The 144,179-nt window shown below is 42.5% G+C and overlaps 6 protein-coding genes across 23 annotated transcripts; 4 read left to right on the top strand and 2 right to left on the bottom strand.

Moving 5' to 3' along the window:
* The first annotated feature begins 35,436 nt into the window (after positions 1 to 35,436).
* id1 (inhibitor of DNA binding 1, HLH protein) lies at positions 35,437 to 36,734 on the top strand. Its single transcript, XM_034121796.1, has 2 exons — positions 35,437 to 35,917; positions 36,154 to 36,734. The coding sequence occupies exons 1-2, from the start codon at positions 35,558 to 35,560 to the stop codon at positions 36,187 to 36,189; spliced, it is 396 nt and encodes a 131-aa protein (XP_033977687.1). The 5' UTR covers positions 35,437 to 35,557; the 3' UTR covers positions 36,190 to 36,734.
* Positions 36,735 to 42,239: 5,505 nt separating this feature from the next.
* Positions 42,240 to 79,596, bottom strand: LOC117475532 (nuclear receptor coactivator 3-like). 10 transcript variants are annotated; one of them, XM_034121787.1, is made up of 23 exons: positions 79,496 to 79,596; positions 58,302 to 58,369; positions 54,820 to 54,938; positions 54,384 to 54,544; positions 52,725 to 52,825; positions 52,354 to 52,528; positions 52,050 to 52,241; positions 51,614 to 51,700; positions 51,188 to 51,331; positions 50,358 to 50,505; positions 49,698 to 50,269; positions 48,384 to 49,357; positions 48,163 to 48,286; positions 47,701 to 47,940; positions 47,320 to 47,532; positions 47,060 to 47,177; positions 46,762 to 46,933; positions 45,946 to 46,308; positions 45,307 to 45,657; positions 44,945 to 45,188; positions 44,680 to 44,869; positions 44,247 to 44,520; positions 42,240 to 43,971 (listed from the first exon to the last, which is right to left on the bottom strand). In XM_034121787.1, the coding sequence occupies exons 3-23, from the start codon at positions 54,903 to 54,905 to the stop codon at positions 43,960 to 43,962; spliced, it is 4,941 nt and encodes a 1,646-aa protein (XP_033977678.1). In that variant the 5' UTR covers positions 54,906 to 54,938; positions 58,302 to 58,369; positions 79,496 to 79,596; the 3' UTR covers positions 42,240 to 43,959. The 10 variants fall into 10 exon arrangements, with proteins under 10 accessions (XP_033977678.1, XP_033977677.1, XP_033977682.1 ...); XM_034121786.1 differs by having other exon boundaries at positions 54,820 to 54,924; XM_034121791.1 differs by having other exon boundaries at positions 44,680 to 44,863; positions 54,820 to 54,924.
* A 5,308-nt stretch (positions 79,597 to 84,904) lies between these two features.
* zmynd8 (zinc finger, MYND-type containing 8) lies at positions 84,905 to 104,055 on the top strand. 9 transcript variants are annotated; one of them, XM_034121777.1, is made up of 22 exons: positions 84,916 to 85,024; positions 85,289 to 85,415; positions 89,306 to 89,373; positions 89,639 to 89,790; positions 93,375 to 93,596; positions 94,269 to 94,382; positions 95,370 to 95,435; positions 95,611 to 95,703; positions 95,805 to 95,892; positions 96,482 to 96,537; positions 96,621 to 96,698; positions 96,818 to 96,933; positions 97,009 to 97,511; positions 97,595 to 97,726; positions 99,332 to 99,487; positions 99,606 to 100,133; positions 100,220 to 100,723; positions 101,234 to 101,424; positions 102,362 to 102,442; positions 102,555 to 102,633; positions 102,734 to 102,973; positions 103,494 to 104,055. In XM_034121777.1, the coding sequence occupies exons 2-22, from the start codon at positions 85,336 to 85,338 to the stop codon at positions 103,664 to 103,666; spliced, it is 3,720 nt and encodes a 1,239-aa protein (XP_033977668.1). In that variant the 5' UTR covers positions 84,916 to 85,024; positions 85,289 to 85,335; the 3' UTR covers positions 103,667 to 104,055. The 9 variants fall into 9 exon arrangements, with proteins under 9 accessions (XP_033977672.1, XP_033977669.1, XP_033977668.1 ...); XM_034121776.1 differs by having other exon boundaries at positions 96,797 to 96,933; XM_034121781.1 differs by lacking the exon at positions 85,289 to 85,415 and having other exon boundaries at positions 84,905 to 85,024.
* A 1,366-nt stretch (positions 104,056 to 105,421) lies between these two features.
* dido1 (death inducer-obliterator 1) lies at positions 105,422 to 128,123 on the top strand. The gene is made up of 18 exons (XM_034121935.1): positions 105,422 to 105,688; positions 107,139 to 107,233; positions 108,318 to 108,434; positions 108,692 to 109,763; positions 111,368 to 111,752; positions 112,786 to 112,833; positions 112,958 to 113,182; positions 115,708 to 115,963; positions 118,425 to 118,941; positions 119,033 to 119,192; positions 119,313 to 119,429; positions 119,512 to 119,619; positions 119,934 to 120,096; positions 120,703 to 121,156; positions 121,752 to 121,899; positions 122,009 to 122,098; positions 122,184 to 122,379; positions 123,374 to 128,123. Exons 3-18 carry the CDS (start codon positions 108,353 to 108,355, stop codon positions 127,525 to 127,527), a joined length of 8,175 nt encoding a protein of 2,724 aa, XP_033977826.1. The 5' UTR covers positions 105,422 to 105,688; positions 107,139 to 107,233; positions 108,318 to 108,352; the 3' UTR covers positions 127,528 to 128,123.
* A 346-nt stretch (positions 128,124 to 128,469) lies between these two features.
* Positions 128,470 to 132,040, bottom strand: LOC117475626 (opioid growth factor receptor-like). Its single transcript, XM_034121934.1, has 8 exons — positions 131,273 to 132,040; positions 130,477 to 130,539; positions 130,339 to 130,371; positions 130,189 to 130,243; positions 130,001 to 130,079; positions 129,843 to 129,909; positions 129,621 to 129,769; positions 128,470 to 129,537 (listed from the first exon to the last, which is right to left on the bottom strand). The coding sequence occupies exons 1-8, from the start codon at positions 131,795 to 131,797 to the stop codon at positions 129,228 to 129,230; spliced, it is 1,281 nt and encodes a 426-aa protein (XP_033977825.1). The 5' UTR covers positions 131,798 to 132,040; the 3' UTR covers positions 128,470 to 129,227.
* Positions 132,041 to 135,593: 3,553 nt separating this feature from the next.
* Positions 135,594 to 138,719, top strand: LOC117475625 (potassium channel subfamily K member 15-like). Its single transcript, XM_034121933.1, has 2 exons — positions 135,594 to 136,348; positions 137,409 to 138,719. The coding sequence occupies exons 1-2, from the start codon at positions 136,066 to 136,068 to the stop codon at positions 138,344 to 138,346; spliced, it is 1,221 nt and encodes a 406-aa protein (XP_033977824.1). The 5' UTR covers positions 135,594 to 136,065; the 3' UTR covers positions 138,347 to 138,719.
* Positions 138,720 to 144,179: the final 5,460 nt, after the last annotated feature.

The raw sequence follows: 144,179 nt of genomic DNA, 5'->3' as shown, positions 1-144,179 counted from the left end.
GCTTTTCTTCTCTAATATGTCAGCTTGCCTTTTTACTTGATATGCCACTTTTGCTGTAACACTGTTCATTTCCCCGCTGCGGGACTAATAAAGGATTTAAGATTCTGATCAATTGTGTCGGACAGACCTTGATTGGTAACAGACCATTTATTGTGTACGAGTTAACATTTAAGATTTGATTTGGGTCGGGTAATTGAGAAAAAGTAGAAGGCATACTTTATTAATCTCTGGAGGGCGTAATTCAGCTTCACTGTTGTTGTTTTTCACATTACACCCTTAGGCCCGATATACACCCATGCACAAACAGGACCTGTACAGATGCACTAATGAAGAGTTGTCAGAGCGAGGGGGCTGCCATGGTTAGGAGCCCCGAGCAGCCAGAGTGTTGTGGGCAGAATAATCAGTGTAAAGCCCTCACTGTGTGACAGGCAAATGGTAAAAACCAGCACTCTGGCAGCATATGGAGCATTTGCCAAAAGTAACGCCAGCCCGCAACAGCAGAATGACACCTGTACAGCAGACTATCACAACACAGCAGACCATGAAGTCTCTCCATCGTTTCTTAAAAAATAAAAACAGAGACCTCCTCTCCTCATCTCAGCCCTCTGGCCGTCTCTGTAGGCTGCTCAGAAACAGCCCTGTAAGCAGACTGAAGACAAGCGGGAGGATGAAATAGCATCCCCCTCTCCCCTGTGAAGAGCAGAATGATGAATTGTGTAAAATCTTGTTTGGCACCTCATATTAAAAAAAGTGAGAGATTAAGCCAGCATCGCAAGAGGCAGGAAAGAGCTGATGCAGACAGAGAAGAGGAGAGCCCATTAGAGAAATGTCTGTCTGTCTCTCTGTCTGTCTGCATGACACCTCGCCCTTTAATGAGCTGTCTTAAGTCAAACAGGAGAAATACCAACACAATAAATTACCGGGCTCATGGCTTCCTGTTTGCCTCCACTCAGACACGGCTGAGTAATCTTCCTATCTGGCCTAGCACCACCCAGAATGAGATTCTGTCAAATCACATTCTACAATACTTAGGTCCATTTGCATAACCACATTCGATGTTTCCAGTCAAACGGGTGACACGTTTTTTTCTGCAGTTAATTAGATTTTGGAATTACTTTTCCAGAAAGAAAGAGAAGAAAAATAACAAGAATATTTCACTTCCCCTATATCCCCATTTGGAAGTGACAAGATGAAACTGTGTATAAGGGTAATTGCGTGGCAGCGTCGGAATTAGAGCGAGAGAGAGAAGGTATTTTGCTGTTAAGGAGCTAATACTCCAATTTCAGTCTGTTTAGTATGCATGCTCTGAACTGTTCCCTGTGACATGGCAAACCTCATTAAGATAGAGCAAACTAATTCACTTGAGGATGAAAGCTAATTCTTCATATCTTTTTGTTCTTCTTCTCAGAGATATAGAGACAAACTCAGATTGGGTCTACGGGGTACTGGCGGTTGAAGGTGGGGCTCTTATCAAAACACATTTGACTGTGGACTAAAAAGAAGGACGTAACCTTAAGATACCTTTGAACTAGTGCTGTTAGAAATAGAGGAGGCTGAGCTTTTGTGCGGCTAGCCCACTCTGGACATCACTGTCAAGAGCTTGGACATCTGAGCAGTATGGGATCCTTCCACTCAAGTGTCCATTCCTGCTGGTAAAGCATGGATAACCTTTTATGAAGGAGCAGAGAGGAGGGAAGGAATGAAGGATAGAGGGAGAGGAAAGAAAGGAAATGCCGATGCTGGGCCAGCAATGGGCAGAAATCCATTAACCAAGCACTCAGCATGGGATATGGCATTTACAGAGAACAGCCAAATGCCATGGCAATTAATCAGGGTGTTGAATGCCAGCTGTATCAATACCCCATGCACAGGGTCATGAGCACACAGAAAAAAGGGCACACAAGCCTCTCAAAATAGAACTATACTTTTCTCTGTTTTCAAGAAAAACATTATTTGGATAGAGCACTTTGGATTGTATCTTAACTTAATATAACTTCAATGTCTCAAACTAGCACACACACAGAGGAATGGAATGAATACATCGCTTACACGCTGTCACAGACTAAGGCCTGGGAAATGGCACACATTTTACTCTGCAGGGAGTTGCAAATTGCTTTTGAATAACCAAGGTCTAATTGACAGGAAAAGGATGCTCTGTCACTTCGCTGGTGCGGCTGTCATTAACACATTTTTTCATTTTGTACGTGCTCCGAGTCATTATTGTTTTGTTGGCCCCGATCCCTCCCCGGTGCAGTGAATATGTTTTAAAATGGTTGTGAGCAGAATGTTGTTATCTACACAACACTCCCCGAGGGGAACAAAACACAAGAACAATTGGCTCATTAGAGGCAGTAACACTTCAAACCACAATATGGCTCGAACACACTCGGAGGAGAGGCAAAGTCAGCGTGTGAAGAGCACAGATGGATGGATAGGAGAGACTCGGGGGGGTGGGGGAGACAAAAGAGACACCAACATAGGAGAATCAACCTTGTGTGTGTGCAAAATCTACTGCGGAGGTGTGGTGACACGAGGCTAAAGAGTGATGGGTGACACATAATTAGATTACAGTAATCTCATCATAGCCTGTACTACCTGCAACAACATACTGTATGCTTATACCATACAGTATTGGATTACCTTGGTATATTTACTCAAGCATAACACTTAATTACAAGGACTAGTACAAACTCAAGCTACTTTGCTCAAGTGATTCTATGCGGATTCAGACAAATATTGTACTTTTTACTCTGCTACATTTGTCTGATAGCTTTAGTCCTTTTTATTACAATGTTCATCCCCTTCATACCCACTGGAACTGTATCGATTAATATGCAGTATGGACTTGGGACATGTAGACATGGGGAATGTTAAATTGTGTAAATAAGAATATACATAAATAAACTTGAGTGAGACTGGTATTTTTACTCAGGGTTCTTGTTCTTTGGGCAGCACTACACTTCTACTCTTTTCTTTTCAAACAAATGTTTCTGACATTTGTAGTTATTTCTAAGAGTTGTAATATAACTCATTCAAAGCTAAACTAAATAATTTATGTAGGGTTATATATGACTAATTTAACACTTTACTGCAAATAGGCCTACACCTAAGGTAGAAATGTTGATACAGAACTTATGGAAGTGTCGTTTTACATTGTTGGATTAGTATAGTTGGTCGAGTATCACTCTGAATTCCTCCTCTTGCTATCAATAATACTTTCCTACCTTGCACAGGGATGACCTCTGCAGTTGTTTGCTGGAGACTTTGATCTGCATCAGAGGGAGCTGTTTCATTACAGGACATCTATAAAAATAATAATTCAGAGAGTGAATGACCTTACTGTGAGATCCATACTGAGACACAGATTCCCAAAAACACCTAACTAACAACACTGATCTGTTTGTGAGACAGACAGACAGAGACACAGACACAGACACAGACACACACACACACACACACACACACACACACACACACACACACACACACACACACACACACAGACAGACAGACAGACAAAGAAACACTGTCTGGAGTATTTTATGACAGACCCTAGTCTCTCTCTTTTCTCCTTGGCTTTATGTCTTGGTGCACACTGGAAGAGGCTCAGGCTAAAACAGTACTTGAGGTCTCTAATGTTCTGTTCAGAGATTAGATTTTCCCGCACATATCATCTATAATTCATTCAGTCTATTGAATCGCCAAACATCACTCACAGTCTATTAATATCAAGTCCACAGACTAACAGTGTTATCAAAGTGTCTCTGCATTGTGACACGCAGCTGCAAGCACTTAATTTCAAGTGTTTTGTTTGTAGTATTTTACATTTTATAATTGCATACATCCAGAGGTGGGCGAAGTACTCAGATCTTGCACTTATGTAGCGCTACCAGAGTGTAATACTCTGTTATAAGTAAAAGTCCTGCAATAAAAATGTAGCCCAAGTTAAAGTACAAAAGCATTAGCATTAACATGACTGGTTATGCAATTTAGCCCATTTCATTATAATGTATTATATGTGTGATTATACTTGATGCATTAGAGTGCTATCAACGCAGGTAAAGGTTCAGCTAGTTTAATTACTTTGTATGCTGTAGGATAGCTAGTGTATTTAATCCAGGATCCAAAATCTTATTTAAGTTTAAAGTATATCAAAACAAACAAAATCTGCAAAGTAACTAAAGGTATTAATACATGTAGTGGAGTAAAAGACACTTTTCACCTCTGAATTGTAGTGGGTTAAGCAAACATTGAAATACTCAAGTAAAGTACAAGTCTGTCAGAATTGTAGTGAAGTACAGTACTTGAGTAAATGTAATTAGTTACTTTAAAACCACTGCATACATATATAGTAACCAGTAAAGTGAACGTTACACGAACTACTTTTTTGTTTACAGGTGTGTTGTAGGCTAACTGGTCACTAACTGGCCTATAAATATTCGCCCCTACATTTATTTGGTACTTTGTTAACATCTTCAGAACATTTTTACAAATATTTTTTTTTTACTTGTCGCTTGGCAAGTCATTAATAAAGACGAAATTACATTTGTTATCCCATATTGTAGCATTGACTTACTGTTTGTGTGGCTTTGAACCTCTCTCCTGTCTAGCCTAGCATTGTTGCGCAGCGACCTCTACTGATTATTAACGATGTCTACACACTTGAGTTAATACAACTGCAAAAACAAGTAAGTGAACACAAAGAGGACATTAATAATTAAAAAGTAATGTCTGTGTTTTTTTCCAAAGCAACGTCGTCGAGCTAAAAACATGCTAATGCTAACATCAAGTTTCTGTGTTAACGGTTAAAGCAGCGCATTGATTTTGTAATTGTTATCCGGTCACAGGTGTACTTTGAGTGGTGATTTTACCATAGGTCTAACACAGGCCAGCGTTGGGTTTTTACAAGTTTTACATCAGATAGATTAAGTTGCAATTGTAGGAATGGTAACATATTTGTTTCAAGATGAAAGACATACTTCATTTGGAAATAAAGAAACCAAAAAACCGACATTCTTTTTATTGTTGTACTTACCCATTTGACACACAAGAGGGGGCCACTAGCTTGGATGATTTTAACAAGTAGTGCAAGTCATAGCAGGCAGACAATGGTTACAGTTTTTAGTTTCAGCCGGCAGGACATGGAAACAAGTGTCAGTGTATCTACCCTGTGAAAAAGCATTTCCAGATAACATAAAAATTAGTTTTTGCTTAGTTGACTAATCAGTTGAATTAATACATTTGGTGTGTGGCCTAATCAAAAAAAATTACATGTTTATATCAATCAAGAACTCGACTTTCCTTCCTCCAGCTGATAATAAAAGCCTTTGAATGCCATCATTACAAATGTCAGATTTGTATATTTATGTAAGGTGTCAATATAAATAGATTTTTTTTGTTTTTTTTAAACAAATATCTAAAACACTAATGTTCTTTGAATGCTTGAATTGAAAAATTGGATCAAATAACTTTTGGTGGCCAAACTTGACATGTTTTTATATAACTTTAAGAGATCCATATATAGTTGCACTGTATCTTTTACAAATCAAAATACACAAAGGACTACACCATTTTGACAAATCAGAAAACTCCTTCCGGTTTTCAATCAAACTCAAGGCGATTGAATTTGTGTGTGAACATGTATGGCTATTGGATCAAATAACCAGTCTATAACCACAATGAATAGCTGCTGCATTACTGTAGAGTCAATTGCTGCTTCCGTTTATGACATGTATTGACAAGATTAAGTGTACTGACCCTAACATGGGGTGAGAAATCTCCACTCAAGAATATTTGTATCACCAGCATACTTCATCTACCCATTACAGCTGCAAAGCAATAGGTGTAAATGAGACATGACAGCAGCATCTGACATCCATTGCCCAGGAGGCCAGAGGGGTGTGTGTGCTTGTGTGTGTGTATGTGCGTGTATGTGTATGTGTGTGTCGGTGTGTGTGTGCGATGGAGGTTTAGGGGGGTCTGTTTAGATTACATAAACTCATCCAAGAGCCATGGGAGAGCAGGAGAGAGAGGAGTGCAGTAATAACCTGTGGATCACTTCTCTCTGAGTCAACATCAAGGCTCAGTGTTTATTTTTCATTATTTCCCAGAGGCTCTGAGCTCCTGGAAGAGAGGCCTCCTGCACATGAACAGGGTCTCATCCAAACTACAAGCACAACCTTCAACAGCCCTATTTTTTGTCTTGAAAATGACTGTAAACACAAAGGAAAAAATGATGGCTTCACTCTTTGTGTTTGCGTGTTTTCTCGAGGTGACAGTATAAAGCCAGATGGGAAAACAGCCTACACCCATGGAGAGGAGTCGTAATCTGTCTAAATATGTCTCTGAGAATTGTTGTTGTGATAGAGATGTTATTACAGGCATTACTGTGAGCTTGACAAGTATCCCCTGACAATGGTTTGGTTCACTGTCACAGGCCCAGTGAGATCACTGTTGACAAAAAGAGCCGGATGATTAATGGATGCGTCTTTGCAGTTTTAGCGTTGAATAGACAGAATCAAAAGTAAAAACAGATCAACCGTGAGTGAGAGGAAGAGAGGGAGATGCAGCTGCAGAAAGAAGAAGTTGAGTGAGAGGTTAAGGGCCACCTGCAAACGTAACAACAGTCATAAAAAATCTAAAGGTAGTTTGTTACAGACCAGTTTAGCACACTAAAGCAGTTTACAACTGGAGGTGATGCACAGTAAAGCGTTTTAAACAGTATCTGTGACGGCCTGGTTTGGCAGACACCACTTATCTATCTCCCAAATGAAATCCCAATGTAGCCTTTGACAAATGGTATTCCATTTTTTAAACCCCATGGTTCTTTGGTACGTCCATCTGTAATTATGTAAAGAAAGGTAGAAATTCACTGACATTTAAGATCGTTACAATTTCCCACTTTTAGTCTCAAACTGTGAAATTTTCCATTGGATGTAAGACTGCAGCGATTTTATATACTGTAGCTGTATCGAAGAGACAAAGTTAGACGTGATGTATCAACTCCATGTAACTTTGGCTGAACAGCATTCGTTTCTCTTCATCTTAAAAGTTTTCTTTAGTTAGCTGATTTAAAGATGTTATTATAGGGTGCATTGGACTTATGCAAGCTTAATATGTTTAGAGCAGCTAAGAATGAGACATCATAGTAATCTAAATTCTATCCAATTGGCTCAGAGAGGGAGAAATAATGTGCATATGCACTGTGCAGGACAATACAGAGGCAAACTGTGAAGAGAGTAACCTGACCCTTGTGCTGGGTGAGCAACTTTAACAGGAATGGTTTGAAGCCATTTTTGATATACAATTCCCTTAATGCATCTATGGAAACAACACACACCTCTCCTGGTGAGGTATAGGGGGTTTGTGATAAAACTATTTATTTTATATATTATATAATGTTATTGTAAAAGATATCTCATGAAGTATGTCAGTCCCTAATGTCAGCTACACAGCCAGTGGCGTAACTATCGACGGTGCAGCCGGTGCACCAGGGGCCCATGCAAAAAAAAATGGCATTGACCGGTTCAAAACAATATTTGCATCGGGGCCAATCACAACCTTGTTACGCCACTGTACACAGCAATATGTATGCGAACTTTAGCCGACATTAGCCATTGGTCATACAAGACAAACTGTAGTATTAAAACTAATTGAGTGATGAAGGGTGTGTTTTATTACTTAAGAATCTCAATTTACAACTTTATAGTAAACGGATCATTTACATGAGTCATTATTTGATGGTTTTTATCAAAGTTGCAGATAATACAAACAGCCATTCTCTCCCACAATGTCTGTGTAATTGCTTTTCCTCACACCCTTCTTCATAACTTTATCACCACTTTATCAGCAGTCAGATCATATACACACTACTTCTCACCTACTGCAGCAGTGATTGCTTTTCTTCATACCTGACTTTATCAGCAGTCAGAGTTTATTCTAATCCTCCTGATAACACGTTGAGCCGTGTTTACCTAACACTCTGAGCTCACACACAGCTAATACCAGTGCGGGCGCAGCATCACTTATGTTGAGCCTCTCCCAGTGGGGCGCTTGGCAGGCGTGTGTTGACAGTGGTGTTGCCGTATGATTCAAACACAATATTGTGCCAATCTGCACGTCTCAACACCACATGTGTATCATAGTGCCCACACCTAGCCAGCCAGCTTATTGTGTAAAGGTCGGGCACAAAACACTTTCTTGACTCATAAGTAGAATAACGCTGTTCTTTCTTGGATGTGAAGACAATATTGAGCAACATATGTACTACTGGGACAACGTCAATCACCACTTTCCTTGAAAAGGCAAAATCCACCCAGCTGCCTCTCAGTCTGGTTTACAGTAAACACTTGGCATTAAAGTGGCAAAAGACAACATTTTTGCTTAAACTTATAATTATGTAGTAAATGTTGATTGCAAAAGGTAATTGTTGTAGACTAAAGACACCCTGTTCCCTATAAACCTTGCTTTCACAAAGCACTCTACCTTCAGGGCATCATTTCCCTTTCACAGTTAAAGCCCCTGACATATAGTACACTGCATCACTGCCTACCAGAGAGGCAGCTCAACAATACAGCTTTTAATTCAACAAACTAGATATCCCCATGTAGAAAAACAACTGGAGTAACCTTTGAAAACCCACCCTGTTGACGCAGAAGGCAAAGAAACCAAAGATAAAAAATGTTCTTTTTCGATAAGCTACATCAGTAAGTAACCACACCTGCCAACTATCAAACTACCAGGTGTTGGATTTGCTTTTATATAGCACTGAGATCAGGAGTTGTTGTTCTTAGGGTTTTTTACAGTTGTTTTTCTAACTTAGGACAGTAGCTGCTGGCTACTAGCAATAGCCAGTGGTGTAATGTAATGAAGTATTTACTCAACTACTGTACTTAAGGACGATTTTGGGGTACTTGTACTTTACAGATTCAGATATTCAGCTAATATAGATAAACGAATACATAAACTATGATATATAATTGTGGGTTCATATATCCAGTAGGGGTACATAAAGTAATTAAATTAGCTCCACCTTTACCAGAAGTAATGAACACATAAATGCATGAATGATAATAATCCAGTAAATTAATATAGATGATACTGAAATGGGACATTACGCACATTAACTACTTGGTCCTTCAAGTATGATCTGAGGCCAAAACTTTTGTACTTCTACACACCGCTACTTTTACTCAAGGTCAAGATCTGAGTACTTCTCCCACCTCTGTTCTTACAGTTGTTGCTAGCTTAGGACAGTGGCTGCTGGATAGCGATAGCGATGTTCCTAACAATATATGAACAAAGAGATAGAAGATACAAAAACCAATGGAAAGAAAATATGTTATGTTTTGTTCTCACGTGAGCCCGGGTCAGGTTAGCACTTGAAGAGAATTTTTTAGCAACACAGTGGAGAAAACTCAACCTTTGTCATGTATGATACAGAAGCCCTGCAGCCTCAGCGCAGGTGAGAGCGTGCAGCTGGTTCTCACCTGTAAATGATAGGTCACCTTTATCACTTGGGACTACTTGTACTCTTTGACTTTTACAAAAAAAATACCTCCCCTCTGTTGTATCTGGTGTCTTTCTCCCATCTCTCACCCTCGGTATCTGTCCTGTGGCTAAAAAACAAGGGTGGGAACCAGAGCTGATACAGGTGGTGAGAGGATGCAAGGTTCAACCGGAGTGAAACGTGAGAGTGATAGACCAGCAGCACTGTTTGTCCTAATGGCTTCCAGAGGAGTCAAACAGCAACCAGTGCTATCCAGATGTTTTTCTTTCTTTCTATACTTCTCTCTTTCTTAAATGAATATTACCTTGTTTCACCAAAGTAGCTGGATAATTTGTTCCATTTGAGGGTAGTGGAGGGGGGGGGGGGGCAGGCAGGCGACAGTCAGGCGAGCAGCCTCACAGGTTCAGGCCTTGTTGGAAGGGTATCATGTAGCCCTTTTTTACGATCTGTTTAACACCAGAGAGCTGAACGCAGCCATTTATCCCGCAGTGTATGACACAGTGTGAACGTGATAGGGTGAACACGGCAGTAAAAAAAAGCTCATGTTCATTACTCGGAAAGGAAATCAAGCTACATGGAAAGAAAGAGAGGTCCCTGTTTTTCTGCAGTAAATAACATCTCTGTTTCCACTGACAGAAGTTGTTTCTACAACAATTTTCCACAGCTTAGGGAGGGAGAGACTATTGTAATTGTGATCATGTGCGGAAGGGAAAGCCTGATGCTGTTCCTAGGAGCAGTTATACTATTCAAAACAGCCACTGTCAGGGACAATGGATGATGTCCATAACAATTCTCCGGGAGATGCTCCTTACTGAATACCAAGACCATCTGACCTACCAGAACATATTTATCTTGTGGGGCTTCATCCATCATGTTGGTGTTATGAGAGATAACACATATGTCTCTGTTCACACATTAAGGGCTGACATACGAAGGTGATGAGTGCTCCCTTATGTGATGTATATGTGAGAAAGATTAGAAAAGCAGCATCAGCATAAAAGCTTTACAGTATGTGTGTGTGTGTGTGTGTGTGTGTGTGTGTGTGTGTGTGAGTGTGTGTGTGTGTGTGTGTGTGTGTGTGTGTGTGTGTGTGTGTGTGTGTGTGTGTGAGAATAAATGGGAGGAGTCTGATGACGACTCTGATAGGAGTCGTCATCTTCACAATGTCTTCTGCAGAATGAGGAACATTTGTCCTGACAGCAACAACAGGAGCCACCATTAAAACAAGGCTGTGTTTTAAAGAGTGACTGTGTGTGAGGTATCATGTTTATCGCACGGCTGTTTATTATGTATGTCAGAGCCAATATATTTATATGACCGCTCCTTGGCTCAGCAGCCTGATCCATAATTCCTTGAAAGATCACTGGAGGGTCCCCCTGTGAACACTTAGGCTCTGGCTTTCAGAGGGAGAGGAATAACAATCCCCTCTGTGATGTCTTCCACATGCGCTCCTCCATGACGCCACTCATTTTTCTCTGACTATTTTGTCCTTCATCAGATGTGTAGAGAGTTAGGACAAAAAGGAGCGAGGAGAAAGAGAGAGACAAGACTGAAGGAAAGTGAGTGGGAGAGAGGAAAAAGTGAGAGCTGATCTTAAATTTCAATTGAGCCCCGGCAGCTACACAAACAGTGCATGATGGTGGGAGGGGGGAGACACAGCAGCTGAAGCAGAGGGATGGATGGATGTGGATGTGGAGAGGGAAGAAGGGAGGGATCGAGGCTCTCGGCAGAGCCACTCAGTCTAGACTCCAGATGTGCAGGCAGCAGCAGTGTGGCTGTTTTGGCCCCCACCAGGCTGCTCTGGGAGTATCCCCAGCACATGTCCCCACGCCGCCTGTAAATCAGCCCAGCCAGGCCTCAGGCAGCACCGCAGCCACAAAAACCCTCCGCCCGGACCCCCAAAACAGGCTGGCCAGCGACAGGCGGACGCCGACGAGCCCGCTGTGCCGCGTTAGGCCTGTAATAGTCTCCCTCACTGATGAGGTACAACGGGCTCCAAGAGTTACCACGCTTTTCCTTGCACTGCTTCCTCTAAATGCAGGTGAGGAACAGCGTCAGGCTGCAGCTGCCTTCAGATCAGAGAGGATGCAGATTTGTTTCATAAACGATTGCCTTAATTCAACAAACTAGATGTACCAATGTATAAAAACAACTGGAATAATGGTAACTGTTGAAGCTCCAGCCGGCAAAAAAAAACCCTGAATGCAAAAGAACTAAGCGGTACAGTGATAAAAACATGTCTTTCTTTAAGCTACATCAAGTAACCAAACTATTAATACCTCCAGGTGTTGAATTTGCTTTTATCATAGCACTGAGATCAGGATGTTTTGTTCTTAGGGGTTCTTACAGTTGTTTCTACCTTAGGGCTGCATGGCTACTAGCTTTAGCAATGTTGCTAACTAAATATAGCAAAGAGAAAGAATATACAAAAACCAATGCACAGGAAATATCTTGTTGTGTTCTGACGAGAGCCAGGGTCAGGTTAGCACTTTTCCTTGCACTGCTTTTTTATGTGTGTGTTTGCATGTAGGTGTTCCTCTAAATGCAGGTGAGGTGCAGCATCAGGCTGCAGCTGCATTCAGATCAGAGAGGAATGCAGATTAGTGTCATAAATGCTTCTCTCGCCGTCTCTCCTCATTTAGATCCACCACAGCTCGTCTGCTCCCCAGTCTCACTGGCACCAGGGCATTCCTTCAATAGCACACTGCTTCCCATACTTCACATCCACTCCAACATCTACAGAGAACATTCACACAATTACAGATTCCTGCTGGATGTGAGTGTGTAATCCTTTCCCATCAGCTCTCAACACATAATTAGATGTTAGACTGGGAGGTTTGGCCCATATATAGTAAGCAATGCAAACCACAAACATGCACTTAAAACCAGATTTCTTATTGTACTCCATGAGACCAGAGTGAGCTATTTTAAATGGGGGAAAATACGTTTTTCAGTGGGTCGCCGTGCAGCATTTAACACATCCAAGTCCACGCCAAACTGAAGGAGCCCAGAAGGAGGAGGAGGAGGAGGAAGAGGCCTGTGTGTGTTTCCAAACCAATCCTGTTCTATTGTGCAAAGTGCTAAAGTCAACGCTTCACTCAGCTGTTCAAACAGGTAGCGTGGAAACATTGGAGCTGTGTTTAAGTTGATCAGGCTGCAGACATCCTCTGAACAAACAGGTGAGCGCAGGGAAAAAAATGTGGAGGTCAGTGTGTGTATGTGAGTGTGTATGTGTGTGTGTGATTGTGTGTGTGCCTGCAGCCGTGACTGTGGCCCTGTGAAAAGAGGACGCCTCTCCTTCTGTCCACTGTGTGTGAACAGGTGAGCAAGCCACCATTTTTAGTCCAACCAGTAGACACAAACACAGTAACTGAATAATACAAATACACCTATTCACACACTCACACATCCTAGCTGATCCCCTTAAACCTACACTTGCTCATGGTGAGATTCCTGGAGCAGCAGCAGTCACACAGCCTCCTCCTGCGTCCATATGTGACCGTGTGTGTATTTCGTGGCTGTTCAAACACCTTGATTGTGTTGTTCCTTGTTGTAAGGATACAGAGGGAGTTTTCCCAGCATCAAGGCCTGTACCCTGCATGGGTCACTGCAGGATAAAACAGCTGACAGCCTTAGGAATGCTCCTGGACATATGAGGTTAACTGGGCTTTAACCTCTGCATGGTGGGGGGGAGCGCTGCTGAAACACAACACAGACCCCTGACTGGACTGTCATCAGAAGCTTACATTAGACAATGAAGTGTACAAGAATCAACCATATGAGTCCTGTGACTTGACGTCAATGTTGTTTAGTTTGAATGTTAAGTCTGCAAATACATGATACACACACGGAGAAGATGGAGGTGTTTATTGGTTATTAATCCTGAAGTGAATATGTGATTGACAGGAAATTAGTCACTTGTTTTAAGTCATTTACATAATATTGGGAACTCTGGGAAATACATTTCCCATGTTTATTTACATTGAATTGAAGGTTGATTGCATTTTACCCAATTGATTAAGAATAAGTGGATATTGTTAGGCTACAGTATTTTTCCACATAACTGAACTGTCAGTATTTAGGTCAGTTTGGTGGGGTTTTAATTTCTATAGGCTACTACTGCCATTAGTTAGCCAACTTTAAGAATATATTATTTCAACTCTTGATTTAACTTTAGCATTACATTTAGCCTATCCAGTAACCTACCTTCAGCTAACTTTAATTCAATTGCTTTTAAGCTCAACCAATTAACCATCAGTCTTTTCATCTTATAGCCTACTTTCAGATATCAAACTGATCATCGAATGATTTAGGCAAACTATTTAACCATTTAAAGCTTCCATCAGTTTAAAGGTCCCATTTCATGCTTTTCCGGTTATTACCCGTCCCCTTGTGTGTTATGTAGTTTTTTCTGCATGTAAACGATCTGCAGAGTCACAAACCCTCAAAGTACACCCTGTAGCGAGTAAAACTCTAACACAGAAAAGACCTGTCTTTGCTGCCCCAGAACGCCTCGTTGGAGATTTCTCTTTTTCCATTGTTTACTTCTTGGGTATAGTGACGTATTTGGGTATAGTGACGTAATGTAACGTCCGCGGAGCCGTTACGTTTGGACCAATCCGCGGACTTCCTCACACACGAACACTCGGCGGGACGTTGCGAGGCTCGCTGCTGCGAGGAGCGGGACAGTGTGAGCTGGCTCACTGGTGTGGGGTCGGCGAGACAGCGAGACACCGCAGAACTCAGCCTGAGCACACACACAAACTCCCAGCCAGGCTGCTGTTGTGTGTGTGTTTCGGGCTGGGTTTCGCTGTGTCTCGCTGTCTCGCAGACGGCCACTGGGCTCACAGGGAGGGGGGGGCAGGAGCTCCAACAAGCCGTTTAGGACAGAGAGTGAATACACATACTATACAGAGATGCTGTATGAGAAACCAATGTGAGTTTGGAACATTGAACAATATAAATCTATTTTAGTATACCTCAACAATGGAATTATGATCAGTAGAAATGGCCATGACATGGGACCTTTAAGCTAACGTTATGCTATTGCTAGCATTTAAATAGCTTTAGAATAGATTAAAAACGTTAAGCTTTACTTTATAGTGCTTGTATGTACTTGTAAAACACTTTCAGCCATCAGTGTCAACTGTAAACTATATATTTGAACTGTTTATTCATTATTGCTTCTCTGTTCGCTTGCTAACAGCAAATCTCAATTACAACACAAAGTGTTTAGAAGTTACCTACTCGTGTCCCTGATTGTGAATAACTTGACTCAACAATGAATTACTTTTAGTAAAATAATACCATAGTAAAAGTAATTGTTAGTTACAGCCCTTATGTACCAGTCTAGCATGTAGAACTATGTGTTTTCAGGCAGACAGCCATAGGATTAGACAAAACACACTTAGGAGCCTCAACAGGCTTCATTTTGTACCACAAGAGGGCCACCTACACCCTTTTAGATCCTGCTGGAGTCCACAACAGATAGGAGTCTGTGTGGGTATGTGTGTGAGTCTGCCTGAGTGTCTGTTAGTATGCATGCATGAGCAATCCTGAGTGGGGGGATTGCAAGAGACAAGGCAGTCAGTCAGAGGGCCCTGGGCTCTCCCAGTTAATTAGTAGCAGTGCTGGGCCACAAACAGGCCAGCAGCGGCCTGGCCCACAGTCATCATGTGAAACGGCTGGAGGGGAGAGCGTCTCCCTGACGCTGCAGATAGAGCCGTTCAAAGAGCTTATCTCAGGCTGTCTGGCCTCGCCTTATCTGATGTGACCCCTGCTCATACGCCTCCTGTTACACTGTGTTTCATTTGGTGCAGAGTGTGGGAGTGGTTTTGTGTGTGTTTTGTGTGTGTGTGTGTGTGTGTGTGATCACAGGCCCACGTGTGTGTGTTGGAATCTGGTTATAATGTTAAATGCTTGGATTGGATGTCAACCAGGCCAGTGTGAGGTCACCATCAGTTGTAGCACAGTAAAAAAAAAAGGGGGACCAGGGGAAGGGGCTGCATATCAAATCAACCACAGGTAATGTCACTGTTACGAGGCAATCTGAAATCATTTAGGCGTACATTTGTGCAGTGATTTATGAAGTGATTTATGGGAAAGTTACTCAGGCGAGCTTTGTGGCCCGAGCTGGATATGTTCAGGAGTGTGTTTTTGTTTAAGTGTGTTAAGACACAGCTCAACAGAGCTTGCAGAAACCTAGCTTTAACAGAAAGTAGTCACATGTTGCAGGGTAATCAGTAATCTGCACAGAATTACATTCTTCAAACAGCCCCCGGAGCTTTGCACGAGTGCGTACTCATGCTGCAGGTGATCATTTATTTTCCATTATATGCTAATAAGCAGTGTTGTATCTTTTTCAAAACAAGCCACTGCACAGTAATAACGCTTTTCTCTCCTGGCAACGGCTGGCGGTGGGCAGGGACAAACAATTCAAACACAATTTAGCTACAATGCTGCAGTAATTGTTGTTGCCCACTGTCTCCCCCAGGGGTGACCCCTCACTTCCCGAAACACAAACACATGCAGATACAGATGCACATACTCACACACATTAACACACAATGTTGACACAGCTTCAGCAGGGACACCCCCCCCTTCTACACCATGACACCCCCTCCTCTTTCTCATCCCCCTTTTGCCTTCTTGATCCCTCATCCCACCGTCCCTCCCTACACACACACACACACTCACACACACACATACACACACTGCTGTTTGTTGGAGATCAGAAGCCCAGCTCAGAGGCCCCACACCTGGGCATGTTTGCGAAGGAAGCGGGCCCTGGGCGGGCTGCGCTCCATGCGCCTGTCGACTGGCTCCACCAAGTCTGGCCAGCTGTGCTCCTGGCCTGGCCTCGCGCTGTGGGGGCTGTGCAGCTGGGAAAGGCATGTTTCCCAAAAGAGGAGAAAAAAAGACAGAGAGGGGAGGAGGGAGGGAGGACACACAGAAGAGAAAAAGGGAGAAAAAAGGGCATTAGGTTATTTCGAGCTCATTACACATTCATCCCTGAGCTCTCCTAAAGCATCTCCTTTTAGATGAAAAAAACATTCCGCTGCTAAGCTGGTTAATACCTTGAAAGTGTCTGAATTCATTATTATTATTTTTTTCTGTGGATTTATCATGCAGGTTTATTGATTTGGAACCAAAATATATAAAAGTCTTGCAAAGCAGATACTTAAATTGTGTTTTCTTTTTTTTAAATGTATTGGCACAGTTATTGAACCATTTGTTTTCCCAGCTGAAAAGTGACTTCTTTGTTCTTTCACTTTTTTAGATAATAAGACCAGCTGGTAGTAATCTTTGGAAAAAGTTAACAGCAATATTTTTTTCTCATGCAGTGTCAAAGAAATTATGAGCACATAGAGTTCACAAATGTTTACCACAGTTTCACACTACAACACAGTGAGTTCAAAAGTTAGATATTGTTATTTGGCAGATGCTCCAATGACGATGCACACACTTTCTCCGGCTTAAATAGATGACAAACAAGCTGTTAAAGCATTTGCTGTTTCAGATGTCACCTCTTCCTGTGTGTGTACTTAGCCTGCTGCCATGTGGGGCTGCAGAGCCCAGCAGTAGCTCAGGAAGTGGATGACGTGTGGAGAGGTCACCGTGTTCCCCTGTCACTCAGCACTCCAGGGAACGTTCAGAGGCCGAGCCAGGCGGACTGGGGCCAGAGAGCGGAGGAGGTGGGGGAACCCGTTGGAACATGCCCGGAGAACAGGCCTCGTCCTGGGCAGGAGCCACACCTCCATCCCTTAGAATCAGACCCAAGAATACATCACCTTAATCATGATGGATTGCGATCGTATCTCTGCTGCTGTTACTTAGTACGAGGAACGATAAACCTTCAGATATTTCCCCGAAACACTTCTACTTCAAGGCACTTTCACTTATTCCGTATCAAGTCAGTTTGCATAGTTCAGATTCAAGACACCTTGATACTATCTGTGAGGATCAATTGAGGCAATTCAGACCTTGAGCAGCTGTACACTTCAATAGGTATCCCTTGGGCTTGTTTGACTGCAGATTGAGTGTTCAGGTGAAACAACACTAGTTATCCAGCCCAACTATTTATTGCCCCTGCGAGGTCGTTCCCCTCAGAGGACCTCAAACATATGAGAGCAGGCAGCCATGCAAACAGAGGAGCAACACACTAAACCTGTTTGTCTGCTGCACAAAGCATAGAGCCCACTGACACACCATTTCTGTAAGGAGCCCATGTGTGAGCCACATCCCCTTCAAAGCAGCCTCTCACAGTTTGGCCTCTGTGCTGGGGGACGCTGAAGTGGCACCGCAGCTGAGAGCCTCTCTTCAGGTTGAGTTGGCCGGCACCTCACGACCCTTACCCTCTATCCCCAGGACAGTGCCCTCTCTCCTCTCCCCTGACCCCTCTGCTGTCACCGTGGCCCAGGTGGCCAGATGGACATACAGAGAGGAAGCAGCATAAGGTGGACATATGCTGCTGCAAAAGAGGTGGATGCTTTTGCCAGGAAGTCCATTTGTTCCTGTTTTGGCAACACACACAATATGAGAGATAAATATGTTTCAGCGATAACACAGCATTTATAGACGATGTGTTGCAGGATGGGATGCAACAGGATCTCAGACTGCGAGGCGTCAGAAATCAAACAATGTTCTCCTACACACTTCTTCTTCCCCTATTTCTCTGTGTAGGCCTGTACTTGCTCACCCAGCCAGGCCTCCTCATGTCTGTGCTGCCCCATCACAGGAGTCTCCTCTCAGCCTTGGCGTACCGACTAGAGCCAGTCTCTGCTCGCTACCAGGGCCCGCACACCCACACCCACTGCATTCCTCCACTGGCAGCCAGAGGGGAGGGCGAGGTGAACATCAGCCCTAATGGATGGGACAGCCTGGTGCGATATTGCATAATATTTTCTCCAGATCATCTTGTATGAACAGTGCTTTGTGCCTCGCTCTGATATCATTCGGCTGTGTAGAATCTGCTAGGCTCATTTTCCCTGTGATGTTGTCCTTCCTAGGTCTGCCTTTTCTGAAGATGATGCATCTCTGGGGGGTCAGATTTGCTCTGCCTCATATCTAAAATAAACCTGCAGCTTAGCCGAGTAAATGGAAAAACAGTACAGAGGGAAAAGGAGAACTCTGGAGACAGAGGAGGAGAGATAGAAAAAAAATTCCTGACCAAAGCAAAAAGAGGGGATTATCTCCCCAGCTGTCTGTGCATCAGGAAGTCTCTCCCAGAGAGTCAGCTCGGACCGGCCTGATCACAGAGGCAGCACAGGAAGTCCCACAAAAAGAAAAGGAAGTGAGCACCAGCTACAGGAAGTTAGTTTTTTGCAGCTTCGGCTCCACGAAGTCTGGACCCTGAAGGGAGGGAGGGGGGAGGAGGAAGGGAGGCAGCCCAGCTGAACACCAGAGTGTGAGAGAGGAGGAAAAGAGAGGGAAAGACACAAGTTTGGGCGTAGTGACGGCAGTGACAGCTGCCTCCATGCCGCCAGCTGTGTGTCATTTAGTGAGTGCTTATAAAAACGAGCCTGGCACCAGGGAGTGATGTTCCTGATGCTGTGGCGCCAGGCGCTCCGCTTCAAATGACACTGGGTGCCACCACCGACTTCCTGTCAACCTACACACACATGTGCATACAAATGAAAGAGCAAAAAAGCTCAATTCAGCACAACTAAATGCAGGCTTGTGTTTGCAAGCAGCATATTTCAGCGTCTTCTATCCCTCCTCTGCAATCTCTTAAAACTGAAATGTGTTTCCACAAATCATCTAATTGCACAATACTGTGATTCAACACTTTCACAGCAAACACGGAGAACGTCAGGACAAACAGATTAGTGGCTGCCGTGACAACATCCTTCTCACACACACCTGTGTTCACACATTTTCTGACTAAGCCCAGCGTTTTGCATGTATATAGTGTGTCGCTGTTGCTTAGGAGGCGCTAACTTCCTCTGTGCTGCACCTGGCCGACTGCTCATCTGCATAAAGAGAGAGGAGGGGTCAGCTGCAAGGACAGGGAGAATATCAGAGGTGTTAATGGGTTCAAACCTGGTAATTGGGGGGTACTTAGTCGACTATTGTCATCGTGAGGCCCGAGGGACAACAGATGAAACCTCATTTGGATTTCTTAGGGTTCACACGTCACTTTAAGCGGCAAAGCCTTTTAACTTATATCAGTTACTGTCATTTCTTCCTGTATTTTTCTCCTCGACCAACCCTTTCTTTTGTTGTGTGTACCCAGTGGATATGCATATATAAAATGACAGTGATAATGCATAACAGGCACAATTTCAAAATCGGTTCAGTAACATAAGTGCCATGTTATTACCTCTCACAGTTTCAGCTCCTTCTGTACATTATTCCAGAAGGAAGCAGCAGTGTATAACAAACCTTTTGCCTACTTCTGTTTTAACCTCGGGGACATACTGTACATCTGCAGGAAAATGAGAGCGAATATCGATTTCTTTAGAGAAGTATCTAAACAGATTAGATTAACAGTGTTCATGATATTCTAGATTGTTTGGTTACTTCCCTGTATCTATGCTTTACATCTGTTTTTAAACTTCCCTTTGCTGCTGTCACACTGCATTGGAACAATAGGGCAGGTTTAGGCAGGTGTCCCTTCTTTTTATATTTCATTCATGTCTCCTTTGTTAAATGTATACATATTTATTCAACCTTTTATTTATTTATTTTAGTTAATTGTTTTCTTTATTTTTGAATATTTTTGAATGTGTTCTCAAAATAGAGTATTTCATATTATCTTGTTATTATTATTGTCTCATATTTCTGAATGCACAATATTGTGTTTTTCGCTCAACTGGAAAAGAGCATTCTCACAATGCTGTGCTGAACGTATTATCTTCGGCTTGATAAATACAATATTTGAAACAATCCTTTATCATAAATTATTTCCATTTTAGTATGAACCGTTCAAAATAAGTTACTTTAAAACTCCTTGTGAAGGCCATGTACATAAATGTCCGTCTATCTCATAAACATGCAGTCGTAAAGTTGCAGCCAGCCTTGAAACCACATCTCCAAATGTGCCCTTTGAGATCTCTCCAAATGTCTTAAGAACCACTTGTGCAGAACGGTAAAAAACTTGAATGACAGATAATAAGAATGAACAGTTTGATTTTGCACAAACAAGGATAAGTTAAAGACGTCATGTCTTCAACCCTGCTCATTCTTCCCCGATAATTTATTAAGCTGATTATGTTGTCCTTCTGCTATCGAAGCTATCAGAGCCTTCCAACATTATCTAATAAAGTCCTGTCAAGGTCAGACCACAGTTCATCCAGAAACCCTTCAGGCTGCTTTTCAGATGGAGTCAGCACGAGACCAGTCATAACATTTGACTTTGAGTCTTCCAACAGCCTCAATTCAGCACAGCTTTTAAAGTAAAAGATGATAATATTCAAAACGACTGCTGTCATCATAATCGAGAGACCGAGTACTCAGCGAACCCACTGCTCTATATTTGGTAATTTTTCCTGGGAAATAAATGACTTCACCGATGCAATTTTCAGCCCGGGTGTCCCATGTGTTGTTTCAGTCTCATTTTCAGTAAAGTCTGTGATCACCTAGCCTTTGCGTTCCACAGGCCTTTCACTGGGAGCACAAAGAGGGAGAGGGGCGTTAGTCCACAAGAAAAGCCCAGCTTTGGCTTCTTAAAGAAAGCAGAGGTTTAGCTCTTTCACTTCCACGGCATTGTTATGCTAAGGCCCAGTTTGGGAATAAGAGTGAACCATTAGCATCTGAAGAAGAGCCAACATCTGAGGGAAACATGTCTTTAAGGCCCCAAAGAAAATAATCCATGCTGTCTCTCCCTCTCATTTTCTCATTCTCTAACTCACTCACTTGTTCCTCAACTCAACTCTCATTCCTCGCCATTCGAAGGCCCATTCTCCTTTCTTTCATTTTCTCCTGCTGGCTCTTTTGGCGCGAAGAGGGATAAGAGGTGTATATGTGGGTGGGTGGAGAGGGGGATTAGGAATTGAAATGCTTCATGAAACAATGAATATCTTACCAGATACTATGCAACCATATAAAACCGGTTAGATGAATTAAAAGCCTATTATCAAAGAAACCACCCGGCTAACTGATGCGACCAAGAGAATGTGAGCTCACCTGAAGATTTGTAAAGTTTACAGAAAGTAAACATATTACATAATTATCTCCAGGTCATATAGGAGGGCATATCAAGGACATAACTGTAGGTTATAATCCAGAGGAAAAACTCAACATCTACAAGAAAAGTTATACCATTATGAGAAAAAACTTGAATATTCCTAAATTAAATTGGTAAATTGACAAGAAAAAACTCTTTAGGAGAATAGAAAACTTAAATTATGAAGTCATGCATTAAGTTTTTCTTCTGAGATAAAAAAAAAATGTTTTGGCAAAAACTTGTGAAGCAAAGCATGCAACAGGTTGGAACATGGCAGTATCATTTATATCTCATATAGACCGTTGCTGTATTTTTGTCTAAATCTGTATGTTGTTTTCTTCTGAATAGGCCCAATTCACCTCAAAGTCTGGATGCCTATAATAATATTGTGACTCTGGACTCGAATCACGAGGATTTCCTTATTGCTAAATCTGATTGCAAAGTATAATTTCATTAGATCAGGATCTGATTTGATTCATACGACCTTGAATCTCAGCAACGATGTTCCATGACAGATAAAAAACACATTTTTCAGATTATTTTCTCATAAATGTTCTCGTGAAAATATTCTTTTTTTACCTACCAGGGCCCAATAAACTGTAATTTGATAACTGGGGTTGAGCATTTGAAAATTGAAATACTTGTGACAATGTGTTTTTATGCCAATACTACACCGGTACCTTAGATCAAGGAATATGTGTCTTGTTAAAAGAGACTCACATTTTTTCAAATGGAGCATACAATAACTTTAATGAGAATGGTGAATCAGCACTATTATCTAATCCAGCACCGAAAGGTCAGTGCTAATCGTCAGAGGAGTTTAAACTGCGTCCCCACACAGACAACATATCTAATGACAGTTTTCATTTGTGTGTCAAGTTGTCACTGGCACCACAGCTGACTCACGGTTGAAGCACAGATAGTTATAAACTTCTTTGCTATCATGTTTATTACAGAGGCTGACCTTCAGAGGAAACTCAAAAACTGTGCATGTTGCTTAGAAGATGAAATTCAAGACTTTTCTTTCCCGATTCGGATTTGAAAGCTTCAAATCGTGATCGGATACCTCATGCTCTCATTTTTTGTATAACTGACTGTAACTCATTGGATATTTATTTTATTTAATGTGACTTGAGTCCAGGGATTTCTATAGCACGAAAAAAACAGTTGTTGGCCAGCTGTGATTTAATTGCAGATACACAGAATTTAAAAAAGACTCAAGCATAGAAACTATATTGAATTTGAAGCAGTCATATCAATATCATCTTAATATTGTTGCAGCTGATACTGGATCATTTTGGTGCATCCATTTTGCAAAGAAGTATGCAATAGGACTTTTGAATTTAAAAAGCCATGGAGTTCAGTTGATCTCAGAGCAGGAGAGTTGCTTGCCTAATCCCCATGATTTTTGGTTTCTGCATTTGAAGTGCATAACCACGGAACGACAACAAAGCTTCGACAAAATCAAGCCCCGCAGATGCCAAGTCTCACGTGAGCGCAGCCTAATCCATCCGGAACAATCATGTTACCTGGATAATTGAACATGGCATCATAGCTGGCTTCCAAGAGCGAAAGCTGCTTTAGTTACCTCACTGCTGTGAGCTCGGGTTTTGTTGTAAACAGGCCTGAATGTTGGCCTGCAGAGCTAGCCGGTCAGGGGGGCAACACACACACACACACACACACACACACACACACACACACACACACACACACACAAGTCAGTGATTCCCTTGGTGAATATGTGTGCGAGTGTGTCTTATGGGGAGACAGCTCCACACACACACACACACACACACACACACACACACACACACACACACACACACACACACACACACACACACACACACACACACACACCATCTAGTCAGTGATTCCCTTGGTGAATATGTGTGCGAGTGTGTCTTATGGGGAGACAGCTCCACACACACACACACACACACACACACACACACACACACACACACACACACACACACACACACACACACACACACACACACACACACACACACACACACACACACACACACACACACACACACACACACACACACACACACACACACACACACACACACACACACACACACACACACACACACACACACACACACACACACACACACACACACACACCACAACTGGACATGGACTGAATCGTAGAAAAAGAGTATATGAGATAAGCACACACTGTAGGGCAAACATCAGGAAGCGAAACCTAGAAATGCTGAGTCACTGGAGTTTTGCGAAGTGTTATGTTCCCAGCTGGCTGTTGACATGGAAGGGAGGAGTGATGAGCTGAGCGATAACAACAACACCATCTCCAGCAGCAGCAGCAGCAGCAGCAGCACTGTGAAGCCTACTGTCTGATAAACACATGACTCTCTCTGACAGGGCTTTCTGGTCAAGCCTTTCTAACTGCCTAAAGCCTCGGCGAAGCACACAGCCATTCGGGGAAGAAAAGAATGACTAAGTCGTGCACCTGCCTCTCTGTCAGGCTAACACAGCCAGCACACTGACATGAGGGAAGGGGGTGAGAGGGCTGCATGAAAAAAAGGAATTTCCAAGGACAGGGAAGATGTTGTGAAATCATATTGCGCATGTGGCCCGCACAGCTGCAGAGGGAGTGAATCGCTCCATGTGTAAGAGCATGAATCACCACTGGAGTTCCTCAGAAGTCAGATCACACTTTCAGCTCTCGCTCCAATTCTTTCTCTACCTCTCACACACTCCCTCCTCCCTCCCTCTCCTCTGTTTTCCATACCTCGCCTTCTTTATCACAGGTGCGAGCAGTGAAGTAAACTGACTAGATTATCCACATGTGCAATAGGATCACACCCCAATCTCACGGCCGCACACACACACAAACACACACACACCTCAGTAATCACAATGAACAATGCCGGAGCCATCCAAAGTCTCTTCATCAGCATGAGATCATGTGGCACATATAACACATATCGCTCACACACTTCCTCCTCCCCCCACTGTACTCCAGCGCAGGTGGCTGACTGCAGCAGCCGGAGTGCATTCCTGCTCTGTTGTTAAGTGACATCTCCTCCGTTGAAGTGTCCTCATCCAGGAAAACCAGATGACTCATAAGGTTATTTACCTCACATGGATCTCATTGAGATGTTTTATTTCACTGCTAATGTATCTGGAATGCTTATGGGGGCTGCTTTGGGCCAGTGCACCTACAGAATATTGCTGCGAAGCAGATGTATTATATTTTATTGTGAGGGGTTTGGCTGCTAAGGCGGCTCACAAAAGGCCTGGTCACACACCAGGATTTAATATGGCAACATTATGAAGGATAATCAATTCATTCTATGAGTGGTATTACTGGAGAGGTTAAAGTCAATCCACAAAAATGTCTTTACAGGATTTTGCACTGTTGACAGAAAGCCATCTTGACAGTGCTGACCTTTGAGTGTCCAGAGAGTGGAAAGCTTTTGTAGGCTATTGGCTGTGTTGCTCCACTACCCTTTTACTCAGTATCAGAGTACAACGATTTAAGACAGGAGTCGTTGGTACAAATGGATAACTGAAATATAAGCGCGCAGACTTCCGCCAAGGCCATGCTCCATCTCTCAATGCTAATAAAAGTGAAATGATGCGTATATCTCAACACAGTCTCACGGCATTTCGTGTTATAGTCACAAAATTAATCTATTGATTCGTGTTCACCAACACGATTTCGCCATTTTTTTCGTGTCATACAGAACGATTTTAAAAGCAATGTAAATAATAACAAATTAGAAGGAAAAAAAGATGACAAAAAATACAGATTTCAGTATTCTGAGGCTCTGAGCCATTTATTTTCCTCGCGGACGGCAAAAAAACTCAGACAATTATACAATTTAAAATAAAAGGGATAGGGTTAGGCTTAGGGTAAGATATTGAGTAAGAAAATGTTTTTATGAACCACACAGCTTCTGGTATTCTAAGACCCGACCGGACAAAAAGAAGTGTTGCAGGCACGAAACATACTACCAATAGAAATACATTGCTTTTAAAATCGTTCTGTGTGACACGAAAAAAATGCGAAAATCGTGTTGGTGAACACGAATCAATAGATTAAATTAATTTCATGACACGAAATGCCGTGAGACTGGGTTGTATATCTAGCCTATGATTCAGTTCCCCTCACACATTTAATTGGGTCTTCCTTGGCCCATGCTACACTCTTTCACCAAGGTTTATAAAAATTACAAAAACAGGAACAATCAATGTGACTTTATGTACCATTAGCAACCAAGCTAACAAGAACCAAAAGCTCCTTTAACCAGAAACCTTATTGCGTTTAATAATGTACCTGAGAACAAAATAACAGTAGTGGTACTGTACAGAATATAATATATTAGAAAAGCTATTGTGACTGTTTTATGATAACTGATAACAGGTTAGCTGTTGGCTAGCGTAGCAGTTAGCTTGTCAGCAGTTCACCAGCTAGCCCTGTTGCTATAGGAAAACAATTAGAGAATAAAGTTTGAACAATGTCAGGAATTTCCCTATTACACATGCAGCAGAATGATTGCCTTTTCTTCAACTTTGGACATTTGTTTACTTGCGTTTTTTATGCCAGCCAGTATAGAAACATCATCAACACGCACTTGAATGCCGCTGACCATGAGCAGCTCTATTTAAACTTGGGCTCAATCGGACATTACACAGACTTTGTACTAGGGAGCTATCTGTTTAATGTTTGGTCAGAGCTAATGGGATATTTGCGTGCTCCCAAACAGCTCCTACCTGTTTTGTATAGATAAGTTCAGGGTTGCAGTGCATGTGTGAAAGCGCCTTATGATACTAAAGTTACAACATATTTGAATTAAATATGCCGTGCCATTTTTTCTAGTGTGACACGATCCTTAAAAGTTCAGGAATGATTAACCCTTTAAATTCCTGAGTGAGAAATGTTATGGTGGGAGGAGGAGCCCCCTCATCAAGTGGAAAGGCTGCCGACATCTTTATCTGTCAAAGCTTTGGTTCTGATGCTAAATTGACAGCTTCAGAATGTGTCTTTAATGCTAATTCAATGGTTAAATCCACCCGCAGCGGGGCTAGCTGTAGGGCAGCGGTGTTATCCAGGGTCCCTGAGGACCGTCCTGTCCAGTGCTGCTCTGTGTGGTCCACCCCCCCCCCCCCCCAGGAGAGGGCCTCTGCCTCCCTCTCTTCCTTGTCCTCCTTTGATATCAGGAGTGCTGGAATGGAGGAGTAGCACTGCGAGGGAGGGGGGGGGGGATGCTGGGTCTCCCTAGTTGCCAAGCGAACGCCATATGGGCAGCTCACTGGTGTTACTGGGGGCCCGAGGCAGTTCCCAGAATTCACATGATAATGAAGCCTGGGGCCATTCAGAGTGCTGGCCTAAAGCTGGGTCTAAGAGCTTTTGATAGCCCCCAGCAGCCTGTAGGCCTGCCCACCCCGGGCCCAGCCAGCTTTCCTACCAGGCCTAAACCACCTGTTTGATTTTCCCAGGGCCCTGCCACAGCGGAGGGAGAGAAAGAGGGAGCAGGGAGGAGGAGGGGAGGGGTAGCAAAGGAATGTCTCCCTCTTATTTTGTCACTGAGTGTGTACTTCCCATTCACTTCCTCTTTATAATCCTCCAGCCCTCCCCTCACGTGCACTCACGCATACACACTGTTGCATAAACACAGGCGTGCACGCGAAAACACGCACCCGACTATAACCTAGAAATGCACATACGCACACACACCCCTGCTGACCCGCACACAGGCTCTTTTAGCCTTTTGTTAAAGCCCCTGAAACAATCCCAGGGAGAAGAATGAAGTTTAAAAGTAGGGCACCTTCTGCTGCACCCAAGTTTCACACAAGCGGATTCCTGGAAGTGGGCCCTGGATAAAAAGCAGGGCGCTTGTCTTAGCTGGGTGTCTCTCACTTGTACATGTATGGGAACCGGGGGAGAGTCTCTACCGGGCGGCGGGGCAGACAGGGGGGGAACTGACAGTAGAAGGACCCAGGGGGGTTTGTTTGAGAGGGTGATGGGGTGGATGGGAGGACACCCGGGCGTGAGAGGAACTAACAGGGAAGGGGAATGGCGTTGTGGCTCTTGCGGGGGGTCGATGCATGTTTACAAGAAGGGCACATTCCTTAATCGTGAGAATGGCAGTTCGATGCACAGCACTAACACCGGGACAGACCGGGCAGATGGCCCGAGGCCTCACTTACTGTAGCCACAGCACACAAAACAAAAGCCTGTTGCTTTATCAAACAGTCGAAGGTCAAGTGGTGACGGGAATATTAATATTACGTCTGTTTTATTTCGCTATGGGGCTTTTTAAAAAAGAATACATTTGCATAAAACACACTAACTGCATGACGGCTCTCTAATCAGACCGGCTTCTGTGGCAGTACATTTCCTGTTGTGAATGTGTTGTGCTCAGAGTATCAAAACACACACAGGTGTGCAGGTGTGACGCTGTGTACTCTGCGGCCACTTCTAGTTCCCGGTGTTAAAGGCGGGGCAGCGTTCCTACAGTTTAACCTGAAATGCTGCCTTGCTGGGGGCTAAACACCTGCGCTGCACTCACAGGGCTGCAGAGAAAAGGTAAGAGAGGGTGTGTGTGGGGGGTAGTTTACACCTGAGCTGCCTGTGTTTACCTCCGAACCCATACCCAACAGGGTCTCTGGTTACTCGAAGAGCTGTTCTTTAAACACATTATTGAGGTCAGGTGTACAGGGGACATCTGCATAGAAAACATTACAATAACTCTGCACTGTAGCAGAGAATACACACACCTACACCTGTTGCACCTGCACTTCCCTCTGTAAGCCACATGAATAGATAGACAGATTCCCACACCCAAGTAAATTAACTTCCTCCTGCTGTCGTGCCCTCTGCACAGCTTTGATAAATCGAAACAACAAACAAGAGGCGAAACTTGAGCGGGCTCAGATCACACAGCTGAACCAGCGGAGGCTGTTAAGGTGGGACTTTGGTGTCAAGAGCATCAGGAGAGAGAAACAAAAACTCCCCGAGGCCCAAATAACTTGATTATACCCGCTCCACAATCAAAACAAAAGTGGCAGGCCCAATCTGTTCACTGTCAATGGCGGCTCTCATTTGTCAAGCCCATCCAAGAGGTTGGTTCTCAGGCGACTTGCACAATGCCCAGTGACAAACAGGAGGGCTCTCCTTTTAGCCCTGCCTGCCACCGGGAAGCCCATCTGAAGTATTAATCTTTGGGTGGAAGAGTGGAGGAGAGGGCTCAGCCTGGCCCAGCCATTGTCCCCAGGCCTGGGCCCTCTGAATGGGGCTTTGTCAGCTCCACAGCTGCCACTGTCCATGCTCCATCTTTGGGCTTTGGCTCCCATGTCCCCTGGCCGTGCTGACTGGACGCCTCTGTGCAGCTGTGGGGATGTGCCGTGTGTGTGTGTGTGTGTGTGTGTGTGTGTGTGTGTGTGTGTGTGTGTGTGTGTGTGTGGGACAGAGAGAGAGGTTAGGTGACAGACCATTCGTCTCATACTCACACAGACACACACAAATAGAGAGGGTCTTACTTGTCATTTCAAAGTAGTGCCTTCAGTTGCCATGGAGTCTTACAACCAGAAAAAGTTCCCGCCTGAAATAGGTCAGTTTTGTTTTCTTCAGGGGAATATATCCTAGTATGGGAAAACATGTGTATTGACCTATATGGCTCTTAATTGTACGAACCTTTTAAAAGTTTTACCATTTTAATCTCAAGCTTTGATAATGACTGTTTGATTTCCTACACCACATTCTTTGGAAAATATATTTTTATTATTATATGAACAGTATATAAAAGAGAACCGCAAATAGTAGTTAACTAATTTAAAATAATCTGCAACTGTTTTGATTAATCAATAATCGATAATTGATTAATTGTTTTTTTCATACTAAAACTTTTTCCAAATATCAAACTGAACATCTGTAGGGTTTGGAGAAACACAATACGAAATTTAAATGAGAGAAAGTTAGATGGACATGTTTCACATTTTAGGACCGAACTACTTTTGGCAATTAACGGGTAATAAAATAATCATTAGTTGCAGCACTAATATATAGTTATCCATTCAGTGCAGCAACGCTCTATGTAAATAAGCAAACAGTGGTGACGGACAATGCTGGAGTTGATCTGATGGTTTCCCAGAAGCAGTTATTTGTTTGTTCCTCATCTCCCCCGTATAGCAGGGGGCAGCTGGCCAGCAGCAATCAGGCCTGTCCCCCAGAGGCATCCTCTGGCTCCCAGCTGGGAACAGCTGGTCCCCCCTTCTGCTACCAGTGGACCTGGGCCCTGCTGGAGGTCCTGGAGCGGTGAAGGCCTCATAGGATCTGACAAACAGGCCGCATTCATTCACACACAGACAGGTTCTGCTAATGAAGAGGCCTCATTAGGCTACATTTACAGTTTCTAAAGAGGTGCATCTATTGTTCGGTCCAAGAGGGGAGCAATAGCCGTGGGGCTCCTCAGGACAATAAAGGACCTCATCTGGCTGTGTTGCCAGTTTCACCATGGCCTCGGCGCAGAGTCATATTTAACTCACGACCATCCTCCCTGTGATGTCAGTGGCTAACTGTTGCTAAAGTGAAAGAGGAAGGAGGGGTGGGATTGTGAAATCGTTGCTGGTGGTGATGAGGGGGGGTGATGACCAGTGGACGGAAAGGGACTCTGGCGTTATTAGATTTGCAACAAGCCGTAACACTGTCTCCCATTGTGAATCCCTCCACCCCTGCCCTCCCCCAAGCCCCTGACTGTAGAGAACACTACCAGCATCCCCTCCTCCAGCTCCCTCTCTCACCCCCTCCTCACCCAGCCCCACCCCAGCAACCCCCCCACACCCTCAACTAAAGCTCTCTCTCCAGGCAATTGCCACTGGAGTGGAAAGTATTCCAGAGCACAATGCCTTTGCTCTCAATGGGTGCTTTAGCATGCCACCAGTGCGCTGTCACCAGCAGATGGGGAGCTAATTAGAAGCCATTAAAGGGCTTTGATAGTGTGTGTGGGAACCAGGCGGAGGGAGATGGCCACAGGGGTGTAAAGGAGGGGTAGGTCCGGTGAATGCGCACACACACACGTACACACCAGAGAGAAAGAGATAGAGAGAGACCAAGCTGTCCCTGCGAGGCCAAGGACGCAGAGCAGAGGACACCTGTGGGGCTTCAAGGATCTCTGTGAGGCTTCGCCGCACACCGACTATCAGATGAAGATAGTGTGTGTGAAGCTCGCCCCTGGCTCTCAGGGAAGGGCATCCATACACCCACCAGTCTGCCTGCCTGCACAGAGGAAAAACACCCAGCAGCAGCAGCGAGGCTCCAGCCGGTCTGCCCTGCTGATGACACATCTCTGAACCAGGACTCCCACAGGAAGTGACTCCCAACCACGGGCCCTCAGTCATTACAGTGGCCGGGCAGCCCAGGGAGGTGCCAGGCCACGCCGGGACATACCAGGAATCCAGGAAGAATCGTACACAACATGCACCCACAGAGCCAAGACCAGACATTTGACTTGAGACATGTTGTCAAAGTCTCAAGAAAGTGTTTTTTTTCAGGGGGGAAGGCGAGTCAAGTCACCTCACGGCAGTCTTACCTGCTGTATCACCTGTTTATAAAGAGAAAAGACAAGGTGTCAGTACCTGTCTAATACTGATATTACTGGCCACTTCATCTAACCTGTTCAAAATGTATGACAATTAATTAATTGTTTTAATAAATGTTAATCCGTACAAGTTTGTTAAAGCATATTATTTATTCTCAATTAAGAGTAAATCTCTTCTCACTTTCAAACAATGAAAAACTGACAGCTAGACTAAAATAAAAGTTTGATCATTATGTCATCCAATTATGGCGATGACATCTCTGGCCGTGATATAATATTATAAACCCGCACAATCAGGTACAAGCCTCCTCCGCTCGTACCTATTACTGATGGCCCCACCGGTCAAACCTCACTCAGCTGTGGGGAATACGTGACGTTGTGGTGTGGTAAAAGTATTTTTGTATCGGACACCACACTCACCCCTCCCAGTCCCATGAGAGCCTCTCCACACACCTGCACACAGGTGTGATCATTATCAAGCAAACAGGAAGAGCGTGACTGGGAACTGAAAACTAATCCCACAGCTGCGAGGAGATGGCCTGTGTGTGTGTGTGTGTGTGAGTACAAATTGTTGAAAACTTGCATGTGGTGCTCTCCTCTCATAATCAAATTCCTAACAGTGTATCTGAACAATCACACTGAAGTTAAAACCCTCTGTCTAAGAAACCATTTCTTCTCCTCTGCCATTATTGTGGTGACTTTCATGTTTCAGGAAGTAGTATGCACACTACTTATTGTCCCCACAGCAATAATAACAACAGCTAAAAGTGTGAAAGCATTGTTGGAATGTCCTATTTCCTCCGAGTGAATTCCTGCACCAGCGTTTCCCCTCATGGCTTCCTGTAGTGTGCTTTTGTAGATCTATTTGCTTGTGCGATAAAGAGGGCGTATCAGCTAATACGTTTCCCCTCCAGCAAATGGGACAGTTCATCGTGAATAATTCTGGGAACAGTTTGTGTAAGGGCATACATTTAGCCAAGAGACACGATGTCCTGAAAAAAGTGTTGCCTTTCTGCTGCTTGACTGATGCAGGATGTTGCAACAGCACTGTCACACACAGTAGCCTGTCAACAGACTTTAAATACAAAGTGATAATAGGCTCCCATGTAAAGAGTCCACTGGGAAATGAATACTGTGTCAGCGATAAGGAGGGAAAGGGGAGCGGGGAGAGGGCACTGCCATTCTGTCAGTTAAAATCAGCAGCTAATATGTTTCACTTTTCTTTCCCCTCCTCTCCCTCTTCCCTCTGTCTTCTCTCTCCCCTCGCCTTGATGTGCTGTAAACAGGCTAAAAAGGGCCCAGCTGTGTGGAGTTATTGTTGGTGTCAGTAGGAAGTGCTGATAGCTTTTGCAGCTGAACAAAAGCTGGATGAGGGGAGTGGAGGGGCGCTCCAGACACTGTGGCTCCAGCCTAGATTCTCTCCCACAATCCCTGCACCGCACTCCCATTGTTCTGCCCACCCGGCCCTCCCTCCGCCCTGTCAGCTGCGACCTAGGACAGAGGGCAAAGAAAAGAGAAAAGGAAGAAGAAAAAAAAGAAAGTTTCTTAAAAAGTTTTTACAGGCTACTGCTGCAACGGCTGGAAGAAAACAGGCAGGGTGGTTGTAAAGTTTGTTACAAGACAGCAAAGCAATGCTGATGTTATCTGTGGTCTGTTCCAACATCTGTGCACACAAGAAGGGCTCTTTAAATAGCATTAGTTAAAAGTGTGGGAGACAAGCTACTTTTAACTCTTGCAAACTAAGCAAATTAACTTGAAAGTTGATGAAAAGCTGCAGTGCATCAGTCTGTGCAAGTTACAGATTATTAATGAGTCTAAAATAAATCTTACACCTTTGAAAAAACATGCTTTTTTAAACTGTTATATGTTGCAGATCCTATTCAAATAAAAGAGCTTAATTTATAAAAATTAACAAAGTAAACTTACTCAAGCAATTTGTTTAAGTACAAGTAAGGGAATTTAACTTAGATGATCACTTTCTATTTTATAACACTTTATACTTTTACTTCACTTCAGGGAAATCATTATACTTTTCAAACTTCTAGAACTATTTCATGGTTAAAGTTACTGGTTATTTTATATATTGAGATTAACCATATGAAATGTATCATAACGTTGATGCACTGACATGGATTCAACTACCCAACAGTATAAAAAAATAGGTGAAATAAAATCCCATTTGGCCAGATACAATACTAAAACACATGACTCACGTTATTAAATCAGTGATGAAAATCCAAATATATTTTTATAAGAATATAACACAGAGCGGGGTCGTTGGGTACAGATAATAACGTTGCTGTTTTTTACGTTAGTAAGCTTTGCAATGCTTTCAGCCATCTTGTAATGCTGCCTTCTCATTCATTTCTACTTAAAGTTAAGTAATACTAATGAGTCAAACGTTATTATAGTAGCTGCTGCAATATTGTCATGTTTGTTTTAATATGTAATAAAAAGTAAGTGAATTAAGTTTGACAAAAGTTTTTGGCAGGTGTATAAAGTTTTGTTAGTCCTTATAGAACATTACATTATCTTTAACATGCAAAGTTTCATGCATGATAGTCTAAACTTTTGCATTACAAACTGTGAGCATTGAGGGAAAACAAATAGCATCAAATAACTGAATACAAAAAAAGTTTTTAAAGTCATCACAGGGATCAATAGAGTAATCTAATCTACTTTGTCTAAAGTTATACTAAGTAGTCTAATGTTATTATTGCTACAATATTGTGGTGAAAAAGTTATTTTCTGTAAAAACAAAAAAAAAACTAAGTGAATAAAATGTTGTAAAGTTATAAGGGAATGCATTGTTTTGTTTTTGTTAAAATTACATTGCATTATCTTAAATGTATAACATACATTGATTTAATGCATGATGGTCAAACTAATGCATTACAAACTTTCACTGGTATTTTGGTAAAACTGAATTCCTGCAAAAAATGTGCATGAAATCACCGAATTAAAGAAAGTGTAAAGTTATCTCAGGGCCACACAGGAGTCACCGTGGGCTGTGGAGGAATGCAGCAGTTATTTAGTGTTAAAATAAAGCCTCTCCTCTGACAGGCTCTGCAGGTGCGCGGGGCGGTAATCCCCCCCCCCTCCCCTGCTGCTTTTAAAGGTGATAAATGAACGACAAAGCCCCGGAGCCGGTTTGTTCTCAGGGCTCCGCGCGCCACGCAGGTGAATGGAGCAGTGCAGAGTGCGAGCTCTCTTGTTTGACGTCTCCATGGCGACCGCCCGAGCGGCGCCAGGCTGACAGGCGTCAAGGCTCGGATGAATGGGTGACGTCACCGCGCTGGCGCCTGCCAGTCTGCTCGGGCTTGTTTGGACAATCTGGGGGGAAGATTCAGAACAGAGCGATGCGATCTGAGTGAGCACACAAGGCTGAGCACACACTGCAGAAACATGTGAAGGAATCCGTGAAGCTGCTGCTCACACTGCTGCTTTTAGAGGAGCAGCAAAAAGAGAGTCTGTGCTGAGAGAAAGCATAAAGAAAGCTTTGAGTTAAATAAAAACAGGGATTTGCTCCACTGAGAAATGAGTGTGCAACCTATTTCCTCAAAACAATCACCAATCTGTCCTCAAATGTTATTAACTAATGATGCGATAAATTGAATAAACGGCTAATCTATTTAGTGACTGCATTCCTCACAACAACAGTTGTTTGCAAACAGTAATGACCAAAAAGAGAATATTTTCCCAGGATTGTTTGGCCACTCAATTGTCTTACTTTACTGTACTATTGTCATGATCCACATCTGCAGTGCCATCAACAACGTGAGAGGCAAATCTAGGGCACTGTGGCAGCCTAATTATCATTAGCCATTCATCCTATTCATCCTGTCCCGTCCCATCCCACACACATTCCCACAGTGCATTCACCACCCCGTGACTGTCCCCAGGCTATCTACACCTGCAGAGTCCCCAAGCCATGGACAGCTGGATTCCCACATATTACCCATAAAAGACACACATTTGTTTCCATTTGAAACGCCATCCCTCAAACAGATTGTAAATCCTGATAACCAGGCGGGAACAGCCATTGGTTAGGAGTGCTGTTGTGGACCGACCTTTCAATACAAACCCAGCCTTCTGATTGGCTCCCTGTCTTCAAACAGCACTACTCTGGCACGCCCCCCCGGCTCCTTCTCGGCTATAAAGCAGAGGTGGTTAGCCCATGTGGATGTTGCAAACTGTCAACATAAGCTTGCCAAGATCTCTAATAGGAAAAGAAGCCTCACTGCTGAACTACTTTTACTTTATCCCTCTTTTGGAAACTACACCTCTACACTAATCAACATGAAGGTTGTCGGATCTACCTGCGCCCTGAAGAGCAAGGTCGGCGGAGAGGATATGGTACGCTGCCTGTCCGAGCAGAGCTTGACCATCGCCAAATGCAAAATCCCACTGTTGGATGAACAGATGAGCGCCTTCCTGGCCGACATGAACAGCTGCTACAGCAAATTGAAGGAGCTCGTACCCACGCTGCCCACCAACAAGAAAGCCAGCAAGGTGGAGATCCTGCAGCATGTCATTGATTACATCTGGGACCTGCAGGTCGAGCTGGACGAGCCGGAGAAGAGTCGCCAAATCTCCAGTGGCATGATCCGCACACCTCTGACCACGCTCAATGCTGAGATCGCAAGCATCGCAGTCGAGGTAAATATCTTTTCACATACACTGCAGTGTCTAACTGATGTGACATGTTTTTGGAAGATTAGTACTTATGTGTAAAGTTGAAAAAGCCATGCGTAAAAGTTTCTACTGTGCGTAAAAGTTTCTACTGTGCGTAAAAGTTAATTTTGCGCTGAGTTTTTGTTGTGAACAGAGTTTGACTATGATAGTTTAACTATGAACAGATGTATTAATCAATATCCCTCTTCTCTTTCCCTCAGAATGGATGCTCAGACGACAGGATTATGTGCCGTTAAGAGCCAGTGGAGCATCGCGCCATCACCCAAAAAAGCGAGCACCGCAGAAAACGAACAAGGCAATCTGATGTGTATTCTAAAAACACATCTGTAAAAAAACCTTGAACTGTGTAGGGACGTTTCAAACTCCCAATGCTAGAAAAATAACGTTGAGTGGACATTCTCCGGCGGAGAGGTTCTCTGTCACTCAAGGCTCTCGATTCATCAGAGGGCCCTGAATGAAGAAGACGAAGAAGATGTGCGGAGGTGTCCAGATATAGACTGGGTTAGCCCGGGGACCAAGACATGTTCAGTGCAACCAGCGCCGCTCGTTGCTTGTAGAGTTTCTAAAGAAAGCTAATGTTTCTGTTACGCTGTTTTTATCTTGTGTTAACCATATAGAGATATTCAACATTTTGTAAAAAGTTAAGTACATTTCTCAGATTCCTGAGCGACAAACTGTATTGTATATTACAATGCCACATTATGTGAACATATTGTTTTCTTACAATGTACCTTATTCGTGTTTTTATTAAAACAAGACAATTATTTTTGAACAAGAATCATTCTGTGTCCTTGTGTTTGTGGGTGATAGAGATAAAGATGCTTATATGAGGTGTTATATCTTGCACCTGGAGTTTATAGTGGTTGATTTTTTGGGACATAGTTGTGAAACATGACACTAGTGGGTATAACAGGCTGTTATGGCCTTATTATCAACATGATTAATAGCAGGCCTACTCATTTTCATCTGAATAGCTTATTTTGGTGCTGACTTGAGCACGAGGGGAGTGTAAAGTGGTTGTCAATAAAAAAAGTGCTACACAGAAGAAGCTGTTAAGTCACTCAAGTAAGCTGGTGGTCAACAACATGGCTCAGAGCCAGTTAAATTGGTAATTTGCCTCTCTATGGGTCATTACCGTATCACATTACAGGAGGAAGTCTCATGTTAAATCGTCAAGTCTTAACATCTTGACAAATTGAGGCAGTTTGGAATTAAATTAAAATAAAATCATCTCATGACAAATGCTTTTTTAACGAAGGTTAAGTCACTACACAGAAATTGTGTCAATAAAACAACCCACGTATAAGATAAGATAAGACAAAAGTGAAAGAAATTAGACAAAAGTTGGTTTCATTCAATAAAACACCCTTTAAAAATGGTGTTTCAATATGTTATCAGTGTAAATCAACAGTTTTTCAGTCTCCCCCCCGGCACTGCAGGGGTTAAAATGGCTTTGGCGAGGCGATTCGTTATAAGATTTATTCTGTCTCCCTGGTGCAATGTTTTTCCCATTTCCCTGCGGTGCGATGCGCACAGCTGCAGCCCGGCGTGGCCAGTGTGTGATTGTGTTTGTGTGATAGCTTTGTGCCAAGGGCAGGGGAGGGCGGCGGGGCCCAGACTGAGCGGCGCCTCGGCACACCTGGGGAAGTTCAGGTTAAATAGCTCCACATTCCTCAACACACAGCTGATTGAAACATTAACAAACAGTAATCCGCGGGCCAGGCCGCAGATGGGCCGGGAACCACGCCAACACTCAGAGAGAAAGAGAGAGAGCTGCTCTTTGGTAGAGATTCCCACAGTACAGTCGTATGTTTTAAAGTTGTATTAATGGCTGTATACACTTTTTTTCTTTTTTGAAAACACATACACTACTTGAGCTGTCCATAAAAAGTTAAATATAATTTTTAACAAACAATTATTTATTTGTTCTTTTATTCTGAAAAAATAAGAATTATTTTTTCCAACTTCTTTTTTTAATCACATATTCAATAGCACTCTTCCTTAATGTGGTGGAGTTAATTGAATTACAACCAGGCTTGTGGTGGTCTGTACTCAGGATGTTGTTACCATTAAAATCCAATTAGGGTCGACTATTGTTTGGATTTTAAATGTGCTAATTTCTTAATTATTATTAAACCCATGAATCTATAAAGAAAAATCATACCCCTTTCTTCAACGCTCTTGTAGGTAGCGCCCTCTTGCGAGCATGGAATGAACTGCAGGATTCAAAAAGGTCCTCAGCAGGCAACAGCGCCATCTTCCGGTCACAGGGTTTGCCTGCTGATAATAAGTAATTGTAGATAATTTACAATTTAAATAAAATGTGCTACTCCAGTATAATGTATGTCTTGATTCCTATCAAGCACTATATATAATACACATATAATTTACTGCAACTTAAATTAATATAAATGCTATATCAATGATTAATAATTCTGTATTTGAATATTATAATATATTCAAAAAATGGTTCTTTATAAAGCATTGTTGAGTATGTTTTGATGCGTTTTTTTTTACTAAATGTAGTTATTGTAACAGAGAACTTCTATATGGTAGCTATCATTACATTTCCTTAATGATATATTACGTAACCTTTTTGTATTAATATGTCTACGTAAAAGACTAGACCTGTGCTATTTATTATTAGTTCACATTTTATTATTTGCGGAGTTATGCACTCACATTATCCCAGATATGTTGAACAATTTAGAAACCTAGGAAAACATGTTTTTCAATTGTAACGGTGTGTTTTGTTGGGTTGCCTTTTGTCTATCTACGCCGGGATCCTGAGTCGTGGCTGATCCTGAGTCCTGTGTCCTGGATCCTCTATCCTGAGTCCTGATCTGAGTCCTGGACTTCGAGTCGTGGCTGAACCTGTCACTGTGGTCCTGCCTGACTCTCATCATACTACTTCCCTGATGGCTCCCACAGGATTGTTGACATCCTCGTGGATTCATCTTCTTATTATAGACACATGCATTTCCAAACATTTGGTCTACCTATGCTGTAAAATGTATTATCTCTTCGATTTACACACGGCATCTATTGCACGTCTGTCCGTCCTGGGAGAGGGATCCCTCCTCTGTTGCTCTCCCTGAGGTTTCTCCCATTCCCCCCTTTAAACTGTGGGGTTTATCTGGAAGTTTTTCCTTGTACGATGTGAGGGTCTAAGGACAGAGCGTGTCGTATTGTCATACTGATATTCTGTACAAACTGTGAAGTCCACTAAGACAAATGTAACATTTGTGATATTGGGCTATATAAATAAACATTGATTGATTGATTGATTGATTGAATATCCTGAACTATGGAATGAAACTAATCCTAATCGGGAAAAACTGACTGCAAGGACAAATTCCAATGTGCAGTTTCTCCATATTGATTTGATTACTTAAGCAGAGGTGGGAGAAGTACTCAGATCTTGTATTTGAGTAAAAGTAGGTACCAGAGTGTAGTACTCTGTTACAAGTAAAAGTCCTGCTTTCAAAATGTTACTCAAGAATAAGTACATAAGTATTAGGATCAAAATATACTTAAAGTACCAAAAGTACTCATTATGCAGATTGGCCCTTTTCAGAATAATAATGTGATTTGATTATATTTATTGATCATTAAAGTGTTATCAAAGCTAGTAAAGGTGCAGCTAGTTTGAATGACTGTATTCTGCAGGGTAGCTTGTGAATTTAGCTACAGGTGCATTAACTAAAGTCTGATTTAAGTGTTGATTATATTTCACATTTTCAAACAATACCTGGAAAGTATCTAAAGGTATTAAATACATTTAGTGGAACAAAAGTACATTATTCACCTCTGAATTTGAGTTGGGTATAAATTACAAAGTAGCAAACAATTGAAATACTCAAGTAATCTTGAACTTCTACTTAAGTACAGTGCATGAGTAAATCTACTTAGTTACTACATATCTCTGAACTTAAGTAATATAAGTATATTTAAGACAAGTGATACACATCACCACAACAAGTACCGATATAACGTCACATGTAAAAAGTAAAACACTCACCTGTCTCCTGCATGGATGTATAATAAGAACTGGATACAGCGTGGGAGGCGGGGCCTCATTCATTCCTATGAGAGTTGCTCATTCGCGCATGATGATAAAATGGCCCAACTTTTGAGAGAGCGAAACGTCACAGATTACCCGGCATGCCTGAGAAGTACCCGTATGTGCGCTCATAGCGCATGCGCAACTTTAACCATGCCCCCCAAAATGCTCGTTCACATCAAGCACGTCAATTTGCGTACACGTAACAGCACCGCACGTTCATGACAGCATGGTAATGTTTGTTATGATAGATTTGATATTAACGAGGCGGCAGTTAGCAGCTAGCGGTTAGCTAGTAATTATGCTAATTTACACATCAATCGTTATGTACTTTTATATTACGCTGTAACAGGATCTAGTGATATCCAAGCAACAGAGCTTCATTTAGCATGAAAGAATTATTGCACTGTATATATATATATATATACACACAGTGCAATAAGCTTCTTAGTGCAATAAGAAGCTACAGGGACGTTAATCTACGTCGGTAATATTAACTTTATTTAATACAACATTTACGGTACAAGATTTAATCATACAGCCCATGTAGTATAATATTTTATAAATGATGAATTACAGCAAACATGTGCAATATATCCATTATTACAGCTCCGTGGGCTGGCAGTAAGGCGATATGGGTCCGTTCTTATTGTGCATCCATGGGTAAAGATAAACGCATGTAGTGCTGAACACGTAACATGAACGTGCCGGGCGGCGCGGTCCCGTGGGTTCGATGCGCGTTCATAATGCAGAGGGAAATAACTCTCAGAATAACGTTATTAGCACATTTTACAACTTGAGGAACGAATGTTTTTAATAAGGGCTATACAAGTGTTCATACTGGGTAGTTTATTTAGTTTAAAAAAAATTATCCAACGATTTACAGACCACTCTTTCCCCATGTAAGTCAATGGGAAAAAGTGTTTCCGGGCCTGGCAACCAAAAGGAAGTGTAGTACCGCCGTTTGGCCAGCACGAATATTTTCATCAGAGTCCGGCGCACTTCCTGGGGGCTTGGTCTCCTGTCCCCAGGTCCGTCGCTAAAAAGCGTCCCCAGGGAAACAGCATCCACATTTATTTTTCCGGGTTGGGATAAAAGAGAAGGAGGAAAGTGGTGTATCTCCCTGACATGTATGTTTGTTAGTATATTATAGTTTTTCGTACATGAATTATGTATAGCTTAATTCATGTATGTTTGTTATTTTGCAGTGATGTTTGTGTTGTCTTTCTATCACTGTCATAAAAAACAGATTTGTACATAACACCCCTTTTTATAGTACAGCCTAAATGTTGGGGCTATATAAAGCAGCTCTTTTTACCATTAGGTTGGGAAGTGTGGTTGTAGGTTGTATTGAATTGTTCCTGGATTTAAGTGTTGCCATGTCTGTGGCCTGGCTATTTGCCATCCCTTGTAAATAAATTCCCACACCGTGTGATTTGCTGGACGTTCTGCGTCTGCATCCTTAGGTCAGCCTAAAATTCATAATAATACATTTGATTTATCAAGCGATTTATCAGGTGCTCAAAGACGCTTTATAGAGGTAAACAAAAGGGTAACAAGTCAATCATCTTGCAATTAAAAGACTAGCCTACATCTGCTTTGTTTGATCAAAGTGATTTATTTCAAGATCATCATGACCCGCCCCAGATGTGTCCTGTGAGCCTTCGGAGGGGCCGACCTTTAATAATCGTCACATTAAACTTTAATTATGTATACAAAGCAGTTAATACTAGCTCTGTTAAAGAGTAAACATGCTACTGATGATGTATACATTAACATCTAATGTCTTTCTTTACACATCCATCACTAGCTCTATTTTTAGTAAATGTTCTGAAAATATGTCTCTTCTTTAAACAAAAATTGTTTTGTGGAAACATCTAGGAGGCGTGTGGTGCAGTGGACTAGTGCGTTGGTGTTCGGATCAGGGGGTCACAGATTCAAACCCCACTGCAGTCAGCATGTCGTTGTGTCCCTCGGCAAGACACTTCACCCCAAATTGCTCCTGTGGGGATTGTCCACAGTATTGAGTATGTAAGTCGCTTTGGATAAAAGCGTCTAACATGTAATGTAATGTAATCTATATTACGATACTGACAGAGTTAGCTTTGATTCACTTTCTTTGATCAACTTTTTGTCAGTGCAATAGTGGCTGATATTTACTGTTAATATAGTCAGGGAGTGAACTGCAGTCAGAGGGTAATAATTAGACAACCAGAGTCAAAAGTGTTTAAATAGAAATTTGTATTTACATCAATATCAACAACAGAACAAATCTGTAATATACATCCTGTAAAATGACAGCTTATCTTACCTTGAAATAAAGAAAAAAACAAACCAAATGATCTCTTGCCTCGTTTTTGCACTTCATTTTAACTCTACAAAGTTTCCTGAAGTAAAAAAAACAACATCTTGACATAAAATGAAGTTATTTCCTGAAAGATAGAAGAGATACGGATATGTCTTGGAGTGGATTGCATTCCATTGGTATTTCTCTTTCACAGCAAAACATGCTTTGTTTGTTTTTCCTGGATGTAAAAACGTTCTGTTGAGTTTCCAGTCCTCTTCGCTCTGCACTGAACGCCTCTCACTGTGGAGGAACTTCTTCTCATGCTTACAGTACAAAAACCAGATCCATGATATGTACCCCAGTCACCTTCAGACGAATATAATCATTAAAAATGTACACCAGAAACCTTGGAGACTATACAGAGATGTGGAAAAATATCTTTGGATTGCGCATGTTGAAAAGGTAGATTCGGCAAGATGAGACTAACAGTCAACATAAGATGGGGGTGAATAAAATACCCTCGACAGGGTTAAGGGAGGGGGAAGCATTGCAAGGTTACATTGAGGAGCACATTCCTCTTTACTGTACTGCAGACAAAACCCATACGCCTCCCAAGCCCCCAAAAATAATTTCATTTTTCTAACGTAATCAACCACCTCCGCCATCTGCCAATAAAACCTCCGACAAGCTCAAACCTTCAACTCGTCAGATCCTCGTCACAAGTAAAAGTGCCTCGCTAAAACATGGAATACATGACTTTTTGGAAAATTAAAAAATACAGCATACAGAAAAATGACAAACAAGGGAAGGAAACCCCCGAACACACCTGCAATATTTGCAACGGCATTAAAAAAATAATAAGAATCAACCAAATAGGCATTGACCTATGGGACACAAAAATACAACCAGGTCTCATACTTTGTGCAATAATGGGCCTTTAAAAAGCATGTTTGATATATTTTGTAGAATATTTACAATTCATATTCACAGAGACATCTAATACTGCAGTACCATTTGTTTGCTTATAACAGGTGTTAGGATGCTCAGTTACAGTCTAAAGCATAGAGGCGTAGAGTTATTGCTCCGATCTGCATAACGTAGATAACTGTGCTTTATAGCTTCCGATGACTTCAAGAATGAGGCGCATCCAAAGTAGAAATAAAAGAAACCCATTGTTGTGAAGGCATTGAATCTCTAGTAAGGCTGTAATGATGAAGACATATTGCATCGATCTTTGTTCCACACAGAAGCTTCCTGGTAAAGTGCAGCCACAGCTCGTTGTACCATAGTTCTGCAGCCTGGCCGTGACGCTGAATACTGCCGACAGCAGCGCTCACACACACACACACGCACACACACACACACGCACACACACACACAGGTACTTTGTGTTTGTGCATCACCTTCACAGGGCAACAGATTTTGAGGCTTCAATCGGGGATGAAGCCCAACGTTAGTCCGTCTAGCCCCACGTCCTCCAGGATGAGTGGTCTGCTGTGCCTGTGTCACAGATAATGCCGGAGAACTCTTACTGCGTGTGTTTTTGAATGTGTGTGTGTGTGTGTGTGTGTGTGTGTGTGTGTGTTTAGGTCCAGCTATTCTCGGGCTCAGACCGCTCTGCTGCAGCTGAAAGGATCCAGATTCTGCCACCGGTCCTCAGCAATACTTCTGCAGAGACAAAAACAATCGAGGGTTGAAAAAGATGGATGCTTCCTCAAAGGGGATTCATTGTCATTTCAGGCAACAACCTCAATTCAATGAATACATTTCATTAAATGGATAGAGTACATTCTAAATTCTAGGTATGAAAACTGTTGTGAACATATAGGATATTGTGAGAACACAACTCAACAAAATATATAATATACGTTTACCTATATTCAAGCATTAGGAAATGTTACATATTATAATTTAAAACTCCTATGTTGCAATGTTTTACAAACCTGATCAGGTCCCATTTGCATTCTGCCCATTGCCATGGGGTTCATGCCCATCTGGCCCTGCATCTGGCCCTGCATCTGGCCCTGCATCTGGCCCTGCATCGGGCCCTGCATCTGGCTCTGCATCTGGCTCTGCCGCTGTACTGGCATCTGGCCCATCTGGCCCGCACCGGCCCCGCTGACCGGCCCTGCTCCACCCATGGAGGAGTTGTTCATCATCATGGGTCCAAACTGGCCCTGGCTGCCCTGCTGGGGAAACTGCTGCTGGGGGTAGGAGCTAAAAAAAATAAAAACAAAACAAGGTTAAACACAGGCCATTTATCTCAGACAGAAATAAACACAAGGGAAAACCTTATATGATGCTAAAAAGGTTACCATCAGCTACACTTGAATAATGGATACATTATTTTGCTGAACGAGGCCTGGCGGTACATACTTGCTGCGGGGAATGCCGCCTTGTGTCCAGCCTTTCATTTCTCCAGAGGGGTACATGGCCCCTCCCTGGGGATTCCCCTGCATCATGTTGGTCTGAGGAGGGCCTGCCATTCTTCCTTGCATCATGTTTGCTGGTGGGCTGCTAACAGGAGCCATGAACGATGGGTCCCCCTGCTGGTTCATCCCTGCAACTACAACAACAAGAACAAAGTTAAAGTGGAACATCCAAGAGAAAATGACACACAGCCGCATCTCAGTTAACTCACCGTAGTTACCTCCGTAGTTGAAGCCCTGCTGTCCAGGCTGGTTCATGGCGGGGCCTCCGATGGGGCTCTCCATGCCTCCTGGTGCGGTGACATTTGGAGGAGGGCTGAAGCCCCTTGCTGCTGCTGCCGCCTGGCCCTGCCCCTGCTGCTGCTGCATCAACATCATCATCCGCTGCCTCCTGATCTGCATGGTCATCATCTCCCTTTGGCGCTGAGCCATCATCTGCGCGTTCAGGAAACCAGGCTGCAGATAAATATCACACTTTGACATTAACACTTCAAAATGTGCCATAGGAGATGACATTTAAAAAGTGGCAAGTGAAGGCACACTATATTAGTGAGAGTAAGTGCAGATTACATACCTGGCCAGGCATGTTTCCAGGCTGCATGTTGGGCTGCATGCCAGGTTGCATTCCTTGTTGCATCCCAGGTTGCATTGCAGATTGCATCCCAGGTTGCATTGCGGGTTGCATCCCAGGTTGCATTCCTTGTTGCATCCCAGGTTGCATTGCGGGTTGCATCCCAGGTTGCATTGCGGGTTGCATCCCAGGTTGCATTGCGGGTTGCATCCCAGGTTGCATGCCGGGTTGCATTGTGGGTTGCATGCCGGGTTGCATTGTGGGTTGCATGCCGGGTTGCATGCCTGAATGCATGGCAGGGTTTCCTCCGGAGGCGTGTTCCATCTTTATGCCTTGTCGGGTCTGGTTCATGAACTGCAAAATATGACAAGATGAAGAGTTAAATATTGAAGTTTTTGTTTTTGTTATGTTAACTGCTGGGTGTCACATTTGGATTATATCACGGAAATTGATCGTAATGAACTATCAATCCTTTAAATCAACATTTTTGAAAGTGTAAATGACAGCTATCAGAGCATAAAACCTATGGCATGTTAATTAACGTGTATATCTGTCTGTCTGTGTCTCTGTGCGTGTGTGTGTGTGTGTGTGTGTGTGTGTGTGTGTGTGTGTGTGTGTGTGTGTGTGTGTGTGTGAGATCACCTGCTGTCCCTGCAGTCTCTGCTGCAGCTGCAGTCTCAGAGGCTTGGTGGCGGTCATCATGCGAGGCCTCATCATGTTTGAACGCGGGTTGCCCATACCCCCCATGCCACCAGCCATATTAGGGAAGCCCCCAGTCTGGCCCACTTGATTCATCATGGGGTTGAAGTTTCCTGGAGACTGGCCCTGCATCGTGGAGCCACCATAACCGGGCTGCATGCCCATAGCGGAGGGCCCCGGGGGTCCAGGGTAGCCCTGGCTGTACATGGGTTTTTGGTCCATGCCTAAAGAGGACTCGGGCCCGGGGAAAGGCTCCGACTGCGGGCGCCGAACCGGCCCTCGCTCCTGGCCTTCAGGTCTGTGGTTCTGGGGAACAGACAAGATGCATTTCATTCAGACTGGACAATTAAACTTTAATATCAACAAAAAGCAGATAAGGGAATTCATTTTGTCTAACTAGTGATAGATCATTTATTTATGAACTCTGCACAAAGACCATTAAAAAAAACATGTTATATTTTCAAATGATATTCTCTTTAATGTTGGAGATGAACTTATTTTTTACTGATAAATGATCAATTATTTGTGGATTTTATTTGGTATTATAAATCTGAAATCAAGCTTTCAACTAAATACCTTAACATTTTATGCATATAAAATGTGCATTGCACCCATTAAGTCATATTTTATACTTCATGAAGCACACGCTTTCTGCATAAAGAATAACAAATGTATATATTCCCAATTGTCAACCAAGTAAGGCGTTTTCATTTATTGTATATGCTAAATCTAATACTTTTACTCTAGTAAGTGAAGTACCTGGCCTACTATTTCAGGGATGCCTAGGGCTCGGTCAATCTCCTGCAGAGCGATAACATCAGTGGTGTTGAGCAGAGAATCCAGCTGGTCCAGAAGTGCCCGTTCATCACTCGGACCCTCGCTGTTGACCCGAGGCCCTAGCAGCTCCTCCAGGGGGTGCCCAAACTGGTCCCTGACACAGGAAACCACACAGGAAAGGTTACACCACTGACTGGGATCACAGAAGCTATCAACACCATCTTTAGTTCAAAGTTGGAAAACATCTGGAAGCATAGGGTGAGGTGCAAAAAAGGTGTACCTGGTTGTGTTAGTCTTTGGTCTGTCCATTCCCATAGCAGAGTCCGGCCAGGACGGGGACCGAGGTGTGGGGCCGTGTGCACCAAACGGGCTCATACCCATATTGGCTTCATTGGTACCTGCAGAGAGGAAAATGGGAAGGTAATGATCAATAAGAGGTCACCTTAAATCAAATTACACAAGTCCAGAAAATGATTCTGATACCGATATTATCTTTATTCATATCATGTCTCTCTCATTACAGTTCAATGCAAAACATACCCATATCCATGAGTTGCTGCTGCAGCATAGAGCGGGTTTTTCCGGGAACACTGTTGGACCGGTTGATCATGGGTCCTCCCATTGGACCGGAGCGTCCCATGCCAGGGTGTCCTGGTCCGGCCACAGGGCTGCCGCTGGACCTCTGCATGCCCCAGTCGCCTGGTGCCGACATGGGAGGCCTCTGAGGCATTCCCATTCCTCTGCCCATCCCTCCTGAAAGACCAGAAACAATGTTTTATCAGTATGTTTCTCAAGTAATTATTTTTTTTTTTTAATTGGTTTAGTTAGAAAAAAATATAAAAATAATAGTATTATCCCCATGCTTTCTACTCTGTTGATCCCAGGACTCTTGGGCATGCTAAGTTAAAGTCTTTAATTTACTTGTTGGATTGCCTCGTGGCGGACACACACCCATGCCCCCTGGAAAGCCGTTGGGAATGGGCCCGGGTCGGATCGGCGTATCCATCTTCTCCTGCTTGATCAGTGTGGGACAGGGGAGGTTTCGTCTGCCGGCCAGCCCCCCTCCTACCGCTCCTTCTCCTCCCATGGGCTTGGCATCCATGGACAAGGCTCTCTGATAGGCACTACGCTGAGCTGGAGGCATGGGGCCTCTTACCCCTTCTGGAGCACACACAATACCACATTTAAGTTCACATACCAACACATATAGGTTGTGTGATTAACACTGCCCTGACAAGGAAGCATCTACAGTGTGATATTTCATGCAATACTTATATATAAGACTATGGCTGTAGTGTCTCGGACGTGCATTATGTTCTGTGTTTTTCCACATTAACCAGTGTTACATTTGATTACGATACTAAAATAGATTGATGGACTCACCATGTAAACTGTCCGGCATATTTCCTGGTTTGTTTCCTGCCTCTTTCACTGCTCTGGAGTCCGGTTCAGAGAAGAAGCTAGAAGTGTTCCTTGGGACCCCCAGAATGGTCTCCAGTGTCTCCGCCTGAACCATCGAGACACACCAAAGATTAGAAAAACATTCTTTACTGAATATCTTAAACTCAATTTCACAAATTAGTATTATGGGGCATAAGACTCACCACCTCAGCCGGCTCCAATTTGACCTTCCCATCCATGCAGTGGGGGTCCGAGCTGGTGACCCCTGGCCCCTGAGCTACTCTCCCCTCCAGCTCCTCCAGCTTTGGCTTGACATCCCCACCTTCTTTAGAGTCATCCTTGTTGAGGAGGTAGTGAAGGAGGGCGTGGGGCTTCTCCTTCTTCGGGCTGTGTTGCTCCTGCTTTGACTCTGGTCCTCTCGCCCCCCCTGCAGCGACGGGCCCCGGCTCAGCTGCCCCGCCCTCCAAACTGCTCTTCCCAGTGGCCTCGGCTGTGATGCGAGCCACCTCGTCAGGAGTGTTCCCGTTCTGCAGGAGCTTGTGGAGGATCTTGTGCTTCTCCTGCAGCGACTGACTGGTAAGATGTGCGCCGGAGGAAGACACGGCGCCATGGTTTCCGCCCGTGGAGGAGGACACTCCCGTGGAGGAAGAGGGGCTCGTGACACCGGCTGTTCCTTCTTTAGCCTCGGGCGTGGAGCAGGGGCCGGAGCTCGGTGTGTGGTTAGGTGGCACCAGCTCATCCGTGGGGGAGGTGAGGAGCTGCAGAAGCTTCTTGTGGCTCTTGGTGTCCGGGACCCGTCGGTTGGAGTCTCCCCCGGGAGGACCCGCCTCTCTACTGGCTTGGCTGTCGGGCTTTTCGGGCAGCCCCTCGCTGGTGGGGGTGTGCGGATGCTGCTGAGACTCTCCTGCAACCCCCAGTGAGCTGCCTGGGCTCTTAGAGTCAGAGTAGGCCGGAAGGCTGGGTTTACACGCCCCTCCAGCTGCCTGATTGGTGGAGTTGATGCTCGGGGAGCTGTCAGGCCTGTGAGGGGGAGGAGAGGTGAGGGGGGAAGGCATCGGGTTGCCCACTCCCTCACTGATGGCTTGGAGGGCGTTCAAGGAGCTGCTGGAGAAGGTGGTGCTTCCTAATCCTCCTCCAGAGTTACCGGGGTGACTGGAGCTCATGGGAGAGTTCATACCTGCAGAGGAACAACCACAGATATATCAACAATCCAGGAAGGTAACAATGTCAAAAAATATAGAAATGTCACAAAATGTGGTTAAAAAGTTGTGATTTTTTTTAATTGAAATAATGCTACCTATCTTTTCTACTCTGGATATGTACTTTTATTTTAATGCAATTCATTTTCATTATACGAGTGTGATTCCTTCTTTTTATGTAAGGCAACTGCACTGTCCCCTTTGCTGAAACAATGTACATTTCACCGCTGTGGGACGAATAAAGGATTTCTGATTTCTGAGGAAGTTAGATTTTTTACATGTAATAGTCTTCAGGAGTTACAAAGTTTTGGTTCATACCTCCAGGAGAGAAGGGGCCTGCACCCATTTTTGGGCTTCCTCTGACTCTGGGTGAACCCATGACGTTGTGTGGGGGGCCATTAATCCCTGGACTGGCAGGGGGGGGACTGGTCATCCCGTACCCTCCACCACCGGGTCCGCCTCCACCTCCTCCATGGAACTGACCCATCTGCTGCTGCTGCTGCTGCTGCTGCTGCTGCTGTTGCTGCTGCTGCTGCTGCTGCTGCTGTTGAAGCATACTGTGGTGGCCCATCTGAGTCATGGGCCCCATTTGGTTCATGGAGTTCATGGGGGAGTTCATTGAATGCATGGAATTCATCTGATTCATTTGACCCATGTTGTTCATCTGATGCATGGGACTCATTTGATTCATCTGGTTCATGGGATTCATGCGGTTGCCCCCGGTGTACGACGGCGCTCCCCTCTGTGGCATGTTGCTCTGCTCCGCAATGCCGTAGCCTCTGTTTATGCCCCCCGCTGGGCTCATGTTCATCTGTTGGTTGGGGTTGTTCACAGGCATGGTTTGAGGCCTTATACCTGCTCCCTGGTTGGCTCGATAACCATTTTGCTCCCTACAATGGAATCCATAAAGTTAATAATAGAATATGAAACTAAGCAAGACAGTTACCAAATCTTGGAGAGCATTTCTTTTTTTTTTACCTTTGTAGCAAATGTGTGGAGAGGTATGAGTGCGGTTCATTGGTGCTGGGATTCCTGCAGAGGTCACTCCTGGTCTGGGCTGTGACTGGGGTGCCGTCAGCGAGTGAGAAGCGGTAGAGAGGGGTCTCCGCATGACCATTATGGAAAGCTAGAGTGGAGAAAAGGAGAATTGAAAACACCAAAAATAGCAAGTCAAAACCATTCAAAAAAGTGCTAAGAATCAGCCGTGCCAGGTTGAAGCAGTAACTTGAATAAATATCCATATATCTGATATATTCTTGCCGTTTGTGAAATAATCAATGCAACACAGATGTGTTTTTCAGAAGACACAAAGGAAGGCACGGTAAAATGTGTTGCTCAACCTTCACTCGCTAATACCAGTCACAATAAATCTTCCATATAGATACTGTGCAACAAAAAGCCCTCCAGTGGTCACCGTCTAAAAGCTCTTAATGTGAAGCTAACCCAATTAATTCTGCAATAACAGCTGCTAAAGTTTGACAAAGACAAATGTAGGCTGCGGTCTGTTAGATAAGTAAAAAAAACAAACATGAAGTCAAGAGTGATACTCATCGTGACGTATGAATGCATCGACGTAACACATGTTCGGGTACTTGAATACTTTTGTTAATGACCAAATCACACCTGACACCTTTAATAATGGCTCAGAGCTCGCCAATGTCTGTTACCATGCTGTCATTCTAATCCATTAATGTTAAAAACAAATGCAAATATAAAGTTGCTATAGCATCTGCTGATGTAGCACCAGATGCATGAATGCTATGCTTTTTGTGTTAGTGACTAGGGAGGGAGGTTCAGATTAAACATACCATCTTGATAGTGCCGTTTGTAGGACCACGGTTGTCCCTCACTTCGGTTGAGGAACATCTGCATGCAGCGCCTCACCAGGTCCTCCCAGCCCGGGCGCATAGTGGTGCTTAGAGAGGCCTGCTGCTCAATCTCAATCAGTTTACCTGCAAGACAAGATAAACCAATGGATAGATGCAGTGAGTATGGTTTTGTGTATTTAAGAATCTCTAAATAACAAGAATGACATGGCTTTAAAGGTCCCATAACCATAACAGTACAAGTTATGAGTATAAGTGGGGACATTCTTTTTTTCTTTTTTTTCTAAGTACACAGCATCATCATATGCTAGCTCACAGTGCCTAAGAACATATTTCCAAAGATCGTGCCACCTGATTAAATGTGAGAAATGACTTTCATCTTATAGAGATAACACAGTAGAAACTTACCAGTGAGTTCATGGCGAGTGCTAAACCTCTCCGTCCTCTCTACATGGATGATGCGTCGTGCCACACAGATCATACATGACTGCAAATCTGAGTAAAGAGACAACACAATGATCAGTTGAGATTCTGGACATTTATCATTTTGTAGGTATGGTATTATTTGTAACATCAAAAATATACCTACAAATACAGTGGAAGGCATGGCAACACACGTAAATGTATTCTACAACGTCGCTGCTAGTTCAATCATATCTTCAGCATTATTCAATGGAATTGAACTGAAATCAGTTGCCACATTTTAACAGTTGTATTTTCACATTATTTTAATCTAAAATAAAATACAAGATAAACCTTAACCTTTATCTCCATAGGGAATTCAGCAACAGCAACAGGGGAATGAAAGAAATACATATTCGAAGCTTTCATCCGTGACATTTACCTTCTCCCTCCTCCATCATAGCTCGGGGCTGAGTGAGGGCGAAGCACTGCATGGTCTCATAGCGCTGGCCACCCGGCCTCTCTTCTGGCATCCCATGACTTTGACCGTGACCAAAGTTGACCAGCATGCGACAGTTGAAGGTGTGGCTCTTCTGCCGGGGTGCCTCTCCGCTCCACGATGCCCCGTTCGGTGCTATGGAGAGAAATTGGCAATGGCTGAGCAGATGAACACGACTTCATACGTGTGTTATCGAGTACTCATGTTCATATATTTATACATCTGTGTGATTGAACCCTTGTCTCACCATTAGACTTGGGCAGATTCTTGTGAAACTCCTCCCTGTCCTCATCGTGGATGATATTATACACGCTGGTGTTGATAAGCTCCTCCTGCTTGTACTGCAGGTACTGCGTCACGTTGTCGGACACAAACACAATGTTGCCCTCTCGGTTGACCACAAACAGAAAACCGTCCAAGGCCTGAAAACATAGGTGCCATAAAAAAAATGAAGAAATGATGATTAACTTTATTTAGTTACAATTGATGCGCCTCTATTAACCAGCTGAGACACTTCTATCAAGTTTAAGTGAGCAATGACAGCAAAGCACTGGCACAGCATATGGACAGGCAGGTCATTATTGTTGCCCCCCCCCCAATGATTGTCCCCGAGCTGACCTGTAGGAGCAGCGGTCCCAGATGGTCCTTGTCAATGACCCCCTGACCAGTGGAGGACACATCCGCCTTCTGGACATCGTCATCACTGCAAGTGCTCTTTCCTGAGGACAGATGAGTAATTTAACAACAGTTAAATATGCCAGTGGATTTGTATTTGTTACTTTATACATTAGAAATCATTTCCATGGTGTGACTGGACTAGAACAGCTGTGGTTCAGAAGGAAAGACTAGAGACCTCGGAGAAATGCACATGACCTGCACGTTTTGTTGAGTGACAGTTTAATACATTTTGTATAATGGTGTTTTGCCTATTGTACAGTTTGCTGTGGGTGCTTTCTTTATGCAAAGATAATTGTCTTTCCAGCCAGCAGGTGGCAGCATGAGTCACGGATGAATAATTAGCATGCCTTTCTATTTTTAAAACCAGCATGTGTCTGAGGCTTTGTTAGATACCACTCTATATAGCAGGGCCATCTGTGGCGCGGACACTGAGCAGGGCGACAAATAATACCACTCTGGATTTAATTCAATTTCCAATTCAAACTAGCTGTTGTATGAGCAAACAGAGAAAGCAAAGGCTAATTTGATGAAGGAGACAATGATCGCAAAGATGTGTAAACAGGGGGAGGGAAAAGGTGAGTTAAATGGACAACAGACAGAAAAGAGAAGAGAAAACAGGCCCTCCATCATAGCCATCCTGTAACTATGGCAACCTGGCTGCATAACACCGGGGCCAGCAGTAGCCAGCTGTGACCCTCGGGGTAGACTCCAATATTATTGCTCTTTCTCTTCCTCACCCACTTAACCTCACAGATATAATCTCAACGAATGTAAAACAGGTGGAAAATATCCTCCTTTGAATATCCAATCTAATGTCAAATCTGCAAAACGATTGGAAGATGGCCCGAAGGCAGCAGCGACTCTCTATAAGGTCTGATTCCTGAGTCACCACTAGTGTCATTCGTCTCGCAGCGAGGAGCACGGTTTGGCACTAACAGATCCACACTGTCACTGACAGCCTTGAGCCACGACCACCAAGGACTGGTCTCAATTACTGGTGTTCGTTTACCCCCAGCGATACAAAACGCCAAACTGGCTGTCAGTCTGAAGCCGCCTGGCCATGAACCAAAACACCACTTCATCACGGCATCATCTGTCCTGCAGGCTAAGAGATCCAGCCCAACTAACGTCCCTGTTTACCCCCCATAGAAAATACCGGAAAAAAATTATATAATAATACAACATATAATTCAATTAATGATAGAAATTCATTTATAACCAACACAATAAATACCTCGACTTGTAAAAAGAAAAAACGAAGAAAGGTTTGGCTTATTTGTAGCGAAATATTCCATTTGAAAGCAAAAATATTTTGTGTAAAACAGCCCCATTCAGCCAACTAAAACAATACAAAAAAAGGTTTAATAAAGAAGGCTTATTATATTAAAAAAAAAATGCGGTAAGAAAAAACGATGTGAAACTGCTCTGCTATTTTGGCTCCAACATGCAGTAGCACTAACATTGGTATGGTTTATTGAAAGCTCATGTACTTGCAAGTTAAAAGCTTCAGCTAAATGTAATGTAACAAATGCAATAAAAGCAATAATAATGATAGTGAGTGTGTGAGTGTGTGAGTGTGTGAGTGTACAGTGTGGGTACCTTGCTCTTTTATTTGTCTGATCTGTCTCACAGTCTCTTTGAGGATGGCACATTTGTCAGGCTTGACGTTGAAGCTGTCAATGTTGGAGAGATTGGCAGAGATGAGCTCCGCGAGCTCCTCGATGTACTTGCTCTCCTGTTCCCTCCGACGCTTGTCACACCTGCCGAGGCGCCAAGGGGATTAGACACGTTACTATGACAACCTCACCTCCCCATGCCCCGTCCGTATGCAGGCCATACGGCCTTGGCTGGGATGCTTCGGATACTTCGATGGCAGCAGAAGACATACGTTTGAACCAGATGAAGGGGGGTAGGGATGTTTACAGGGGGCAGTAGGGAGGAAGCGACCTCGTGCACTTGCTGACATTCATACCGAAAACAGCAGCGGACAATGATTGATTTGCGACTGACAGTCAACAGAAGTTACAGTACTCACCCTAAGCCTGGTGTGTCACAGGTGGAGAGTTTACGTTTGCGGTCGGAGCACAGCGGCTCCAACGAGTTGTCTCCTATGCCACTCATCTTCAGCGCATATCAGCCCCTGAAAGCACAAAACTGCACATCATATATACATGCATACACACATACAGGGAGCGCAACATGATCAGAGGGAATGAACTGGGAGTGTGGTTTTATATGCTTATGTGTGTGGTATAATCAAATCAAAGGATAAGTGTGGATTGGGACATGCCTTCAGCCGTCAATTCTTTGCAAAGTTCACTTTTTATGCCAGGCAAACCTTGAGAGCTCAGTGTCAAGTAATGGGGGAAAGAAATAAAGAAGCTACTGAGGTTATAAATAAAGTGACTTCTGAGGCGAGAGTAGATTGTAGATTCCCACAGATTTATTAGGGTAAACTATCCAGTTAGTAAAGCAGCCTTGGTTCCTGCTTAGTGCCTGATGGGAGTGAAATCTCATCTGTTCCACTGTGAGGAGCGACTGATGATGATGTAGTGATTTGGCGCCTCGGGGGAGATGGGTCATTCTGCGTTCAGCCAGCTTGCCCGCTAGAACGATACCACTCTGCTAGCAGCGGCAACACACAGCGCACACAAACTGTTTCCAGAACAGTTTCATGTCCAGGCATGTCGCAGCACAGTCTGCAAGAGAGTTTTAGCTGCTGTCCCAGCTAGAGACACATTTTCACCAGCCTTCCTCTCTGTCTAACTGCATGGGACGGCACTGGGGGGAAAAAAATACCCACTGCTTATGCACGTGGAACCCAGAAACAATCCAGGCGAGGGACTAGTAAGAATTATCCGCATTCTCCATACTAGGCCACATCCGCTCTTTATTCCAATAGGTTTTAACTGCCGTTTCCTCCCATACCATCCCGAGGCAGTCCCTCCCTTCTCTCCCTCCCTCCCTCCCTCCCTGGGTGTAGCAGTACTGGGCTGTGGACCCTGCCCTTGTTGTCTTGCTCTGCCATTGCCCTGTGTCTGACCCCCTCAAAGTTCACGTTAGAGGAAACCTCTCTAACCAGCCTCTAAGGTCACTGCTGTTTTCCGATTCCCACCCAGAAACACACACACAGAGCTGTAGCATGCTGCTTCACAACCAGATACGACTCTATGCTCGACTCTGCGTCCGCACACACAAACAAACTCTTAAACACAGAGTGAGCTCATTCCAGAGTGGAAAAGTATAGAACGGATGGGAGCCATTATGCAACTCCTGCTCCGCAAACTGCAGGCTAGGACACGCAGCCCATTCACCACTACTACTCCTACAGGAGCACCAAGTCTCAGACAAGCACTCCGCGCCATAAATCTGCAGCGCATGCTTGGTGTCCGTCTACCTTTCACCACCCCTCTCTAAATCTGCCTGTCCTGCTCCGGCTGTGACTCTCAATGCCTTCCCTTCTCTCTTTCTCCCTTCCTTCCTGCTGTCTGTCCTAAGGCTCACCTCTGCAGCAGTGGAGAAAGATGACATCAGCCCTCAGTCAGCCTCAAATCCTGAAAATGGACAAACAAGCCGAGCTGGGGGCCTTTCTGAGAACAGGGAATGTATGGCTGTGTACACAGTTCTGGTCATGGGGAAACAATGTTGAAACCGCTCAGTCTGTTTGTAACTTCACTTAAACAACTATGTTTGCAAGGGATTTAAACTACACGACACAATTTACATTGAAAATAGTATGTGTCATTTGTTAAAGGGCCCATGTCATGCTTTTCCGGTTATTACCCGTCCCCTTGTGTGTTAGGAAGGTTTTTATGCATGTAAACGGTCTGCAGAGTCAAAAACCCTCAAAGTACACCCTGTAGCGAGTAAAACTCTAACACAGAAAAGACCTCCCCAAAACGCCTCGTTGGAGATTTCTCATGTTCTTCCTGGGCATCGTGACGTCTGGATACCCAGTAGCCACGCCCAGAGCTATGACGCACCCTCTGCCAGCCAAGCATATATACTGTTGGAATCTCAGGTTCAGTTCAAAACAGCGCTAACTGGGCTAACGAAGTTGCTAGCGTTTACATACATCAACTACAATGTTAGCAGATGGCCTTACATGTTTCTCATAGCACGAGAATGTCTGCATTCACACACGAAATACTCATAGACAGTATACTCCGGGTGATTTACCCTACGGTCAGTACATTATAGTTGGCGTTCCTAACCGAGCTACCGTTCATAGCGTGTATGCTACCGAGATAAACAACGACGCTACCGAGAGGTAGACATGCTAGACGAAAACATTGTTTTCATGCCAGCTACAATGAATGACCGAACGTAGCAGACTACCCGTATAAGATTGCAATTGTAAACACGTTCTTCCTAGCCTAATATGAACCACTAGCCACTAGCTTTTGTTCACAGTGGTTTTATTACACATAAAACAGCGCTAACTGGGCTAACGAAGTTGCTAGCGTTTACATATATCAACTACAATGTCAGCAGATGGCCTTACATGTTTCTCATAGCACGAGAATGTCTGCATTCACACACGAAATACTCTTATACAGTATACTCCGGGTGATTTACCGTATGGTCAGTCGCGAAACTTAATTACATTATAGTTGGCTTTCCTAGCATGTATGCTACAAAGCTAAACAACAAGGCTACCTATAGCTAGACATGCTAGGAAAAACATTGTTTTTATGCCAGCTACAATGAATGACCGAACGTAGCAGACTACCGTATAAGATTGCAATTGTAAACACGTTATTGCTAGCCTAATATGAACCACTAGCTTTTGTTCATAGTAGGTTGGCATACTACACTGAACAACTAGAAAACGTAGGTTAGCTTATACAAAAACTGATGCTCCGCTCAGAGCCGAAAAAACACTGTGTTAGACATGGGCGGAGCCTCTCTGGTGGTTGACTAATCAGAACAGAGTGGCCGAGCTGACCAATCGGAGCACACTGGGCTCACAGGGAGGGGGGGGGCAGGAGCTCAAACAAGCCGTTTAGGACAGAGAGTGAATACACATACTTTACAGAGATGCTGTATGAGAAACCAATGTGAGTTTGGAACATTGCACAATATAAATCTATTTTAGTAGACCTCAACAATGGAATTATGATCAGTGGAAATGGCCATGACATGGGCCCTTTAATTAATTCTGCTCCTTCCAAAAGACTTTGACTGCCTGAAATCTAAAAAAAAACACGCACACAGCACTTCTGGAGCAGAGTTAGAGATTGCGAGCAGCAGCCAACCAAAACCACAGATGAGTCTCAACAGGCCTGGCAGGTTGCCACTGACCTGAATCAGCTTCATTTGACAATGTGAAACTTGCTCAGGGACAAGATGAGATATGTCAGACAAACCATGAGGCACACAAACAACAGCTGCCAACGTGAGAAATACAACATATCATAGTTAAAAATAATACCATTTCTTAATTTTTTGACAGACTGTCTACCTGGCAAGTGTGTGTGAGTGTGTGTTTTTCTTTAAGTTATACATCATGCTCACCTTGACCAGTAGAAGCCCCAGTCAAGCTCCATTCAGGGTCTAGTGTCGCTTCAATGTCTTAACATCTCCTGGAAAGAGAAAATGGAAAGGTCATGAACTCTGAAAGTCTTAACGTGAATCCATAATGGCACTGCCCTTTTTATGTTTAGCTTTCACTGAAAATCATGGGAAAAAAAACGATTTCTAAAAATGCACAGGAAGCCACTGCAGATAGCATCCTGTTTGCGTCCTCCCCTCAGCCCGTTCCACTGCGTCATCACTTCCCTTTCCTGGAAATGTTACCACTCGTCCACCCTATTTACATATTTTGTTTATCAGGCTGGACCCCTGTCGCCTGGATCCTACTCGCACACCTTGATCGATATTAGCTGCTGGCCATCAGAGGCATCACAAGCTTTTGTCCTCAGTATTAAGAGAACAACAAAGTGTGGCAATTATTAATCTATCCCCAAAACGGCCAGAAATCCCTGCACAATTATCAGGTGGTGGCGAACTCTTAATTTATACTCTGATGGGCCAATAAGCTATCCTTACTGAACACATGACTAATGTTTTATGTGTTGCTTGGTCATTATTTATAGTAAAATAATTGTTATGTCTCCTCTTTATCCTACAATTAGAACATATACACTGCTTTCAAAACGTTGAGATGTCAGACATGCGCTATTAAGTATTATGTCAAAGCTTCCATAACCTTCAGCACTTATAATGCTATTCATAATCACAGTAGAGAAGGCCCTCTGGGGGTTTGTTGTTTTCGCATCAGAGCAATTGGATAAGCTGTAATCAAAGCAACAGAAAGGAATCTCTCTTGAGCTGGCCACTATCATCTGTTTTACAATGTCACACTCAAATTTCAGGCTTTAAATTGTTTACTTTCATTTTTCTAGCCACATTTTCATGTCAAGGGACGCGTCATATGGTCCTAACAGAAGGTGTGGCCTGGCTTTCAGTGTTTGGGTACAAACTGATCCCAAAACAGTGACCTTTAGCACCATCATCCCTGTAACAAGCCTGTCACATGTTCTCTCCTAATGAAAATCTAATAATAATCACACTCAAATTGCTCATAATACAGCTACAATTTTGCATGGCTTTAATGAAAGAAACCTCCACAATTGCTGTTAAATGTTAAACAAAAAAACACACTAGCATTTATTGGTAGCCTTAATAGTTTCTAATAAAACAGTCTAACTCACAATAACCACAGTAGCTGCAAGCCTGCATTCTACTGCCCATTGTGTGTGTGTGTGTGTGTGTGTGTGTGTGTGTACTGTGTGTGTGTGTGTGTGTGTGTGTGTGTTCCTCCATCACAGACCACTGATCACATCAGGCCTAAACGTCAAGCTGCTACTGAGCTAATGCTGCAGCTGAATAATTTATCGCAGAGAAAGAGAGAAAAGCGTTCCCTGTCTGTCAACTGTCCAAACACAGCTTAATAATTCTGAATCGCCTCTTACAAACGCCACAACAGCAAATCACCAATTCACAGAAACTAGGGTGAGAAAGCAGTGTGTAATAATAATATATGGGCATCTTGTCCAATACAATTGTTAAACTGTGTGAACTCCTGTGTTTTGTGTCCTTGTTTATTGACACATGAACAAATACACAGCAGTAACTTCTGGAAGGGAAATGTAATTCAAACCGGGGGATATATGGTGTGAATATGGTCCGCAGCAGGAGGAGGAGTCAAGGCAGATTGAGTAGAATAAAGAGGGGGAGGAGGCGGGAGAACTGGGAGGGGGAGGGGAGAAGAGAGGACACGGTGCACGACATAAACAGGGCTGGGTATCCATTGGAAAAAATGTAGATACTGGTGGCAATGGATATTTGACATTGACATATTTGACACTAATCAACTTGTTTGTTTTTTACTTTGTATTGTTATAAAAAACTAAAGTGTGATATATACTGATTCCTCATTGCATTTTAAAACTGCTACTACTTAGCACACTCATATCATGTATACATTTTGCTACTTTTACATTTTGTTAGCAGTTGTTTGGTTCATTTTATTGTATTCTAACTTATTCTGTATATTTATTATGTGTATTCAATTGAGATACTCTACACAGATATGCCTTGTCTACTGTTGATATGTACATACATGTAATGTTCGTTTAATTTCTATTCGATTTTACTTTTAACTAATGTGCAATGCCTTGTTAACATGCTGCTTTTTATTGTGATCAATAAAGTAAATCCAATCTAATGTAATCTACAATTTCACAAATGAGTGTCAGAATCTATAAAATGACAGTCATGCAACTCTACACCTCTCAGTGATAATGCAAAAATGTTCAGTGATCACCAGAATTTTCTATTTAAATGCTCGCCTAACTATTAAGTATGTGTCATTAAGGCCGGAGCCACACGAGGAAGATAACGCAAACGGACCGCAATCGTTATCAAAAAAGTCTTCCGTCCACACGCAACAGGCACCAGAAATGTGTCCGGAGACGCTGTAGACGCTGTAGTACATATGCCAGGCCTGTAAGTGGCGCTGTAGTCTGCCACAAAAGCAGCGAAGAAGACTTCCCGCGCATGGTTGCCGTGGTTGCCCTTCTGTTTATTCTCCGCTGTGGACGCTCTGGCTCTTTTTCTCCCTCTCTCCGGTTAGTCCACCAGCAGATGAAAAACACCCACCTCTCCGCCTCTTCCAAGGGACGAGGGGACCGTGCAGCAGAGTTTCAGTTAGAATTTTTTTCGCCGGTCAACATGTCCGTTAAAGTTTAAATCTTCCGGACAAAATTAGAAAAGTGCCGGTCAAAGGTCTTCTTTGTTATTTATTGAGCTTTAAAACAAATGAATAACGACTCTATATAAGAATAAAAAACGGAACCGTCTATCTGATAGTGAACTGTAGCAGATATGACCGTTATCGTCCTCGTGTGGCCGGGGCTTTAGAGAGTACTGAATGAGTGAAGGAGGAAATGATTTCAGACAGTCTCGGTGTTGAGTGCACTGAGTAATGATGGGCAAATGAGGATCGATGAGCCTTCTTTCACATTACTCCTGAGAAGTGGAAATGAGGGGCACCTGCTGCTCAGAGAGATTTACGGGCAAGTATACTGAAGATTAAGTAAGAGTTTCAAAATATCAAGCAATTATGTTATCTCCTAATGTTGAGAATGAATAATCGTTTTATCTTGTTTATCACCAAGGAGGAAGTCTATCACAGCGTAAATAAGGAAGAAGTTCTTAGCCTGAAATAGTCTGGAGTTGTTACCTGTTTAGTCATACAAAGACTCTTAATTTAGATGTTTTTGCATTTGATGCGGAACGGGACTCCAAACACGCAGGTAGTGGCACATGATTCAAAAATGTCCTTACTATTGGGTACAAAAATACCAGGATCTTCCAGGGATCTGGGCCCAAAGCATGTGCACTTATAATCGTCTTAAGCCCCACCTCCAATCCGCTGCGCCACATCTCGGCTATATAAATGTAGAGGTAAAATAGCTCTGGATTCAGCTTTTAGCCTATTTTGACGACGTTGATAGGCTAAAGTTTAAAGGCTCTTTAAGTGTTCGTACTTGGTAATTTATTTAGCTAAAAGGAAAATATCTGCTGATTTACAGATGTCTCTTTCCCAATGCAAGTTAATGGTCGGTTTTTGGTAGCATAATTCTGCCACTATGAAACATTTGCTTCAACGGTCTGCTCACTTCCTGAGGGGCTTGGCTAAAACCTATAATGGAAACGCAGCCAAATATGCGTGTGTGCTAGCTTGCTTAACTAGCTGAAGACTTTTCAGTCTGATTAAGGCCCCGTCCACACGGAGACGATTTCAGTTGTATCCGCTACAGTTCTTTATCGTTTAGACGGTTCGACCACACGAAGCCGAAACGGAGCCGCGGCTTCGGAGCCCGAATCCGACACACTTTGATAACGGCTCCCAAAGTGGGTAAGTCTGGAGACGAAACGCTTGCGGCTCCGTGTGTACGCCCTATACGATCATTTCCTGAATTGATGACGCCATAACCCCGCCTCTCCCCACCTCTGCTGCTCACCCCCGCGTCATTGCTGATGCGTTTCGCCAACAACAACAACGGCGGATCACAGGGTTGCGTTCATGCTCCAGACGCTACTGACCATGATACAGGGGTTAATGGGGATAGTGGTGGTCCAATGGATAGTGAGGTGGGCTGAAGATCGGAAGGTTGTGAGTTCAAATCCCGCCAGGAACACCACCACTAGTGTGCCCTTGAGTAAGGCACTTAGTCCTTAGTTACTCCTGGGAGGCGCGTGGCGCAGTGGATAGAGCCTTGGTATGGGGATCAGATGGTCACAGGTTCAAACCCCACTGCAGTCAACATGTCGTTGTGTCCCTGGGCAAGACACTTCACCCCAAATTGCTCCTGTGGGGATTGCCCACAGTATTGAGTATGTAAGTCGCTTTGGATAAAAGCGTCGAACAAGTAACATGTAATGCAATGGAGAATGTCCCTGTAATTGGTTATTGTAAGTCGCTTTGGATAAAAGTGTAAAAATGTAAAGTAATGTAATACAGATTTTAGTGCAAAATCTAAACTCTACCACAACCATCAGCAACAAGTGGACATGGAGAACTACATGAACTACATGTTACTAAATCCACCACGGAGAATAACCAGAAGGGCAACCAGGCAACCATGGCAACCATGCTCGGGGGGTCTTATTCGCTGCTTTTGGTGTATTTTGTGGTGGAAATACAGCGCCACTAATGCCCCTTTCAGGAAAAAACGAGCCGGAGCTGGAAAAGCGCCGGTTTTTCCTGTTCACACCGCAGCGGCGCCGCGTCATAGCTCCGGAATGCGGTTCACTTCCAGCTCCAAAAAATTGTCGGTCTAGAGGCAAGAGCTTCGGAGCTAGAGGCGGTGTCGCTTACGTCTCTCTTACGTCGAGGCGTGCAGGAAACTAAACCCACCTCCCCTGAACATGGGTCGACTCAAGAGTCTCGTCATGCCTGCCGACAAGCAGTAGCGCTGAGCAAAGTGACTAGAAGGCAACCACACACTTATAAAAAAAAAACACACTTTATAAAGTCAGGCAACACTAACCAGGCTTCGTGTGATTCTGTTTATTTGTACCTTACTTTGACCATCCGTTCGCTGTTATTGATCATTGTGGAGAGCAGGCAGACGTTTTGTTTGTTATTATAGCAGCTATCGGATGGAATCAATACATGGGCTGCACAGGTTGTCATGTCCGACTATCACAAGTAGAATCATAATGAAAAATACGCCGGTAAAATGTGCCTGGAGAAAACGGCTTAGCAAGTAGTCAGTTTAGCTTCGGTTGCTATGCTAACATCACCCATGTTATACCAGAGAAACTTTCATAACAGCGTTGTGATGCCAAACAGCGTCAATTCAGACTGACACCAAACAGCGTCAATTCAGACTGACACACATCAGGGATGCAAACTCATCAGGTATGAAAAAGGTGACAAGGATCCGAGCCCCCCGACCCCACGGAATATCGGCTTTAAAATGAGGAATAACAGAGGATTTTAGCAGTCAGAACAACTAAAGCAGCAGTTAATAATAACAGAAACGCCAAAGAGTCACATCTAATAGAAATATATTTAAGCATTTATTTTAATTGTGTAGCAGTCAGTTTATAATTTTGGCAGGACTGTTGAGCATTTTGAAAATGTATTTTCATGCCTCTGTGCAAGGCGGTCTTTCTATCTTTATAGCCAGTGGTGTAAAGTAACCAAGTTCATAAACTCAACAAGTACTATACTTGGGTACAATTTTGAGATACTTGTACTTTATTTAAGTATTTCAATGTTTTGCTACTTTGTTCTTCTTCTCCTCTACAGTTCAGAGGTAAATGGTGTACTTTTCCTCCACTACATGTATTTAATACCTTTAGTTACTTTACAGATGTGGATGAATGCTGTGAAATATAATCAAGTGTTAAATCAGACTTTAGTTCCACCTGGAGTAAATTCACAAGCTACCCTGCAGTATACAAAGTCATTCAAACTAGCTGCACCTTTACCAGCTTTGAGAACACTTTCATGATCAATCATTATAAAACATATCATATATATTATTCTGAAATGGACCAATCTGCACAATGACTACTTTTGCTGTCGCTACTTTAACTATATTTTGATGATAATACTTTTCTACTTTTACTTGAGGAACATTTTGAATGCAGGACTTTTACTGTAACAGAGTATTCCTACACTCTGGTACTTCTACTTTTACTCAAGTACAAGATCTGAGTACTTCTACTTTTACTCAAGAACAAGATCTGAGTACTTCTACTTGTACTCAAGTACAAGACCCGAGTGCTTCTACTTTTACTCAAGTACAAGATCTGAATGCATGTATGCTAGTTAGCTAGCTCAACGATTCATTAAATAATATTGGGACAGAAACACTTTTCAGTGCACATCACGCTCTGCCGCTCCGACAGGGAGCTCTGCTCTGAACACCCCGTTCTAACCAGCGGTCCAGTCTGTGCCCGCACAGTTAATATTAACGAACGCACCGTAGGTAATGTAGCTGCTGAAGCTAGACCCTCATCCCGGAGCAGCAGAGCCTTATTATACATCCATGAGCAGAGCTGACAGGCAGGAAGACTTGTGCTCTCGCTTCATTATAATATATAAAAAAAGAACACCATGCGTGTCATGATGGCACATAACAGCTCGCGGCCGCAGATTACTCCGGGTCCCAGACCCCCCCCCATACCCCAAAAATATTTTTATTGCAGATCTACATGAATCACACAAACGACCTATTTTGGAATCAAAACGGCGAATTTCGCCGAAAGGTGACAAGTTTGCATCCCTGACACATTCACTTAAAGGGAACTGGGGATATGTATCAGCTGCTTGTGTGACAGTCAGACAGTGAATACTTTAGAGCCGTGTGAGCTAACCCGGAGCTAACGGGAGAATAAACTCCCGTGGAAGAGCAGCCAGCACTGCAGCGGTCGGTAAATGCCGCTGAGCACATTAATAAACAATGAACCACGGCACTCTGGAGAAAAGTATAAGGTTGGAGAAGTCGTTATTTAATTTAATCTGGCTTCGTATGATTAAAAGCAACACGATCATCGACCCGACGCAGTTTCCCCCCCCCCCCCGTTGTTGTTGTTGTGAGCTCCGTTGGGGAGAAAATCAGCGATGTAAACGGTGACGTCATGACGCAGTGGCGGCAGCTCTGGGCGGTGTGAACAGAGCGGGAGCTGAAAAGGGAAACCGGAGCTGAACCAGAAAAGCTCTAGCTAGGAGCTAGAAAGGGAAAAGCGCTGGTGTGAAAGCCGCATTACAGGCCCGGCATATGTACTACAGCGTCTCCAGCGTTTGAGCGTTTTTGTGTGGACGGACAAGTTTCTTGAGCCGATTTTGAAGACTTTTTTGAAATTGACTTCGTCTCCGTGAGGACGGGGCCTAAAAGGACTCTTTGCTTGAAAACGCTGAATCAAGGTTCAAGGTTCAAGGTTCTTTATTGTCAAACTGACATAGCTACAGAGTAATTATGTTGTTGAAAATCTTATGTCACAGGCTTGAATGTGTTTGAAGGGACTATATGAGGCTCCTTGAGGAGTGTTGTTTTTTGTGTGTGCCTACCAACTATCAGCAAGAGAGCCAATGGGGATCTCCAACAGCCTGTTCTCTAACAGATAAGATGCTGATGAGATTACTTAGGTAAACACTTCTGGTATTGAATGACACTGCATTTTCTGTAGAAACAAAACACTTCAGTCACTATTGTAAAAAGAAAATTATTTGGACACAAAGGAGTTTGGCTGATGGCCATAATGGCAGCAGTGTCAGTCAGTCAGGACCAGAATAGTGGAGAGGACATTCCTGCTCCGCCTGAAATAAAACCTGCAACTTGAGCTCCCTGAGACAATGAGTGGCAGGCCCAACAATAAACACTGGCCCACCCAAAACAAAGATCAGACAGGGGCACACATACACAACTAAAGATCCCTACACAGCCAAAGCACATGCGCCCAAACTTTCTTTACTATGAATGTGTGTAACAGAGAGTTGGTTAAATAGCTTCAGTTTTTTAGGAATATACTGCAAAAAAAAAGTGACATTCTTTTCAAAATCAAGGCAGACAAGAGCTACTAAAAGCATTTAGTATCATTACTGCACTCACACACACTCAAAAACACCCAAAGACCTACAGACACAGACATGGTAATAAAGTAACAAAAAGGTGTCTACTTGAGTTTGGGACATCAAGAGCAAAACAAGAGGAGAGAATGACTTCCTGTTTTGCTTCAAAGAACTTCTCCGCCTCCTGCTGAGCATACAGCCAGCCGCTGAGCTGCGTGCAACTGGATCTCATGCAGACCCCAGACTCAATATCTAAATGTGGAGACTTTAGACTTCATTTGAATTAGTAACACAAAAATGAAGAAACCTATATACATGTCACTATTTAACATATAAAACAATAGTCTACTATATGAATAAAGTGTAAAATCCTTCACATTCAAAGAAATATCATGGGTTTTGAGAAATGATCAACAGTCCCGCGCACTTTAGATTGGTTTGATCGTAAAAACAAACTTTTGACAAACACATTACAGATTAGTTTGATGTAATTTTGCACTTAATAATTGACTCCTAGTTGTCAAGGAGCACCTTTTGAATTTTGTTAACACGTCAATTTATTTAATGAAAATAAATCCAAACCTTTTCAAGATGGATTTATGGGCACCTAGAAATATTCGTCAAATAGTTTTGAGTGAAAATTGAATGGTATCTTTGCACAACGCCCATGAATACAAAAAGATGGCTGTAAATACAAGCAAAGGGTGAATATTAAAATGTATTTGTGTACTTCCTCAATTCAGCAAACCCCGTATCGAGGAGAAACTCAGCAGTCACTGAGAAGAAGTCAGTAAAATCTGAAAATAATAATAATAAATTCCCCTCCTTATACTTTTCTTCTCTCATTTTTTTAATTAAAATGTAGCTCCATCATTCTGTTTGCATTCTGGACGAACAGACAATGAAAGCAACGTAACATTTGTAATCAGAAGGTTTTGTAAGTTAAAGGGGACCTATCATGCAAAATGCACTTTTTGATGTCTTTTATACATCAATATGTGTCCCCGGTGTGTCGGGGAACTCACTCAGCGTCAGAAAATAAAACCCCCTCTCTTTTCCTCCGTACCCAAATCTCTAAAAACGGGGCTACAACGGAGCTGATCCAGATTTGCGTCCGATATGACGTAATATCGGAAATGTAGGCTGGCTTTACACCCACGGCCCTATCAGAAACGTTGCTATCAGAAACAATGCACGACTGTTTTGGACGTAATATGGTCGGTGCATGTTTACATTAGCATCGCTAACACTCAGAGCTAACCTGTACTGGAGAGAGCATGTGTGTGAAGAAGCAGGAAATAAAAAGGAACTCACCTTGTGGTATAACCGGCAAGAGAGAAAGCCTTTGAGCTCCATACTGTTTCAGAAATAATCCTTGATAATCCATGATATGGCGTTTCATCACGGCAATATTTGCCGGTAGAATCTCCCGCATGAGCTCAGCCCCCTCCTTTTTTTGTATACATTTTTTTTTAAAGCTTTATACCTCAAATCAGCACTTTTGAAACAGGAAGTGAAATACAGGGATATGAGGCATGGCTAGAATGGGTGATCCGTTTGGCAAAACACTTCATAGACATGTTTTTTATATATTTTTATATATCTGAGACCTATGCTATTGCCTAAAAATAGCATGATAGGTGCACTTTAAGGAATAAGTTAGCAAATGATCATTGCCACAGCACTTTTAGTGTTTGACACTGGTGAACTTTAAGCCATTCATCATTTTACCCTTGCATGATGGCAGGAAAAACAAAGGAACCATAGAGGACATTACTGGCTTGGCTTCATATAATTAAGAAACATATTTCACTTTGTTTAGCAACCATCCATCATCCTGACAGTTTGGGGATTCCCACTTAATAAAAAAAAAAAAAGGATAACTTCCTGCAGCAAACATTTTTGCATAGAGTCAAATGCCCCTTTGTTGGTGAACATTGTTTATGCCAGAGTTCCCGTTGGCCGGTAATTACCGGACTATGACCGGTAACATATGCTGAAGACCGGCAAATCTAAATCTCTCCGGTCAAAATAATTTCCCCTTAGCGCAATACCGCATCAGTTGCGCCACTTATGTGACGGACAAGAATAGTATCTGACAGACAAAAGAGTATGTGACAAACAAGAATAGTCAATTCTAATGTCTAACACTTAATGTGGAGAAAGAGATGTCCTGTATGGGTTGATTGTGCGTTGATCTGTTGGTAATGCCTTCCGGTTGGCATGTAAACAAATGCATAATGCTGCTGCGCTATACTTTGTGGCCTCACCCGGTTGCATAGCGACGCTTATTGTTTAGGTGTCTTTTAATAAGCAGGTAGTCCAATCATTAGCTAGAACTAGCTAGATCTGATCGATATGGACATAAACGCGAGTAAAGTCTAATCTGACGGGAGAGAGAGATCAGCTGCTGCTGACGAGTCGACACGCAGCTCTGCATGATCACATGCAGCGGTGAGCGGAGGAAAACACACACTTCAGGTTAGAATATCACACGTAGCTCTTTTAATTACCTCTCAAACTACCTAAACTAGTTATAGATATGTTTAGTTTTACTGTCGGGTCACTCATTACTGGATCCGCGAGCTGCATGATACTGGCGGGCTGTCAGGAGAAGGAGAGAGCGCTCCGTTTATTATTCCTGTGTTATTATAAGTTACTGTACACTTTTGAATAATTCATCTACTATAATTAGTTTGTTTGATATCGAATCATATCAATTTGTTTTAAAGCTCAATAAAAAACAAAGAAGACCTTTGACCGGCACTTTTCTCATTTTGTCCGGAAGATTTAAACTTTAACGGACATTTTGACCGGCAACGGAAACTCTGGTTTATGCGCCTTTATGCTGCCAACATTACACGTGATTTCAATGAAACATGGGCTAGAGCGACTCAACTGAAGCCAGGAGGTCTAATGGCGTGATGAAGAGGAGAGTGGCACCACACAATGCGATTCAGGGATGGGGATGAAAAGTACATATGTCAAGCATGTGTGTATAAGTGTGGATTTAGAAAAAAGGGAAGCTGTCAATTGTTCAGCCATTTAGGTGCCGAGGCAGCTGTGAAATTCCAGCGAGGCTTAAAAACAAGACGAAAACACAGGCTTTGTCTCTGCGTTTGTCTGTAGCGTGTCTGGTGGTGGAACAAGATGTTTCTGCCTCTTTATTCCTCTGTAGCTATAATGTGACCATCCATTCAAACCATGCAAGGGTTGCAAATTGGCACTGCCATAAATAAAAACAAATACAAAGCCAAACTTGTTTAATTTACCAAATGAACTCGCTTAAATAAGTTTCTCGAATGAAAGGCCTCAACGAGTCGGAGTTAAAGTCACACAAGGAGCAGCTCACAGTGGAATAAAGCGCACCTTTCAAAAACCATGGTGGTGACGCAAACGAAAAACGAGGGAGGTGGAGTTTGGAAAGCAGGCAGTAATGCACACTCTCCAAAGCTCATTGAAGTGTGTGAAGCTTTTCAGAAAAGCACAAGTAAGGTGCATAACTCTGTATGGAATTTGACCAGAGCCGTCCCTTATAGATACTGTCTTTTTACGTTAGTGAGTCATTTGGCTTGGCTCTCTTATGGCGCATTTCCACCACACGGTCGGCCTCGGCCTCGCTCGGTACTGCTAGGCCGCGTTGGGCCTTGTTAGGGCCGGCTCACTTCATGCTGCGCTTCCATTACAGTTTAGGAACTGGGGTAGTTACTATAGTAACGCAGTGTAGGCGGAGCCGTGACGTCATCTTCAATGAGAACCCCAGAAAAACAACACAGCCGTTAGCTGTTAGCACTCAGAGCTCACAGCTCCTCATATATGTTCAGAAACTAGACAAAAGTTAAACAAGTACAAACCACAGACTGCCTGTGTCATGGAGAATACAGTCGCTGCTTTATTTATGTCTGTATAGGCCGTTGTTGTGAGTGTGGACGGTCGGAGCATATACTGCGTTAGCTTAGCCAATCTCCATTTAGAAAACACGCATTTTAAAAGGTTTTTCGCCTGTCGTCTGTCTGCAGACTTGACAAAGCATTAATTCATGGTTTTTACTAACCGGTATCAGTATGTTGTTACTTCGGCATCATTTTGAAACGTGTATTACAATTAAATCACGGTCTAATATGTTCATCTTGTTGTAGTTGTAGCCCCCTTGCCAGCGATTCTCTCTCTAGTTTAGCAAACTCAGCCCTGTTTGTTGGCCCCGATAGAACCACGATTTTGTCGGGCCAGAAAAGAGGTGAAAAAGTACCCCCGGGCCAGAACTAGGCCTAGTGGAAGCGCAACCAAAAACGGGCCCGGCATGACAAGGCACGCTTAAACCGCGCTCCGTGCCATGGTGGAAATGCCCCATTAAAGTGCCGGCTGTTTCGGCTCCCAAACGGCTCTTCATGTTACCACAGTTTACCACGGAGCCTCAGTTTCGCCGCTGCGAGGCTCTGGTGCTCGCAGCTCACGCGCGTGCTCCACTAGCACCGCTCATCGCATCCAAATCACGCACGTTCCGTGTTGTCCTGTAGCAGGCACCGCCGATGTCGGGGAAACGATCTTCAATACTCCGAAAAGAATCCCACCAGACTCCTTTGCCCCTCCAACAGAGGGATGTCCTTGTCCTTTTTCCTTATCGTCATTTGAAGCGATAAAAACTCTCGATCTTCTCTCGAATTATTAATATTTTTGGGTTAACCGTCAAAAGACACCCCCCTGCCGGAAACGCTGAGTCACACGCAATCTCTGTCGATTAAAGAAATAAAATGAAATGAGACAGAAATGTCCCAAAAAGTGAACACTGCTTAGCTCATCTGCGACACATTGGCAAAAAACATATTGTTGACGTAAATCATGTTAGAAAATGTCTCGTAAAATAATTTTACAAGGGCACATAAAAACAAATCAGAACATTTATTTGTCTTTGTGGCTTTTCCTCAAACTTGATGCCCATAGATAAATGTGGTGAGGGGGGAGAAGATATTTCAAAGCAGAGAGGAACTGCCTTCATATGTATTGCTTTTTCCTATAAAAAAAACATCCCCCACCCATGCCCAGCACACAACACACACACACACACACACATCTGAGCTGTGTGTGCATCACCCCATTATTCTCACACAAACTGCATGGTGTAGAAAAACCAGGGAAAATAAATGAAGGTGGAAACAAAGAGATGGCAGATTCCACTGTGTGTGTGTGTGTGTGTGTGTTTTTCACGCATGCATCTCTTACAACTATCCATCATTAATACGGACAAAGAACCGAAAGGACCAGACAAGGTCGCACGCCGGCATATATCCAACCAGCGAAATCTCCAACACCACTCTTCATTTTCCATAAGCTTGACATGTTGCTGTATAAAGCGAGGAGATAAGAGAGGACACGCCATCGTCCAGCAGAAAGACCACAGCGGCCAAACAAAATGCAGGCGGCTGTGATCGCACAAGGCTAATATTATGGAAATTAGATCATTAATCAATGGCTAAACAGCCTTTTATCTGGAGAGCCAGAGCGCCAAGGCCTGATCGGCCGCCATATTGGCCCTTCTGATAACATTTGCATCTTTAGCAGCTGATGGAGATGAAGGGAGAAGAGACATCTCATGTAGCCTCAGATAATTCAGAGTGAAGATATGTCAACACTGTAATTACATTTAGGAAAATATTCTTAATGATGTCACGTTGATTTGAAGAAACACTGCCTGGTTTTAACTTTTTAGAAGCAGTGTTTGTGTACACGTTTTCCACTGTGTAAAAAAAACAGATATTCATTTCATTTTCAGACTGCAGCGCTGCTCTGACGATTTTCCCTCTTCCCTTCCTCCCTCTCGCTCTTGTGTCTTTCCCTCCTCCCTCTCTCTCTCTGTGTGCTCCCTCCCCCTCCCTCCCCCTTCCTCCTCCTCCTCCTCCTCCTCTCCCCACCGTCCCTGTTGGATTGCTGGAGTAAACACAGGAAGAGAGCGGGCTCTGTTCCACCACGCCAGAGCTAGGCTGGGCGTTCCTGCAGAGCTCCTGCGCCGGGGTCAAAAGTTTACTGTGGTTTTCATTTCACCTTTCCTCAGCCAATCACAGCGCCACGCTGCAGCGCCTGAACTTTAACCCCCGCAAAGAATTCCACTCAAAAGATGGTCTGACGCCAGTTTCACAACTGCACCCCCTCCCATCTCCCATTTTTCCCTTTACTACTGCTTTTCCTTTCCTTCAACTGGCCAGTTTCATGTGTTGACAGAGCCTAGGTGAAAAAGATTCCAGAAAAGAGGTACGAGGGGTAACGGAGAGCCGAGCGGGACTGGTTTTTTTGTCTTCGCAGCCATGCTTTTCTGGAAAAATATCAATACTTGGTTTCTTTTATCCCATGGTGAAAACAAGAAAAAACAAAACAACTTAACTAAAAATCTGAGAATCATGAGATCAACGCACAAGAAGAGACCGTTTTTGTTATTTTTGTATCTCAGTGAAACAGAACACACAGAATTACTGATTGATTTTATATAATGAGTCCTAATGTATTGAACTAATCCTTGTACACTTGATAAGGTGTAATATTCTACTCTTTGGTTTTCATTCTGTTTACGCCTTCATCTACAATGCCGGACAGAGCCTGCAACATGTTCTGCCCGCCACATGGCGCTCAGTTCAGGTTGACACTATTAAAAGCTTGTTTAAATGACTTATGAGGACAGGCTGGATACAGGGGTCACAAGTACCAAGTGCTGAAAGACACACAGAGAAGAAGAATGGGATAAAAATAAATAATGAGTGCTGCTGGCCTTGTATCACAACACTCAGGAATCTGAATCAAAAGTGACCTGACACACACAAACACACACGCCGAGCCATAATCCAACAGTGGGTTTGTTTTTGTCTTGCTCCCACTGCACTCAGTTCCCATCTGCTGAGTGATTAAGCCTGCACTGCTAATCAAGTCGCTCACACTGTAAGGCAGTGGGCAAAGGACGAGTCATGCTGTTCGAGCTGACACACGCCGCCCTTTGATTAAAAGTGCGTCATTTGTTTTCACACGCCAAGAAAAAAAGTTCATGGTCAACATACTGCGTTAACAACCAAATCACATAACTACGTGTATTTGTCGGGAAGCAGCAACAAAGTTTGTTTAATAATATCGATAGGCGTCACTGGTAAGAATACCCTCGGAAACTAAAGCCGAAGAGATATCAGTTTCTATTAAGTTTTTTTTATTTAGACTTTTTGATAATAGTGCATTTCTGTGCAACTGTATTGCACCCCGCACGCAGTACATTACTTGTCTAATTCTTCACATTTTTGATAAGTTGTTCAATTAAACCTAAAGCATCACTTTTGTACTAAGTCAAGTTCAAAATCTCGATCTAAATTATTACCAAACTAATTGTGCATCCTTTATAAAGCTTAACTAGTACATAGATTGTACCGTTCAACAACAACTACACATCCAATCATAACATATTGTTTTTTATATACAATTCTAAGTATTGAAAACCTTACAACACTTATGACTACTATACTTTGCTTGTCCGTCAAAGGAAATTCATTGAATCCTTCAAAACCATGCGAGATGACTTCATCCACACTGCGGCAAAACACACTTATACTGATCTTATTACTGTGTGTTTGGCCCCCATAAGTGTCAAACTATGCCATTTCTATTTAAATTCAAACTCATAAATTGCCCTATATAAGGGAAGCCACATGGAACAGGGTAATACAGACGATGGTGCAAATTGAACAGGGACCTTAACGTCTCCTATTATAGTCATACCGCAGTCGTCCTATAGAATCACTTGTTCCAGGATGGCATTGGCAGTCAAATGAGCGTATGAGCACCACGAGAAACAAGCCGAATGGAAACATGTCGGTTACTTGCCAAAATTGGAACCACCTACATACAAAATAATGGAGCGGACTAATTTCCAATATTTGTGACTGCTATTTGGTATACAAAATAATGCATTGGTGCTAACTTCAGATGATGTGGCACCGTCAGGAGGCAACCTTTTTATTGGATTGTTGCCTTAACAACAAGCCACACGCTCAGGGCTGACGTCACCCGGCAGAGCGAGGAGCAGGGAACATTTTCCACTTTATTCAGAAAGGAGAGAAAAGAAAATCAGTCCAATTAAGGAATGAGTGTTGTAGGAAAAAATGGATAGTACTAAATTATCTGACACATGCCTTGCCAGTGTTGACATGCTGTAGTAAGTCTGGAGCCATTAACGATGGCGTTGAAGTCTTTCATTCACAACTTGACTTTTCTTTGAACTCAAGGCTGCAATGAAGTAGAAATTCCAATTTGTGGAAAAGATGTCTAGCGCTAGGCCGTGAGCAAGTGTCTGCACACCCGCTGCAATTTGCGGTAATTTATTTTAATGAAAGGAGCCTTTAAATTACAGGTGAACTATAAGATAGGAGACACGCAGAGCGCCTTAAGTCGCTGCTTGCACGGTCACATCACGCAAGGATCCTCTTACAACTCACAACGGCAGCGCCATGCCAACCACAGCTGCCTCTCAATCCAGACAGACCCAGAAACCACACCCCATTGCCACATAGGTCCAACATCCAACCGTTTCATCTTGGAAATGTACAGAGAGGGAGGGGAACACAATGTAAACAAAGGAGGGAATAATTGCAACCAACCATTTGACACAGTTCAATTACAGGGGATGGAGCCTTGAGGGCAGTAAAGGTGACATTTTGGAAGATGTGCACTTTGTAGTTGTCCACGCCAAATTCCCCTTGTTGTTTTCGTTGCAAAGTAATAATCTAGCCTGAAATAAAACACACTTTTTTCATTTTTTTCTTTATTTAAATGGAGGATTCATTGGACGAGAAAATTGCAGACAAGGAGAAGATGGATTTTTTTCCATGTAGCAGTTGAGAAGTTCATCCAGAACTGACTGTCTTTCTTTTCTCTTCCCCTCTTTCTCCTCAATAACAGACAGGGAGAGCATCTGGTAGCAGTTATCTCACAAACCAAACTTTTTTTCACCCTTGCTGTCTCTCCCCCCAAAGCATTTTTTTTTTTTTATAAAAGGGGGCCCTAAACAAAACACAAACAAGGTCTTGCTAACATTTTACAATGGTAACAAAACTAGGCCAGGGTTAGCTACCCTCCCACTGGCTTGTTCAGGTGAACCCGTTTTATGAGCATTCTTCAGCTGGGGGAGCGAAAGTTAAAGGGGGAGTTGAAGTTAAAGAGGAAGGGCAAGGAAGGGAGTGGGGGGGGGGACAAAGCTCTTGGCACCCCCTTCCCTAATAAACTCTTGCCTTCGTCCAATCAACAGGGACTACAGAGAGTGAACTGTTCCAAATCCTTGCTGGTTATAAACTAGAATTGGGTGCAATGATTGCTTCAGGCTGCCCGTTTGGCTTTCAGAAGTGTGCATGGCTCACATATGGCTGAGCTAGCCTAACACTTGGGTATTACCTCAGGGTTGAAGAAGAGGGGACCGAGGGGATGAATGAGATGTAACTTCCAATAGACTCGAGAGTGCAAACTACGCCGCTTGACTTTGGACTCAGTGGGCCGGCTGTCTGGCTTCCTCTGACTAGTCAACAACAATCTGGCTCCGGCAGCTCTCATATTCTCACTCTCACTCTCACTTGTTTGGGCGAAGTAGCTGTAAATATTTTAGCAGTGGAAACACGACTATCTTGTTGAGCAGAGTTTTCTATATTTAGCCCTACAGAGGTAGGCAGAACCTACCTGTTGAGCACTAACTCACTGGTGTGGGGGTTGTGTTTGTCCATGTTAACAAACACAAAACTGGACCGCTATCGCTATCACGAGTGACCTTGAGATGTGGTGTTTAAACAGGATGTTTTACACAGCTTGAGATGACCACGTGAAACTTTTTAAAACCGTGATTGTAAAACAGTCTGGCATGTAAAGTAAAGTCTAAATGGCATCCTGTAAAAATGTACTCCAACTTAACTTGGAAAGTGTTAAATCCTGATGACATTAATATAAATATGTTTTTTCTATACCTGAATGACAATTGCTAGCTACCAGTTATCCTCCAGAGGTATTAGCTCTGATATTTTCCTTGACTAATCCTACTCTACCTGTACTGCTGCCTAACAAAAAGGCACTACGCCCGAGGAGTCATATTTCAATTAGGGTAAACAATCAGGCTTTGCTTTCAGCTCTGTGTGACATCAAGAGTCCTCTCAGAGCCACTGCTCACCCATGCATTCATCTTGAATTGAACACATACCACATGACCGATTGGCAGTTACTCGTAACGAAACGTATTATCTCCATCTCTCGGTCTCTCTTTAGACACACACACTGACGAAACACTTGAAGAATGCTGTGTATTCAGACATCACCGACGCAAAAATGCAGCTTGACAAAGACAGAGTAGAGACAGTTATCAGAAAGCTTGTCACTTGTTTTTCCTCTTTGTCGTGATACCAGCTATTAAACTCAATGCAACACATTTACCGAAGACTGTTACATATCAAGGAAATGTAATAAATGTTTTTAAGTATTTGAAAACATTGACTTTTGAACCCAATTAAGCGTACTGGTTTCCTTTATGAATGTACAGTGCTTCCATATAGTATATCTACACATATGTATAGTGTTTAAAATACAGTTGTTCTGGAAATAAAAAGGAGTGAAACAATCAATACACAGACAGAATTGAAAAATATAAACATTACCCAGAAGCCGAAGACGTCACTGAATGAATACGAACGGCACAACGGGAATATTTTTACATCCATGCATTATCTGACACACATGATTCCCATATCATTTATTTCGTTAGTCTGTTGGTAAATGCGTCACAACAACATATTTCTACAATTGTATAGTACTTTGGACCAGATGCTTAAATGTTTGACATGAAGAGTAACCTCAATGAGTTATAACTGAATATGCCACTAAACGTGTGCTCATTCAATTATCAATCAGGCAATCTGATGTAAGAATCTGCCACCAGAGAGAGACTTCTCCCAGTCCCATGAGAAAAAGTGATAAGTTAATGAATTATTGAGAGCACAGGGGCCGGCAGACAAAGAGCGAAAGCCATGCATCCCAGTCACTTCTTCACCCCATCTGCAGTCAAAGAATCCCCCCAAAGATTGATTCATTGTTAACGCAGCCTGACACCCTGTGTGAGGGAGAAAGAAAGTGGGAGATAAAGGGACAGAGAATGGGGGACAGGGGGCTCCATTTGCCAAGAATATGAGCAGAAGCAGCTCATTGGACAGGTTCCCACAGTGGTCATTCTACCACTTACAAAAATACCTTGAGTAATGGCATTCCATCAGACTCAAAATAAAGACAAGTTAGCTCATCTGACGACTGCACCATTCTCCCTTGTTTATTCCCAGCTGCCTGCCATTTAAATGCTCCCTTTAGTGAGATATTGCAGATTACGTATTGATTGGCATGCATGAAATCATACAAACAGGAACATTCATCAGTAAGCGACATCCTAGCAGCTAAACCGTGTGGTAATCTAACAAAAACAGCAAGAGGTTTTGAGTATCTCTCACGTGGAAAACTGCGCTGTAAATACCTGCAAGTATTGGCAGGGATGGCCCCAGGCGAAGAAAGCGACAGCACACCTATACCTCAACCGTTTCAGTGGAATGACTAACCTACCTCCTCATTGTCTGCGTACACATGAGCACGCTCTTCAAGAATGTCCTCTTACCACCCAAATACTCAGCATGCAGCTTGTCGAGCACAGGGAAAGCAAACCTGGACTCTACCTGAACCCTGAGAGGGATCATCCTCCCTGCACTGAAACACATCCATCTCCTTCAGCCAGTCTGCCTGTCTCTCCCTCACACACATCATGCACCTAAATATGATTTATCAGCGGTGAAAAGCTACATTTATCATCCTGTGATGGGCCATTATACCAACCATTACAATCACGGATGCATAATCTCACTACAGCTATGCAAATAAATAACAGATGCTGAGGATTCTCTAAACCAGAGTGAGCCAACCAGTTCAAGTTTGGTGTCAGCAGTGGAGGACCGTGGAAATACAAGGTGGTTATGCAGCTGGTTATCATCAGAAATGTATCAAAGATTAAGAAACACGTATTTTATGAAAAGCGACACATTTTGTGCCTCTCGTGTGGCTATTTGTCTACCTGGTGTTGCATGTGTGTGTCAAATGTTTAGAGGTAAACTATTCCACAACAAAAGGCAGATCAGAAACGAGTTTGTTGCCAGGTACGTTGTCACATGCAAGGGTTTTGCTTGGGTGTATGGTCAGAAATATAACGATTATAAAAAGAAAATATTTTTTTTTAAAAACGATTTAACATTCAAAAAATAATAATAAAGCGAAGGATTTACACCAAATGTAAATATACAAAATAAACTTTAAAAAAGGAGTACAATGTGAATATATGACAAACTGCAGTATTTTTTTATATTTAAGTGTAGGGCTGTGCAAATATGTGTGCAGAATTGTGCAAAAATATATCAAAGAAGAATATACATGGAGTTACAACCAGTTAACTCTGCGTTAAACTAACGGTGCATGCTGAACAACCGTAACAAATGACCAATAAACAATTATATTTTGCAGCCAAGAAAACGACTGCGGTGTAACTAACGTTGAGCTGTGAACACACACAATTCCGGCAGCCCCGTGTGTACCAAAACTGCTGGTGAAAAAAGGAAAAAACTGTTTCCAAAGGTAGTCTATAGTGTTTTGGACGCTGAACACAGCCCAGTGTCTCTACAAAGTTAACATATAGGTTTTTAAACACAAACGAGTTTACTCATATCAGTGTGGAGCACTAACAGCTAACGTTAGGCTACAGTGAATCAGAGAGCCTGTATCTCGTAAACTTTGTAGCTAAAGGAAAAATAACCGGTAGAAAAAGCAAATAAACATGCCAGGCTTAATGTAAAACGGTATTCTATTGAAAGTTTAAGAGCCATTGATATCATAATAGATCTTCCATAACACACAGACAGCGGTAAGGTGGCTCGTTGTATCACGGTAGCTTATAAAACCACAGCCTGCTCGGAAGCGGAGCAACACCGACTATCTCTCTGGGACCAATGTGCACATTTCAAACACACACTACACTCCCTGTCCAAAACTTATGTATAAATGAAACATAAACTAACTGCAGAAAACTCACCGGCTTCGACGCTTTCATTGAGTAGAGCAGTTTCTTTTTACGCCTCTACAAACTCTCCGCCATCTTCGGCAGGACCGTGTTTGTTTAAATGCGAAACACTCCCCGAGTGGAGGGAGCCAGCTTGTAAGCAGAGCGAAAGGGATTCTGGGTAATGTAGGAGATTTCCCTTTGAAAGACGCTTCGAACGGTTGGACATGTTCTTTATGCGAACTACACGTAGAGCAATACCCATAGGCGATATGAGCAGCAGTCACTGATATTATTAGGGGAGAGATTAAAAAACTTATTTATAGGCCGGCAGGAAAGCAGCTTTATGCAAATTACTTGTCATACCCCTAGAGTATTACATTATAATGTTTTTCATTTTTACATACAATTATAACGATATTTTTTGCTTAATGTAAATAAATGAATCATTGTTTTTAAATATGAAAAAGAACCCAAGTGGGCATTTGGCCTTTATTTAGAGGAAACAAATTGTATGATGGTAGACTTCCAATGAAGCTGAACAGTGCAAAAGGCAATTTGACAGGGTGAGCGATGTGTAAAACAGAAATAAATATAATGCCGACATTTTAAATTGCAAATGTGATTTATAGTCTCCATAATGTTAAACAGGGCACTCTATCTGCTGCAACACAATTGGGTTTTTAGTACCTTGCAATTATGTCTGTAAATGCCACTCATTTAGATGCCATCATGTGCAGCCTGATGCCCCACAGATTTTGAATCCAGTGTCAGATGTATTAATTGAAGTGAGCGTGGAGCCACCGTCGGCCCCTGAGTATCCACAGAGGATGGTAGAAACTGTCTCCATGGTGATCTCTCAGGCACACTAGTTTTAAATGTTTACTACTGAGGAGGGAGTACGGTCCAACCATGGAGGGAGAGCAGGGTGAGGGGGGTGAAGAGAAGAGGCAGAGTTGGTAATTAGCTCCCTACTTGTTCTTTCCTGTCTGAAAATAATTTTGCAATCAGCCTATACAAACTTTGAGGTGAAAACATTCAAGGGTTTGCATGCAGTACATAGTTGTCCATACAAATTATTTGGTTAAAGCAAAACAACTGAGGAGGTTCATTACCAAAGTCATAGCATTATCTGTTGTGCAACCAATTCACAACAGTTACTCAGACAAAGCTTGTGTTGACATACCAAGAGTATTTCCTGAATTGTTACACAACTATAAGAATGGATAATAGGTTATTCATGCATTAGTCACAAAAAATATATATTTAAAAAACATGATTAAATGTGGATTACTCAGATCAACGCAGATGGTTTGTTTATGTTAGAGCCTGGTGAAGTGATGAAGTCACCAACAGTTTTTAAAAGAACACAAATAGTTTTTCCTGCATTTTTGTAATGTGTGTTTTTGGTCTGTTTGTATGTCTTTCTGAGTGAGAGAGCCTCAATTACATTCCATGGAGACCCAAAGAGGGGCCCGGTGGCCCTCTGTGTTTGTGCCCCTTCCCCCACAAAACATGGCAAACTGACCTCCCCCCTCAAAGAGTGTGAGACACTTTATCCCATCCCCCCTCCCTACTCAGCTTCTCTACTTTGAAAGGACAGGAGATAACCGTTTGAAAGGACAGGAGATAGCCCCATAATCATTAATGTATTCAGATTAGTTTACCTGCAAACAGCTAACAGCATGCCTTTCTTTACTCTAAACCCATTCCCATCCCCCAATTTCTCTGCAGATACAATACAGCACACACAAACATCTTGCACAGCCATTAATGCACAGCCATTATTAGATATAACACCATTAAAGCAAGATGACAATAAAGTGTTTTACATTTAAAACCCAGAATTACCATGACATGGTGCATCTAAAATGTTTAAAGATCAGTAATACACTTCGTTTATTAGTTGCTCGGGGCGTTCTAATGGTTGTTTACAGTTAGCAGGGTTATCTGTGTTATACAAATCATTGATATAGTTCCTCTGGCTTCCCTGCATTATTTAAAAAAAAGAAAATCAGTAGAAAACAGCTAAAAACACAGTTATACCTGAAGAATATATTTTTGTCAAATGCTTTTATTGATAAAGGATAGTAACATACTTTTCCATTTCATATAATCAATAATTCAATAATGCAAATGAACAAAAACAGTCCTCTTTCGAATAAAACGATAAATACAATCTGTTTCATACCCCAGAAAAATACAAGGCACTAATGCAAGACCTTTCAATCATTTGTATTTGTAGGCTATATAGTTTCAAGATGTGGGTGTAGAAACAGTTTGCTTTAAATAGCGTTTTGCATGTTAAACTATTGCTTTTTTAATAGCAGCTCTGATAAATGTCAATGAAAAATAAATAATTAATTATAGGCAAAGAAAGTGACCAGATCTCAAGGTATCTGCGTTGAGATAAAGATGAAAGAAGAATGCTTAAAACCACATTTACATAAAGCCATATGATATTTAAGGTCTTGAATCAAAGGAACACTTGAAGATTTTCCAGGAATTACCTGAGCAGGCAAAGTCTGGCTGGGGCGCCATCTTGGGGACAGCAGGCCTCATTACCAGCCGGCCACTTCAAAACAACACCGGTCTGCAGGATGGACACCAAATAAACTAAAAGTGGAGCCTTACTAAGGTGACATAATATATATATATAACCTGATGATGTTATATTATGTGCGCTGTCACCACAGTTATAAGTTTAAACATCTGGTTAAAGTACAGGCTTAGTGTAATTTGTCATGACGTCCTTTGCTAATAGTCCCTGTTAAGTGTTACCTGAAGCTAACTCACTAGCTAATTAACTACAAGCCAGGTGTGAAGATGTTGACGTTTATTGGCAAGAAATGTGAAAATTGACTTATGTGAAAACATTCCCCACGTTTATTTCTTGTTTATTTTGTTTTCGGTACACGTTTTTAAGGCGTACCTGCAATTTAGTGACCTAGCCGTGGAGAAGCTAGCTAAACCAAATAGGCTAAGTGGTAGCCTAGTGACAGTGGATGAAAGTAACTAAGTATATTTTCTCAAGTACTGTTCTTAAGTACTATTTGACCTATTTATGATTTACTTGAGTCTATCCATTCAATGCCACCATACTTCTACTCCACTGCAATGTAGAGGCCAATATTCTACTTTTCTCTCCACTACATTTATTTAACACTCAGTTATTTATTTCATATAGCGACACATAATAAGCTGATATTGTATATTAATCTACATAGTATTTTAAGCATTGACCAATTTACATTCTAAAATGCTCTTACATGTACAATAACCATAATAACATAATGTAGTGATATTAGCCATTCTGCATATCAGGTGCTTTCACTTTTGATACTGAAGTACATTTAGCTGATAGTCCTTCTGAAAGTTATATTTTTCTGAAATGGGCCAATCTGCATAAAGAGTACTTTTACTTTTGGTACTTTAAGTATATTTCGAGGCCAATATGCTTGTACTTTTACTTGAGTAACATTGACAACTCTGAGTACTTCTTCCACCTCTGTCTAACAGTCAGTTCAAACTGTTATCCCATTGAGGGAATACATGGATGCATGCTTCAACCATTATACTCCATCCTACATTGTACACTCATATGCATCCCCTGCTCATAATGTCAACACATCTGAAAGCCTTTTTTCACAGTGGACTCCTAGGTGAACTTATTTATCTGGTGATTCTTTTTACAGCCTAATTTCTTGCTATTGACCTTTGAGAATCCCTGGGCTGGTGTGCACTGAGCTGTTATGAGTTTCCCCACAAGAGGTCGCTGCTGTCTTTCGCCCTTTAGCAGGAGAGGCCACAGTCAAATGAGCAGTGCAGACTTTTTCACAGCAGTCACATTTTATAAATTACAAAAAGCAGAGTGCAATTAGTATGATCGCCAAGTGTAACATCTCACAATGTTTTAGCTACAGAGACACAATCATTTTTGTTTTTCCCTTCAAACAAATCAACCCACCATAGTGTGACTCATAAGGATTCCTGTTTTGAATTATGTCAAGAATTTACAAGTGATGCATAACATATTCTGCTGTTCGATGTTGGATAGATGGCTTACTGGTACTTCCATTAAATATTCACAATTTGTGCATTGAACCAGGGCCAGTCTTCGGGAGACACGCATTTCTTAAATAATTCTATAGATTTTAAGAGATATGAAAAGGATCATCGGCTAATCTGTATGCAGGTAGTATCTTTTAAATGTCTTACCTAAATGTAGACCTAATGTTACTATTGTCATGTTATTTGCTACTTTTTTCCAAAAGTGTATGTGCAATCAAACATAATTTGATATTGCATGAATTTTATTTTATGGTTATAATGTTGGAATAATCCATTTATCTTGCTTTGCTCATCTTCAGACAATCGGCATACATATCTCTCACTTTTTTAGCAACACACTAAGTCCTCCCTGCTTCTAGATGTGAGTGTGTGCTGAGAGTTCTCTGGTACGTGTATGGGAGCTGCACACACTTTGCATATGTGTGTAAATAAATTATAACACTATAAAATACTTAAGATAAAAACGTTTTTGTCAAAATGATAATGGATATTTTTAAAAGCTATTTAAAGTTTTAATTAAAAAACATATCGACATCCATTTTCAACAACAGGAAAAGATTATAAAAGCTTTGCTAACATTTGCAATTAATAAACATCCTCCTTGACTTATGAGAAATTAATTTAATCAAAAGCAAAACACTCAGCTGTAATTAAAAAAGACATGTTTCTAAAGATATACGATCAGGCAAACAAAAACAAGACAAGAAGTCCCTAATATAGTGCAAGAGGACTGTGCCAACAATGTTTTCTGAATTACCACACATTTCTTTGAAGATCTTGCTGAATCATGTTGAAATGATATATACAAAACTGAAAGTCACTGTTGCTTTAACAGCGTAATCTTGTCTATGCGGAACCACATTGTTACCATGAGATCACATCAGTTCAAAAGCAAGCGTCAGGCAAATCACATGACTGTAATTCAGTCTGCATTTCCGACCTTGCTGTTAAACCTTTATAGGCCAAAGAGACACAGTACACTCCATTTAGCATCTGTTTACTCATTGCCTTTATTTGTTAAGCAGTGTATTAATATTTCCCATAAAGGTCGATTGAACTTGAGGTTGAGAACTATTGAGACTCCTTAGGAATACAGCCACAGGCCTTTCTTTGTGTGCACATCTGCTGACTTCCCTTACACCAGAGGCCTTCTTTATAACTGAAACAACAACAGCTGTATACAGTCCTAATAGTAACTGATATATGTACAGAGGCTGACTTTTTTATTTGGGCCTAGCCCTACTGCGTATGAGCTTGCCTGTGCTGAACAAAAGACAAGCAGCCAGGAAATGCACTAGCCAATCAGCAGCTGCCTTTCATTCTGTCGGCATGTGCGGCCAGTCTCTGCGCGCCTTCTATCAGAGCAGTGTGTCGGACAGCTTGGGGAGCCGTGGCTGTGCTCTGAGCAGGGTGAGGGCTGACAGGGCTGTCCTCCATGTTTAAATAAGCATTGCATATCACACAGAGTTTTGTAGCCATGCATCCACAGAGGTAAGCCTTATTTTTATTATTTCACACATCTCTTGATAAGGCACCAGCTACTGTGTGTGTGCCTGGGTAATAATACAGGTTTCTCTGACAGACTGGGGGAGGGGGAAGATAATTTGTCACCCCACAGCATAGGAGTGGAGCTTTAAAGGAGAGCATAGCATGGTACAGTGTTTGCGAACAGGACGGTAGGGGGTCACAGGTCAAGTGTAAGGTCATTGTACATTCATAGAACACTGACTTTAATCTGCTTTTTCTTTTGTCAAGATCATAAAAGAGGTTTTGTGGCTGGCCCTGGCCTATATGCGGTCAACATGGCAGGCCTGGTGAGGGATCCAGGATGGCAGAGACAGGGAGCAGTGCAGAGGGGAGTCCCCAGAGGAATTAACAGATGGTAAACTGACAGCACAGCAAGTTTAATTTAGGCCTCAGACTGGAGCGAGAGCAAGGCAGCAATTGTTTACCAGACTAACATGGGAATAAAAAACAGATTGTAAATGATTCTACGCCACACACCAAGTTCACCTCACCACAATTACATAATTTACCTGGCGAATCATGCTTTGAACAGGCCTAAACCTGTGAGCCGCTCACCGGTTTGCCAAAAATATCTAGGAGTAAATATGCCGTAGCAGATTATTTCTCACAGGGTTGGAGGAATTGCCTGTGCACTGCCTCCCAGTGTTGTTCTCTGCTACCGAGTGTCAGCCATTTTAGAGAGCTTCCCCTTTCTGTCCCTCTGCTCCAAGCACACTGGGTATTTGTATGTGAGAAAGAAGGAAAGAAGAAGGGAAGGACTTCCTCTGAAAAGGCTCTGCATAGAAACCTCATCTCATCCAGAGAGGCTTGAAAACCTGTTTGAAGTCGACCAGGTTAGATTCTGTTTATCCATGTATTCATGTCAGTTTCCTGTGTGCATGAATCAGATTTTTTTTAAATGTAGTTATTAATTGTGTCTTTCTGCCAGTGTATCAAGATTGTCGTTTATTCCTGAAATGGATATATTCCAGGTGGAATAGACAGAGCCTATCTGTTTGTTATTCTTAGTGGATGACAAAGGCTGTTTTATATATAACCAAAGGAAACTATAGCCTGTATATAATGACGCACATAATGTTGCTTGACCAGAGTTCAGGAGCATTGACTGAAACAGCAAATCCCCCCCTCAGTGTTTTGTGAATGGTGCTGGGTAATTTGTCTAATCCCTTCATTCAACTATGGTGTGAGGATTGGGGTAAACCGACACAGACAGCCTGTTTAGTTTGGTGTGTGTATTTAATATCCACCCTTTGACCTTCTTGGAACTGCGTAGTTAATATAGTTGGCCTTGACATTTTGGCCTGGATGTGATGAGGGATACTTCTATTGCACTGAATATAAACCAATGTGCTTTAATTCTGTGCATTTTTTAAAATTCTTGCTCAATGGTGATTAAAAGAAATGCAGTAATCTGATCAAACATAAAAAAGATCTCACAGATGATGGGAAAATACATGGCGTTCCTCTCATTTTCTAATTCATGTTAATGTCGTCTTGTTGGTGCTCACACTCAAGTCTCCAGGCAGGTATTGATTATGAGACAGAATATGTTGAAGAAGCATTGCAGAGAGAGAGAAAGAGAGGGGGAGAAGGAGGGAGGGGTTTAGTCCCTCCATGCTGTCTGGGAGGCCTGTGACATTTCCAGTCCTGTCTTTGTGTCCAGCATCAGGCCCATGCTGCATATCAACATGCTGGGCCACATAATAAGCCGCATGAGGTCTTTTACAGCAGATTTGACTTGTGTCGTGTGTACGTGCTGTTTATGTGCGGTGCGCACAGTGGTCAGAGAGAGAGAGGAGAAGGGAGAGAGAGAGAGAGAGAGAGAGAGAGAGAGAAAGTGTTCAAAATGGATGCCATACAGATACACTGGCTGAGAGCACAGTGAGGGAGGGAATCTGATCCTCTCCCTGTCAAGCCCGTAGAGCGGCATCTTACATGAGTGACTGCTAAATGTCCGTATGTGCTTTAAAGGCAGCGGGAGCCTGGGTTTTGAGGAGGCTTTTTAGCAGGAGCAGTCCTCTCTGCATTGCAGCACTGAGGCTGAGGAGAGCGGGGAGAAGGGAGCCCGTGTGGCACACCGAGCCGAGCACCCAATCAGGCGCCTCCGTGTGGCGCTCAAGCCAATCGGCAGCCTGCAGCCGAGGTTAAAGATTGACAATTGCAGGAGAGAGCAGCAGGGAGAGAAGGCCTTCTGGGAAACCTGGACCCATCTTTTCCCTCATCCCCCCAACGCCCTGAATAATTGAAAAAGATTAAAGAATAAGCTGAAGAATCTGTGTGTGAGTAAGGAAAAAAAGGTATGCTGTTCATTTCCTTCATTGAAGCATGGGTGTTGTGGTAATAGTGGGTGTGGAGAGGGTTGTGTCAGGAGGTAACAATGTGTCCTCTGTGGGTCTTTGATTTTGAAATGTTTTTCTCAGGATGGACACTATTGATATCTGCCTATGTGACCGTCCATGTCTTTCTCTTTGTCTTTTCTTGCTGTATTTCCTGCCCTGGACAGGACAGGATGTTGAGAGGGTTTGTTGTCAGAGGATATCCAGACACGTTAGATGAGAAGGCCAGTAAAACCATTGCAGTGCACTCCTGTCTGTCTCTGCAGATGTGCTGTGTTCCTGTCTCATGCTTCATCCTCCTGTAGTGATTGAGGAGCAGGAGGGGGTAGCCAAGATTATTCGAATGGCAGCAGTATTTCTGTTTTCAGTCTATGTTTTTCACACAATACATCCAAATGGTGCCTTACCTCTGTAGAAAGAAAAACAGGGATTGGCAATATGAGACAGTGAGGAAGGTGCTACTGCTGTGGCGTCAGAGAAAATGGCAACAGTAATAGGCTCGACAAGAGTGTGCCTGCAAACCAAGGTGAATCATGTTGGACTGATACCGAATGAACCGAAAGAAGGTGTTTCACAGCACTAAGTGTATCTTGAATTTCCAGGAAATGTTTCTCCTCAGAACTGGGGATTTGATTTGATTGTGCAATCCATAATGGTATGCTCTCCTTTATTAGGTCACTTGCTCAATGAATATTACATGAGTGTTTTGAAACAACAGGGAAGTCTTTTTTTCCCTCGCTGGATGTCAGACGCAGATTCTACTGTGTTGTGTGTCATGTTTACTATTTATAGATCTGTGGTTGGTGGAGAAAAGTGCCTGCAGTTTAAGATTGGACAACGGCCTTGCACATTGAGCTGTCTTTGCTCTAGTATTGGTTACCTTTTTACTTTAATTGTGTTTTAGATATCATCAACATTTGAGAGATGTCTAAACAAAATTCTGTTCTATCGTGTTCTTATAGTACCAGTATAGTGTCTGGCTCTTATGTTTCTGGCTTTTTGCATGCGTATATCTATTTAGCTTAAAAGCTTAAAATGTCTTTATTGATATTATGTAACATTCAGCAAAGTAGAAGACGTTGGAAGCAATGTTTTTTATTAAACTGCACACAGCGCTCGTGAAACAAGAATCTGAGTCACTTCTGTCACAAAAAAATGATTGTGAAAAACGAAACACAGTCACAATGGCTTCATTTATCAGTCTACGCCTTTTTGACCTATGGTGTGGTTTCAGGAAACTTTGTCAGAAGTAGTTTGAAGATGCGATTTAATGTTTTTGAGCGCTTTAAGATAACTCTGTTCCCATCCAAACACCCTCAATCTAAACAGAATGATATCACTGTCAAGGAGCACAAGCCTTTCTTGTCTAGAAAAACCCCATTGTACGAAGCTAAGGGAAATATTTGAGGAACTATGTAAGACTGTCTAATAAAAAAACTCATATAGCATTTACATTTACACTAATGTAGCACTCAACTGGAGGTCAATATCTTGGCGATTTCTGCACTTTGTCAGACAATCAGTTGTGTTTTGATGCTCCAATTTAACTCTAAAAATGGGGAACCCGGAAAATTAAATATTTATCAAATAGTTGGATATTTCAATTGGCCTTCAATTAGAGTAGTTGGGGAGGCTTATAAACTGTGATGCTGCAAGCATTTAAGATGCATTTTTTGGGGGTCTACTTTTGGCTTTCATAGGATAAAGTGTAGCAGACAACTGACAGTAAGAAATGGCCTAACCTCTTTAACCCCAACTTGAGTGTACCACTTAACTCTTAGCAAGTTGTCCTAAGGAACAATTTCAAACACATTTTAACTTAATGATATATAGCACAAGTTATAGATAAGATACATCTTCAGCTGTTGGTGAGGTGTGACTGATAAATGTTTGATGTTTTCTGCATCAGTGTGGCAGAGGAAGAGGAGAAAACTGAAATTAAATCAGAAGAAATGGAGATTTCCACGAGATCCAAAGGTAAGAACATATACAAGTTGGTTTTTGATAGGTTGGCAAAGCTCTGTTTCTATACTGGCGATGCATTATTGTCTATAGTGGTTCAGATGTGGCTGTTTTGGTTTGACTTGTTTATACTATTCAACTCACTTTGCTAACTGGCTCCAACCTGACTGTGAGAGTGCAGGAAACAAATGTGGTGTCATTTCTGGTATTTGTTTCCTGCTCTAAGTAGGCCATCAGAGAGCCCTCCTTGGTTTGTGTAATCTTTGACCTCTGTCTGCAGTTTCAGACTCTGGATCAGTAGAACGGGTGACCCACAAACGAAAGATATCGAGTCCCTCTCACTCATCCAACGGTCACTCCTCTGCTGAAACCTCCCCCTGCCCCACCAAAAAGAAGAAGAAACCCGGTGCTGTGAGCAGCGGCAAAGACCAGGTAACGATCACCTGACACAGGATTTAAACCTGCTTCACTCTCAGCTCAATGGGATAAGTGTCTTTTGGTAATCACACTTACAATAGACAACAACTCTTCAGATTGATTAAGAAAGCTCCTTAATCAAAACACCTGAAACACACAGAGTTAATGCACTTGTCTTAAAGGGTTCAGTTCACTCGAATCACAAAACATTTTGATTCTTGCCCCTAATGTGAAACGTTTAAATGTACCCGCTAAAAGTTGTCTGAAACTAAGAGTACTGTTCTCTCCCTAAACATGGGACTGTGTGATGCTGCCTGAAACATCCCAAACTATTCATATCCAATAAGATATTTACATTGATTGTTTGGTGAGCAAGTCAGTGTTCTTTTCAGTGATTAAAGTTGATCAATATTAAGCTATAGTAAACATATGTTTTGTTATTGAGGAGTATGTTTTACTTGATGAACATTAATCCAAATGGATATTAGTTTTTGCATTTTTCAAACATTGTTTTCAGTTTTAAAGGGCCCATGTCATGCTTTTCCGGTTATTACCCGTCCCCTTGTGTGTTATGAAGGTTTTAATGCATGTAAACGGTCTGCAGAGTCAAAAACCCTCAAAGTACACCCTGTAGCGAGTAAAACACAGAAAAGACCTGTCTAGCTGCCCCAGAACGCCTCGTTGGAGATTTCTCATTTTCCATTGTTTGCTTCCTGGGTTCTGTGATGCTCCTCGCAGCAACGAGCCTCGCAACGTCCCGACCAATCAGAGCACACTGGGCTCACAGGGAGGGGGGGGCCGGAGCTCCAACAAGCCGTTTAGGACAGAGAGTGAATACACATACTATACAGAGATGCTGTATGAGAAACCAATGTGATTTTGGAAAATTGCACAATTTAAATCTATTCTAGTAGACCTCAACAATGGAATTATGATCAGTAGAAATGGCCATGACATGGGACCTTTAATGTATTTTGTTGTTGTTGTCAAAACAAAAATCTGTTGAAATCTTACACAAATATGAGCCTAAACAGCCAGTTTGAGAAAACATTCGCAGCACTGTATTTTTTTCTTTTGTACTGACTGAACTCGACATTAGTGCGTAGTCAGCAGCTAGTTTCATTTTCTTTGATTTTTATCGCATTTTTCTTAAACCTGAAGTGTTTTCTCGTCTGTAGATGCCAGATAACAACATCCTTTATGGTGAACAACAGGATACAAAATCTGTTAAATATATATGTAAAACAATTTGCGTTTATATTGTTTTTGATGTAACTGCCATATTTACCAATTCAATTAAAATAAATAAAGGCTGCCACATTCATACCCTCAAACTCAGTAGATCATAAATGCAGGCTCACTGATACGATCAGCAGCATGGGTGTAGGTGCAGTTACTGCTTCTGTTTGATCAGTCATTCATACTGGGTCAATATTTAAAGGCCTGTTTAGTTTACGAGAGTTTCACTGATGGGACATGAATGCTCTTCTTTAGTAATGCCCTGCGCCACATCAACAAATATTAGGTGCGGTTACACTCATCAACACCTGGAAACTCCCCAGTATGATTACAATCTGAACTTTCAGACACATTAGTATCTCCATTGGGGCGGATGGGAGTGAAGTTTTTAAATAAAATTGATTTCACTTAAAGGTGGGGTCGGTAAGTTTGAGAAACCGGCTCGAGATACACTTTTTGTTATATTCCATGGAATGCTCTTAACATCCCGATAGCAATGAATATCTTAAGTGCTTTGACAAAAAATCCATACAAAAATGTCATCTGTGGAAGCCGTAGTACTGTAAAAAGTACGACCAATCATCTGAGCCGGCCCGGCTAAAATAACTGGATGGCCTACCTGCCTGTCAGCCTTCCATCTGTGCACAAACTTATCTCGTGCCCTCATTGGTCATGTGCGCGTTCGTGTGTGTTGGAGGAGGGGCTCTGTAACGGACCGTCCACACAGCAGCGTTAAAAAATCTTGAAACGCTTCTGCCCATTCACTTTGAATGGGGTGACGTCACTTTCCCTCACTTTTCGCCGAACTGCATTGTGGGCAGGCGAGCGGAGATTTTCAGGATTTTCAGGATTCAAAGTTGAACAATGTTCAACTTTTGAGGCTGAGGTGGAAGCGTCAGCCAATCAAATCCCGTGTACGCAAATCTGACCGTTCAAGCTCTAGCCAATCAAACGGCGTGTATGCTGGGAGAGACATACCGCAGTTCATTTCCTCATATTCCAAAACATGGAGGAGAAATTAGCGGTAGGGAATCACCCGGTGCTTTATGACCAGTCCCTATTTACCTACCGGGATATAAACCGGAGGAGCCAGGCATGGAGGGAGGTGGCAGAGACAGTGGTATGTTTTCGCCTGTTTGGGGAGTTTATATCCAGTTTACTTCAAACTTTTTTGCTTCGTATGTCGGGGGCGGGAGATTCATGTGATTGGTTGTTGGTGCCTTGCTTGCAAAAAATCCCCAAGCTTCAGATACGCCCCCCTCCAAGATTTTTTTAACGCTGCTGTGTGGACGGTCCGTAAGGAAGTGGCAGATTTTTTCCGGCTGTGTATTTTCAAATTCTAGCTCGAGCTGGTTTCTCCAAAATTACCTACCCCACCTTTAAGTGAGTTGTGCAACATCTAAATGTAGCTTCTTCTGCAACTTTCATCTTTACTCTATGCCGTGATATTGTGTCCTGTTAATATCATTTCTAAACTGGCATCAGTGATACTGAGGCAGAGCTATTTCTTTCCATTTCACAGATATTTAAGCTGCCTTGAGATGTCTCGGTTGCTTATGGTTGTACATTTGATGTTTTTTCTCATGTGTCTGAAAGTCTTTAATACACACTGTTTAATTCCAGCTGTTTGAAATCTTACTCCTGATTAAATCCAGGGCTAGATGTTGTGATATTATTACAACATCTCAAGAAAGGGAACTACAGCTTATATCAACTTTAATACTAATGGTGATAGTATTTTAATACGTTTTCTGACGTCTAATAAATAATCTATGCAACTCTAATTTTAACACATTTGTTGACGTTATTATTATTTTAGTAAGAATATCTGCAATATGAAAAAGTGTATTTCCTTTGATTGTAAAACAGTTCACAAATGCACAGTAGGTCAATGATTGCTGGTATCTCCCAATTGGCACATTAAGCTAAACTTTGTAAATGATTAGTGGGAACTGTAACTACCGGAGCCTTTGCCAGTTTAAAGGAGGCCGTCAGAAATGTTTACCCTCCTAAACAGAAAGGAGCATTTGATAAATATCCAGAGTCTTTAAGGGGCCCTATTATTCTAATTGTCTTTGGGATTTTAGCCTTTGCAGACCATTTACATGCACAAAACCTATATAACACACTACAGGAAAGTGAAAAGCCTAAAAGCATAATAGGGCCCCTTTTAAATGTCTCATCTTATCAACTAGCAGTTATCATTTTCCACATGTACTTATCATGGCTCAACAACAGCAGTATTAACTTTTGGATATGTTTCTTTTTTTGTTGATGCTGTGCACGTGTGCTTGGCTTCTCTAACCTCTGACCTGATTTTGACCTTCCCCAACTTTGTCTTTCTTTTGCCCGCATTGCAGTCAGAACTAAGACATGGTCCCTTTTACTATGTGAAGCAGCCAGCACTCACCTCAGACCCTGTTGATGTTGTACCGCAAGACGGCAGGAATGACTTCTACTGCTGGCTGTGCCACCGCGAGGGCCAGGTGCTCTGCTGTGAGCTCTGCCCCAGGGTGTACCACGCCAAGTGCCTCAAACTGCCCGCAGAGCCAGAGGGGGACTGGTTCTGTCCGGAGTGTGAGGTACTCTCCCAGGAGTGTGTATCGTGTTGGACGAATGCTCAGATTTTATATTTAAGTTTAAAGTAGCAATATTAAACTGTTAATGTACTCTTAAAAGTGACAGTCTTGCATTCAAAATCATACTTAAGTAAAAGTACAAAGGTATTGGCATCAAAATATACTTCGGTTCCTAAAGTAAAAGTACTCGTTAAGCATAATGGCCCATTTTAGAAGTATTCATATTCAATTGCTGAATTATAATTATCGATGCATGAATGTGTCTATCCCAGCAGGTAAATGTGGAGCGAACTGTAATGTCTTTGTATACTGCCGCTATATAGTTTCATCTATACTTGTATGTCAATGTTTATTTTTAAGTTGTTCTATATATTTTGATTATCTATAAATCCAATTATATGAAGTAACTAAAGCTAAATGATAAATGTAGTGGAGAAAAATGTACAATTTTGGCTCCCAAAAATGTAGTAGAGTAGAATTATGAAGTAGCGTAAAATGAAAATACAAGTACCTACGTAATTTTACTTGAGTGCAATCCTTGAGTAAATGTACTTTATTACATTGTATACAAGTGTAAAAAACACGTTTTAAAGCCTTAAGTCAGAGCCTGTTGAAATAACAGTACGTTTGGACTCAAGTGATGAAAGCGCCTGTTTTTCTCTCGATGTCTTTCAGAAAATAACAGTCGCTGAGTGTATAGAGACTCAGAGCAAAGCCATGATGATGCTCACTATAGAGCAGCTGTCATACCTACTAAAGTTTGCCCTTCAGAAGATGAAACAGCCAGGTGTAAGTACTCTGCTCCCTCTGTTCATAGTGAATTCATGCTACCAAACTGATTACATTGTGTTGTGGCAATGTCTAATTACAGATGGGGTATACTGTATATTCTCATTTCTGCCTTTTTCTAATTCTACATTCAGATTGATCACTTGGGCCCTGTGTCCACATAGTGCTTTTTTAAGCAGAAAGGGGCTAGCAGGGAGCTGGTCAGAGCCTCCTCCAGCGTTTAATCGGAAAAGCTTGTTTCTATGACAGCGATACTAGGTATCACTGCTTTTGTAAGACTCACTAGCTTTGCCTCCTTGCTTTTTCTTATCAATTTGGGCGACTATGTATTTTAACAACGACCGGAATTTGCTTCCTTATATTGTTAGTCTTAATTAACTTGTCACTGCTCAGTCTGATAGCTGTAAAGCAAGGAGGATGAAGACGTTAAGGCGATAAAATGACACAACCGGCAGCAAAATCCACTGGCTGATTTGTTAAGATTCTTCTTTCTGGCCATTAAAGCTTCTCCTCCAATTTCTGCACTAGCGCTTTTCTGAAAAGATGAATGTTTTCAACTACAAGCAGTGGCATCACAAAAATGGCGGTAAGCTAAGAAAAACAAACGCTGGGTGCAGCACTTTTCCTCAAGGCAACTGAATGCCATCTGTTCTCTCCTTTGAGAACAATTGAAAAAGGCGCTATGTGGACACAGGCCCTTAGATATTGGCATGTGTTGTTTTCTGGACAAAATTGTATTTTTAGATTGCTTATATACCCATCATATTCCCCTTAGTCGTGCCAGATGTAAAGATCTGCAGCCTGACGTGCTACCTGTCCACATATCAATCTTGCATGATTATATATTATGACTTTGCATGTGCAATATTTCTAATAACAGAACTAACAATCACAGTGATTGTACTATAATGGGCCTGTCATGGCTGGAAACCATGAACATGCTAGCTGGTGCTGAGGATACAGCTGCCCCCTCTCACTCTCTTTCAGGATCATCCGCGCTTGTCATCTCGCACCCCCCATGCAGCTTCCACGCAGAGAAAGACTTTTAATTGGGTAATCAATTACACCACTAACAAGACCCCGTCATGATTTCTTCCTCCGCTGGTTTTTCCTCCTTTTGTTTGAAGCGGCTTGTAGATTTTCTTTTAGTAGTAGCATGTGTGGTAGAGGGGAAGGTTGAGCAGTAAGAGTTTCCTTCATTCTCTTCTCTGTTTATTCACTTCTATAGACTGAACCCTTCCAGAAACCTGTCTCTCTTGAACAACATCCAGATTACGCCGAGTACATTTTTCACGCTATGGACCTTTGCACACTTGAGAAGGTAAACCCACAAGCTGTTACAAATGTATCTTCGATAATATGAATTTAGCAATGTTTGAAAGTGTTGTCAGTCGGGCCCCATCTTTCCTTTTTGCACCGCAGAATATTAAAAAGAAAATGTATGGCTGCACAGAGGCCTTCTTGGCAGATGCAAAATGGATTTTGCACAACTGTATTATATACAATGGAGGTATGTTTCATTGTGTGGAAACCATATTTAAAGAGGCCCAATTATGCTAATTTCCCGGTTCATATTTGTATTCTGCTTGGACATGTTTACATGCTTTAAAGTTCAAAAAGGTTGTTATTTTTCACATACTGCCTGTGCTGCAGCACCTCTTTTCACCCTCTGTCTGAAACCAGAGCCCAGTCTGCTCTGATAGGTTAGCTGGCCGGCTCTGTTGTGATTGCTCCAACGCTTAGAGATGTCCCGCCTCTTAGCCTATCACGTACAATGTGTGGGAGCGTTAGCCAATAGAAGCGAGTATGATTCGTAGGTAAAGAAAGGACTTCAATGGATGTGTTTCAGGCAGGAGGGGAATGTATAAACCCATATAACACACTAAAGGATAGGGAAAACCCCAAAAAGCATAAAAGGGCCTCTTTAATAAGAAGATACATATACTATGTCATGAAATAGTCTAATTGATTTTCAATGAAATCAACTGTGATGTTCATTGTCAGTTTTTAATTGCAATTCTCACAAAATAATTAATTTTGCTTATTAGAGTTTTGTTCAAAACTATGTTGTGTAACATAAATGTATGTCTTTGTTTCAGGCAATCACAAACTCACGGCTACTGCTAAAGTTATAGTAAAAATCTGTGAACATGAGGTGAGTATTCAGAAAATATTTGTATATTTGATTGACGAGTGCTGAAACTTCATTTCATATTTCTTCTGACTCTTTAATTATAGATGAACGAGATTGAAGTCTGTCCTGAGTGCTACCTGTCTGCTTGCCAAAAGAGAGACAACTGGTTCTGTGAGCCTTGTGTAAGCTAGTTGAGTGACTTGAAGTTTCTGTTTATGATTCCACCAGATTGTTTAGCTTTTTAAACATAAATCCCTGGAATACACCAACTTAGTTCCAGTGTTTTACTGTTTGTCTGCAGAGTAACCCACACCCTCTAGTGTGGGCCAAACTGAAAGGATTTCCATTCTGGCCTGCTAAAGCTCTGCGGGACAAAGACGGACAAGTGGATGCTCGCTTTTTTGGTCAGCATGACAGGTATCAGCCCTTCACTTACTCAGTTCCTCTTGCACAATTCAAGCTTTGTTTCTGATTTATGTTTTCATCCTTCAGGGCTTGGGTTCCTTTAAACAATTGCTACCTCATGTCCAAAGAGATTCCCTTCTCTGTGAAGAAGACTAAGAGCATCTTCAACAGTGCCATGCAAGAGATGGAGGTCTATGTGGAGAACATGAAGAAGAAGTTTGGAGTGTTTAATTATGCCCCCTTCAGGACACCATACACTCCTGACAACAACTTCCAGATGCTGCTGGATCCCTCCAACCCCTTATCCGCCTCGATCAAATCTGAGAAACAGGAGAAGATCAAACTGAGCTTTGATATGACGGCATCACCCAAGATCTCTTTAGCCAGGACCATGTTGTCTGCAGCTGTAGTGGTGGGAGGGGGCACAGTTGGACGACGGCTCCCCCTCGCTGACATGCCTCGATCCCCCATGAGCACCAACTCCTCCGCCCATACTGGTTCGGATGCAGAGCAGGAGACAGCGGACAAGTCCCAGACAAAGGCTCCAAACAGCCAGTACAGTACAGGAGAAGAGTCCATGGACTGTACAGGTACCTCACCACGTGTATGTTGTTGTTGCAACAAGTATGTTATGTCTAATGAAGAAAGACTAACATTATGTGTCTCTGAACAGCATCACCTGCCCATCCTCGACCATGTCCTGCAGGCAGTTCCTTGGACAGCCCTAAACCATTCCACTCCCCAGCTCCCAGTGTCAAGCAGGAGAAGACGCCGCTCACAGGAAGCATTCTGAACCTCAATCTAGGTGAATATTTTATGGCAATTATAAAATATGCATTACTGTATTTAAAGATGTTCATTCTCTGTGAGCAAAAATCGTTCGTTAGTGTCAATGATCCTGCGTGAAACAATGCCTTTCAGTTGCGCAGATATTTAGGCTGACACCTTTCAGATCAATATGCTCTTGTCCCACAAATGTGTACATTATTTTGGGAGGAGGGCCTGTGTCCTGACAACTGTGCTACTCTAATGCATGAAGTTGGCATTTTGCCGGTGGGGTTCATGGAGTTGATCAACGCTTACTTTTGCAGGTTGGATGATGTTGGTTTTGTGTTGGTTTTGTATTGGTTCGGGTGGGTGCAAGTATTATTTATTTAAAATGTAACTGCAGATGCATCCCCTTGCAACAGCTTTGCAGGCTTTTTCTATTTTGAGAAATCGTATGAATGCATGTGTGGGCGGCTGTGGCTCAGTGGCTAGAGTGCTGGACTTCGAATCAGGGGGTAGCAAGTTTGAGTCCCACTGCAGTCAGCATGTCGTTGTGTCCCTGGGCAAGACACTTCACCCAAATTGCTCCTGTGGGGATTGTCCACAGTACTGAATGTATGTAAGTCGCTTTGGATAAAAGCGTCAAACAAATGACATGTAATGTGTGTGCTGATCAGCCTTTTAAAGGTCCCATGACATGCTTTTCTGGTTATTACCCGTCCCCTTGTGTGTTATGTCGCTTTTTCTGCATGTAAACGGTCTGCAAAGTCACAAACCCTCAAAGTACACCCTGTAGCGAGTAAAACTCTGACACAGAAAAGACCTGTCTATGCTGCCCCAGAACGCCTCGTTGGAGATTTTTCTTTTTCTACTTCCTGGTCGTAGTGACGTAAGGGTCACTGTGACTTAACGGCTCTTCGACTTCCTCACACACATACACTCACTCAGCCTTATCTTTTCTCAGCCGCAGCTCCGCGGATTTCTCAGCCTGAACTCAGCCTGAGCACACACACACTCGTAGCCTGGCTGTGAGTAGCCTGAGTTTCGCGGTGTCTCGCTGTCTCGCAGACCCCACGCAGCAACCAGGAAACGACACCAGTAACCCAGCTCAGACTGTCCGCTCCAGCAGCGAGCCCCGCAACGTCCCGCCAACACGGCACCCAGACCCCACGCAGCATTCTCATCTGTTTGTCCTTACTGGTGTCATTTCCTGGTTGCTAACGCCATTGTAACACATAATCACTGATGTTCCGCTGTAACGGTGGTGGACTCATCAGAACAGAGTGGGCGAGCTGACCAATCAGAGCACAGTGGGCTCATAGGGAGGGGGGGGCAGGAGCTCCAACAAGGCGTTTAGGACAGAGAGTGAATACACATACTATACAGAGATGCTGTATGAGAAACCACTGTGAGTTTGGAACATTGAACAATGTAAATCTATTCTAGTAGACCTCAACAATGGAATTATGATCAGTAGAAATGGCCATGACATGGGACCTTTAAGTCTGTTTTTACCATTTAAATATACACTTAGTAGATTAAAAATAAGGTTAATCAACCAATCGATCTGTTTAAGAGTAGGTGGAATTTCAGTCCTACAGATACATTTCTGTTTGGAATAATCTCATGTTGATTTTTCTAGATCGGAGTAAAGCAGAAATGGACCTAAAGGAGCTCAGTGAAACGGTTCAGCAGAAACAAGGAGCCACACCCGTCCTCACTTCTCCAAAAAGACAGATCAAGAGCCGTTTCCAGCTGAACTTGGACAAAACCATAGAGAGCTGCAAGGCACAACTGGGTCAGTAGAGCATGCATTGAATAAAGAAAAGCAATTTCTGTTGTTGATAGTCAGCAGAAGGATTACTCTCCTAACTGAACATAGTGTTGTGATATATCCCTCCTTCTTTGTTTTGCAGGTATAGATGAGATCTCTGTTGATGTGTATAAAAGTGTGGAGCACAGTGACTCAGAAGACTCTGATAAGTCTGACTCCAGTGACAGTGAGTATGCCAGTGATGAGGAGCAAAAGACCAAGGACGGTCAGGATGCAGCCTCCAATGATGACGCCCAGAAGGAGCCTATCAAAAGTAAAGGCAAAGATCAACCTTCTGTAAGCCAAGATAAGGAGGGTAAAGCCGATTCACTCGAGGCATCAGACACGGCAGAAAGCGACGCCAGTGCAGCAGCATCAGATGCTCCGAAAAGAGAAAAAACGAGCGTGGATTCTGAAAAAGAGAGCCCTGTCAAGACCAAAGCAACTCCACTATCACCTCCTCTAAGGGAGAAGGGGCAGGCAAAACAAGATGCAAAACCGCCGGTGGAGGACTCTGACTCAGAGAGAGAGCTGGTTATCGATCTCGGAGAGGAACAGGGAAGCAAGGACAGGAAGAGGAGCAGGAAAGACCATACCACTCTTAAAGAGTCATCTGTTGGTAAATCTGAAGGTGAGAGTGATTATCTTTTAGCATATGTGACATGTCGTTACATAATCTTTGGCACTGGTAAATAATGTTGGTACTTTCCCTGGTAGGTAAAGCCCTGACCCCATCGACACCGTCTCAAAACAGCACAACTCCCTCCAGTGTTTCCCCTATGGCCATCCCTGTCACCATGCTCTCCTTCACTGCTCCCTCACCCTCAACCATAAGCCTCGCACCCGTGTCCAGTGCCACCGCAACACCCCCTTCTTCTTCTTCATCCTCCTCCCCAGCCTCCACCACGCCTGCTTTGAAGAAACAGCGTCCTCTGCTGCCCAGAGAGACGGTGCCGGTGGTGCAGAGAGCGGTGGTCTGGAATCCCTCCGCCAAGTTTCAGACCTCCTCGCAGAAGTGGCACATGCAGAAGGTGCAGCGTCAGCAGCAGAACCAGTCACCTGTGGCCACCATGCAGATAGAGGCGTTGTCTCCAAAGCAAGGCCAGGCTCAAGCATCAACACAGGCCACAGGGAATGGCTCCACAGCAGTATCTTCATCTTCCTCTTCAGCACCGCAGTCTTCACAAAGCACACGCTATCAGACCAGACAGGCTGTTAAAGGTAGATAAAACGTATTTCAAGTATGACTTATCACAGTGTGTGAAGTCCTTCATGTAATAGAAAATCCTACTATTTACCCTTCACAGCAGGTGTGCCCTAAATATTTTCAATTGGAAAGGCCAAAACAGAAACTCAGTGGTGGACTATGGGCTGAAAAGCAAACACCTATTGCATTAACTTAGATTTTTTAAGGGGCAGACTCCCATCGATCAGGATCCCATGTGCCAAACTAACTCTCAAAGTAATAAATGGCACTCTTCCCTCTTGTCTTAGAATATGAAAAATAATTAATAAGTGAGCATACATTTTTGAAGAACATGATTAAACTGTTATTTATATTATTGTTTATTAAAATAATATTTTTTCTGCTAGAAACGTCTGGCAGGCAAAATCTTACCTGATGGCGGCCCAAGTTTGACCCACTTTGGGCAGCACTTCTCTACAAATGTGCAAAATATTTCTCCATCCTTTTTCCATAATAATCTGAATTTCTGTGTTTTCTAATTCCAGCTGTTCAACTAAAAGACTCTACCCTCAGCACATCCACGGTCACCCTGGTTACCAGTAGTCCAGCTTCTGTTGCCATGATGGCAGCGTCAAGTTTAGGCACAGCTGCCACCTCGTCACCAGTCGCCACAGACGTGTATATCCCCACGGCCTCAGCAGAAGTAGCTGCAGACATTGCCAAGTACACAAATAAAGTTAGTATAATTATCTGTTTACATTTGCCACATTTACTGGATGTAGCCTAAGCCCTGGCTGATCATTAAAGAAAGCCCTGAGAGAAAATTATGTCAATTCTATCTAGCTTTTAAACTACATATTTCTGAAAAAATAACCAGATAAGAATTGGTAGTTAAAAAAGGCCTGTGTTGTTGTTTTTACAAAAGACAGTGTAATTATGGAAGCTATGCATGTTTACTATTTGAAAACATGGGATCTTCAGCATTCATAATCGTATGTTGCCCAAAATAAGTATTATTACGAAATAATCTAATAATAAATTCGTACAAATATGACCGTTGCAAATATCAAAGCAAGTTGTGTTTAAAAGATGCAGGAGAATTCTCTCCTCAGACTACAATAACATGCTTGGTATGGCTATATAATAATAAAAAATTCCGAGCTTTCAAAGGCACCTGAAGGCCCCTCGACGACTTCCCCATAGCGAACAGTATAAACGGAGTGCGCATTTTACATTTACAGTGGCTTAAAGAGAGGTTCTCTGCAAATTATGTCACTAAAGCATATTTGTTTTAAAACGGCAGATATGAGTTTGATACAGTATTATCGTGAAACTGGGCATGCTGGTAATTCAGAGGCAGGTGGAGGGAGCATCATGGGGGAGCATGGGAGGGAGTCGGCCATCTTGGTGACGTTTGTCTGACGTAGACTAGTGAAGGCTCTGTCTGGGGCCCTCTGGTGGATGAATCACTGCACTGCAAGCATTAAGGCTGGCAGTGCTGTGATTCATAGGGTAGTGAATAAGTGAGTACAGTTATATATGTATGATTTTAAAAAGAAACTTGATTCTCTGAACTATGTTGTTTCTTGAAAAATCCTGCTCTGAATGCCCTGCCATGAAATACTTTTTTCTTGAATGAGACTTCGTAATATAATGATTTATTCTCTTTTCAGATAATGGATGCAATCAAAGGTACAATGACTGAAATCTACAATGACCTTTCGAAGAGTACTTCAGGGAATACAATAGCAGAGGTAAGTGCTTTCTCTTGACCCTATAGAAACTAACTACTATTCAGACCATAACAATGGCTTTGCATTTGGCCCTTTACATACCCTAACACCCCTGTTTTTGTTTTGTAACCAGATAAGAAGACTAAGAATTGAAATAGAAAAATTACAGTGGCTCCATCAGCAAGAGTTGTCAGAAATGAAGCACAATCTTGGTGAGAACTTCATCGACCAATGCATATAGCCTTTTCCCCCCAAAACTGTGTATGGTGTTTTTACTTCTGCTTGATCGTGTTTATATGTACTTCAATGCAGAGCTTACAATGGCAGAGATGAGGCAAAGTCTGGAACAGGAGAGAGAGCGGCTGGTGACTGAGGTGAAGAAACAGACGGAGCAGGAGAAGCAGCAAGCAGTGGACGAGACCAAGAAGAAACAGTGGTGTGCTAACTGCAGGAAGGAGGCCATCTTCTACTGCTGCTGGAACACCAGCTACTGTGATTACCCCTGTCAGCAGGCCCACTGGCCCGAACACATGAAGTCCTGCACGCAGTCAGGTATAGCATGTCCCAGCACCATCAATGTCTATATTACATCAACATATGCGTTATATTTAGCCACATCACATATTAAATCTTGAATCATTTTTGTGTCATTCCTTACATCCATACTGTAAATCTTTGCACACATTTCTGCACAATGCTTCCGCCCAGTTCTTCCACTTACATTCTAATATACTGCACACATTTTTTACAGTCATTTTTCACATTTTATTTGTTTTACTTTCTTATTTATTGTACAAATAATGTATTTTACTTTATTATATTTGTTACAATACTTTTTATACTTAAGTAATCTTCCTTTGTTCAATCAACATCAACTCAAATTCCTTGTTTGTGTAAACCTACTTGAGAATTCACCTGATTCTGTATCAGTCGATGACATTAACACAAGTTTCTTTCATAAGCCTGCTCATATCTCTGTCTCAAAGTCTCCTTTTCTTTGCTTGCTTCTATAATCACTGGCGACAATACACCTGACATTTTCCTAAATGTAATGTTTTTTGTTCTATTTCAGCCACAGCCCCACAGCAAGAACCTGAGGCTGAGTCGACAGCAGAGCTCCCTAACAAAGGTTTAGGGCAGGCTGGAGGCCCGAGCACTCTGAGAGAAACGCCGGTCTCTGCACCGTCAGACAAAGACTGTGACATGGAAAAGAGCACTGACAACGTTGCTGTTACTTTGTCCTAAACAAGATTTCCATACTTGAAAATGTAAATGTGTGTAGATATTTTTTTTCCACTATAAAGATATGTCGATGTAAATGTGTCTGTTCAAGCGGCTGTTGAGGGAGCAATCTAAATCCTTTTTGATATATAAATATATATCTATATTTGTGTTTGCCTTTTTAGGCTCACATATCCCAGTGCACAGTGGTTACATTTTAAATGTGGAAACAAGACTGACAGCAGATAGTTAATAACCACTAGAGGGGGCAGTCTACAAAATGTATACTGCACATTCATGCACATTTGCCAACTTTGGAGAGCTGTCAGCATACAGATCTTAAAGGTAGGGTAGGTAAGTTTGAGAAACCGGCTCGAGATCGCTAGAATTTGAAAATACACAACCGGAGAAAATCTGCCACTTCCTTACAGAGCCCCTCCTCCAACACACACGAACGCGCACATGACCAATGAGGGCACGAGATAAGTTTGTGCACAGATGGAAGGCTGACAGGCAGGTAGGCCATCCAGTTATTTTAGCCGGGCCGGCTCAGATGATTGGTTGTGCTTTTTACAGTACTACGGCTTCCACAGATGAAATTTTTTTATGGATTTTTTGTCAAAGCACTTAAGATATTAATTGCTATCGGGATGTTAAGAGCATTCCATGGAATTTAACAAAAAGTGTATCTCGAGCCGGTTTCTCAAACTTACCTACCCACCTTTAAGAGCATGCCTGAGTGTCACAAAACATAATCATAGTGTTAACAGTTTCAAACTGCAAAAATGTAACCCTTGATAATGGACCACCCAGAGGTTAGATTAGACTGTTGACAGAAACGTCTGTATATTTGCTATTTTATATTTTATGTTAATTTATTTGTTATTCTATTGTTGCCTGCTGTATACTGCAAAGAAACTAACAAATACAAACATTTTAAACAAACTGTTTCAATGTTTACAATGCAGTTTGCAATCCAATGGCGTAGCTTTAACTATAGTGTGAGCTGGAAAATACATTCTTAAACTCAAGTTCGGATAATACCATCTGGTAAAATTGTTGGTTTATAGTTGTAATTTACATTTTAATTAGGGCATTAAATACAGACGCATGTGTGGTCAAAATTCTGCAATTCTGTATCAAATATCAGAAGAAGTTTGGGATTTTGACAACTTTAAGCTGCAACTAATTCCTTAACAGAATGGATGGTTCCCAAATGTGAAACCTGACGCATATTTGATTGGTATACGATACGATACATTCAGTATATTAATATATTGTCTACTACAAGTGATTAATTGAAGTGATCAAATCCAGCCACATTTCCATTTAGATTGTACATCTTTATTTTCTAATATTGTTACGTTCCCTCCTAAACTAGGGGTACAAAGGGAAGTAACAAAACACAAAGGAGAGGAAACTGACTGCTGAAGCCACAAAGTGAGGTTTTAATCAATAAAAAAGTAAAGAGGCTCACCAGCCAATTTGCAAAAACAAACTTAAATAACACAAAAAGGTAAACTGGAGCACATCTAACAATTCACAAGAACACAGGCCTCACACAGAGACAGAGACAGAGACATGCTGCACACATGCAGCCAGAGGAGAAGGAGAGAGACCACTGCAGCCTTCCTCAGGTCATTTAAGGAGGCCCTGATTGGGGATTGGGAGCACCTGGGGGAGAGGCTGCACCTGGAGACAATCAGGGAGAGAGAGAGACACACACAAAAGCACACAAGCACCAACTGCGGCACGTAACAAATATAATCAAATGAAAACGAAATATGCTAGCATGAAGATTACGTATTACTTTTTATCTTGTACTACAATGCGTAGGCTTACAAGCTACAAGCCAAACAAACCCAGTACTGTTGTTCACGCATGCTCAGTTCCCCTCCTGTCCGGTGGCGGCGCTGCAGACACGCTGAGCGTACTCTAACAGTCAGCCATCTGCCGCAGTCAGTTAGCTAGCTCCTCCAGCGGGAATGGAAAATGGAGGACTGACCCGAAGAACGAGGGCATATCATCGGTATTTCTAGCCTTTAGGTGGGTACACTGCAACAAATGGATATGTTAGCAATGTATGTAGTTTAAAATGATGTGTGAGATACGCCCGTGTCTCAGTTGTGTTCTTTCTGCAGGTCGGTTTAAGATGATGTAAGCTGCGCCTGATGTTAGCTCAAACGTTAACTGGTGTGCAGCCAAATTACGCGTGTATTTGTCCTTAATAATTTGCATGTGTTAGTTGAATATGACTCTAGTTACGAAACGCATGTCGCATTAAGCTTAATGGTTGATAGTTAGCGTTATTTGCTATAATTTCCTCTGTAAGCCAAGTGGCTAACAGCTACAGGTTGAGTTTGACGTTAGCATTCCTGTGCTCGTGCTGGCTATTAGCCTTAGCTAGGCTTGTTAGCTACAAGTGCACGTTTCGCATTGTTTAGTTACTCGCTGTAAGATGCAAATAAACGACGAAAACCACAAACATGTCAAGACGCTTAACGCCAGGTACATAGTTGCTTATTATGACCGGTCAATTAAAGCAAAGAACAGTTTGTGCCACTGGGCTTATGGTTAACGTTTTCTAACGGTCGGTGTTAGCTATCATGGGCTGTGTACGGTCTGCAGCAGGTCGCGTTACATTCTGTTGTCGTCGGTCGATGTCTGATATCCACAATATAGTTTGTCTTATTTCTTAAATATTTACAGATAAATAGGCCTGCATTAGCGTGATACCTATGCATGGCTGTGATTTATTGAAATGTAAGATTTACTATATCATGCGCACCAAGGCCCAGTGCAGCTTCAATATTTTGGTTTCAAGCGGCAAATACTCACTACAAACGGCCTTACTGTATCAACATGTCGTTTGCGAAATTTCTACAGACTGTTTCTCTCATCGGTTTGTTTGTTAAACGCTAGTGTTAAATTAGATGTCAGCGGTCCCTCCCACCTCTCATGGCAACAGTTTTTCCTGCCATTCACGTGGCACGGTGCTGTAATCACAGCACAAAATTGAAGAAATACTTCATTAATTTGAAATTAATTTTCAAATGTTGACGGTGCAGTGTGTAAAGCTATTCAATCTACTAGCAGGTATAATTTCGCATTTGCCTCAAAGTTCAGACTTCAAAAGACTCGTTTCATAGCAGCATTTTAGCAAGAAAGGCAGGTGAAAAGAATAAGATACGAGTGTCCGATACGCCTACTCAATGAGTCAGCATGAACGATACCAGAGCCCCTTAACTGGTTCACTTTGAGATGCATGCTTTATTAATGTTGATCATTTCACTTGTGCTTTGGCATTCAATATTCCAACTGGGAACATGGTGTATATAGCAGTTATGGAATTGATTAATATCCCAGTGACTAAGCATCTTACATTTTCAGAAAATACACATTTGTTTATATTCGTCATCTCAACTAGCCCTAGCTGTTGTTGCATCTCAAACCAGTGTGGAGTTCTTGGGTTTTACTGGGCTTTTCTTTTTGGCAGATCCTTTGACCTTGTACCAAGACAGATGACTACTGGTGCAAGGCTTTTGCTTTGTTTGAAGAACAACTCTGTTAAACATCACTGCTGAACTGCAGGTAAAGGCAATGCCTATTTATTTTATGTGTGCACGTTTGGCCCTGGAGAATCTCAAATGAAGTCCAGTTTCTGTGAATTCTCATAATAAATAACACTTGAAAAGAATATCATCGATTTAAAATAAACATTTACAATATCTATATTGTTTTGGGCCAGAAAACATTGTGCCTTAGAATGTATGACTATTAAACATGTTTTTATTTATTTATTCCAATATCCTAAATCGTTCAGTGTTTAAAAGTCCAGAATGAAGTCCAACTGATACTCACATTTTTCCGAGTTCCATATTGAAATCTGATAATATATATTTATATTAAATCTCAGCCAATGGTAATTATAGTTTTTCAACATGCATATAATAACTAAGTTCTCTTTTTATAAAGTTTGTGACAACGATGCATATTCTGCAGAACATTTTACAATGGGCATTTCTGCTTTTAAGATTTGTTGTAACTTATCAGCCTACATTTAAACTGATTCTGAAATTTGCATTTTAAATGCTTATATAATGGCACAGCAGGTTATTTACCAATGGCCTTTACATATAGGAGTTTTTACATATACCTGTTATTGATATAAGAAGTCACATGTGGGTTCGATATGAGTTTGAAAACCCAAATGCGTATGGATACATTTATTTGGAACAGACAGTCGAGCTAGTGTCAAAGACGGTCCTGCTAAGGACCTCAGTGGCCTTTTACTCAGCGGCAACTGCGTTATACTATTTTTGGAATAGATTTTAAGGAACTTTTAAAAAATCTGTATTGCATTGAACCAACACTTATAAAAGGAAACGGATCATAATAGGCTAAATTGAAGAGCATGATCTCTTAAGCTATGAAATTGAAAATGCCATAATACATAGAATAAGGACAAATGAATGTGTGTAAGATGGAATACTATTATATGAAGTAATTCTGTTTTGGCTAAATTTGAACATTTAAATGACCAACAACAACATTTGTCCTGGTGATGGGAACATCTTGGTAATACCAGCTTGCCTTATTAATATAGTATTTGCCGTATTATAAAATGAAAAGAGTGACTCATAGCTGGTCTCTTGTGCTCTTCTCTTAACTATAGACATTCTGTTTGAAAGTAGTGGTTGTCCATCATCTATGGAGGAGAATGCGAGCCCTGAGCTCTGTGTAGCTCCTGAAACAGAGCAGAGCCAGGACAGTATGGATAGCTGCTCTCAAGGTACCTTGGCTGAGCATCTCTTCCACTCACAATGAAGGGGTGTTGACATTGTAGCAATACTGGGCACAGTTGTGGTTCTATTATCTTTAAATGATTAAAACAAATAATAATTGTTATAATTGGTTTTGATTCATGTAGACTCATCAGTAAAAGTGTGTAGTTTCTTGGCTAGGTTACACCCTGAAGACTGTCATAGTTAGTTAGTAGTGGATAGTCATCTTTTCTCCTTGAATACAGCTTGCTTTGTTTGTTCACAGGATTTGGTGAAGGGAATAGATTGCAGAAAGAACCGCTTCAAACCGAGAGCGAGAATGTGGCCAAAGAGACGATAGAGGAGCCAGAGAACTCTTCCCCGGCCAACAGTGAGTTAAAGAAGACCTGGTCTTTCCGCCGGTCCACTGTTGCAAAAAGAGATATGCCAGTGGAGGCAGTAACCGACTGTCCTGTACGGCGCAGCGGCAGGCAGCCTAAGCGCACTGACAAACTAGAGGAATTCCTATCGACCGCCAAAAGAGGGACAAGAAGGAGCGCCCCTCCTAGTCTGGAGAGTGGAGATCCTCCTTCCCAAACCCCAACCGATGCAGAGACTGCCTCAGAGGCCAGCTTCGATGGAAATGCTGACACCAAGGCTGCAGAGGACAAGACAGAGTCCCCCGAGAGGAAGACGAGAAGCAGCACAAGGAAGCAGCCCCAACGGAAAAGTCGAGGCGGCAGACAGACTCGAGGAGGCGGTGGAGTGACAGTCAAAGATGAGGGGAGCTCTGAGAATGATGAAGACAGCAGAGACGCTGCCAAGAAAGACCAGCTACAGGATAAAGACGAAGAGAAAAAAGACGGAGAGAGTAATCCCAGTCCTGAAGATGTAGAGAGCACTAATGCAGCACAGCCTCAGCCAGAGCAGGACTCTGGGGAGAAGGAGGTTGTTGAGGAGGAGAACCAACATGGAGATGACAACGACAAAGAGGAAACGGAGAAGGACTCGGACAAAGAGACTGACGAGGAAAGCACCGGCAAGCCTGCATCGATGACTGTCAAACGTGGACCCATAAGAACATACATCAATAAAAAGAGGGCAGCCACTAAGAGCACCACCCCTGTTAAAGGTCCCGCCCCCGCCAACAAGATCACCACTCCTGTCAAGAGGGAGACAAAGCCGAATGCCACCCAACCTTCAGGAGTAATGCGCAACCCACAAGGCGACAACGAGGATGAGAATGACTCTTCGATGTCTTCATCTTCCTCCTCCACGTCGTCTTCCATGGATTCAGATGAGGGAGGGTATGACCCCAATGCACTTTATTGCATCTGTCGCCAGAAACACAACAAAAGGTATTTATTTGTTCATATTTAGGAGTGATATAATATGGGGTTAGTTTTACCAATATCTACCTGATTCTTATCAGATAACTGAATATGTCTCAATGTTGTATTAAAACAATAACTTCAGGGTAAGACATTCTAGATTTAGTAAGGATGGAGGATTTAATAATCCATAGCTCAGACCTAAACAAATCTTACTAACATCACTATTCTTAAAACAACAAAAAATAAGGAATCATTTGCAGTCTTGGAAGTTTTTCTTTTTGGTAAAATATATCATAAAACTAGTTTTACACTTTTCAAATGACTTCTCTTCAGAATCCCTTTATTAGTCCCACGAAGGGAAATGTGCTTAGTTACAGCAGGAAAAAGAGCCACAGACAGCTTAATGTTACATATGTTAAATATGTGACATGCATTTAAAAAAATAATAAAAAATACTAAGTTATGATATAATAAAAAATAAAGTTACATAATTTAAAAGAATACACATCCTGTAACAGTTCTTAGGATTTAGCAGCCAGGTATATATTACAGTTATTAACGGCATCTATATATATTGCACATCTAGCACATATTGCACATAGGTGGTTGGTATTTAACAGCAGCAAGTCACACAATTTACAAAATACAAAATACACACCTTGTAACAGTTCTTAGGATTTAGCAGCCAGGTATATATTACACAGTTATTAACGGCATTTATATATTGCACATAGTTTGTTGGTATTTAGCAGCAAGTGGTGATATAGTCTGTGTTGTGGTGTGTGTGTGTGGGGGGGGGTTTAGGGGCTATCTTTCTCTGAAACTGTTACAGAACGCCAACAACGTTAGATATGGATAGCACCACCTTCTTTCTCATAATCTGTAGATGCTGCGATTAATAAGTAGTTGAAATTAATTTGGCTTTGTGCCAGGTTGTCGGCTATAATTGTATTATCGGAAAAATGCATGGTAAAAATAGATTCCCCATTATTAGCCTGTAATTGATTCTCACTGATGCATACTGACTGCATACTGATGCATACTGAGTCGATTTAAAGGTGGGGTAGGTAATTTACTTCAGAAACACTTGTTATATTCCATGGAATGCTCTTAACATCCCGATAGCAATGAATGCTTTGACAATAAATAGATAAACAAAATGTCATCTGTGGAAGCTGTGGTGCTGTAAAAAGCACGACCAATCTGCCGCCTCGGCCCGCTGCATATAACTGGATGACCTACCTGCCGGTCAGCCTTCCATCTGTGCAAAAACTTATCTCGTGCCCTCATTGGTCATGTGCGCGTTCGTGTGTGTTGGAGGAGGGGGTCTGAAGGAAGGGGCAGATTATTTTCGGCTGCATACTTTCAAATTCTAGCGCACTCGAGCTGGTTTCTCCATTCTTACCTACCCTACCTTTAATGTGTTTAACAATAAAGTACATTTTAATGAATATAATACCAATTGCTCTTTAAACAATGCTATTTTAAGTTTCAATGTATGACGTCGGGCTCGTATTTACAGCCACAGTGTGTTTCCACATTTCCATGTTGTGTTAATTCTCAAAAATTGTGGTAAAGAATGCCAGACTGAGTTTTGGTTGTCACTATAAAAGTTCTGTGCTCTCCAGGTTCATGATCTGCTGTGACCGCTGTGAGGAGTGGTTCCATGGAGACTGTGTGGGCATCACTGAGGCCCGCGGGCGCCTGATGGAGAGAAATGGGGAAGACTACATTTGCCCCAACTGCACCGCTAAGAAACAGCAGCTGGTCCGACCCGCCACTTCTATGCTCTCGTCTAACATAGATCTGGGGAAGGCCAGAGCGCAGACTCTCATATTTTCTGCTGCAACCTTTGGGATAGACGCCAGTATGTTAGGGGTTCAGTTGGGGGGGGCACTTCCACCCTCCAGCATTGGAGCTGAAGAGAGGGGATCAGAGGACCAGGGCATCAAAGGCAGGATAGAAAAAGCCACTAATCCAACTGGGAAGAAGAAGATTAAGATCTTTCAGCCGGTAGGTTCAAACGGATCTCAAATCAACGGCTATGTTATTATGAGTCCAGCTAATCATTTATTGACTGATTTGCCTGATGTTTTGTCTTCCAATGCTTCATAGAGAGGCGAAGTCCCGCCCATCTACTTCCGACCCATGGGACCTTGTTCCTGAAAAATTATGTATTGAAGTCAATGGGGAGAGAAAACTTATCTTTCGATCCCGTTTGAATTGTGCCACAAATTACACGTATGATGTTTGTCAATCTTAAAATAATAATTTCCATGTCAAAAAAGTCACAGTTTGTTGTAAAACTGTTGAAATATAAGACTGAAAAATACGCAACTAGAAATACTACAAATCCCAGAATCCCGGTCCCGCATGCTGGCTCTTATGAACCGACTAACTCCCCTTGTGTGTATGTACAGCTCTCAACATGCCCAGACTTGGAGTGATTTTCACCTCTTTTAATACTTTTCGCCTCATTCTGAAAGAAAGAAGTGAAATGTGACGGCCATCTTGGTGTGTGGTGCGAGACGGGAGATGTAGTTCATTGAGCGGTTTCACACACAAAAGTGTTACTTCACAGTTTTACGACACATTTTAATTTTTTTGACTTGTAAAATTATCTTTTAAATTGACAAACATCATATGTGTAATTCGTGGCACAATTCAAACGGGATCGAAAGATAATCTTTCTCTCGCCATTGACTTCAATACATACTTTCTCCGAAATAAGGTCCCATGGAGCTCCCCTGGAAAGGGAGGGACTTCGCCTCTCTATAGTACATCGATAGTGTTGATCAATAATCACAATTTCAACCATTATATGATTGTTGGATATTTAAAGCAGTTAACATTCACAATTTTGGGGGTTTAAGGGTTAAGTACTTTTTAATCTAGATGACAAAATGACATCCTTGGCTGTTATTTGTTACTGTGTACCGAATTGTAGCAGGCCGCACAGCAGCCAACCCAACCAAAAGCAGTCCAGAAAGCCGCACCAGCTGTGGAGAAGAAGGCAGAGCCGAAAGCACAACCTGAGGTGGAGCAGAAAGTGGTGTCAAACGTAGAGGTGAACACAACACCAACAGGGGGGGGGGTCGGAGGAGAAGCCTGGGTCGGAGGAGAAGCCTGGGCCGGAGGAGAAGCCTGGGTCGGAGGAGAAGCCCGAGCCGGAGGAGAAGCCTTCAGAGGAGACACCCCCAGAAGAGACGCCCCCAGAGGAGACTCCCCCAGAGGAGACGCCCGGGCCGAAAGCTGCGGACGAGTCTTCCCTTCCCAAATGCATCGGGCCGGGCTGTGAGAATAACGCTCAGCAGGACTCTGTGTACTGTGGTAACGACTGCATCCTGAGACACGCCGCTGCAGCCATGAAGTCCATCACTGACGTCAAGGAGCCCAAGCAGAAGGTCAAGGCCGCAGAAAAGAAAACCAAGGCTGCACCAAAGGTAACTCGGACCACTCGATAATAATGCCTTCTGCCTGTCCTTTAAGCGTAAATATTCTTGCCTTTCACCTAATGAGAAAACATGGAGTGGAGTTATATTTTGGCAGTAGCAGCACACGGCACTTCCTTAGAAATGTTGCTATAAGACTTTTCATCTTGTGTTTTTACCAGATCTGAGAAATGATTTCCTTTTGTGGTGTGTCTTGGTTCGCTACAAATTATTTCCTTTCTGTGTCACTGTTGATTAGCATTTCAGAGAACAAACATTCATGTGTCTAAAATAATAATTTGAGGTAAAATTACTCAACCAATGGTAACAAGCAGCTGCTATTTTCTGATATATAAGAATGTACGGATGTTGAGGAAGCTAATTAAGTTGGTCATCAACCCACACTGGCAACCTGCAATGGAGCAGGTTCAAATCACTTGATAAGACAAAATGTACAACGGGCCCGTCTACTGACTCATGGGGAAAATGGAGTCATCAAAATGATCAAAAATGTTTTTGTTTACAACTGGGTGCAATTGTGTTTAGTTGTAATGTGTGGTATAGTGTGTGCAGCACAAAACTTAAAGCAGTTTTCCCAATGTTATCGTTTAACTTGAACCATTAATCAATCACTGATTCAAACAGAGTATTGGAGGATGTGATTGCATGATGTGAGGATTTTATATACTCAGAAATCCTTTAAACCTTTTCATACAAGAAGCAGTGATGAGTATAACAACTGTAATAAATCTGAGGGCCGAGTGATGAACTGAATCAAGGGGTTCAACAGAGAGCGCCTATAGATAACATTTGTATAATCCAAAAAGGGAAAAAGAAGACATTGCCTCGGATTGTAAAAGTGAATCCTTTCCCAGTACGCTCTGATGTTTGGGGGTGATAAACCTGTTTTAGGGTGTTTAGCCAAAGGGATATCTACATAAATATTGCTCCTTGTTTTTAATTGACACATTGTTTTGGTTACAGAGATGCATTTCAAGCTTTTTGTATGCACTCACACTGTCTGTGCCTTTAATGTCCTGTATCATTAATGTTATCATAATGGTGACTGCAGAGAAACAAAACACCTATAGGCTTGAAAATATCCACTGCACATACTTTTACTGGTATTACTGTTTGGTTTGATTGTGTGCTTATGTTCTATATCTTTTCTAAGCCTATTGTTGACCTAATTCTGTATCCCCAAATCCACACAGGAGTCTTCAGTCCTCCTTTTGTCAATACTTTTCACACGGCCTATTTCCTGCACACTCGTAGCTGGAAACATCCTGAGGTTTTATTACTTTGAAAACCCACTCAGGCCGTTTCTCAATGTCGAGTAAACCTGCTGCAGAGCCACTATTTCAAGTATACTACGTCATCGAGTGGCGCCGAAGGACTGTTTAAATGCCCAGCATTCGGCGCCACTCGATGACCTAGTATACTCGAAATAGTGGCTCTTCAGCAGCTTTATTCGACATTGAGAAACGGCCACAGACTTTTTGTGAGATTGAAACTTTAAAGGGTGTGGAAGCAAATGAACATCCATGTTCTGTCAAGTGGCTAATCTGAACTAGCTTGCAGGGAACTTTTATTTACTCCAGTTGGGAAACTATTTTCATATTGTTTAAACCAGGGGTGTCAAACTCAAGGCCCGGGGGCCAAATCCGGCCCGTGACTTCATGTTATGTGGCCCCACAAGAGCTTGCAAAGAATACAGTATGATTATTATACGGTTACATGCCGATTTACAGAAGCACGTTGCCCATAAACTACATGTCCCACAATGCATCTCAAATTTGACCTTTTTCTCAGAATTTGAATCTGACTTTGACATTTTCTTTTGTGACTTTTTTTCCAGAATTTGGCTTTTCTTTTGAAATCATTTTGTGACATTCTCACTGAAGAGACTTGCAATTATTTGCCCCAGACTTCTGCTTTCAGACATAGTTAATTATGAAGTTAGTACCCTATCTGATATTAATCCAATGCAGAGGCAATAATGTAATGTAATACATTATTTTATATATATTAAACATTTATATATGTATTTTTATATAGTCTTAAAGTTACAACCGGCCCTTTGAGTACAACCATGATGCTGATGTGGCCCGAGATGAAAATGAGTTTGACACCCCTGGTTTAAACCTTAATAAATACTTGGTGAGGGCCTGATGAGCAGTGCACGTGCTTTGTGAAACAGGTTCCCTGAAGGCAAAGTCTGAAATCAGTTGGACTGCTCGACCATTAAAATGGACCTGCCAAGAAATATTTGGTACACAGTGTACGTTGTTCATAGAAATGTTTAGAGAAGCTAAGAAGCTACATATAGAGCAATTCGGACATGCTATGTTCTCGAACTGTACCAAAAGTGCGAGCAAGAAGGACGTACAAGTTACATATCATAACCATTGACAGATTTTCCTGGCATTTTGCAATTCTTTTATCAGTCACATTTTTTTTCTGTTTTGACTAATGTTGTCAAACAGCTGAGTGCTGAAACTAAAAGCCTGAATGTGTGTTTCTTCCCGTCCACGCAGAGGAGTGCCGCTGGTGGCAAGAGGAAACCAAAGGAAGCAGAGGAGGACTCGGACAGCGAGGGAGACTACAGCTCGGAGCCAGATGATGATGATGATGATGAGGATGACGATGATGAGGAGGATGACGAAGAGGAGGAGAACGCTGAGGAACAACCGCCCCCGCCGGCCACTGCATCCTGGTCCAGCGACCATAATTACATTGCAGTAACACCAGAAAAGACTACACCCATATCACCAACAGTTTTAAACAAAAAGTGTATGTATCTCTTTGAAGGTCTTGGGCTGTTTTTGAAACCACGTTGTTATTTTTATATTATACATGTGATGCTAACGTAACGTGCCGTGGAGCTGGACTCCGCTGTATGCTAGACTTAGAAAACATTTGCAAAGTGTTTATGAAGTGATTTTGATAATGTAAAAGTTTCTTTCTACTAATGACATGTTGGCAGCTGTGACTAAAGGTAAGTGCTGTTTGTGGCTTTGGGTAAGTATTTAATAATAGAGAATGTATTTATCCTGAAGGGGCTCTCCACAGGTGATTAGTCATTTGATTAGGTACTAAGACTGGACGCAGTGGTAAAATGGCTTTGGGAGTGATTTCGACCACATTCCCAATAGATATACCTGGGTTATAAACTGAAAGCAGGAGTTTTGACAATATACCAGGTACACCTAGCGTTCCTTTTGTGGCCCTCGAGCCATGCTATGGCCAAGAGGTCAGTGCAGAGGCCCCTGCTACATCAAGTTAGACTTTTTCAATATGAAACTTGTCCTTTTTGAGTGTGTGTGTGACACTTAATCGATGGATTACCTCTTTCCCCATAGCTAAAAGGCAGGGGTGAAAACAGGACCATGTGGAAGAAAAGTCAACTTAACTCTTGTGCTTCACTATCAGATGCATGAATGTGATGAGTGACCATGTGTGTGAGTGATTTTTACAAACTCCTGCACAAGTCTCCACTTCCCGGGTTCATCACCTCAGCTGTTGACCCATTAAAAAGGTTCTTCCCTCCCTTTCTCCAGCAGGTAGGTGTCTCAGATCTCCCCCATGATAATGTGGACTAAAGAAGCTAACCTAGCTCACATTGAGTTGATAATATCAGCTGTCACTGCTGTAGTTTATTTCTACCCTTCATTTTGTGGTTAATAGGCTGAGTTCCAAGATTTTTTTTAATTCATATTGATTATGATGCATCACTCCTCCTGGAAAACTGGCTTTGAAATAAAAGGTGATATAACAGATTGTAGGATGCCTCGATTGATTATCTGAGCAGTGTTGGCTTGCTGTGGGAAGTTCAGCTCAATCTAAGCATTTACAACTGATTTATCTACACACACTATGGAGGCATCACACAGAAGACACCCCCTCCCCCCAGATGTTCAGCAGACGGGAAAAGAAGGAAGCCCTGCCAGAGACCAGCCCCCCCCCCCCCCCCCTGGAGATACTGCAGTGAAGTTCAGAAGGGCCACAGCAGAAGAAAGAAGCTGAAGACCTGGCTGAGCAAAGGAGGGAATCCAGCCTCAAATGTTTTACACATTTTGCACTTTTGATGAGATTTGATAAATATTAAGAGGATCGTTTGTTCCAATGAAATGTGGACAGTTAGTTTCCCTTTTATAAGGGGTCATTGAAGGCAACATGTGGATCTTTATTGATGAGAAACCTCTAAGGTCAGGAGATCAGTGTGACCATTGACTGCAGTGACCAACAGGAGGAAGAAGTCATGGCTCATTCATTTGTTCTTGCATAGCCCCTGTTTCTTCTGAGTCATATTTAGCTTGGTGTGACACTATAATTAGGTGATGGTTTACTTTGGTTGCTTCGGGTCTCAATACTGTGGTTCTGGACACTAATGTTGTGGTTTCTACATTTCAGTGGGTGAATAATTTGTGTGTTCAAGTGGGGTAATGCTTATTATAATGCAGCTTGAACATATAACTTGAACATAATGGATGACGCTCTAGCATCTGCATATGACAGTTTGAACAGAGTGTGTATTGCCATACAAGTCTTGGTGATAACTGGTTAACATAATGCTATATCTTTTAGTTTAAAGAACATTCTTGTGCATCTGCATCTATTATTCATATGACTTCCACTGACACTTTTTGGGTTGTGTTACTTTTCAAGACAGCCTTAGCTGGTTCTAGTGTTTGTGGTTTGTGGCTGAGCTCATTAAACAAATGTATTTAAATTAACAGTTTGAAAATGAGGAAGTTATGAACTTCAACCTGGTAGTTGTGGTTCCATCTTTTCAGTATCTGCGGAGTACTTTTGCACGAGACAGGAGTGCATCATTCCCCCTCCCTCCTATTTGGATATATGGCGGGAGTATGAAGCCCATTTCTTCTAAATAATGTCTAGGAAGAAAATGCTTCTTTCCCAAATGGACCTGCATTAACAGCACAATGTATCCGCATTCAGCTGCTACAAATAAAGGGGCTATTTAACCGCCCAGGGCGTCAACTTTGTGTATTTAAGAATGTTTATTGCAGTGTGTTCAGGATGCGCACACATAACTTGTGAATCACGTTTTTATTTTTTCATCAAAAGGGGGTGGTCTTAATTGTAACTGACAGTTAATTATCTCAAAACAATGTGGAGCTTTATGAGTCGGAGCAATGTCATCTGAAAGTCATCATTCTGTCATGCTACATGTTTCTGCTGATATTGCAAATGATTGCATATTTTAACATGTCTTTTTCTTGGTTTGCAGCCCCCCCTAAGGAAGAGAAGCAGAGTGAGAAGGAACCAGCTCCTGCTCAAGCAAAAGCCCCTTCTCCTACTAAAGGGAACAAGAAGTCCACGGCGACTAAAGCAGCCAAGGTTTCCCCAAAGGGCAGGAAGCCTCAGACCACCACCCCGAAGGCGTCAAAGAAACCTGCGACACCGATGAGTAAAACTGCAGCAAAGTCCAAGAGACCCGGGCCGACACCCGTCCAAAACAAGTCTCGCTTTCCTCAGGGTCCGATCCACGTCACAGGAGCGCTGAGAGTCACCAAGTCCAACTTTACCATTCCTAAGAAGCAGCCCCCACAAAAGGAACCTCCATCCTCTTCGTCTTCCAGAGTCCCATCAATTCCACCCTCTTCAGCTCCCTCCAGCCACTCCTCATCCTCCAGACCTCCACATCCAGCTCCTTCTGCGCCCACTGTGTCCCCCGTGCGGCCCCCACCAAACAACCAGATGAGAACAAACATCCGCCGCTCGCTGACTGACATCATCTTTAAGAGGTAAGGAGTCCAAAGTTCGTAATACATCTAAAAATATTTCAGTAAAACTTCAGATTTGAACACCATCATTTGTTGTGTTCGGTACCACCAGGGTGAGCGACAGTGACGACCTGAATATGAATGAGCCTGAAGTGTCAAAGCTGTCGGTTGCCATTGAAAAGGAAATGTTCAACCTCTGCCTTAGCACTGACAGCAAGTACAAGAACAAATACAGGTCCCTCATGTTCAACCTGAAAGATCCCAAAAACAAAGTAAGTAAACTTTTTTCCATATTTTTTGTATGTTTAAAGAGTTGTGTATGTGCCTTCAGCCTGAAAAGCTTAAACAACTTATTTTTAACTGATGTTCATGATCATTGTGTTGTGTCTCAGGGCTTGTTCTACAGAGTGGTGGGTCGTGAGGTCAGTCCCTACAGGCTGGTGAGACTGAGCGCTGAAGAGCTGCTTTCCAAAGAGATATCTGAGTGGAAGAAGCCTGATACTGCTGAGGTAAATACTACTCTCCTTTTAAATGAAACATGACGTTTAAATTGAGGTAACTCTAAACACAAAATGTGCTGTTCTCCTGCAGGCCCACTCTCCCAGTGCAAGGGCCCATTCAGGGCACTCTAAACTGGGCAACAGGCATGACTCTCATAGCATGGATATGGATGACGCTCCACCAACATCTGATGGAGATGTATGTATCTCTGCCAACACTTCATCTTCTCGCATGGCCGCTGCTGCAGTAAGTGGTGGCATGCTGTCTTTCTCTCTTCAGCACTTTTTTTTCACTTTGGCATGGGTTGCTTAGTTACAAATACAAATCGTGGGTTAACTATCTTGCAAACTGTCCTGTTTTTCAATGCTGTTTCCTTCTTTCTGAAGCTTTGTTTTTACCGGGTGTTACACCTTATCTGTTTTAACACCCAGATATCACCCAAAGTACTGGGTGTTATTTGAAAAGCAATGATTTGTTTTTCAAGCTCACCTCAGAGTTTTCTGTGTCCACAGGACCAAGATGAGTCGATGCCCACTCCTCCAGCCTCGGCTCAGCCCTCTGCTGGGGAGGGGAACAGTGGCGGCAGCATGCCAGACATTTTCAGTACAATGCTCAAGGACACTACTTCTGAACACAGGACTCATCTGTTCGACCTCAACTGTCTGATATGCACAGGTAAATGACACACAGAAGTGTAAGGTCAATTTTGAAAAGTGGCCATTTTCCATCATTTTTTGAGCAACACTGATGTGATTTTATTCTACACGCTGCATGAGTTTTCAAATAATGAAAACATTTGGTTAGCACACTGAGATGTAGGAGGTTGGCAGCCTGTTGCCTGCAGCGTTCCCATTACTCCAGACAATATTTAAAGAAAGGGTGATACTGATGCTGTCATGTTTTGTTTACTCACAGTGGTAAGTGTCAGGCTCACTGAGAAACACTTGCATTGCACATACTGTAATTATTTAATAAAAGAAATAAGTTGGCAGCTTCACATTGAAACTCAGATTTCAATGTTAAACTGCAGCAGAAGAAAATGCTCATTATGCACAAGCCAATAACTTCATAGCATTTTTACTGTTGAAGTCGCCATACAGTTTGAATCACAGTATGGCATTTTTTTTATATAGAAATATTGCAAGACTTTCCTTGCTAAATCTTCATTACGTTCGGTCATTTGATGACTGACAGATAAACATTTATTTAAATCAAATTCTTCAACATTTTCTTTGCGAGATTTTTCACACAAGGAATCATTCTTATAATCTTACCCTCCAGGTCAGAGGTCAGAAGATGAGCCTGCAGCTAAGAAAGCCAAACTGACCAAGAAGCCTGACACTAAGCCTCTGAGACACGAGCCGCCCTCCTCCAGGTCGGGGGACGTGTCTCCTCCTGTCCAAGTTCCTCCATCCTACCAGCCGACTGTGGAGCCAGCTGTCCCAGAGCCACAGCCACAGCTGGACCTCAGTATGCTGGCTCCTCTGGCCCAGGCCCCCACACCCATCGCCCCCACCGTGTCCTCAGTCAGCATCACCCGCAGAGACCCCCGCATGGCCAGGCACAGCGCCGCGGTGACTGTCACCTACCCGGCTGCAGAGAGACTCCCCAACAGCTCAGCAGAAGCCCTCCCAGCTCCCCTCAGCGCTCCAGTGGAGGTCGCACCCAAAGCTCCGTTGCCGATGCCCCCGGCTCCCCCCCCTTCAGTGGCTGCCTCCAAACCAGGGAAAACAAGGTGCTTAATCTCATCACGCTTTTATAAATCAGCTCTTCAGAGACTTGCTCGCTTTAGTGGTTTATTTGTTTGCAACTGTGGTATTTTTTTACTCAAGGGCTTAAATTCAGGGTTCCAATAGTCATGGAAAACTTTTTAAAAAACCATGTAATTATAAGTTTTGCAATTATATGTTTGAAATATTTTGTGGCATGTAGGTTCCATATTTATATTGCCATATTGTTTTTCCAGAAAAAAAACCACATTTATAATTCATTAGTATAATGGTATAACTCGGTCTGTTTCCCCTTATTTTGTAATGCCAGTGACAGACTAATATAATAAAAAATAATGTTTGCAATGTGCCTCTTAAAGGTATTTTCAGTTAATATAAACATTACAATCTATTAGACATTGGACAAAAGTTTTCATCAATAACTAAAGTTTACTTTACACATCTGTTTGTGTACATATACGATATGAATGGTCATGGACATTTTATTATGAGTCATTATAAAAGTTATGGAGGTGTTTTTAAATTGTTGTCCCTTAAATTGCTTTAGAAATATGTGTGGTATTGGATTTCCCCTAAAACAGAGACATTTTGGTTTCACAGTTCATCCGAGCCCCCTCCTGAGGGCGAGACGGCGATCTTCCTCCACGGTCAAGAGAAGATCTGGAAAGGACTAATCAACATGCAGTCTGTGGCCAAGTTTGTGACCAAGGCTTATCTGGTGTCAGGATCCTTTGAATACCTGAAGGAGGTTAGCAATTTAGATTAGTCTTCCTTTGTAATCATTGTTTAATGCAAAACCTTTGGGCATATCAAAAGCAAGCAAAAGCATCATACTTAGTGTTATCTTTTTTGTGCAGGATTTGCCAGACACCATTCACATTGGAGGACGGATATCTCCAAGCACAGTGTGGGACTACGTTGGAAAACTGAAAACCTCACTCACAAAGGTTTGATGAAAACAATGATTGAGTATAAAAGTGCTCAATTTAAAGGCCTTGCATCCCTTACATACTTTGCTCTCTGTGTTTTCAGGAACTATGTTTGATCCGTTTCCACCCGGCCACAGAGGAGGAGGAAGTGGCATACGTCTCTCTCTTCTCCTACTTCAGCAGCAGGAAACGATTTGGTGTGGTGGCTAACAACAACCGACGTATCAAAGACCTCTATCTCATCCCTCTGAGCTCAAAGGACCCGTTACCCTCCAAACTCTTACCGTTTGATGGGCCAGGTAAGCGTTCACAGGGTCACACATATATACCACTAAATGTAACTGTGTTTATTTGAATGATTTTGTGTCATATTTGTTTTTTAACTGAGGGTTTGGTGATTTATTAGTTTGTCCTGTAGGGGGCACTAACTCTTTTGCTAAATCTGATCCAGAAAACACCTCATATAACAGCTGCTGTGTCCTCTGCTGTGTTTCTGATTTTGTATAACACATTTCTAATAAAGGAAGTTTGCATCGCAGGTTGATGCCATTTGAGTCCAGTCTCAGCCTGTTGTTTCTTATGACTTGGCTTCTACATAAACATAATTTAACTATTTGAATACATAAATCATTTAAAATGGTTGACAAGTTACATCATATCACACCGGTGATCACATGGTAACATGCTGCACCACTTAATTCCTAAATATTGGACTAGCTTCAGAAAAAACACGACTACACATCTTACTTTTTCCCGATGTTTCTTTAAACAGATTGAAGTAATGTTCTTTAATCAAATCTCCATAAGAACTGATGTATTCACCTGGTTGTAGATTTACCAGAATTATATTATAGTTTGCAATCTATTGCAGTCTTACTGGCAGTCATGTGTTTTTGCAATTTCCTGGTGCAGTCTTGTGCTGTCAGTGATTAACACTCATTTGATATGATTTAATGTGACTCTTGGTTATGTATTGCATAAGCAAGACCTCTACAAAGGCATCTCTTCAATAACCAACACAAGCCTACTGATAGCGCACGTTTCTCTGCAACCATTTCCACAATTGTCAGTTGAGATATAAAAGGATTCACTTAAGAGAGCAGAAACAACTCTGATAAAGCCTTATGGACTTACAATTCCTCATGTATGTATCAAAAGATCTTGTTGAAACTAATTTAACTTAAATGTCTTTATTGAGCAAGTCAGGAATACAAGATTATCATTCAGTTCTGTTAATCTACGGTTATCAACATAAAATGTTTACAAAGATCCTTGTTTTGTCTTTTCTTGCAGGGCTTGAACCTGCTCGTCCTAACCTCCTCTTGGGTCTACTGATCTGCCAAAAGGACAAAAAGCGAGCTGGTGGTCCGTTAGAAACTGAGGAAAAACGATCAAAGATTCAAAACAGAGATACTGATGACACTGGCCTTCCAAAAATATCTTCTTCAGTCAGAGGGGACAGAAGCTCGCGACAGAGTCTGGAAATCCCCTTCAGCACCACTCCTCCAGGGTCACCTCCTTCTAACTCTTCTGAGACCTCCAGCAGCACCACAGCCACCCCCTCTGTCTTTTCCCTTTTGTCCTCTTTCAAAGCTACATCCACTGTCACCGGCAAGGAGTCACCATCCTCATCCAGCTCTGTTGCTTCCTCTGCTGCTACGCCTCTTCAAACGATCCTCAACACTCTTTTTGGGAAGAAAAAGCACGACTCAGAAGCTTCCAACTCTCCGTCTGATAACAGTGGGGAACTCACCATCCCGTCCGCCTCGATGCTTGACCCCATTGTGCAGCAGTTTGCACAGAGTTCTAAAGAGAAACAGGTGGAGGAGGACGAAGATGACCGACCGTACGATCCAGAAGAAGAGTATGACCCCAGTATGGGCTACAATGTGCCTAAGAAGTCTGTGGAGATGGAAATCAAACCTAAAATCTCTAAGCAGCCTGAGGTGGTTGCAAATGAAGCTGATGATGTAGCTTACGATCCAGAGGATGAGTCAATTTTTGAAGATGTCAAACCTGTTGTACCAGTTCAAGTTAAGGTTGAGTCTCTTACTGATGCACAAAAGATCTTGGAGAGCCTTAAACAGATTGGGGATCAAGCATTCCAGAAACAGGGAGAACATCAAAAATCCTCTACGGTGACACCTGATATTTCATTGACACTTCCAGACACACTCTTAACCACACCTGTAACATCCCTTTTGGCCAATTCTCAGCTACTGCAGCTTGGCAAAAAGGTTGAGGAACTAATAAAGTCTACATCAGTTGCTCCCTTGATCAACCAAAGGAGAGATCCCCGACAGAGCAGGGATCCTCGCCAGGCTGCAGACGACAACAAACCGACTGAAGAACCTGAGGAGCAAGAAGAACCATCTGCTCCGGTGGTGGATTCTACAGCTGTTTCACAACCTGTGGTTCAAGAGGCTAATCTGGATAAAGTTACTGAACTCCCAGACTCCTCAGAAGCCCAAGAGACAACGCTGCCTCTTGAGGAAGTGAAAAGCGAGACGCTACCCTTCCTAACGTCAGACGAAATGGAGGTAGCAATTCCATTATTAGGAGAGGACGTGGAACCTGATATGGAAGTCAACTATATGGATGAGCCAGAAGTCAAAACTGTGGAAGCTGAGCCAATCAAGCCAGAAACGGAATTGGACAAGTACAGTATTTGGCCAAATGCTGCCAGTATCTTAAAAGCTAATGAAGAATCAGATTATGATGATAATAGCCAAGATGTGCCATCCAGAAGTTATTATAACGAGCATGCAAACACATCCCAAAGACCTTCCACAATCCCAGTACTCACTCAGAGCACAAAAATGGTCGACACTCCGCACTCGCTTGAGCACCATCACATGCCGCATCACAGGTCAGGCTTCGATAGAGAGTACAGACCTCCAGCTGACATTCCCCCCCCATCAAACTTCCCCCCGCACCATCCGATGCAGGGACAAAATATGGTTTTAAGGCCTCCTCCGATGTCTATACCACCACACATGCAGGGCCACCCTCCAGTGTCAGGCCACCCTCCAGTGTCAGGCCACCCTCCTATGCAGAGACCCCCTCCACCCATGCATGTTCATCCCCCTGTCCGTGGTCCTCCCCCTATGCAGGGTGATAACAGCCAACAATATGGTCCACCTCCAACCGCATACCCTCCTTATCAGAACCAGTGGCAAGGCTCCCAACCACCGCCGCAGCAGCTTCCTTCTGTACCACCTCCCCATAATATCATGCCCCTCCGAGGACCACCACCACAATTTCCTCCAATGGCCCAGAGAGGCCCTGCTCCCCAAATGTTTAATCCCTCCATTCCCCCCCAGCACATTGTACAGCAAGGTCTCCCTCCAGGCCTGCCCCCACCTCCTACTTTTGATGGACAGAATCTTCCACCAAGATTTGGGGGTCCACCACCATTTAACTTCCCTGCAAACAGAGGTCCTCCTCCACCTTTCGCTGGGCCACCCCATAGTCACTTTGAAAACAGACTCCCTCCTCCGTCCCACTTTCAAGGGCCCAGGGGTCCCCCGCCACCTCAGTATGGTGACCAACGGGCTCAACCCGCAATGGGGGACCAACCTCGAGGCCCTGCAGAACATTATAACAGAGAAAACCCTAACTCTTTCAAACCAAACGTGGAGCAGAATCCAAACCCTCTACATATTTATAAAGACAGTCAGGGTCCCCCGCCAGGTCCAGCCTACCGGGGTCCGCCACATAATCAGTATGAGGACAGAAGAGGTCCACCTTCCATTGGCGAGGTAAGCGGACAGCACTTAAATCCTCATAACCAGTACGAGAGCTCCAGACCCCTCTCTTCACCTCCACGTCGAGGATCTTTTGATGAGCACCGGGGGCCCCCCTCTCAGGAGAATAGACCCCATCCCTCTGAGCGTTTTGGAGGATCCGAGCGATACCGCTTGGACAGGCACTCTGATGAACCTAGACCTATCCGTCACTCTGGGCCTCTACTGCCAACTCCTCCAGAGGCTCCCATTGGTCCTCCGAGTCGCATGGGAGCTCACAGTCCAGACTTGCACCGGGACGACCCCTGGAGGCGCCACTCTCCTGAAATGAGGAGGAAGAGCGGCTCCACCCGAGAGGACTCAGAACCTCGCATCGGAGAGCGCTTCAGTCGCTTCGAAGGAGGGCACAGAGAATCTGCTCCTGGTCCCTTACAACCCTCTGAAGAGAGACAGAGGGAGCTGTCCGAGGACCGCCGGAGGGAAAGAGAACGGGATGTCCCACACCCAGGCAGGCCCTTATGGGACAGGGGCCAGGACAGGCGGTGGAGCAGAGAGCCGGAGTGGGATAGAGCCAGAGAAAGGGACCATGATCCAGAGCGTAACCGGGAAAGAGAACGCGATCCCGAGCATCCCCGAGAAAGAGAACGCGATCCGGAGCATCCCCGGGAAAGAGAACGCGATCCGGAGCATCCCCGGGAAAGAGAACGCGATCCGGAGCATCCCCGGGAAAGAGAACGCGATCCCGAGCATCCCCGGGAAAGAGAACGCGATCCCGAGCATCCCCGGGAAAGAGAACGCGATCCCGAGCATCCCCGGGAAAGAGAACGCGATCCCGAGCATCCCCGGGAAAGAGAACGCGATCCCGAGCATCCCCGGGAAAGAGAACGCGATCCCGAGCGTATCCGAGAAAGAGAACGCGATCCCGAGCGTATCCGAGAAAGAGAACGCGATCCGGATCGTACCAGAGAACGGGATCCGGATCGTACCAGAGAAAGGGAACGTGATCCTGATCGTACCAGGGAAAGAGAACGGGATCCGGAGCGCACCCGGGAAAGAGAGCGTGATCCGGAGCGCACCCGAGAAAGAGATGTTGATCCGGAGCGCAGCCGAGAACGTGATCCTGAGCGCAACAGAGAAAGGGATCACGATACGGAGCGTCCTCGAGAAAGAGAACGGGATCCGGAGCGTACCAGAGAAAGAGAAAGGGACCCGGAGCGTCCCCGAGAAAGAGATCATGATCTGGAGCGCAGCCGTGAAAAAGAACGGGATCCGGAGCGTACTCGGGAAAGAGAGCGCAGCAGAGGGAAGGAGGGCGAGAAGGCCAAGGAGACGGAGGTGGAGCGACACAGGGATCAAGACACAGACAAGAGAAGAGACCGGGAAAGAGACAGAGCCAGGGATTCTGACAGGAGGGACCACGACCGCGATAGAGGGAGAAACCGCGATCGAGAACGAGAGCGCGAGCGTGATCGAGAGCGGGACAAAAAACGGGATAGATCCCGTAGCAAGGAAAGAGACCGGGACAGAGACCGTGGGAAAGACCGAGTCAGAGAGAAGGAGAGAGACAGAGAGAGGGACAAAGACAGGGATCGTCGGGACAGGAGCAGAAGCCGAGATAAAAGAGAGGAAAAAAAGGACAGTAAACACGATACACCTAAGGAGAAGGACAAAACTGCAGAAAATGACAAGAACGTGTCCTAGTCAGTTTTAAGGACACTACACAACGTTTTTGAAAGAGAGTTCAATCTTTCACCGGTTGAAAAAGAGTTGTATCACTGTAAATGTATATGAGCAGTATTTCGTAAAATGTCCACAGTTGTATTCATACTAGAAAGTTTGACAATGTTTGTATTATTTTTGTCACTTAAAGGTTTCTAACTTGTTTTACCACATTTGAAAAACAAAAAACTGAAGGCTATTTTTGTTGCTTGTGTTCAAGATGTTTAACGTGGGCAACAGAGTCCTATTACACGTACCTTTCTCCTGTCCAAGCAGTTCTTTTTTTTATTAAGAAAACAATAATGTAACACACCATTTGCAATATGTAAATATGAATGTATTTGTGTATATACTGATGTTTTTAATCATACTTTTCTAAGTAGTGAAAAATTAAAGCCATATATCTGAGATGGATAATGTGAAAGTAAAGGAAACACTGTTTACAGGCAAATGTGTGTTTAATGTCTAGCACCAATGAAGCGAAAGGCTCCAACTATCTACAATATTCATCCCATCAATGGTTGTAAATAATGTCCTGATTTTGTTTCAGCTCAACCAATTAAACCTGTTTGATGACATCTTCCTCTGCTGTTGTCAATACAAAGTTAAACAAAAACGGTTTTAAGTCAAGTCATGTGAATTTGCTTAGTTTTAATGTTTAGGTTTTTGGTATATTAGTTACTCTGTGCAGTAAAGTGTGAAGGCTAGGTAGGCCATTGCCAATAAATGTGATTTAGCAACACCTCCAAAAGAATTTACTTAATTGTTTTAAAGTTTTATATCCACATTTATCCAAGCGCTGGCAGAATCTCACCACAAGCTAAAGTCTCAAGGAAACGGGAGTACAGTCTTTTATAAAACCTTAGATATTTGTGGCCTTACATCGTTCAGAATGAGGAGAAACCCAGGCAGGGGAAGATGTGATGGGAATATCTGTAGGATACATTTATTTGTAATTTACATGAACCAAAACTAAGGAAAGAAACACTCCATTGGGTCCCTTAAATGCTTTAATATACTTCACCAACGTAACGTAATATATCCTTTTCTTTAAGAACACCAGTGTTTGACTTTGTTTGCCATAATCTGTGAAGCTAAACGCGTGTGTGTGTAATGCTAGTTTAATAATATGAAATAAATGCAAGGAAGAACTACGGTAAATAAGTGAATACAATGTATTAGAAATTACAATAGAGTTCAGGTTATAAGTTGGATAAACATTTCAGGTTTAGTGACAAAATATTTTCACTACTTCTGAATCATAGGCACTTAAGATTCAATTGCACTTGCTGATTTAAACAGTTTCACCCAGTTTTAAAACGGCTTTCTTTATAAAAACCCGTATAAGAATAACATTTAATGAAACAAAAATAGTAATAGTATCATGGCTAAATATTTTACATTCTGATCTTAAGCTTGCTTTTAGTACGCAGTGTGTTTACAGTATACTCAAAACAAACTGCATACTAATTCTTAATATTTCCTTAAATGCATTCCTGAATGTGTGATGATATGTTTATTACATTCAGTTCTCCGCATTAGTATGTAGTCGCATACTATAGAGTATTGTAAACCTAAGTATGTAGATTGAATTTGGGGAACATTGACAGAAAATACTTTTAAGAGCTTAATTTTCTTTGGTTTCCTATTCGTTCACCATACTCAAGGGATGGATGTGAAGATCATAAGTATGTTTTTTGCCGAGACACTGACTCCCGTGACCACATCATTTGAATTTTCTTTGGGCACCACACAAACTCGTCTTTACGGTCATAGTTCAAATAGGCGAACTTGATGAGATTCCTACGTTGTCTCTTATCGAGGACCGCAAACACAAAGTAGCTGAGAACACTATCCTTGATTTGTGGCAGCTCTCTGTTGACGAGGGTCTCCTTCAGGAAGAAGTGCACCAGGGGGGCTTGGTAGTGAGGGTACCCCAGGGTTCCCAGGCACTTCAGGATGCGGGTGATGCGCAGGTTGTTGTGAGTGTGACTGTCAATGACAAAAAGTTGTTATATATATTATTTGTATTGCTTTCAGTGTACAATTTTTTAGATAAAGCATGAAGAGATCACCTGTTAAGGTTGTTGAATCTTGCTTTCCAGTTCAGCGCTCTCGTCAATTCTCCTGTTTGCTCATTAAGCAACTCGATACCATAGAAGTCCAACATGAGCTTATAGGACTCCAACAGATTCTCCAATGCCAGGCTGCTTTGACAAATGTCCTGAAGGGAAAGTAGAGTTTACAATCTGGACATTTATTTTAAGATATGAATTCGGTAGCTTTTAGCAGTTTACCTTGATTTCGTCTTTCGTCAGTGTTCTTGCCTGATAGTTCACCCCTGGTTCCTGCAGTGGGAACAACCTTTAAGAGAACAAATGAGTAAAATGTTTCAACAGGAAGTAAAAGGTTAGGGTTATAACATTTTCAATGATGTGATAATAGAGTATCTTACCATTGAATGTAGGAGTGTTCACTCTCCAGTCTATTATAATCTCTATACCATTCATTGTGGAAATCCTTTATGAAAGCATCTGATAACAAATACAATAGATAAAATAAGTAAATACTAAGTTGATGTTAGGATAGTTATACACATATTAGACACATATAAGTCAAACGTGATTGTAAGTGTAGGCCTACCGTCAGGTACAGAACGCATCAGCCCGAGGTGAAACTTCAGATTAGGCTGGTCATCCTATTCAACAGAGGACGATTGAGAGATTATACAAATTCTGTACACACATAATTAAATTCCTCTATAAATCAAACAGTTATCATGTGTGTACTTACCGACTCATTCCAGCGTGACATCTTGCTCAGAGACTGGGGAAATATAAAAGAACAATATGTGCTTGGTTAACGCTGAAACAAGGTAAAGTGTATATTATGTTTGTAGTGTGTGAGTGTGTGTACGAGTACGCAACTTACAGGGTAGTCATGCCTGTAGTTCTGCATGTCTTTTGCGGCATTCTCAAACCTGCTGAACTTGTACTGGTGCACATAAAAGAAAAGAAAGTCAGTTGAATCTCAAGACATTGTGAAATTGTTGCAAATGTACATTGGTCTAAAGTAATTTAGTAGATTTACTCAAGTACAATTTTGAGAGACGTGTACTTTACTTGAGTATTTCATGTTTTTATACTTTGTACTTCTACTCCACTAAAATTCAGAGGTAAATATAGTACAATTACTCCACAAATTGTTTTAGGGCCTTTAAATTACTATTGCAGATTTGGATTAATGATGTGAAATATAATCAACACTTAAATAAGACTTTAGTAACACCTGGAGTTTATTAACAAGCTACCCTGCAGTATACAAAGTCATATAAAACTAGCTGCACCTTTACTAGCTTTGATTACACATGAATGCATCAATAATTATAATCAAAACATTATATATAACTCTGAAATGGGCCGATCTGCTCGGTGAGTACTTTTACTTTTGGTACTTTCAGTATATTTAGATGCTGATACTTTTTTACTTTTACTTGGGTGACATTTTGATAGCAGGACTTTAACTTGTAAAAGAGTATTCCTACACTCTGGTACTTCTACTTTTACTTAAGTACAACATATCCCTGTGACAATTAGAGGTTAAAATAAGGTTATGTTTGGATCACTAAAGACACAAAGTGTAAATCTAAACATAGAAAATGAATCCAATGCCCTCACAGTACAGTTCGCCCCCCTCCCCTCACAGTGCAGCGGGCCTCTGGACTCACATGCCCGGCTGCAGGTCGCCTTGTCCCGCTGCATCTCGGCTCCTGGTCCTCTGTCTCCCAGGTGGAGTCATAGCCACAGTAAAACTCATCTGAGGAATCAACGCGAAACTCTCCACCATCTTCCTCAGACTCATCTTCATCTTCGGTTAACTGCGCAACAACTTCTTCAGACTCCGGGACGCTTCGGTCAAACCCCTGCCGCTCCTTGGGGGTCAGATCTCGGTTGTAGTCGGCGGCCCTCTTCGGTGGACCATTACCGCGGGACTGCTCCACATCTTTGGGGGAACTACTCGCTGGAAAGTTGACTTCGGAGTTTGTTTCAGGCTCTAACGGGCTTCCGCAATTAGATCGCCAGTTTATCGGTATCAATGCGTTGACTATTATCCTACAAAGTCTTCTCATACAGCGCCAGATGATACCAGGAGAGCGTAAAAAACACTCAAACACAGAATAACCTCCGTTGTCGTTGAAGGAGGCCATAATCCCCTCCACAAGTCGACACAACAGCACTGGCAGGGGCCTCATGTCTCCTTATGACATGACATGTAAGTCTGTTTCGCTTTCACTTTCTCCCAACTTCTACTGTCACCAACACACACCAACTCCACCTCCCGGCTCAGGCTGCTATCAGGGTTAAATGGCTCAAGTAAAATGAACAAATACGTATTGCTGAGAAAGCTGATCTGGAAAATATCATTTGAATGTAGGGGAGACTGGACAGTTGCAACAAATCTTATTCCTCCAATCAGAAACATGCTGGAGTGATGACACTCACTGTAGTTGATAACATAAGACTGACATGTATTTATATCACCATAGGGAATAAGAGTAAGAATAAGAATAAGAGAGAAACACTTTAGTACACATGAGAATACACACAGGGATATTTAGAATAAAAAAGAAAAAAAGAATTAACATGTTTTATCAGTATGATTGGAAATAACAAAAATAACAGAAGTTAAACTCTGATTAGGTGAATGTACTGTCCATCCATATACAGTATGTGAACAAGGTTAAATATACATTTAAATGTGCAGGCTTTTGAACATGCAAAATCACATCACCCATCACCCCAGCCACAAACTGTTCTTTCTGTTGCCGTCTGGCAGACGTTACCGCAGCATTCTGAGACAAGAAGATTCGGAGACAGTTGCTTCCCGCGGGCAGTGAGACTGTTAAACAATTGAACTGCTGAAACAACTTCAAAACATTCATCTGCTACTCAGTAATATGTATCTAATATCTAATATATATCATTCCAATAACTTGTATATAGACTCGTACTGCACTATTCCACATGCTCACTTTATTTTATAACTATTTTTCTTTTTGTATTGCTCTTGCTATCTGTATTGTTATTATGTTGCATTGTTGGAGAAGCCTGTGACATAAGATTTTCAACAACATAATTACTCTGTAACTATGTCAGTTTGACAATAAAGAACCTTGAACCTTGAAAAGTGATTGTGAGGTAAATAATGAGAATAATTCCCCCACATCAAATACAGCTTTATTTGTAATGCACTTTAAAACCTCCAGAATATAAAAATCTGACTCGGCTCACAAACCATAAAATAAGTAAAAATACAAATAAAAAGCTAAAAACTTAAAATAAACAAGAAAGAATAAATAACACCAGCGATGTACTTACAGCAATAGACCATTTAAAACAATGAAAACAACCATCTACAAAGTGTTGAACGCTAAGGAAAAGATTTAAGAAGCGATATAAAAACAGACAGTGTAGAGGCCTATCTAATGTTTGATTATTAACACATTTTCTAATGCTCTCTTTTACATTTGTTACAATGATGTGAGTTTTTGAAATGTAGTGATTATTATTTAAAAACATATCCTTTCAATTTGGGCTAATATTTAGGTGGAAGTGTCCGGTTAAATATCTAACATCCACCCAACAATAGTAAAATAAATAACCTACCCCATATGCCAAGATTTTTTTGGTTAATGACACTCAATCTTAATTATTTGACTTTGATTTGGTTCTTCTAGAGTAAGAATTACCCTGGTGCCAAAACAGCTACAATTTACGGTCATTTGAGAAAACAGAATACAACACTGCATCCTCACACCAGGTGCCTGAACCAGAATGAGACACCTGGTGTGAGGGTGACGGAGAAGTGCCTCCACCTTTGGAAATAAATGAAAGACACAGTCCGTGCCCTTTTGGCTAATAAGGCTCAATGCACTGTTCCCATTAGCTGCAAAGTTCAAACCTGTATTCATCTGAGACACTGTCGACTCATCACCAGAGAAGACACCCGCCTGCAGGTTCATATAAAGCCTTTTCTAGCTTTGAAAAGATGATGCATTTTTGTTTTTATGACCAAAATAGACTTTGTCTCCGTAATATATGATGATCATAACGATTCTGGCGCCACCCGCTGTTATCAATATACAGATAGCATCATGTTTGCAGTGTATTTTCCAGCCTCATTTTATACGGGGCTGGCACTTGGACAGATGAGTGTTTTGGCTCAGTCAGTGCACATCCTGCTCTTAATGTCTTCCTGTGGAAGATAAAGGGATGCATGAAATATCCTGTAGAGCACAGAGATATGAGATGAGTACATCCGATAACACTGCATCATTACTTCTGGAGAGTTGTTAAACCACAGGATCCTTTTTATTTATTACTTAAGTCACTTGTCTTATACTGCTTAATTGATGTTTCTATTTCTTCTCTGGGTGATTTGTCTCATACATAACAATGTGAAATCTACAATAAGAAGTGATGTTGAATAATACTGAAGTAAGCACTGTGTGTGCTCATTAAGTGGACTCTGGCGATGCTATTATCTCTGAGGGACCCCTTTCAAAGGGAGATAATTGCTCTTACCGCCCATGGAGAAAATCAAGACTTGTCTGCATGCTACACTGTTAACATCTGCTTGGCAATAGATTCATTTGTGCTGGGATACGGTCATGTGCTGTCTGCGGAAGATAAAAACACAGTGTAGAGATTGCCATATGCTCTGTATGGAATAGAGGCAATAAATGTGGATTTAAATGACAGATCTCAGGCTCTTTATGGCCTGGTTTAGTGCATGAATGGCTCACACAAATTCAAATGTCCTCCTGAAATAGATGGAAACTTCATGCAGGATATGGAACTGAAATCACTTGCAGCATTCAGTCTATTTTCTTGTTGTTCTGCTGTGAACCCAATTAGCATGACCCTGAGCAAAAACCCAGCAGATGCCTTTGAGAACCTGAGCGAGGCTTCATGAACATGCAGGCCTGTGTGTAGCTGCACTGATACACACACACACATGGATCATCTCCACTGTGTGTGTGTTGAACTTAGTTAATGACAAAGGCTTGCTGGATCACTCAGGGACTAGTGTGCTCGATAAAGGTCAACGCTGCCCCCAGCTAATGCTTCATCGGTCAGAGTAACACTTTAGCCGAGCGTATTGTGAATACTCCGCACATGAACGCTTCACAGGGCAAAATAATCAGTGGAGTAGAGTCTGGAAAGCACAGTTCTGATGTGCTTTTCTGTGGCAGAAACAACACACTCTGACACATGTGTATCCCAAACCTCTCCAAATACAGGATCAGGGATTAACAGCCAGGAGTCAGTCTGGGAAAGTCAGCAGCACAAAAACTTTTTTTAAAGGCTTTTTTTTTTAAATATAGAGGGACAGAAAACGAAAACTGAGAACTTATGCATTTTTATACGGCTATGGCTGCCTTGTAAATGTAAAGGCTGCAGTTTAAAGTGGTGTGTGATTTGCATATCGGACTATTGTCAGACAACAAATGTTTATTAAAAGCAGCTTATAGTTTGTGTTCGGCATCTAGGCTCCGGCCTTATCACTCCCTGAAAATGATTTTTACAAAGAGTATTGATAAGTGATGATTTAATAACTATGCCCCGGAGCCTGCAGGTGGATGCTTGCGTGGTGGTGGGGCAGAGAAGCAGCAAGGCAGCAGCATTAGCGAGGTAGAGGGAGAGATAGCAGTTTAAATAGAGTGTCATATTACAGAGAGTGAGTTTGGTTGGTTGGGGGTAAGGCAAATCACGTGTACGTGTATAAATGGTGCTCGAGTTGACTGCCTGAACATAGGATTCGCTCCAATTGTGTCTCAAAAGTGCCTCTGTAGGATAATTATGGTAAAGCAAATTAGTGTCTCAGTTTAGTAAACTGCTATTAAATGCACTTTAAACACTTGTACAGTATGTGCATTTTGACTGTAGTGTTGTCTCAAATCTCACACAGCTGCTAGCATACTAGCAAGATCACTTGCATGGTGGTGTATTTATATTAAATCTATAAAAAAAATGTAAAAAGAAATTAAGGAGGGTCACTTACATATCCAAGATGGCGGTCGTTAAGTGTGAGACGTTTCCAGTGTTCACACAACTATTTGAAAGCCAGGAGTGAAAGCTGATAGTGGACTGCATTTTGCCATAGCCTACTTTGCATTGATTCGACCATGTTAGCACTTATGTACTCAAGATAGCACATAGAGACATATGCAAAGTAAGACATGGCATAGGTCATGTGATGTGAGCACCTTTAGTAACATCCTATAGGAAGGCAAGGTGCTGCAGCTGCTGAGCTCAGGTGCTTGTGCATAAGCTTTTCACCTTTGATAGGCTAATATAACACAACTTCAACACACACATAGCTTTCTTTGACCCCAGCTGGCCAAAGGTGCCTGAACTCATCACTATCTATGGATGGAGTTGATGGAGGGAGCTCCTGCGTGTTGCTCTGAGCACCCTCCCTCCCTCGGGCCGCTCCGCGCGCACTCCGGAGTTGAGGATGAAGCCGCAGAACATCAGGACCCTCTCTCTCATCCTCTCCATAGTTTTCTACCTGCTGCTGGGAGCCGCCGTGTTTGACGCGCTGGAGTCGCAAAGCGAGGTTTTTCGGAAGAAGGCGCTGGAGCAGAAGCTGAACGATCTGAAGAGGAAGTACGGCTTCACGGCGGAGGACTACCGAGACATCGAGAGGGTGGTGCTGCAGTCCGAGCCGCACCGCGCCGGGAGGCAGTGGAAGTTCGCAGGGTCTTTTTATTTTGCCATCACTGTCATCACCACAATTGGCAAGTATGGTTTCTCGATACTTTATCTGACTTCTCTGTGTTTCCGCATGTTTGTATGTGTTTAGAGGTGGAATAAGTACTTATTATCTTAAATAAAAGTAACAGTGGGTCTACAGCAGTGTAAACAAATATGTGAGTCAAAGTCCTGCAAAGTAGACCTATGTAGCCTATTACAAGCAAATTATCAGCAAGTTGTAAAACTATGTCAAATGGCCCCTTTCAGAGCGTTACATTTATCTTGAGGGACCTGAAATATTATAATGCAATTATCCTGTTTTTTCTAACAAGATAATGATTTGTACATCATATTCATCTCAAGCAATTTATTTTCCAGACTTCAGATGCTCTTTTAGTTTTGTTGAGGTAAAATGTACAGCCTTATCATTTAATACATGAAGACTTCAAAATAATAATATGTGTTGCAGTTTAAGTAGAAACTATGGCAGTTAAATGTATGTAGTTTAGTGAAAAGTTCACAATTTCCCTCATAAATGTACTAGAGTAGAGTATAAACTAGCATAAATTGGATATACTTAAGTAAATATACCTTAAAGTTGCAGTGGTGCTGTGGTTGAACAAAACTGTCCAAACATGAGCTAAAAACCTCTATATAGAGTGGGCAGAATTTGGGTGTTATTCATAGTAATTTTATCACAATGTGCAGTTACACATCATACAGAGGCATGTGATAACGTGACAAATCAAAACATTGATTCATGTAGGTAACACCATGGAAGCTGCTACATATAAACCACATTGTACATTTTACATCTGTTCCATCGGTCATATATGTATGTATATGTATGTATACATAATACCTTGTTATAATTCAACATGTATATTTTCTACTTTCTTGTTTATTTCTAGTCTTTGAATTTTTATTGTACAATGCCATGTATTTTTTTATGTTGCTACAACGCAAACATTTCCCAAATTGGGATCAATAAAGTACTATCTTATCTTATCTTATCTTATCTTATCTTGTAATATCTTGAAACCTTCTTAGACACTAAACAGCAGTGCCAGACATCACATGACATGCATATATTGTGATTTGTAGGTTACGGCCACGCTGCACCACGCACTGACGCTGGCAAGGCCTGCTGTATGTTTTATGCTGTCCTGGGCATCCCTCTGACCCTGGTCATGTTCCAGAGCCTGGGCGAGAGGATCAACACCTTTGTCCGCTTCCTCCTGCGCAGAGCCAAGCAGGGCCTGGGCTTCCAGCAGACCGAGGTGTCCATGGGGAACATGGTGCTGGTGGGCCTGCTGTCGTGCATGAGCACCCTGTGTGTCGGAGCCGCAGCCTTCTCCCACTTTGAGGACTGGACCTTCTTTAACGCTTATTACTACTGCTTCATCACGCTCACCACCATCGGATTTGGGGATTTTGTGGCCTTGCAGAAGACTGATGCTCTCTCGAAGCGACCCCCCTATGTGGCGTTTAGCTTTGTCTACATTTTGGTGGGGCTGACGGTCATTGGGGCTTTTCTTAACCTGGTGGTGCTGAGGTTTCTGACTGTAAGCACCGGGGAGCGGGACGTGAAGCCTGAATCAAGGGTGGCGGAGCAGCCTCAGGACACGCAGGGGGATAGGGAGGTGTCGGAGGCAGAAACGGCTGATGTTAGCTATAAAGATGGACACAGCAGCTTGTGCAACCTGAGCCTCCCCATGCAGGGAGGCACCAGCTGTATGAATCTCCTCCAATCCCCTGTAGAGGAGCGCAGACTTGTTTTGCCTGAGCAAAAAAAGCTCTCTGATCCCAGCAGACTCAGGGCCTTGCTCTCCTGCATCTGCTGTGCTTTATACGACCGCCCACCTCCGCCTCATCCTGACGAGGTGGGCGGCCACAGCAACCCCGTCTTTTACAACTCCATCTCCTACAGGGTGGAGCGGGCCTCCTGCAGCTCCTGCTTCACCTCCTCACAGGCCTCCCCCTGCAGCCAGGCTCTCTGTGCGGGCAAGAACTATCCCCACAGCAGGAGGAAGTCATTATAACTCTCCAAACATTACACTTTGTGGCCTTTGTTCTGGACGTTTTGCACACAACACTGAACCCTCTGATAGTATGTCTGCTGGAACAAAGTGCTTTCTGAGTCCTGTAGCACACATCTTTAACAGTTTACAATGTATTTTTATTTTTTATAAAGTATAGAGTAAATATTTGAACTAACAGATATCATTATCTTCCCCTGGTCGATTACTTTGTAGATAGTTATTGTATTATAAGTTTGAAATGTTATGTTTAAATATGCAAATTAGGCAATATGCCTATTTGCACAGTTTAGAAATCTGAACATACGTTGGTGACTTATTAGAGTAAGAAAATGTGTATCGAGGGAATGTTTAATATCTCATCATTTAATAAATCAGAAAATACTGTCAACAGCCAACATTATTTATTTATTTAATTTTATTATGCAAAATAAGTATACTGTAGACCACATGTGTCAAACTCAAGGCCCGGGGGCCAAATCAGGCCCTTGGTGGATTTAATTTCGGCCCGCAGGATAATTTTTAATTACTATTAGATCTGGCCCGCCGGTATATTGCACGCACACCTTCACTCAATCCTGAGGGTTTCCTCAGCTCAGAGCCTGAGCCCAAACATTGATGAACTTGCACCCAAGATGAGATGCCAAGTATCTGGCTTGATAGCATCACAGAGCAGCAAACTGAATTTAATGGGTGTTTCCTTCTGCACTTGTTTTCTCACGACAACAGGGCATGTTTGGTTTTTCTTTGAGGGAAATAGTTTTTTTGAAGCTCTTGTTGGCCTGTGGAGAAATGTAATCATAAGAAGTGACTCTGGAAGAGCTGCAGATAGAGCCATAAGAAATTAATGCAACTGATTATTTAATGTTTAATGTTGTTTTTATAGGCAATAATTTAAGCTTTGTTAGTTCCAGGTTTAATATGTGCAATAAGTTCATTTCAATAAGTTTTGCTATAAACATTGAACCAGTCCGGCCCTCGACTAGTACCCATTCTTTAATTGTAGCCCACTGTGTATTTGAGTTTGACACCCCTGCTAGACAATTGATGCAGACAAGGTACCAGAAAACTAAATTAGTTATTTTTAATGTTTTATTTAAAAAAATCTGAAAGAAGACATGTTATGAAAGCCATGAAGCTCAAAATGGAGAAGAAAAAGACAATGTTTGCCCTAAATATAACCACTAAAGAGAAATGTATTGCTTGTTATATAACAGCGTTGACAGGAAGTGTGTGAAAAGTGAGAAAGGTGCGGCTATCTTCATTTATATCTGAGGTGTGAGACGTGCAGGTTTTCCAGCTGTCCTTCACTTGTTTCCACTCAGTAATTGTTAGTGTCTTCTAATAGGAACACTCACTCTGTCGCTCTGGGTGGTTCCCTTGGTAACGTTTCCATCCTCATTGCTCAGTGCTGTGGAAAACTGTAGTCAGGCACGTACAGTAAAGTGAGCAGAGACCGTCTGAAGGCAGCGGTCCAAAACGTGATGAATGAGTGTGTCAACAAAGACTGCAATATGAACCGCTGCACACAAAAAGTGGCACATTTAGAAATGTTTCCAAATGAGTGTTTAATTGCCTTCATAGATTTGTTGAGGAATTACACAGTGCTTTATTCAAAGGTCTTTACCAAAAGACAAGAAAAGTATGCATTGGCAACTAAAAAAATTACTTGAAGGGTCCCTTGTGATGAGTGCTACCCAGCCTGTGAAAATAGAGGCCCTGTTGTGCTTTTTGGGGTTTCCCTTTCCTGTGTGTTATATACGTTTCTCTGCATGTAAATAGTCTGAAAGGTCTAAAATCCCAAAGTTCCCTCCAGAGGAAGTTTCTCTCCCACACTCTTCTATAACATAGAACTATTTTACCCTTGCGCTTCTATAGGCTAGCGATAAAGCACTTTGTGCGTGACATGCTAAGAGGCGGGACATCTCTAATCGGTTGACCAATGACTATGAACCAAAAACATTTCTATCTTAATTCGTAGTCTTTAATCGAATACAGACAAATGCACTTACCTTGCCCTATTTGCACTTACATTTTTTGTGTGACGTCACTTCTTCATGAAGTTGGGGCGGATTAGTCAGAACATGTTCAAGGTCTTAGTTTTCTGGAATGCAGTATAACAATCAGAAAATCTTGGCATCTTCGATTTAGTGACATACCTGACTTTCTTGAAGTGCAATACTAAATTATTGGAGTGACCCTTTACAACTCTGAGTTTGCTAGTGTTTAATATGGCTCAAGACATACAAAGAAAAGAGAAGTAAATTGTTCACCGTTTGATCTTCCTTTGCAGCCTCACATTTCTTCTCCTATTTCTACTTTAATCAGCAGGGTGACACGTTGTTGAAATCAGCAGTTCTCAAATTCTTGACCCCAATTACAACAACCCTGCTGGTTCTTATTGTAGCAGTCAGATCACAGATCGACTCACAACTGGCATATGATGTTGTCCTGAAGACGTACCGCGGTTTTGGGACTCACAATGAACTAAAAGAGCCATACTGATAAAGACCACTGTCAGAAGACACTGCAGCTAAAGGGGCTCTGTATCTTATTTTAAATCAGAACGAGTAGCTCCCCAAGAAGGCTTCATTTGCAATTATTATCTCCTCCTGTTAATATTTTAGTAATCTGTATCTGACCTGTACTCTGACCTCCTCGTAGAGGGTCATCTCAAGGATCACTTAAGTGTTGAATTATATTATCATTTTAACATGAGCCTCGAGTGGAAACAGACGGTGACTTGCATTTAATTTCCTCAATTTCTGACACTAGGGAGCAGCATTGGTCTATGTAATCAGACTCATAGTTAAAATACTTTATTTATCCTGTTGGGAAATTGTGACAGTTGCTCCATTTTAGAATATAATATAAAAGAAAAAAAGTATTCAAATATAAGAAGTTTTAATAGAAATGAAATCATAAATAAAATGATGTATGAACATAAGAAGTTCAATTTAAATTGTGCAATAACAAATAATAATATTTATTCAAAGATTGTAAGTGAAAGTAAAAATGTGCAGATTGTACATTAAAAAACAACAACACTATGTAAATTGTATCAAGATATATGCATTTAAAAGCACACAATGAGGGCAGTGTATCTGCATATAATATATCATTCTTTATTTGTATAACATAATCCTGCTATTAATCCCCATGTTTTAAGAATATACCAGTAATCTGATTAATACTTTCTTAAAAATATAACTGGAGGGAATACAGTTAACTCTTTTGTATCCCGATTAAATAATCCTGTAATCGGTTACTCATCAAGCCTGGACACAGATAGCTTTTTTACGAGTAGATGACAGTGTGTTTTCAGTGTTTTTAGTCAAGCCTACAGACACGTTTTTAGTAATGAGTTACAGTTATGACCAATCAATAAAGCTCACTCATTGGTGAATGATGAAAACTGGGTTAAATTACATAATTTCCCATCGATATTGCAGATGCTGTGTCACCTCATTTTGATGATGACACCTGAGTTCCCCCTTCATACCTGTGTCTCTTGCTGCTTAGACACTCAGCCCTAAAGTATTGAAAACTATCTACTAAATGATAGTGTAAAATGAGTTGCAGAGGCAGAATGAGCTTTACTCCAACACAAAGTCCTTTGTATGAGGATGTTCTTATGTAACGTATTGTAAGTGAGAGGCAATCCATTTATCAGTTTTCTTAGAGTGTATTTGATGCTCACATACTGGATGTTGTTACAGGCTGTTAGCTGTAGGTGGTGGTAGGGATCCTTTTTAAAACCTCCATATTCTTCAGGTGAGTCCAGTTCTCCTGCACACATTCATCCATTCATGAAACTGCAGTCCAGGCATTTTGGTTTTACGTTATTGTTCATGATTAAGAGGTTCTTCTATAATCTGTGCTGAGGTTGCTTAAAGGGCCCATGTCATGCTTTTCCGGTTATTACCCGTCCCCTTGTGTGTTATGAAGGTTTTGCTGCATGTAAACGGTCTGCAGCGTCAAAACCCCTCAAAGTACACCCTGTAGCGAGTAAAACTCTAACACAGAAAAGACCTGTGTATGCTGCCCCAGAACGCCTCGTTGGAGATTTCTCATTTTCCATTGTTTTCTTCCTGGGTTCTGTGACGTGTGAACACCCAAATCAACAACAAATGACTCCCTGAACGCTGGTAATAGACGAGTTGGGATGGCGGAGAAATGCTCTCCGCAGACCCATTCTCACAGCGTTATAAACCTTTTTCTTACTCAATATCAAGCCACACTTATTGTTTTTACTTCGGCTGTGAGTGTTTGTGTGTGCTCAGGATGAGTTTCGCTTGTTCTCGCTGTATCGCCGACCCGGAAACCTGTCCGCTCCTCGCAGCAGCGAGCCTCGCAACGTCCCGACCAATCAGAGCACACTGGGCTCACAGGGAGGAGGAGGAGGGGGGGGGGGGGGGCAGGAGCTCCAACAAGCCGTTTAGGACAGAGAGTGAATACCTGGTGAATACACATACTATACAGAGATGCTGTATGAGAAACCAATGTGATTTTGGAAAATTGCACAATTTAAATCTATTCTAGTATACCTCAACAATGGAAATATGATCAGTAGAAATGGCCATGACATGGGACCTTTAACATTTTACTCAGATCTGTTCGAGAGCAAATGTCTGCAAATCTATGAATTCAAAAATGCTAATACTAACACAACAATGCCTAGCCCATTAGGAAAACATCGATAACCTTCAGTTTACCCCACCATCATTGATTACAGTCCACAATCAAAGCAATGCACATAGGCTTATTCTCCGTTGTATTGTAGTTGTTCAGGACAGAGAGAGTGTGTGAATAGTATTACAGATTTCCCTTTGTGAACACCCCATGTTAAGTCATTACTGTCCCTGTTGAAGGGTCTTTCATGTGCATGGGAGGGGCGGCCAGATTAATTCAGAAACAAGCCTTCGGTTCAAGCAGAGTGCAAATCTTCTCTTTCCAAAGGGTAAATAATACAATTTACAAGGCAGAAATATAGGCGGGAGGTTCATAATAGAGCCTGCATGCAAATTAAGTGCTTATGAATGAGCAAATAAACCAAACCAATAGCGGTTGCCATGTTTTGATTATGGAGAAATGCGTTTCTCTGTGTACGGTGCAGTCGCAGTCTTTCAGGGGGAGCCCGGAGATTATGGGTTATTTTCTTGGATGTGCATCAGAATACCAACGCACAGTCTCTGTAGTGAGCAAGATGAAAGATTAGGAACTGAAGACAAGTGTCATATTTATTGAGATTGATTAAATAAGTGGAAATTAGGTTTCAGTGGAGGAGCATTAAGAAAACAGACATTAATAGAAGTTCATTGGTGGGGTAATTGCTCATTAGTTTTAATTTCCAACCAATTTACTGCTTGTGTCGAACAGTGTGAAAAGGCTGTTTTTACTCGGTGGTTGTCTTCTTCAATCAGATGCTGTGTTTGACACACTGCGCCTCTTTGACTTTCTGTGTCAAAGAGATCACGCTGCTTGATCACTCGCAGTTTAAATTAAGTCTTTAAAGAGAATCCCCCTCTAATCAACAGGCCCACATCTCTGTAATAATGATGTCCCAATGTGATTGCAGGAATCATAAACTGGTCATTAATTAAAATGAATAATGCCACTCTGAGTTAGCTCATAATGTTCATGTCACCTTCCCAGTAACCACATTATTTTGCTTGGTGTGTTTGACTTTGTTTGACTGGTCAAAGAGGATACTGTCAAACATTTTCTCATCTTTCCATTTTAACGCAAAATTAAAGACGATATTATGCACATCTTCAGGTTCATATTTGTGTTTAGTGTCTCTACTGGGACATGTTGACATGCTTTAATGTTCAAG

Source organism: Trematomus bernacchii, unplaced genomic scaffold, assembly GCF_902827165.1.
Source record: "Trematomus bernacchii unplaced genomic scaffold, fTreBer1.1, whole genome shotgun sequence".
Taxonomy (NCBI): domain Eukaryota; kingdom Metazoa; phylum Chordata; class Actinopteri; order Perciformes; family Nototheniidae; genus Trematomus; species Trematomus bernacchii.
This window is presented reverse-complemented; position numbering and strand designations above follow the sequence as displayed.

Excerpts from the sequence above, each read along its gene's own strand:
- id1 (XM_034121796.1), top strand. The coding sequence starts at position 35,558 with ATGAAGGTTGTCGGATCTACCTGCGCCCTGAAGAGCAAGGTCGGCGGA. Across the intron at positions 35,918-36,153 it reads TCGCAAGCATCGCAGTCGAG|AATGGATGCTCAGACGACAG; the intron begins GTAAATATCTTT and ends TCTTTCCCTCAG.
- LOC117475532 (XM_034121787.1), bottom strand. The coding sequence starts at position 54,905 with ATGAGTGGCATAGGAGACAACTCGTTGGAGCCGCTGTGCTCCGACCGC. Across the intron at positions 47,941-48,162 it reads TATGCCGGACAGTTTACATG|AAGGGGTAAGAGGCCCCATG; the intron begins GTGAGTCCATCA and ends TGTGTGCTCCAG. Across the intron at positions 44,521-44,679 it reads GGCGGCATTCCCCGCAGCAA|CTCCTACCCCCAGCAGCAGT; the intron begins GTATGTACCGCC and ends TATTTTTTTTAG.
- zmynd8 (XM_034121776.1), top strand. The coding sequence starts at position 85,336 with ATGGCAGGCCTGGTGAGGGATCCAGGATGGCAGAGACAGGGAGCAGTG. Across the intron at positions 93,597-94,268 it reads GGTTCTGTCCGGAGTGTGAG|AAAATAACAGTCGCTGAGTG; the intron begins GTACTCTCCCAG and ends GATGTCTTTCAG. Across the intron at positions 97,512-97,594 it reads AGAGTCCATGGACTGTACAG|CATCACCTGCCCATCCTCGA; the intron begins GTACCTCACCAC and ends GTCTCTGAACAG.
- dido1 (XM_034121935.1), top strand. The coding sequence starts at position 108,353 with ATGGAGGAGAATGCGAGCCCTGAGCTCTGTGTAGCTCCTGAAACAGAG. Across the intron at positions 115,964-118,424 it reads AACAGTTTTAAACAAAAAGT|CCCCCCCTAAGGAAGAGAAG; the intron begins GTATGTATCTCT and ends CTTGGTTTGCAG. Across the intron at positions 120,097-120,702 it reads CAACTGTCTGATATGCACAG|GTCAGAGGTCAGAAGATGAG; the intron begins GTAAATGACACA and ends CTTACCCTCCAG.
- LOC117475626 (XM_034121934.1), bottom strand. The coding sequence starts at position 131,797 with ATGAGGCCCCTGCCAGTGCTGTTGTGTCGACTTGTGGAGGGGATTATG. Across the intron at positions 130,372-130,476 it reads ACTACAGGCATGACTACCCT|TCTCTGAGCAAGATGTCACG; the intron begins GTAAGTTGCGTA and ends ATATTTCCCCAG. Across the intron at positions 129,770-129,842 it reads TGACGAAAGACGAAATCAAG|GACATTTGTCAAAGCAGCCT; the intron begins GTAAACTGCTAA and ends CTTTCCCTTCAG.
- LOC117475625 (XM_034121933.1), top strand. The coding sequence starts at position 136,066 with ATGAAGCCGCAGAACATCAGGACCCTCTCTCTCATCCTCTCCATAGTT. Across the intron at positions 136,349-137,408 it reads CACTGTCATCACCACAATTG|GTTACGGCCACGCTGCACCA; the intron begins GCAAGTATGGTT and ends TGTGATTTGTAG.